This window comes from Desmodus rotundus, chromosome 6 (genome assembly GCF_022682495.2).
Source record: "Desmodus rotundus isolate HL8 chromosome 6, HLdesRot8A.1, whole genome shotgun sequence".
In the NCBI taxonomy this organism is placed as follows: Eukaryota; Metazoa; Chordata; class Mammalia; order Chiroptera; family Phyllostomidae; genus Desmodus; species Desmodus rotundus.
The window spans coordinates 104,054,524-104,172,924 of NC_071392.1; the positions used below are offsets into that span (position 1 = coordinate 104,054,524).

Here is a 118,401-nt window from a genome sequence, read left to right on the forward strand (position 1 = left end):
GGCCCGGGCACAAACTCTGCAGGCAAAGACTCTCTTTTGCATGTGAATTTTCTGATGCCAAGTCAAGCTGGGTTTCTTGCCGACATGGAATTGCTGGTGCGTATTAAAGGACGAGAGGAACCTAAAGGTCCTCTGGCACACATCACATCTGTATGGTTTCCATCCACTGTGCACGTTCTGATGTTGCATCAACTTGGAAGCTCTGTCAAAGGTTCTGCCACACTGGCTACATTCAAAGTGTTGATCTAGAATATGTGTTCTCTGGGGTGTTGTGAAGGATGAGCGATGCCTAAAGGCCTTTGCATTTTCACCCCAACTGTGGGCTTTCACTACCTTGTGAATTTTCTGATGTCCAATAAGTTGGGAGGTGTGGCTGAAAGCTATGCGGCAGTCCTCGCATTCATAACGCTGGACAGAAGTACCGAGTTTGGGATCCTTCACCGGGGGAGGGCTTTGTCTGAAGGTGTTCACAGGTTCATTAAGGGCGTGATAATTCACCAGCACTGGTTGACACGCTAGTAGGAAAACAATTTGAGAAAAAATAAAGTTAAATCTGGACATTGCAACAAACGTCGAGATAATTAGTGAGTGGGGTGAGGGGAGAGAAGGGAGAAACCGGGAACTTTAGGGGAGCAGTAGGAGAAGTAGGAGTTTGTGGGGGTGAGGAATGAGAGAGAAGTGTACAAGAAACATTTAAGTGATCGACGTGTAGCCAAGGAAAATTTTTCTTTAAACTTGAAAGACTTATATTTGTGACTATAAAAAAAAAAACCTGACTCATTGAAATTTTAATTACCAAAACAGAAAAGCTTAAAGAATCTAAAGAATCACATGATAGGGGTTAGGCTGGGGTGGGGGGAGAAGGCAGAGAACTGTACTTGAACAACAATAAAATTAGGAAAAAAACCAAAAAGAATCACATGAAAGTCCCCAGCGTGGATTAAAGCTTTATTTTCATTAAGGTCCTTTAAAATATCTCTGTATAGAGAAAAGGCAGACAACTGTAATTGAATAACAATAAAAATTAAAAAAATATATCTCTGTATAGAGATAACAATTTGTGAAAGAGCTTATACTTTTAACTATTTTCCTTTAAACAGAAAAATTGGGGAAATTTATACTAGTAAGTATAAATCTGATTTAGGAACTTTACTGATATTTAATATCTTGATGTATGACAGGGTCATTATTGATTGGGCCAGTGACCTATTTGGATATTTGAATTATATTTGTTTTTGTTATTGCTGAGAACGCCAAGAATAATCATATCTCCCTCCCTCTGTGTGTGTGTGTGTGTGTGTGTATCTTTGTTAGTCTGTGGAAATGTATCCTAGTGACAGGTTGTTAGAAATGGAAGGGAGTCCCCAGTAGACACACACACCACACGTGAGTAAATTCTCATGTTGTCTGAACACTTTATTATTGTTTAGTATCTTGATAACCCCAGACTCTACCAAATGTATGACCCCATAGTTTGACCAAAAGATAAGTTCTAGCATTTATTTTTTGGTAACAAAGAAATCTAAATGAAAATTGGTTAATTGCTAGGAAAAAAGTATTTTTTAGCATTTCTGTACAACATATAAAATATTATAGATACATTTTTGTTTGTATTAACCTACCATTAGTGAAATGGAGAACTAGGATAAGTTTCTGTTACCTTCATCATTCTAGACCTTGAAATGCTACTGAAATGACTGAAAAATATATGAATGCAGAGAAATAGTGTAAAATATCCATGAATATTTTCTAAAAGATAAACAGGGCACTACAACATCAGACAGAATCAAAGGGTAATAAAAAAAGAGCAAAGAGGAAATAACACGTTTGAAGATATGTTTAAATGAACTTAAGAGTTCACATTTACAGCAAAATTACAGAGCCAAAGACAGACCGATAACATGGAAAACCTATTTAGAGACCTCAAAGATAAAGGGACTGGAGAAATGGAACGTATAATTCAAAAGTTAGAACAGTCAGAGGGTTAAAAGTATCAGCATCTACTAAATAAAAATCCTATAAAGAAAAAAATTAGAAGATTTACCAACTTCAGATGGCTTATGGGCAACTGAAATCTCTGAAAGAGAATAAACGGAGAAGGACCAGAAAAAATATTTAAAGAAATAACAGCTCAACATTTTCCAAACACAGTGAAAACTACAAACTCACAGACTGAGTCACCCAGCAAACTCCAAGCATAAGGAACATAAGGGGAATTACACCGAGACACATCATAATCAAATTGCTTGTAGTTGGTGGTGAAGAGGAAACCGTAAAATCAGCCAGAGGAAGAAAAGACAGCATACATGAAACAAAGTGATGTGACGTCAGGTTCCTCACTTTACACTGCAAACCAAACACCAAAACCAAAACCAAAAACTTTAATGTCTAAAAAAACAAAGCAACAACAAAAACCTGTCAGCCAGAATTCTATGCCCAGCCAAACTTTTGAAAAATGAAGGGTCGGAGGAGACAGTTTAAGACATAGAAAAGCTGAAAGAATTCATTACCAGTGGACTCACACTACAAGTAATTTTAAAAGAAGTCCCTTGAGGCAGAAGGCCAAGGGTGCCAGATGAAACCTGGATCTACACAAAGTAAGAAAGAACATCCGGTATTGTGACTACGCGGTAAATATGAAAGGTTTTAAACATTATTTTTTCTTTAGAAGAGTATTGGATGATTAAACACAACAACAACGTACTGTGGGGCTTAGAACATGTGAAACGCAAGACAACAATAGCGCAAAGGCTGGGTGAAGACAAAGGCAAGTACAGCCTAAGAATTGCAGTATTAACGACGCCTGCTATAAGCTCCAACCCTAGCGCAGCCACCAAAATAAATAACGGAATGATAGCTGATAGGCCACAGGAGATAAAATGGAATCCTAAAAAAAATAAATAAATACACTTAGTCAAAAAGAGGGCAGAAAGGGGGGAAAAGAGAACAAAGAACAGATATGACAAATGCAATAAGAAGATAGATTTGAGTCCAACCCTATGAATAATCACATTCAATGTAAATGATATAAACCAAGGTTTCTCAGTCTGGGCATTCTTGACATTTTGCATCTGGGATAGTTTCTTTGTCATGGGGGTGGTCTGGTGTATGCAGGCCGTTTAATAGCATCCCTGGCCTCTACCCCCCAGATGCCAGTAGCGCATTCCCATTCCCAGTTGTGGCCACCAAAAATGTCACCAGTCATTGCCAGGTGCCCCAAGGGGACAAAATCTTTCTCTCCACCCGTTAAGAACCACTAGTACAAACACCCCCAATTAAAAGGTAGAGTTTATCAAGATTGGATAAGAAAGCAAAACCAAATTATATATTCTCTACAAGGAACTCGGTTTAAATGTAAAGACACGAACAGGTTAAAAGTAAAACGATGCAGAATATGTACACCATGCTGCAAGCCCAAAGAAAGCTGAAATGGCTCCACTGCCATCAGACAAAATAGATCTCAGAGCAGTAAATACTTCTAGGGATGAAGTTTATTTCATAATATTGAAGAGGTCAGATCATAAGAGGACAGCAATGCTCAAAGGGCACGCGCCTTCAGAGCTTCAAAGCACATGGCACACGCCCTGGCCGGGTGGCCCAGTGGGTTGGAGCTGGTGTTCCACACACAAAAAATTGTGGGTTTGACTCCTGGTCAGGGCACATACCCAGGTTGTGGGTTTCTATTCCTTGTCGGGACATGTGTGGGAGACAACCGATCCACATGTCTGTCTGTCTCTCTCTCTCCCTTCCTCTCTTATAATCGATGAACATATCCTTGGGTGACAGTTTTTTAAAAAATACATGGCATAAAAGGGTATGAAGGAAAATAGATAAATTCATAATTGTGGTTGGAAATTTTAATGCCCCCCCTCAGTAATCAGTGAAAGTAGTAGGCAGAAAATCAGCAAATGTACGATAGGTTTAAACAGCTCTATCAACCAAATAATCTGATTGCTATTTATAGAATGCTCCACTCAACAACAGAATGCACATTCTTCTCGAGTGCACAGGGCTATTTCCCAGGATGGGCCACATTCTTGCCATAAAACAACACAGTTAAAAGAATTCAAGTCACACAGAGTATGTTCTCTCACCAAATACTTCCAAATAATATACTTTTAACTAATCAGATTGAACAAGAAATGAAGAGAGAAATCAGGAAGTATTTGAACTGAATGAAAATGAAAATATATAAGAATTTGTGGAATGTACTTGGGGAAAATTCAAAGCATTAAAGGCCTATAATATAAAGAAGAAAGGTCTCAAATCAATGACCTCAGCGTTTACCTTAAGATTGAAAGAAAAGAGCAAATTACCGTATTTTGCTGTATATAATGCACACCTACATTTTTGGCCCAAACTTTCAGGAATAAATCTTTCATTTTAATTTTTAATTCAATTATTTATTTATTTATTTATATTTATATATATTTTTTGTATTATAAAGGAATTTTAGCATTTATTTTTGAACATATTATAGTACAAGAAATTTTATGAAACAAATAATTACAAAACACAAGAACAGATACAAGGTATTTCAGGTACTACCCAGGTATAATGCTCATCCTTATTTTTCCCCTCAAATTTTGGGCAAAAAAGTGTGCATTATACACGGCAAAATACAGTAAATGAAAGTAAGCAAAAGAAAGGAAATAATAAAAATGAAAGTGGAAAGTAATAAAATAGAAAATAAGAAATCAACAAAGAAAAAAACAATAAAACAAAAAGCTGGTTCTTTACAAAGATCCATAAAATTGATAAGCTTCACCAGACTGATGGGGGGGAAACCGAGACACAAATTACCAGTGTTAGGCAGAAAGCAGGCTCCGTAACTGCAGATTCTACAACCACTAAAATAGTAAGGGAATATTATGAACACATAGAGACGACTGATTTTTTTACAAAGGTACAAAGGCAATGGGAATGTCTTGTGAAACAGCTTATACTATGTCCTGTGACCCAGAGAAATGATCACACCGATTCGCAAGGGAACACGTGAGAATTTGGTCAGAAAGAGTTGCAGAGACTTAGCCCTTGTTCAGGGAGAGGTTTCCAAAGTTAAATGTGGTGGACACACACTATAGAATACTATATTGCACTCAAAAATGAGATGTGCTTATATGCTGAAATGTGTAAGGATCTCAGAACTAGAGATAAATGGGAAGACAAGAAACGAGATTCTTATGGCATGCCAGTTAAATTAAAATGCATTCATATGTATAAAACTGTGTGTATTTTATAACTGATATATGCGTATTTAGTGGCATAGAAAAGATACTAGATGGGCTGTCCCGGGGTGGGGGGGGATGAGGTCATGGGCTGCAGATCAAGGGACACAAAATGACGATGGAGTCTCGACTGGAACAGCAGTGACAGTTGCCAGCAGCTGAGCGTGTGATGCGCTCAGTTCTCTGCTGCTGACTTCCAGCTCTCTCACCGGCACACTGCCAACCCTGGCAGTCCAATTTGTTGTATTCAAACAGGTGTATATTTATGTACGAAACACAAAACAAAACAGAGAGCAGACAGACTGGTTTCCTGAAACCACAAGGCACCGGAAAGAGTAGGAAAATGCTGTAGGAAACATAAAAGTGATCAGAACTCAATAGGAAAAATGTGCCCAAAGAATTGAAAGGCTAAGGAAGCGACACAAGTACATTAACGGACAAAAAGAGAAAGCTCAGATGACTCATCTGTATAGATGAACTAGCTTCAAGGTGGAAGAGGAGTTTAGGCCAGGTTATTAAGGTTTTAAAGAATCGGAGGGCTCCAGTTTACTTGGAATTCTTGTGAACAATTCTTACAAAACCTTTGAATTTCTTCCTGGATTCCAGGACCATTTTCCAAAATGCCTACAACGTTTTATTCTGCCCTTCAGATCTAATGATGTCGCAAACTAAATTGGTTATCTTTTCATTCTTTGACTTTCAGGGAGGGGTCTTTTAATGAGCTGCCTTCGGTACTGTGTGCTGAAACTTAAAACTTGTTTACGTTTCTGTGAAATTCCTACATGAGCATTGCAGTTTTTGCTTTCTGTTAATGATGGGTGAGTCATCTCTCTCCAGTTAGCTAGTAAATTTTATTGCTTTTCTGGTTTGTTATTTTTCATCTAATTAACCTATTATCTAATCTAGAGGAAAAAATCCCTCTCCATAACTGTTTAAAAAAAAAAAAAGACTTTTCATGACACTTTTGAACTAACCCACTCATTTATTCCAATCGCTGATAAACTCTCGGGCCAGTTCAGCTATTCACCCTTCTGTCCCTTCATGTGGTAATATAAACCTCAGAAGTTTACTGGCACATTAGTTAGTGTCCTAAGAATGGAGGTATAACAAGAGGGGTACGGGGAGAGTGATGAATGTGGGGTAAGAATAAGATTTCTTTGGAGGCCTATGGCAAGGGGTTCCTCCCTGTCACCGCGGGTGAGGTTTCTCTGACCAGCCCGGGGGGGGGGGGGGGATCTGTGATGGCCTCCACCTGCGTGTTGCTTGTCAGTTTACCTGGGCATGGAGGACTTGTCACCTCCCTCTCCAGCATGCTGGGCGATTTCCCTTGCTTCAAAGAGGATATCACTTCTGCCTTGTAAGTCCAGTGTCCTAAGAAAAACAAGTGACCTTGACCATGCTGTGGTTATTACAGAACTTAGTTAGACCCACACTTTTGATGATAAATCTCGCCTCAAAAATCTCTCAGGAACCTCCGTAACACTGTTTTTGTTTAAAAGAAAAACAAAGACCCTCTACATTTTACATGTCTGCAGCTGTTTCCTGGGCACACGATGGCCTGACAAGTACAGCTCTGGAGGAGGGTGTGATGGTTTGGAAGACAGTGGAGGATATAAAGCTGGAGTCCTCACGAGGCGGAAACGCCCTTCCAAACATCACACAGCTCCAATGCTGCTCTGAGGAATACCGGGTCCAAGTTCAGTCAGGCACCTTCAAGGACTCTGCAGAGAAGTTGCACCGAAGGACAAATCACACCATGGGTAGTTTTAAACTAACAAGGAAAGACCTCCTCACCCAGGGACACGAGGTAATCACAGTTGTTCAGCATCACGTCCGTATACAGTTGTCTCTCTTCAGGGCTCAGATGAGCCCACTGGTCCGGAGAAAAGACCACGGCCACGTCTCTGAATCTCACCGAGTCCTGAAATAACAACTGAGACTTCACACGTGTCCACGCTTCCGGGGGCCCTCAGTACGTATCTTTCAGGTTGGGCAGAATCGGGAGGGAAACTGGGTATAAGGCTATGTTAGAACGTGTGGCCAAAAGCACCAATGGAAAGCGGAAACTAAAAAATGGATTTTGTCCTTGAAGAGTCCAGGAAGGCAAAATTACCTATCCTCATTCTTAAAAAAAAGTGACAGCTAAAGAAACATACATTTCGTGTATGTGCTCAGCTGGGGAGTCAATGGGGTGAAGCTGCCATCTGTGGGATTATGACTGAAGGCCTCTAAGTTGGGATCCCACCCAGGAGGAATGCTCGGGGTCCTCCTCCTGCCTGGCTGCTCAAAACAAAGCATCTCTCTCCTCGAGTCTCAGGAACTTATACCACAGGCTCTCAGGCTTTCAGCCTCGGGCTGGAGCTGCACCATCATCTCTCCTGGGTCTCCAGCTTGTTGACTACAGATCTTGGGATTTCTCAGCCTCCATAACGAAGTGAGTCCATTTCTTACACTAAATCGTGTGTGTGCGTGTGCACATGCTGTTGGTGTTCTGTTGCTCTGGAGAACCCCAGTGAACACAATCACTTGCAGACTTCCCTACAGTGCAGACTGATAACAACTGTGACTATATAGGCTGAGGCATCTCGGGATGCCTTCAAAGACGAAAGTCAACTTGAACTGGACCACTTTGGGTTCCGGTGATAATGGAGTAGTTGCTCTGAGTTACCCTCTCACTATGAAAGAACTAAAAACGCTAGGTAAGCATACAGATCACTGTTTTTATGCACTGGGAAGCAACCTGTCCACGGCTGTTACCCTGGACGAAAATAAAAGCACACGTTACCCTTGAACTCTCCTTGGTGGCATTTCTAGAGACACAGTGCAGGGACGTGGAACCCAAGCAGAGAGCAGCAGTCTTGCTGGACAGAGGGAGAGGATATCAGAGTTTGGAGCTTCCTTCCCACACAGCTGGGATTTGGAGGGCAGGGTGCTAGGAAAGAGCCCCAAACCCTTGTATGAAAATTTCCGAGGGTCCTTGGCTGACATTGAAACTGGGTCTGCATAGGGCCTGACTTGGGAGGACACTGTTAGGATCCTGAGTCAAACAGAAGCTTTTAGAGGTCACACAGGGCTGGTAAGAAAGCAGGACCCCAGCCTCGCCAGAGGGGAGAACGGGGTGACTGGGCTGGGCATGTAGATGAGGCCACACATCTAGACTTCTATACAGTGCAGACATTCTTTCAAAACAAAGGCAGAGATACACATCAATTTAGACTAGAAAAAAACTGAGTGACTTCTCTCTTCTAGAAGAAATAACTAGTTTTGAAAATTTTGTGTTGGTCTGTATGGACTCATAACAGTCCCCCAACGAAAGGTACATCGAAGTCCTAACCCCCAGTACCTCAGAATGGACCCTACCTGAAAATAGGGGGAAGAGTTTTGTTTTGTCTTTTTTTTTTTTGCAGAAATAACCAAGTCGAAGTGAAATTATTAGGGTGGGCCCCAATTGTATGTGACTTATAAGGGGAAATTTGGACACAGAGGCTGATCTGCACGGAGGAAGAACTATGTGAAGACACAAAGGGAAAGGCCACGTGAAGATGAAGCAGAGAGGAGGGCGATGCGCCTACAAGCCAAGGAATGCCGAAGAGTGCCAGCCAACCACGGGAAGCTGGGACAGAGGCCGGGATCAGATTCTCCCTCACAACCCAAAAGAGAAAAGACATTTTTAGGCCCTGTAAATTGGAATTTTAGGAAGAAAATCATAAGTAAGCAATTCACCTGCGATATTACCCTTAGAAATGAAAGAGCCATTTTCTCCTCTTGGGGCTTCTATTCTCAGAAGAAAGCAAACTGCCGAGAAATCACGCCCTAAAAAGCCAAGACAGAAGTGTGAGACACCAAGTGCCTCAACCTCCCACCCCCACCCCGCATCACTACCCCCTCAAGCACATGCACATGGGAGAAACCAGAAGACACAACAGCCTCCTAGCCTTGACCTTCAGGCTCCCCTCTTCTCCTGAGCCCCATAAGGAGCCCACAGATGATGCTGCTGTAGCACCTGGGATTTCAGGTATGTGGGGCCTCTCCCCAGATCTGCCCTGAAAAACCTCCCCTCTGCCACCCCATGGAACAGAGCATGAACTCACCGTCTGACAGCAGCCAGCCCCTGCACGGCCGGCAAGCCCAGCCTGCAGCTGAGCCTGCTTATGTGGAGCCCAGACCATCACACGCAGAACCTTCTCATTTCCCAATCAAGGCCAGCCACTGCCTGCAGGCCCTCAGCCTCGGTCCTGAGTGTGGTGAGAACAGGAAGGATTGGGGGATGCAGGGTCCTCTGGTCAAAGGGATTGGGCTGAAAATTCCCAGGTGCTCTTCATTCATGTCTCCTGTATACCCCAATCACGAGGTCATATAAACACACCCCTCAGGGGATTTGGGCATACTTCCCACTTGAATTTTAAAATGAGGGGTGGAAGTGTGTGGTAGGCAGAATAATGACGCCTCAAAAGGTCCCCGTCCTAATTCCCAGCACCAGTGAATACTGACTTTGCATGACAGAGGGGCCTTGGCAGGTGTAAATTAAGGGTCCTGAGGTGAGGGATTACCCTGAACTGTGGGGGTGGGCCTGATATAACCACAGGGGCCCTTTTAAGAGGGCGGCAAGGACTTCAGGCGAGGAAAGGGAGCCGAGTCAAGGAATGGAAGCTTAAGACGGTGAGGAAACCAGTTCTCCCTAGAGCCTCCAGAGAGCACCCAGTCCTGCCATTGATTTTAGCCCCATAAAACCCATTTTGGAATTCTGACCTCCGGAGCTGTCAGATAATGAATGAATTTGTGTTGTTTTAAGCCACTCGGTTCATGGGGCTGTGTTACAGCAGCCACGGGGACTGATTGGTGCAGACAAGGTGGACAGAGAGTGGATGTCTGGAGCAGAGGCCGTGAAGGAGATGTCAGGTCCAGATGCGCACCATGCACAAGGGCCAGCCAGGGTGACCAAATGCTGTGGCAGGACAAAGCCCAGCAGGGCGAGGTGCCCCGGGCAGGGACCAGCCAGACCCAGTGGACAGCCCTCGGGCCTGAGTTATACTGCCCGGTTCCTTCACTTCTCATTTAGCCTTCAGGGATGGGAACACTTAATTCTGAGGTGAACTAGGAGAAAAGGGAGGGAGCACTGGAGAGGAGAGAACATGCCTGAGAGCACACGTGGAAGTTGCAATCTGGGAATTTAACTTCTCAACCGCCAACTTCAAGAGTCTGTTTCAAACAAGCATTGGCTGACCTGGGTGGAATTGTCCTGGAAGTGATCAAATTGCTTTTTATTACAGTAGGTAAAATGACAGCTTGTGTCAGAAATTTATAGGAAATAAATCCACATTCCTTATCTCTATATTTATCAGCATGAGATTTTTAAATATTCTAATAGAAAACAAGAGGATAATTTTCTCTAATGGAAGACCTAAAGAGTCATTTAAGATGGAGATGAGGTTGCAAATGGAGGGTCGAAGGTCAGATTGTGAGGGGCTGCCTGAGTTTACGATCTGAAGTTTTGTGAAAGCAGAGGAAACATCACAGGTGAGGGTAGCGGATGAAATATGGGAAAGGTTGCAACAATTCCTAAAGAGAGTGGAAGAGGGAACTGGGGAGAATAAAATAAAGGAAGTGCTCAGATAAAAGTTTGAAGTCTGTGATTCTTACAAATGTCCAAGCCATAGATGATTGGGTGGGGATTAGGACACAGGCAACAGGAATGGAGACAATCAAACAAATATTGTAAACTCTGATTTAAGAAGTTACGACGACAGATGGGATGCTGAAGTTGGAGACTATGGACGAGTTGAAGTTGATTCCCAGAAATCTATCCACCAAGGTGAGGTTTTTCAAATCTCATAATATATTCTTGGTCCTGTTGCTTGGAAGGAAGAGCAATAATACTGCGTGGTTCTACTTTCTGATGAGACGTACAGGTTAGGTTGGAACATCCAGGTTAGGTGACATAGTATAGATCCCCAGTTCTTTGTAATGAACTACAGTCTGAAATCCATTCTTTCAAAATCTTGGGCCAACTTTTTCCACGAGAGGAATTTTGCTGGATAATAGCTTCATAGCTCCTCAAAAAGGTGACAATGGAGATATCTAATATAAAGGATTTAATAACAAAAAAATTGAAAGAAAGCTGGATGTATGTTTGATACTGTAATATTCAGACATTCCAAGATAAGTATTACCAAATCTTTCATGACCATCATTTCGATTGTATTGGAAACACTGTGTGATTAGATATAGCAAATTATTTATAAAGGAATATATTAAAAATTGGAAAAATTCAACATAAAATGATTTTACCTGGAGTTCTTTGATTACAATATCTTTGAACGACCAAAAATTCATAATGGACGTGTTTTTATTTCTTCTCAAATGTGAAGTGCAAAAGGCAATTCAGAGGCTGAAATTGGCTTACGGTAAGTGAAAGCCCCAAGTGAACAAGGAAATATGTGGGGACAGAAGAAGAATATTCGCTCTGGCTTTTTTTTAAAATAAAGGGCCTATTATTCTAACAAATCTAGTGATGGCCTATTTGGAATTCCCGCTTTTCAGAAAAAGTTCCTTTAGTCTTGTATTTAGTTGGGGTGGGGTTTTTTTTTCATTCTCTTTCCTGTCATTTGTATTCATGTATGGGAGTGAGGGACTGATGAGAGTCACCTTGGACATCATTACACATATGACATTTAATTTGCTTTAGCCCTGGATTTTAGGAACCAAAGTAAGACGGTGAAGGAGGTTTGATGCATGTGAGTCTTAAGTCTTTCTGTTGTCTCATTAACTTAGGGATGTATGGGCTACCTCAGGTCAGTAATACGTCTATTTTCATGAGTGTGTTTATAATCTCATTTCTATTTCCTCAGCCATTTCTCAAATATATTTCAGTCATTTTTCAGCCACGTGCAGTTATAGTTTCAGTTTTTCCAACCTGAATTCAATCCAAGTGGAATGGGTCTGGTATTGGATATCCATATGAACTTTAACTTGGAGAAGCATATGTGTGCTCTTTAGGTTATTAGCGAATTACATATGCAAGGCTCATCTGGGAATACAAAACCACATTTTCTTTATAGAAGCCTTAGTAGTATCTGAGAGAAGAGTGACAGACAAGAAAGAGTAATTGAGTGTCATATTCCCAAAATTCTCTATGCATCGGGACCACGTCCAAGAGACTTGTTAAATTATATCCTTTGCCTTAGACTGGACAGGGAAACTTTGTCACTAGTGATTGAAAGAATTTACCCAGCAATGTGTGATAGGTTCTGCGTTTGTGTCGGAAATCTGCTAGGTAGCTGATACGAGAAAGGTTTGCATTTATTTATTAGGCCATTAAGAAATGTAGTGACTTTCAAGTAAAGCATTACCTTGTTCTGAATGGAATTCTAACAGCCGTATGTTGCAATAAGTCAACACCGTCATTTTTCTCTAAATATATCTAAGAAGAACGATAATTCCATGAGGGCCAGATGTCACAGATGTTACAGCCATTCAGACAAAAGAGTAGAAGTATTTTGTCACCCCCAACATTTTCATTTGTATTACATTTGAATTACACCAATTACTCCTTCAGTTTTGATTTCAAAATTAAGGAGCAAATCCATTACTTTTTTTGTCTCTGTCTCGTATATAGAAATTTTCTCCAACAGTCTTTTAAATTTTTTTATTTATTAACTTGAGAGAGAGAAAGGAAGGGAGAGAGAGAGAGAGGAACCTCGATTTGTTGTTCCACTCGTTTATGCATTTATTAGTTGATTCTTGTAGGTGCCCTGACTGGGGATCAAACCTGCAAACTTGGCTTATTGGGATGATGCTCTCACCAACTCGGCTACCTGTTCAAGGCCTCTTCAATAGTTTTAACCCCAGAAATATAGAGTTCACATCACTTATTTATGTCTACTTGTATTGGGTGTACAGTTTTTCATGCAAAATCTTTTTATCATTTAACGTATTGCCTTTGTTTTAAAAAAGTTTATTCATGATCTAATTTATGATCTTACTTCAATAAATAAAATAATCTAAATAAAATTAAGTACTTTTATTTTATTCTTCTTCTTAGCTTTCTTCTCTCAGTAGAGGGAATATGATAAAGGCAGTGCTTTGGCTTATTTCAGATCCGAGGCCGAATATTCTCAGTCATTTTTCTGGTGGGGAGTTCCAAGGATCACGAGCACACACAAAGTAAGGTAGAACGCACACTTGTAATCAAATAATGCTGTTTCCTTGCCAAGTTTGTTCTTAAATTGTATACACTGGTCTTATGTTTGAATGTTCATATAGCATGAATTTTGATGAAGAACAATCGAATATTGTAATCACTACGGGAAGATGTTTAGCTATAGATAGGGTCTCTCTGGATGAATTCTCTGTTTCATAAAGAAGATGTGGGGCCTAGAGATCTATTTATCGCTACTGTAGCTTTAGAAGTTCTATTTCTTCGAGTTTTCTGATGTTGAACAAGGAAGGACCTCCTTTTAAAAGCTTTTTTACACTGATTACAAACAACGGGTTTCACTTCTGGTTATGTCCTTTTGTGAGAGCTAAGATCGGGTGCGTTTCTGAAGGTCTTGTCACACTGGCTGTACCCACATGGCTCTTCTCCAGTATGAGTCCTTTCATGCTGGGTAAGATCACAGTTACTGCTAAAATCACGTCCACACGTGTGACAATGAAAACCTTGGTCTCCAGTGTTCATTTTTAATGCAGTTTCAGGACTTCTTGGCTAAAGATCCTTCCACATGGATCGCATTTGAAGGATTTCTCTTCAGTATGAGTTCTCGGAAGTTTACTAAATTGGGAGTGCAATTTAAAGCATTTTTCACATTTGTCACATCTGCGTAATGTTGGGTCACTAGGCGTGTTCCAGTGTTCAGTAAGCTTTGAAACATTATCAAAGGTACCATTTCCCTGGAGTATGAATTCCGTGTGGCATTTCAGGGCTGCCTGTTGGCTAAAGGCCTTTCCACATTCATCAGGTTTCTCTCCAGTGTGAACTCTCTGATGTCTAATAAGGAATTCATAAAATTTAAAGGCCTTGTGACCTGCATCGCACTGGTGTAGTTTTGATCCTGTATGCTTTTCTCTCTTTATTTATTTATTTATTTACCTATTTATTTATTTTTAGACAGAGGGAAAGGGAGAGAGGAAGAGAAACATCAATGTGTGGTTGCCTCTCGCATGCCCCCCACTGGGGACCTGGCCTGCAACCCAGACATGTGCCCTGACTGGGAATCAAACCAGTGACCCTTTGGTTCGCAGGCTGTCACTCAATCCACTGGGCCACACCCCCAGGGCTCTGTATGCTTTTCTGATGTTGCATAAACTTTAAAGGTAAAAGTATTTTCACAATCATTACAGACAAAGACTTGCTCTAATGCACGCATGTTTTGCTGAGTAGTAAATGATGAAGGATGCCTAAAGGCCTTGGCACGCCCACCATTTTTGTATGGTTTCTCTACCGTGTGAATTTTCTCAGGTCCAGGAAAGTGTGAGATGTGACTGAATGCCATCCCGCAGCCATCACATGGCTTCGCATCACACTGTGGGGTCTTTGCTGTACATTCCAGTGTGAGCTGTCTGAAGGCGCCCACGAATTCATTAAATGGCCGGGAGGAAACATCCAAAGCTGGTTGGCATGTTAATGGGGAGACAGTAAGGGAGTAAAATAAAATGGGACTGTCACTCATGAGTCACAGTGACTTACTATGTGTGTGTGGGGGTAGGTGGATGATACAAGGACACAGTGGCTGTAGGCTGAGGAAGTGACAGTGGGTCCTTGAGAAGCGGCGGTGTATGAGGCAAAGAGTGGGTAGTGCAGCTGTGCATCTTAAAGGCATTTAAAAGCAACATCTATGCTTTTACAAATAATAAGAAGGCATTGACATAATTTTTGTTTGAAAATAATTTTTTCTCTATGAATCGCCTATTAAAAATTTTACACTCAAAACAATGTTGCACTCAATAGATAGTGTTCATTGGGGTTTTATGTCAAGTTTTTAGCCCCAGATTTCAATGAGTTCATATGTGGTTAAATATAAATATAGTACATTGGTTTTAATGCCACTTGAATACTAACCAGTAGAGTGACATTCCAGACTCACCATGGATTTATTACATCAAGTGAGAATTGTGTCCCTGTGTTAATGTAACAAGTGAGTCACTAACTTGTGTGTAGAGTTTTGTGAATTTGATCATCAATACAACATATTTAAGGTCCTAGAATTAGGCTTTTTCAAAGAGGTAGTAAATTACATATTTGCCACATTTTAAAACACAAAACTCTAGTAAGTTCTTATCAATTTGTATTCTAAACCTTCATACGTACAAGAGTATATCATTGCTATCACAATTTCTATAGCCCCTGGGTTCTACCAATGTTTTACATTTTTGTTAATCTAATACTAACTTTTATCATTGATCTTTTTTCCCAAAAGATGTTTTAAAATTGAATTTATTAGGGTGACATTGGTTAATAAAATTATACAAGTTTCAGGGATACAGTTCTATAATACATCATCTGTATATTGTATTGTATGTTCACCACCCCAAGTTAAGTCTCTTTCCATCACCGTTTATCCCCTTTACCCTCTTTTCCCTTCCCACACCCCCTTTTCCCTCTGGTAATCACCATACTGTTGTCTGTGTCTCTGTTTGTTGTTTTTTTTCTTTGCTTAATCCCTTCACCTTTTTCACCCAGCCCCAACCCCCTTCCCCGCTGACTCCACTTCTGGGAATATATCCAAAGAACCCTGAAACACTAGAAAGAATATGTGTATCTCTAACTTTATTGCAGCATTATTTACATTAGCCAAGATCTGGTATTATTGATCTTTTTATTTACATTTTTTCAGTTGCTACAAAAATATGTTTGGTTTTTGCTTCATGAAATAAAGCAAAGCAAATTACAAAAAAAAAAAAAGAGGAAATGTAAGACTCTCTGCCGCTAACAAAACAATGTAATTAGCGTAGTATCCCGTTACTTGGCCCATACCTTCTAGTGTATGCGTGATGGTTACTCTCGTCTCAGACTGATGGATAAGGAATTGCTAACATAAAACACAATCAGGAAGTACCTTTAAAAATAAAGTAGGACTGCTGAGTATAAATACTGTAGATAGTGTAAATAGAAGAGTAAACAGGCAAAGACAAATAGTAAAATGGGAAGTCCATGAATAATTTAGAAAAATCCAGATTGGATTTAAAAATATTAAAATTAAGACAAATGTAAAAGTACTGCTAAGCCTCAGAATAAAAGAAAAAATTAGATGCAGGGGAGAAAATTATCCAGAATGCCTGAATACTTGCCAGAAATAATATATGAGTCTTGGAGGAGAGATTTTTTTTTGGACTTTCAGCACTTTGAAAGTGTCATTTCATTGCTTCTGGACTCTATTATTTTTGAAAAGTCAGGTATAAATTATATTGTTGTTCTTGTACATGATAGGTCACTTTTCTCTAGCTGATCTCAAGATTTTCTCTGTCTTTGGCTTTCAACATTTTGATAATGATATATATAGTTGTGGAATTCTCTGTATGTTTTTAAATGTGGAATTTGTTAAGCTTCTAGTATATGCAGGTTATATGTTTTCTAGTATATGTTTTTCACCAGATTTGGGATCTTTCTGGCCATCATTTCTTCAGATATTTTTCTTTTGCTTCTATCCGCTCCTTCTAAGACTCCTGTGATACATATATTGGTGTGCTTGATGGTATTCCACAGGTCTTTGATGCTCTGTTCATTTTGTTCATTCTTTTCTCTCTGTTCTCCAGAATAGGTCATTTCTATTGGTATATCTTCACATTTGCTTTCTGCCAAATTCTTTCTTCTGGCACCTCAAATCGACCCTTGAGCCCTTCTAGTGAAATATTCACTTCAGGAAAGGTACTTTGCAATTTCAGAATTTTCTGTTTTCATAACTTCTCTTTCTATTGATGTTTTTTTTGTTTTGTTTTGTTTTTTTGGAGCACCCCTGATAAGCCCAGGATAATGCTGATCCGTGCTTGTGCGGTTTATGGAAACAAACTTGCTCGGCTCCAAATCCCAGATCTGCCACTGCGATGCAATCTTGCCTTGCAGAAGTTATTTAGTCTGTGTAATTCTCAGTTTACTCTCTCAAAAAAGGAAGGTGCTGTTATGAGGGTTAAGTGGCAAAGAAGAAGAGCTTTAGGACCTTGTTACTCAGAATGTGGTGGGGGACCGGCAGCATGGGGACCATGTATCTAAACACACCAACTCTATTTTCTGCTGCTTCTTTCCAGATTCATTCATTTATATATTATATACATTATCCATATATAACCATGCCTGACTGATGTTTTTCCCTTGCTTCTGGCCAAGGTAAAGAAAAGTTTTCATTTTAGATATAGAGTAACTGAAAGGTAGTACTGGAGAAAACTTGGCAAGTTACCTAAATCTTACTCCTTGCTTAAAATAGTGATAAATTTAGGGAAGAATGAGTAAATGGCTTATCTAAGATCACATACATTGTTAGTATTAGGTGCAAATTTTTGAAACACTACAAGTGTACTAAAATTTCCAAACACAGTAAGGAACCACATAACCCACAGCAAGCAGTGAAGAGTATCAAGTGTGAACTGTGTTTGTGTCCTTGAGGTTTGGCTGTATCACTTTAGCAGACGAGCTAAAATGAGCCCATTTACCAATGAAGCCCAAGACTGAGTGTTCTTGATTAAGCATACTGTCACTAATGCTTTAGAATGCTTTTGTTATTTCAGCAGTTGCTTTAACATTCACTGTTATTAAAATTTAATATATTTTAATTACTACACCAGTCTCTTTCAAATATTCATTAATCGGTAGTGCTCTTAGGGGGCTTAAAAATTCATAAAGACCAATTACTTTGAAGTGGAAATTGGATGTTATACTGCAAAGACACTTAAACCCCGTAACGCAGTGCACAGTTAGTTAATTTTGTGGAGGACGCTCAATACAACATCAGAGCTGACGCGGAGAAAAGAAACGCAACATTGGAGCAGATACACAGCTGATGTGACTGTGTGCTACCTAAGAATGCGCCTTTCCTGTTATACATCTATTCCTAGGGGGATATTAGCATTTAATGGTGCAGGTTCCGAATTCTTCCCGGTCTTCAGAAACAAAATCTTTGCATAGAGTACTCTATTGTTATGCGTGAGAGTAATTTTCAAGTTTTTTGGTCCCATTTTGTTCTTGCATTTGGTTTTCACATTTGTTTTTATACCCTTAGGAAACATGTATGGTTTTTACAAAAAAATTAATTAATGCCTTATATTCTTGTGTGAAGAGCATTTTATTTGAAAGTATATTATAAAATCCCCACCATGTCAAATAATGTATCTCTGTATTATCATTTTTAATAGTTACCTAATGCTCCACCTTATAGAGTCCTACAAGCTATTGTCTTTGCTTTTTCATTTTTTTACATTTATATATATTTTTGACAATATATTGCTGTTAATATAAACTGTAAGAAATGTACTTATACATGTAACTTTGGAAAATTATTTTTTTAGGTCATATTCTACTAATAGAATTGCTACATTACAGTGAGTGTTCCTTTTAAATCCTGGTAGAGTGGCCTCTAAATTGTTTTATAAATTATATTCCAAATAGAAATTTATGAAAATGAACACTTGCCAAACTTATGCCCACCCTGGATATCATTTTTCTTTATAATCTTTTCCAAAGGTATAGGCCAAAAAACATTTGCATTTTTTATTCACAGTTTATGGGTTGCTTGCACATATTTATTCCTCATTTGCATTTTTTCTTTTATTACTTTCCCCTTCGTATCCATAGATCATTTTTATGGTAGTGTGATCTTTTTATAAATGTGTAAGAGATAATTAAATGAAGTCAATAAAGCATTTCTTTCACATACTTAACAAATACATTTTCCAAGTGTTTTTTACTTGATTTTTTTTTTTCTGGAAGTAAAGGTTTAAATTTTTCTAGAGTGAAATTTGGCAGTCATTTCTTTTATGGTTTGACAGCTGGCCATCCATACCCAGAGACTAAATGAGAAAATTATTTTATGTTTTCTCCAGGCACTTGGTGGTTTACTGTTAAAACGTTATATCAAGAATCTACATGAAATTTATGTATTACAATGTATGTGAATGAGAGATATACTCTTCCCCTTTCCACACATCGCCTCTAGCTTCCTAGCAAGATTTTCTGCTTGCCTCTTTTCTCCCCTCCCTCCACTTGGAAATTCCCCCTTCATTATTCTCTAAATTCTTAGGAACTTTTGGGTTTGTACCTGTTCTTCTCAGGAGCCAGAGGCAATTTTTGAATATTAATATTATACATTATTCATGTGTTCTAAGAAACACTCTGATTTTTAAGTCCTGGCTGTTTTACTATGGTTTTTTTTCCCCTTCCAGATGAAATTTCAATGTGTTCTGTTAAGCAAAATAAAACAAAAAAAGAAAGAAGTCACATCATTCAACTTACTGGAATTTTGTTAAAGAACATTGAGTCTTGCTGTTTAGGAAAACTGCCCACATCTCCATTCACATCTTTAATGTCACACAGCAGCAGGGTGTCCAACCTGCGGCCCGCTGGCCGCATGCAGCCCAGGATGGCAGTGATTGCGGCCCAACACAAAGTCGTAAATTTACTTAAGACATTATGAGATTTTTTTGCGATTACGTATCTCAGTGTATTTAATGTGTAGCCCGAGACAACTCTTCTTCCAGTGTGGCCCAGAGACGCCAAAAGGTTAGACACCCCTGGAGCAGAGTGTAATAGTTTCTCTTACACTAGTATACTACTAGTGTGTAAGTTCTGCCCAGGTTTTGTTCACCTAGTCCTAGACACCACGTGGCTGTGAATGGAACTTATTTCCTCTTACTATTGTTGACATAAGAGAAATAGGTGATATAGTGACAGCATGTGTATGAAACTGATCTGGTGTGATTTACTGAGATATAACACCCCTTATATTATGCCAAGAAACATGCAACCTGAATCTGATTATGAGGAAACAACCACACAAGCCCAAGTAAAGGAATATTCTTTAAAACAACTAGTCTGTCCTTTTCAAAATTACCACTGTCATAAAAAAAAAAAAAAAGAACAGACAAAGACTGAGGAATCAGATTAAAGCATTCTAAATGGTATCACAAAAGGGTAATGAGTGACTCTGAATTGGATCCTGGACCAGAAAAAAAAAATGTTATAAGTGATATCATTGTGACGGTGGCTGAAATCTGAATATAGTCTGTGTGTGTGTTCGATAATATTTTATCACAGTTCAATTTCTTGAATTTGATCATTGTGTTGTGGTTACGTAAAAGAGTGCCCTTGTTGTTAGGAAATATATGCCAATCTTAGGGGTGACAGTTTGTTTCGGACACTTATTCTCCAACAGTGAGAGGGGAGAGAGAGGGGGGGTGGAGAGAGAGAGGGAGAGAGCGCAAAAATGGCAAAATATTAACCACTGGTGAATCTAAACAGTTCGTAGGTGTTCATTCAGAATGAATCATTCCTGTAACTTCTCTGTACAATTGAAAATTTTCAAAATGAACAGGTAAAACGAGTAAGAAAATGATTAACCCCATGTTCAATGTAAAAAGCAAAACAACACATTGAACTTTTAGGGTCCTACTTTAATAAAAGTATTACCTAACGTGGGCATTCCTGGGACAGGAAATTCGGAGTGCTTCTCCTTGGACCAGATCTTCCTTTGATTTATGTGTACTTGCCCTTTTATCTGCAGTCTTAGTGTATCACTCTTGAAATCCAATTTGGAGATGTTTGCATTCCTGGGAGAAAACTCGCTGCTCTGTACTTTACTATATCGCTGGTCTGTATTTTCTAGTAGTTTAGTTAAATTTTTATTGCAGTTGACATAACATGTGTTCTTGTCATGGTAGCTTTGGTTCGAAAGTGTCACTGGTTGTAGGTGAAGCCAGGTTCAGATCCTGGGAGTTATGGAGGAACCAGGGCTCCCAACAAAAGTAGAAATGATTTTGGACCACCTATCACCCAATTCACCAAATAAGGAGGGGGCCCTAACGACAGACAGTCCCGAGGTGAGGAGCGTGGAGACTTATGGGAAATGGAGTCCTGAATTTGATGGATTACCCGGAGCAGAGAGCGGAGAACCGAGGCTTCGCAACTCCATCTGCGCATGTGCGGTTCTTCCTCATTGTTCACCCGCTCCCTTGTCTACGGCTTCGCGCGGCAGGTAACAGTGGAGGCTCCCGGTATACGCGTCGCTCCGTGACCGGGTCCTGCACGGAGGATGTGCACTACAGGTGAGAACCTAGTTTTGGAGGGTTGCTTTGTCAGGTCTGTGGGTAGGATTGGGTCCACACCTGGTGGAAGCTCAAACCTGCGCGAACCCCATGCTGACTGAGACCCTCCAGCACTTGCTCCCCAGTCCGCTCTGCATTTGCCCCTAGAGAAAGCCAAGTGACAGCGCAGCTTGGCTGCGGACCAGCGGGCTCCACGAAGGGGATAAGGACCTGGATTTCTTGGTCAGAATAAAGTTCCTCCAGAAAAGGCATCCACATGTTTCCAGAAGCCCCTCGAGTCTGCATGTGCCCTGGTCAACCAGTCATTAGCAAATAAATCCACCACACCCAGTGGAGAGGAGAATGAATTCTTGTAACAGTTACTAAGTGCCTGCCGGCTAAGGGCAGGTGGTGGGTCTGCAGCGCAGCAGGCTGATTTCAGAGTCAGAGTGTGAACTAAGACAGAAGGGCTCAAATTCTAGCCCAGCCACTGAGTCTCCGTGGGCAAAATGATGAGCCTCTAAGACTCCGTTTCTCCAGCAGCAAAACGAAGTTATTCCTAAACCCTGTCTCAAGGTGGACCTGAGGACTGAATCAGGCAGCACCTGTGAATCGCTCAGCACAGGTGCTGACATTCCCTAAGCCCCTGGGAAATGCCGGTTGCCTCTCTCACTGTTCTTTTTATTAAGTGTATTGTTTGTTCTCCAGGACGCCCTGTCCGCATTCATTATCCCATTTTAACCAAGCAGTAAGCCAAGACTCTGGAGGCAAAGTCACCTGGCCAGTAGTTGAAGGAGTGGGGGTGCAAACCTCATATAGCTTTATTTCCCAGGCCCATGCAGGGTTTGGCCCAGGACCACAGCCTCAGCAGAGTGGGCCGTCCTTAGGAGCCACGAGAAAGGACCTGCAGTCTATGCAGACCGAGTCTGCTCAAGAGGCTCTTGGAGATTTCTTGGTATCTGTTCAGAACCCTTGCGTTACTGCATAACTGAGGCTTCTAGACTCTCCCTTTGTTGTCTCTCTGTCCTGTGTCCTCAGCAGTGTGCAGCTCTCTCTAAGTCACGTTTTCTGGCAGGGGTTCTCAAGTGTGCCTCAGAATCACCTGGAGAGCTTGTTAAAAGCCAACAGCAGTCCAGGTCCCACCCCAGTAGATACAGGGTGGGCCCCAGAATTTGCATTTCTATCAAGTTCCCAGGTGATGCTGAAGCTGCTGGTCTGGGGACCACATTGAGAGAACTGTCGTAGAGGATGGTGAACTCCAAGACACAGTGGACCTGAGCTGAAGCTTCCAGGTATTTGAATTTCCCACCTCCAGCCAGGTCCAAATTCTCCTGATCACACAGCTCTTATGAGGAAAGAAGGTGGGCGCACACCAGGAACAGGGCTCCCACCTGGGAGATCCCCACCCTCCCCAGATACGGCTGCCACAGCTGCAGGGCAGAGATCTGAGAAACAAACAGGTTCCATATTTGCTTGGTCAGAAGCAATTCCTGATCGTTCCGCCCCGAGTGCTATCACCAAACCAGAGGCTGCCAAGAACCGCTGGCCAGTGAAGGCGAGGGCCAGCTGTCAAAAGGGACAAGTAAGCTGGACTGGAGGATGGAGGGCAATAGGCGGGCTTCGAGGGAAGAGAAAGTCCTGTGGGCAGGATGATGAGGACATAGCCTGGGAGGGAGGCCCCCCGAAACTCCTCCCTGCGTCAGTTCTCCAGGCTCTCTGCCGGGATTCTGCCCAGCCCTTAAACCTCGCGCAGCAGCACCGTGTCTGGAATGTAGGGTTCTGCTACCCACCCCACTCCTGCCTTCAGAGGAGTGCAGGACGGGTTTAAAGGGTTATATAATCCTGCCTCACTTTCAAAGTGAGCAACATCGGGCCTAAGGGAGTCATCAGCATGTGGTTAAGTACAAGGTTTCTGGAGCCAGACTGCCAGGATTCAAAGCCTAGCTCCACCACATTACTTTAACTCTCCTCTCCTCAATTTCCTCTATAAAGTAGGGGTAATAATAGTACCTATGTCTTGCATCCTTTTAAGAAATAAATGGGGTAATGCATGTAAGGTACTTAGAGCAACGCCGTTACATAGTAAGTGCTGTATAACTGTTGTCAGTATCACTGATGTTATTAAACCTGGATTGTTATCATTTTGGTTTTCAGTAGTTGTTAGTGGCAGAACCAAAAGGAGCACCAAGGCCACCCCCCGACCCCCGACTCCAAATCCCAAGCCACTATTTTGTCCACAATGACAAGTCAAAAGAAGTTTCTTCATAAAAAGTCCTTTGGAGACACTGCAACCAAAGGAGAGCAAATCCCTTTCCTGAAAAATAAATTTCCTTACAGCAGACTCATTCCTGTTCCTATGAATTCTTTAGCCCCAAGGAATTAAAAATATAAGGAGCAAATAAGTGAACAGATCTCTATCAGGTTTCTGCTGTTGTATCGTCTTTTACATTTTTTACCAGAAATATTCAAAACATACTAAAGTAATGAAAATCATGTAATGACTCCCATATACCTGTCACAACTTCAGCAGTTTTCAATGTATGGGTCATTTTATTTCGTCTGTACTCCCCTCTGCCTCGATGCACACACTCTCACACTCATACACTTCCCCTGTTCCTCCTTCCTCTACTGGATTATTTTAAAGTAAATCCCAGACATCCAAAAATTCAGAATGTGACGTGTTTAATAATGGAGCAAAGGTGTGGCCTGTTGTCCTTGCTATGCTACATTTAGTTTAACCAAATCTTTGTTAGTTGAACTTGGCCTTGTTTTGTTGATATATTTGTCTGCTATTGAATCAAAGGAGGCTATCCATTGTAAGAAACCAACAAGGAAAAAATATTTACTCTCCCCAGTGGAAAGCCTGCTTCTCTTAGCTCCTCGTGGTGAGCCCCGGGATTAAGGGGTCAGAGACATTGTCCCCCTGTGTGGCTGTGTGACAATGCCATGGGGGCCTTCAAGGCAGACCTAGTTCTCACGATGTCCTTCCTCCGCTCCCCTCCCCAGCTCTGCCTTCACGGTTCTCTGAACGTTTCCAGGAGCGGAAGATAATGAACGCATCCGAGGTGAGTCGTTTGCTTATTACCAATTTTTTTTCCAGTGGAGTCTAGGAGTTCTTTTACGTTTTTAGTAACTGTACTTTCTCGTCAATCGTTTTTCTTCATTTTTTTCATTTCCTGACCTTTTTCCTGAATTATTATTTTAGTTTCTTCCTCTTCGAGTGGTTGCTAAGGGCTAAGTTTCCTTTTTCTTCTCTTATCGGTTACCTTTGATATGTTCAGCACAGATGTAAACATATGTTTCTATCAGCATCAGGAATTGTTTTTATATTATCATCTAAATAAGGCATACTCCTCCCTCATCTCGGGTTTTGTGGACGTCACCTAATGCCTTTCTTTTTTCATTTTTTTATCTTTTTTTAAAAATTATATTATTTCCATTACCATTTATCCCTCCTAAACCCTCTTCTAACTCCACCTACCTCCCCCCCAACCATTAATTTTTTCACTTTTTTACATAATAAATATTACTTTGGGAATTTTTAGTTAACAATTGCATTACACCTTCTAGCTACTTGGATAGTAATTATTTAAATTTCATTATCCATTTTCTGGTTATTTTTGCTGTCCCAAGTTTGAAGACAAAGTGACAAAATAATAATAATTGGTCAATTATAATATTACCCACAATTTAGGGCTGCTTATTATGTTCTAGTTACTGTTAACTTCCTTACCTGGATTAGCTCATATAATTCTGACAGCCTTATGAGGTAGGCACTTTTATAATGCCCTTTTTTGGGAGGGTAGAAGTAACTTTTCAAGAGCTGGCAGCTGGAATAGTTCTAAGGATAATTAGAAATTTGGCCAGACAGAGACCTCGAGTCCACATTCACTGCAAGCTTTCCACCCGTTATTGGTGGTAAATTATCATCTGTTTATATTCCAACTTGGCCAAGAACTTGAAATGGGAGACCTCTTAGGCGTAGGGCTACCAGATAAGACACAGGCCACAGAAAACAAAGTATATCTTGCACTGGAGACACTTCTAGTAAAAACTTATTTGTCGCCTCTCTGAAGTTCGAATTTAACAGAGTGCCCTGTATTTTTCTTTTTCTTTCTTTCTTTCTTTATTGAATTTATTGGGATGATATCAGATAGTAAAATTATACAGGTTTCCGGTGTATAATTCCATAACACATCATCTATATATTGTACTGTTCACCACCCCAAGTCAAGTCTCCTTTTATCACCAGGTACCCCCTTTAGCCTTCCTTACCCCCCCACTCCCCTTTCCCTCTAGTGGTCACTATGCTCTTATCTGTGTCTGAGCTTTTTTTCTTAATCCCTTCCCCATTTTCAGACAGCCTCCCAACCCCCTGGCCCTCAGACAGCCGTCAGTCTACCTTCTGTATCTGTGAATTCGTTTGTTTTGTTTGCTAGTTTATTTTGTTCATTAGATTCCATGTGTAAGTGAAGTCATATGGTACTCGTCTTTCTCCGACTGGCCCACGTCACTTAGCATAATACTAAATCTGGCAACCTACTTGGTGGAAGGAAGGCTTTAGGTGCCCGGTGCTGACTGTTAGGGCTGGCAGTCCTGGCTCACCCGGAGCGCCAGACTGTCTCTGTCTGCCATGGCTGGCTGTCTCACCCCGCTCCAGGCGGCCTGTGGTTGAACTGACGAGGCCTGCTGTAGCGTCACCATCCATCCCTGTAGCAGCTCCTCTTCCAAAATCTCAGGTATTCTCAGGCTCGGTTCCCACAATATGTAGCTTTGTCAAAAAATATAAAACTTTGCCTATCTACACTTTGTAAGTAACTTTTAAAAAAAGGTTTCCTGTTGCGTTAGCCTCATGCCCTCTTCCCCTTGCAGCCTGTGAGTCACCCCCTGAGCTCTACCAGGAACCAGTTCTTCAGCCTCTCTCTCTGTCTACCGCAGTTCCTGGGAGTCACGCCTTCTTTCTCAGACTCTGCTGAGTTTTGATAGAGACCCCTGGGCATTTCCCAGAATGACTGTGGTTTTATGCCGTCTGAGTCTGGGTATCTAAATGTGCCTTTATTCTGCCGTTACATAAACGATCAATTGCCTATAGGATTTGGGTTTGAAATCCTTTGCCTTCAGAGCATAATGAGGAAAGAGCATCTGTATGGTCTCTGGGCATTTGGAGAGACTAGGGAGGCATCGACGTGTGGCAGCTTGGTCCTCGCTTATTTTGTAGGTAACCTGTTTTCTCTGTCCTTTTTTCCAAGTTTTTCTTTATCCTCGAGCTTCAGATATTTCACCAGGCGGTGTCTGGTTGTCTGTTCCTTTTTCAGGCTGCTTGGTAATTGGATGGGGGCCCCATTAGGGCGAAGGCTCACGTACTCCGGAGCGTTTGCTTCTGTGCAATTGCTTGTCTTGCTTCTGTGATTGTTTTCCTTCCCTCCAGCCTCTTTGTTGTCGCCTGGAGACCCCAGCAGACTGTCAGGGCCTCACTCAGCCGTCTGCGTTTTTTTAACTTTTCTTTCATTTTTTTACATTTCTGTTTTTCTGCGGCTTTCTTCTGTGTGTTGAGAGATTGGCTCATTTTCGCCACCTTTGCCATTTGGTTTCCAAGCCTTCTCTTGAGAGTTTTGTGTTTCTGTTTTCATAAGTCAGCAACAAAATATTCAGTGTCTATGGACTTTTTTAACGGCCAACTTTTCTCATTTGATGGAAGTAAGACTCGTACATCAATTGGGGCACCGATTTGAATTCTGCCAAGTTATTCTCTTCAGTAGCAGAATTCAGCTTGTTTTCAAGTCTTCCGTCTACTTGTTTTCCCCGTTATCTTCTAGGCTGTTGCTTATTATTGACGGTAAATTTATTTAACAGTCTACAAGTCCATTCTGGAGGCTTATTTTTTAGATTGTTGTTTTTCCTTCTATATCTAAGCCTTTTTTTTTTTTCTCTGTGAACAGAAAGGTAAAAACCTCATTACATCAATTCAGATAGCCGACGTGTGTTACTTGGCAACGCAAGAGGTCCTTGTCCTTGGCAAGCTTTTCCGCTGAACAAAAGGACTGACTTGGGATCTTCTATGTGAATTGCTGGGACATGTGTGCAGGCAGGCTTCTCTTTAGGCTGTGCAGAGGGGATCAAAGCTCAAGGGGACCCCCCTTCCCCTGCCTTAAAAGAGAACCTGGGACCATATCAGGGTACTGAGCAAAGTACTCTGCTTATCTCTTGGGTTGCAAAGCTCATGCAGACCCGTGAAGGCTATGCCCTGCTTTTTATAAAGACCTGGTCTCCTGAGTGTTAACCCTCCACTAACCCCTGTTCGGGTAAGGGACCCCCGAAGGAGGTGGCAGTCCTTCTGTCACTCCTGCTTCCTCTTCTACAGCCTGTGCTCACTTCAGCTCCCTGTCGCAGCTGCTCCTGAGCAGCTGGGAGGTCTCGCCAGGCTCTGAACAGAACCTGAGACTTTGCCTCGTTGTTTGTATTAAGGGGTGAGCACAGCGCTTCCACTCTCTCCCACCTCTCCATCTTCAGACACTTGTCAACATTTCTCACTTGCTGACATCCTCTTCCCCGATCCTCCTCTCTTCTGATAAACACAGTAGTGTTTTTATGTGTCTCCCTGCTGTCATTTTAGAGGCAGAGGAGATAAATGTGTGTGTACCTAGTTCATTGTATCGAGTGAGGAGTGTCACTTATTCTTGAAATTGTCACCACCAGTGGCTTCTGAGACACTCTTCTTATTTGGCAGCTGCTTAGTGAGCTCCACCAGAGACCAGAGCTCTGCTAGATGCTGCAGATACAACTGCTAACTCCTTCTCCGTGGTCCTTCTCAGTCACCAGGGCCCCTTCTCCATATGCTACTGTCCCCCAGGCTCTGTGTCCTCGGTCTCCATGTTCTTTGTGAGCAAGTTCCCTAGGCAGGTGGCCTCAGCTACCACCGAGCTACTCCTGATTTCTGAAAACCTGTCCTAATCCTCCACCTCTCTCCTGAGCTCCAGCTGAAACCTCCGCCTCTCTGCCTGTATGTGTCACAGGTGCCTTCAGTGTGGGGTGTCCAAGATTTCTCTCTCTCTCCTGCCCAGTCTGTTCTGCTCCTGTTTTGTCCGTCACAGTACATGGCATCCGCACTGGCCCAGCTGCTCTTGCAGTTGCTGGGACTGATGCTCCTTGTTCTGTCAGTCCATAACCAATTCCTGATTAATTCTGTTTAGAATCAGCTTCAACCTCTAAGTCCTTTGGCTACTACGGTAAAATAGGTGGTTAGTCATCTCCTACAATAGCCTATTACCTTCCTCTCTGACTTCCCTTGAAAACAGGCTTTCTTCACTTCAACACTGTCAATGTTTTGGGCCAGAAAACTCTTTGTTGGAGAGGCAGTCCTATGCATTGTAGGAGTTTAGCAGCATTTCCGGGACCCTCCCACGGTTGTGACCTCCAAAAATGTCTCCACCCATTTGCCGAATCCCCCGTGGATGGCAACATTATGTCTGATTGAGAGCTCCTGCTTCAAACACCCTCCACCCTGCTTCTAGAGCGCTACTTCCACATGATCATCTTGATTATGCCGCTTATTTCCATGTCTTCATTGTCCTCAGAGATAATCTCCAAAGTAGGGATGTCTGTCCCAGAGAACCGCACGAGCAAGTCACGTGTGGCATGCAAATAAAGTATTCGAACGCCCTTTTATGTTTCTTTTGTATCTAAAAAAATTAGGAAAGTTAGGCTTTACTTTCCGTGCATGGCCTGAAGAGTCATATATGTATAGAGTAATTTGTAAGAAATACCCAGAAGCTCTTGCTGATGGAAGAGCTGGAGGGCGCTGGTCTGTAGGAAAAAGTCCGGAGTCCCTGTGTCTGACCACGAGATACCGCCCACCGCTCTCTGCCTCACCAAGCCCCCAACCTCATTCCCTCACACTGCGCTCCTCGCAATTCCCGTAATTTAATGTGCGCCGTAAGGTGTCTACGTCCTGGCTCACACCGGCGCCCCTCGTTCACACAGAACTCACTGTTGGTGTGCCACCAAATCTTTATCTCCTCAATGAAGCATAACCGGAAAAACCAAAGAGATTTAACCCTCCTTCCCCTTGGGGACCTCGCTCGACCCTGCCCATGCATTGTTTACATGGCTCCCATAACTCGCTATTGCACATGTGTGTTTAGGTAGGAAGTCTCCTCATCAGTCCATAAATGCCTTAAGAACAGGACTAGTGTCTTAAAAAAAAAGATTTTATTTAGTTATTTACTTTCAGAGAGAGGAGAAGGGAGGGAGAGAAACATCGATGCGTAAGAGAAACATCAATTGGTTGTCCCTTGCATGCCCCCCAACTGGGGACCTGGTCCACAACCCAGGCATGTGCCCTGTCAGGGAATCGAACTGGCGACCTTTCAGTATGTAGGCCGCACTCAGTCAACTGAGCCACACCAGCCAGGGCAGGACCTATGTCTTATTCGCCTTAGCATCCTTCAGTTCTCAGCAGGCAGGGGAGCTCCAATTGTCTTATGAATCAATAGGTAAATACAGAGGCAGAGTATTTCCATTGTGATCTCTGTTTCTCCCCCAAAGTATAACATGAAGGAAGGTACGCGGACGTCCTCTGTGACCTTTCCTGGTGAACTCTTCACAGCGAACACAGTGGAATGAGCGCCGTATCTGTTTCTCATGCCATCTGGACTGAGAGGGGTTGGGCTATTACAGGGGTCGGTGGTGTTCGAGGATGTATCCGTGGACTTCACCCGGGAGGAGTGGCGGCTGCTGGACTCTGCTCAGAGGCACCTGTACAGGGATGTGATGCTGGAGAACTACAGGCTCCTGGTGTCCCTGGGTAAGCACAGTCCCCATGCCACTCCCAACAGCATGCACTTCCCATCTTAGAAACTGAGTCATTGTCCAGTGTTGTGAATTTTAGGCTTGAGATTTTGGATTCAAAGATCCTTTTTAGGGAACTTGAACGAATTGTATTCTCACCTCCCTAGTGCAACAGTCTTCTCTGATGAGGGCACCGTCATTGGACAGCTTCTGCAGCTTCTCCCTTCTGGTTCTTTAAAGGGCCCGAACCCTAAGAAACTTTGCCAAATCTCATGTCATTTCCCATAACAGGGCACTCTGTTTCCAAACCTGAGCTGATATCCAGGCTGGAGCAAGGAGAAGCACCCTGGATGTCACAGAGAGAGTTCCCAAGTCAGAGCCTCCCAGGTGAGTGAATGAGGTCAGGCATAGGCGACTGGCCGAAACTGGATCCCAAAGGGCCCCGTTCAGGAGCTGGGGTCTTGGAAACGTGTTTCAGAAATCTCTCACAGAGGCTCCAGTCTTTTAGACGTGACTGAACACAAATGATCACCATACCTTAGCTATTAAACCTCCTAATATCACCTTCATATATATAATTTTTAATTTTCAGTTTGACATTTATAGAGATTTGCTTGGTTTTTGTAGAACCCATTTGCTCCCTTCCCCATCCTAGACCTTTATTTCTTTGTTTTCCTCTCTGCTCAATAATGGCCATTGCTCACCTTCCCTCCAGTGCTAAACACTCTGAGACATGCATTGAAGGATATACTCTTTTACTCAGCGAACATTTATTTATTAAGTGCCTGTTGTGAACCAGTCACGTCCTAACACAAGGGATGCAAAAGCAAACTCTCTGCTCCTATCAGTAGATCCAGTTAGCAGAGAAATACAGAATAGGTGTGGTGGTAATCAGCACTCTGAAACATTAGAGATAGATGAAGGGGAGGCAGGGTGATGGGGAGTGGCATTTTAGAAGGGGAGTCAGGGAAGGCCTCTTTGAGGAAGTGAACGTTTGAACAAAAAAAAAAGTGGAATGGAGTTTTGAATAAAGGGATGGAGTGAGACATGGGCCATCTGAGAGATTTCCAAGGGAACAGCAGGGGCCAAGTCTCTGAGATGGGAGTGGGCTTGGTGTGATCAGGGAACAGCAAGGAAGGCAGTGGGAACAGAGAGGGCTTACTGAGGAAAATGTAGCAAATGATGGCAGGGAGTTTGCTGGGGGCAAAATTTTACAGGCCTGGTAAAGACCGAATTCTACCCTGAGTGAGGTAATAAGTAAAAGGAGAGGTCAAGAACTGTACCCTTAAGTGATGCATTTGAAGGTCAGGAAGACACAGGATTCTAGCAAGAGAGACTGAGAAGGAGCACCCTGCACATAGGGAGAGAGCCAGGAGACAGTGGGGTCCCAGGAACCATGTGAGCAAAGTGTTCGTAGAAGCAAGGAGTGAATTCCCAGACGCCCATGTGAGTGTGAAGTCAGCACTGTCCCTTCTTTTCCTGAAAAGTATCCAAAGGCCACAAGGAAAAAAAAAATTTTTTTTTAAGTCAACTCCATATTTACTGTAGGTTGGCGGCAGCTGAAATCCCAAACCTAATACAAAAGAAAGGTGGAAAACTGCCCAACGCAATGGAAATCAGGCTTGATCATTGGAAGGCAGAAGTGCTTAGGAAAGAGTGTTAGAACATATTGTATACACAGCATTTACACGCAGTACTTACCACAAATGGGACTTAAAACAATGAGGGTTTTTTTTAAAAAAACAATGACAAAGTAGCATTGCCCTGAAGGATGTGTAGGTTCCAGGTGGAACTGAGGATAGAATGTGCGCTAACTCGTGGAGAACACAAGAGTGGGTTTATGGTTGGAAATGCACAGCATATGGAATTAAGCACCCTGGTTTCACAGAAGCTGACAATATTGTAGACTTTGGGGATGATCATTTGAACTTGTATTGTGAATTTAGGTGTATGAAACTAGTATAAACATTCAACATCAAGTTCTCCTTGCTGGTACACTGATTCTATTTATCTGCTACAGAAATGTCATAAGTTTTTAAGCATGCAGTTGATAGTATGGCATAAAATGAGAATAGCAGAGGATAACAATAATTGCCCGTGGCCCAAAATCTTAAGATGAAAATTAGTGGAGGTCCTAGGGTCAAGACGAATAGCCAGGTACTTGAGGTCTCACAGCTCAGAGAGGAAGAAAACATGATGTAAAAGTGGAATGAAAAATTAGAATTGTGTCCAGACACAATCAGTTGGTAAGGTAAGTCAGCAGACCAAAAGTGGGAAGAATAGAGTTTTCAATCGAGACAGATTACTATTGATTAACGCTGATAGATCAATTGGTAGCACCAACAGTCAGAACACAGAGGTGAACTGGATTCTGTTCCAAGCACGGCTTGTCCTCTCATATGTTTTAACCTTCTCTTTGGACATTGTTTTCCTTATCCCAGCTGTACGGAGAGCTGGAGCCAGAACTACAGGACTGCCCGTTAGAACCGAGGAAGTTAATGATTTCAAAAATTTAATTGTCATTGGTGTCCAGAATGGAAAAGAGGAGGAAGAGCTTGGAAGCGTATAGACGGTAGTAAGGGCCCTACTGCAGTGATTGAAGTATGAGGCAGAGGAGGAAAAGGTCCAAGTCTGCCCCCACACTTAACCTTTGCTCTGACACGTCCCTGGGTCACCCTTCCGTCTTCCTTGTCTCCCTACTCAGTGTCCCTTACCTTCACGCCATGCTTCGACTACCCTCCATCCTTGGATCAGCTGTTTTCCTGAATCCTGTGTTCCCAATCCACCGTTCCTTGTGCTTTATTTCAAACTCTCTGCCTATTTTGAGATCATATTTGTAACAAGCCAAAGTAACTTGTATTAATTTTCAGCTTTCTCTCTATTTTTCTACTATTGTATGTATTTTTGTCTTTGTTTTCATGTTACCAAACCAAAAGAGTAGAATAAACATTTGCTTCAGAGTTCTTTCATCCCAGGAGACTGTGTCTCAAACCTAAGAATCAGCTCGACATGGGGCACTTGTGTACAACCCCAGTCCTTAAGAAATGTGTTAAGATTTATAATGTGTATTAATTTTTAATGTTTCTAGAACTCCAGAAAGTCAGTAACGTGAAAGAGAGAAGCCAAGAAAATCAAGATAAATATTCAAGGCAAGCGTCATTCAGCAACAACAAAACCCTGACTAAGGAAAGAAGTAAAACCTTAGGAGTGGCCTCAAACCCAATGCCTTCAAGAAAAATATCCCACAGATGTGACTCCTTTGGCACAAGCTTGAAAGGTGTTTCAGAATTAATTATCAGTAATAGAATCCATGTAATAAAAAAGCCTGATGATTTCAAGGGGTGTGGATTCCTGGACACTGTGCGTGAGAAAGCTCATACGGTGAACAAGCCCCTTGGAGATGATCAGGAGAAGAGGTTCCGCAGTCATAATGATGCCTTTGTTCAGCATCAGAAGAATTTGGCTCTGGAGCAACTCCTTCAATACAATAATTGTGGGAAAGCCTTTCACACAAAAACGGCCTCCGTTACATATGAGAGAACTCACACGGGAGAGAAACCGTCTGAAGGTAATAAATACAGAACGGCCTTCAAGCAAAAGTTCAAGTTCAGTGCTTGTCTTAGGACCCTGAGGGAACGGAAGCCACGCGAATCCAGTAAAAATGGGAAATCCTCAAGCCTGAAGTCAAAACATGCACCTGGGAGAACTCACAGAGGGGAGAAGCACTCCGAATATGAGGAGCCGGGGAAATCCTGCAGCAAGAAGTCAGACCTCACTCAGCATCAGAGGATGCACACGGGGGGAAAACCCAATGACTGTAGTGAAAATGAGGAAGCCGTGCAGAAGTCAGGCCCCGCTCGGGACGAGAGAACTCACACAGGGGAGAAAGTCCACAGCTGTAATAAAGGTGGGAAATCCTGCCATGGAAAGTCACGCTTCACTCAACGTCAGGACGGCCGTACAACAGAAAAACCCAGTGAGTGTAACGATAGCGAGGAAGCCATAAAGAAGCCACGCCTCACTCAGAATCAGGGAACCAACAGAGGAGAGAAGAGCCGTGAAGGTGGTAAGTGTGAGAAATCCTCCCGCGAGACGTCGAAACTCCGTCAGCATCAGAGAACACACTCGAGGAGGAGAACCGATGAGGGTGATGGAAGTGGGAGGGCCTTAAGTAGCAAGTCAGACCTCTCTCAAGATCAGAGCGTTCACAGAAGAAAGAAAACCTATGACTGTAATCAGTGCGCAAAAGGCTTCCGTAAGAAAACAGACCTCACTCAACATCAGAGCACGCACACCGGGAAAAAGCCCTACGAGTGTAGTGAGTGTGGGAAGTCCTTCTTTGTGAAGTCCAACCTCACTGAACATCAGAGAACCCACACAGGAGAAAAACCGTATGAATGTAATGAGTGTGGGAAATCCTTCTGCCAGAAGTCAGCCCTCACGGTGCATCAGCGAACTCACACAGGAGAGAAACCATACAAATGTAATGAATGTGGGAAAACCTTCTGTGTGAAATCAAACCTGACTCAGCATCAAAGGACCCACACAGGAGAGAAACCCTATAAGTGTAACCAATGCTGGAGATCTTTCTGTGTGAAATCCAACCTCGTTGTCCATCAGAGAACTCATACAGGAGAGAAACCCTACAAATGCTCCGACTGTGGGAAAACTTTCTACGAAAAGTCAGCACTCACAAAACATCAGAGAATTCACACAGGGGAAAAACCCTATGAGTGTCATGAATGTAGAAAGACCTTCAGCCAGAGGTCAGCCCTCACCAAACATCAGAGAAAAACACACAAGAAGAAAACTCCCATCAACACCCTCCATGGGCAGAAGCCGGCATCCACAGGTCAAACCTGATGAGCATCAGCAAGTTTGCCCGGAGGAGATGCTAAGATGTCAGCACATGTTGGGAGGTCTTTATCCGTAGGGTAGAGCTAACTGGAATCAGAGGATGAACGAACGCCCGTGAACACTTGGAATGCATGAAAGCTTCCACCAAGTATGCAAAGATGTTATGGGGAAATACGTCATTTTAAGGAACGTGAGGTAAACTGTTCTTGTGAAATATTGTTTAACTAGAAGTCATATTTCAGATGTAAGACCAAACTTATTACAGAGAAGGTAACAGGAAATATTCAGTTTTTAATAGAATGTGAAATGTGGTGCTTTTGTAAAAGCATGAATAATTTATTGCCACAACAGCATGAATTATATGTGCAGACTTTTTGAGGTATCTTGGGATATACATGTATATATATACACACACACAGAGTACATGAATGTGCTATGGAATATGAGTTACATGTATGTTGGATTTTCACACTGGAACCCATACTGTCTCTGAATCTCGGCGGTACAGTATACAGTGTGGGTAAAAAGTGGGTTTATGGTTGTGAGTACGCAAAACACAGAATTTATTCTTATACTGTTACTTATTGATGATTGTGCTATTTTCCAGGCAAACAAGTGTAAACCCACTTTGCCCACCCTGTACACACTGGAGGCGAAAATCGAGCAGTCACACCATCTGCGGCCCAGCAACCCCACCTCCACATACACGCATGAAAACATAGTTCTCTTCCAGGCATCACCCTAAAAGGTGTTTGGAAATACAGGGCCCGGCAGAAGTAAGGCCTACTGAGGGTGGTTGGTAGGGTAATAATATGGGTGCCATAATTTATAGTTTTAATTTGAACAGTTCACCCAAAATGTCATAGGGTGTGCTTGCCTGCACTAGTGTTATGTTACAGAATTACATGCTTACGATTTTGTCATAAAAGATTTTGTGATAAACCGGGGCGTTATTTGTGCTGGACTGTGTATTTGGATGGTTTGGTTGCCGCTGTGACTGAGGGTGCTGCGGGCATTTAGCAAGCAGGAGGGCCACACATGCTCAGCGCCCCGCAGTGTCCCAGGGAAAGGACAGAAAGAAGAGGTTCGTCCAGAATGCCAGTAGCTCCGTCACAGAGAAACACTGCCTCGGAGGAACTTGGACATCTGCAACCACACACGCCACAAAAACTTCCATTGCAGCATTGCGATAATTTTTGTACTGACTTTGTAAAGAGCAGAAAGCAACAAGTGTCCCCCAGTGATAGAACAGATAACCAAATGTTGGTGTGGTGAATCCGTGGGGCTAACGTACACCAATGAAAAGGAATTCATCCCAGTTAGATGCGTAAAGATGGTTTTATCTGAAAACAATGGTGTTGAATAAAAATGTAGATACCGTGTCATTGCATTTCCATAAAGTTCAAAAACAAAGAATTCAGCAATATATTTGTTAGGGTTACATATATAGGAAGTAAAACTACAAAGAAAAACAGGTGGATGATTAATGTAAAACCTAGGACAGCGATTACATCCATGGAAGAAGAAGGAGTTTACATTTATTCATTTATTTTTAAAGATTTTATTAATTTTTTAGAGAGAGGGGAAGGGAAGGAGAAAGAGAGGGAGAGAAACGTCAATGTGTGGTTGCCTCTCATGACGCCCCTACTGGGGACCTGGCCTGCAACCCAGGCATGTGCCCTGACTGGGAATCAAACCGGCGACCCTTTGGTTCGCAGGCCCACCCACGCTCAATCCACTGAGTCACACCAGCCAGGAGGAGTTTACATTTAGAGAGGGCACGAGCTTCGTGTTTCTTAGGCAGGTCATGAGTATATTGGTGTTGCTTTTATTATTTTCCTTTATATGATGTCTATGTATACACATATATATTTCTGTTTGTAAGCTAATTTTCAAAAAACAAGCTTGAAATAATTGCATTAGAATATCAGCAAAGGTGAAGTTTTGGTATAAGGATTGTAGTTAATTTTTTTCTTTTGTTTTTCTGTATTCAAACCCTCTGTAATGACTTCTTCAGGTATCCATACCATGAGTCATTTGGGCCTACCCTTCTTGATTTTCTTGATTCTGTTGTTTGCCTTTGTTCCCTAGCAAAATTTTTCCTACAATCTTAAAAATCATAAGTTACTGAAGATAATAATATGAACAAGTTGAATTCACCCATTAAAGGTAAAGGAAGTTTAATAACTGGTTAAGAAACAAAATGCAACTATGGATTGCAAGAAAAAGTGCCTAAAACAAGGGGACAAAGAGCTTGAGAGTTAAGGGATGGGCAAAAATGTGATGTTTTTTAACATTCATCCACCAAGGGAAACACCTGTGGGTAAGTCCTGTGGTCACACCATTTAACCCAACTGCGCTCTAAACCGTTAGGGTCTGCAGCCTCTTCAAAAATGATCTTGTAGGGAAATATCTGTTGCTGTGACAATATGTTCAGCTTACATTGCTTTTCTGTCTTACACTAATGTTAAACATTGATCCCTGTGGTCATAGAATCCACAGGAACCCCCCAGAAAGGGCGGGGAAGGAAAGGGGCTTTCCAAGAGGCGCCTCTTTGATGGATGACTCTCTCTTGGCTGCCGTGTCTAGAAAGGGCCTTTTTGATACGCCTTGTTTTGACTTGAAGGGGAATGATGAGCAGAGCACTGAGAATGGGGTGACTAGACTCCTGATCTCATATTTTTAAGTCTTTAAAGAGGAAAGTTTAGATAATACTGCATTAGTCTGTTTGGGCTTCTATCACAACACCATCGATTTATAAACCACAGAAACTTATTTCTCACAGTTCTGGAGGCTGGGACGTCCAAGACCATGGGGCCGGCAGATTTGGTGTCTGCCAAGGACTTGCTTCCTGATGCATAGGTGGCCGTCTTCTTGCTCATGGAGCAAGGAATGAGCTCTCTGGGACCCTTTTATAAGGGCACCAATCCTATTCATGAGAGCTTCCTCATGACCTAATCACCTCCCAAAGGCCCCACCTCCTAACACCGTCACACTGAGGGTTAGAACGCCAACGTGAGTTTTGGAGGAACATTCGGTCCGTAGTAACTAACGTTTTCCAGTATCACCTTTCTGAACTTCATGTGCCCGTGTACAGGGCAGTCGGTACATCTTTAGAGGCCAAAGGTGATGGTCTGAAAAAAGGAGAGGAGGAGAAAGAAAGCACGGTGTATATCTTTAGATAAAAGATTGAATTTCCTCACCTGGACCTAATAACACCCCTCTGCCTGGACTGTGCCCTCACAGACACCCCAAAATAGGACTTGTGGGTTCTGTCCCCTGCCAGTTCCCTCAGCTCAGTGCACGTCTCTGCAAGTGGCCCTCAACCTGCTACTATCACACAGTCCTGTCGCTTCAGAGGGTAAAGCTGCAAATTCTGCACACTGAACGCGAGGCCCAAGAACTGCTGCCAGCCCAGCTCCCCGTCGGAGGCCCTTCTGCCTTTTCCCAGAGCACGGGTAAGTCGTCTCCTTTCAGTGTGTGGCTCCTTTTTGGATTTTATTCCTGGAATGTCTTCTCACGCCCAAGAGCCAATGTAATCGTGCGAAGTCAGTGTCTGGGTGCCAAGCACAAATTCCCTTACACGGAACTTCTGCCTTGGTAACCAACATCTGGGCACCTACTGGCCCCTGGCACCTCAAACCTGGTGAACTCAAACCAGGACCACTGAACACCGGCTGGAGAGTCTGTGAGCCATGGCGAAGCTGCAGGAATGCAGCCTGGCCTCCTACTCCAAAGAGACACAAGGAAATCCCAGGACTAGAAGGCAGGAGTCCATTTGAATTCAGTATTTACTTCCTGGGGTCATAAAGGGCATTTCATGAGGCTGAAAACTCTGAAGAATTCGAAGTTGGTTACGAGGTTTCAGATAGTGTGATGTACTAGAAAAGCATGCAATTTGAAAGGAAGTGGTTCTTGGATTTAGCCCCAGCACTGAAACCAGGTATGTTTTGATGTTGGAGGACTTAACTCACTTTTCTGAGCACCGATTTTCTTATTTATAAAAGATGTTGTTCTTATTTTAAAAATAAGGATGGTGATACGAACTTTGCAGTAGATATTAGGGCTCGTTGAGATGTTTAATTAAAAGGACCTCACAAGTGCTGTTTGTAGTTGCAGTTGCTGCTGCAGTAATGACCTCTAACAGGATTTTGTTACACAGCAAACAGTGAAGCAAGGGAGTACAAGCCAGACCAACACTCACTCTTTAAAACAGGCTGTGCGGTAAGTCCTCTCCCATGCCCATTTTAAAGATGAGGACAAGGCTTACGGATGTTTTTGGAAATTACTACCGTTATAGGGGAAGCCAATTAGCAGACCATGGCATTGAACCCAGGTCTCTCTGGCTCCAGCATTAGTTCTGCAGAGGTCCTTTTGAACCCACTTTTCTTCCTGTTTGATTCACTCCTTTTGATTTATGTTTTCCATTGTATTTTTTCATTCTTTTACTTTTAACCTGCCTCTATGATTTTATTTAAACTGAGTTTCTTATTGACGATATATAGTGGGGTCGTGTCTTTTAATACACATTGTCAGCCTCTGTCTTTTCACTGGTGTATTTAGATCATTTATATTTAATATAATTATTGCCCTGTTAGATTTTAAGTCTGCCACTTTATTTTTTGTTTGTTTCTGTTTGTTACCATTTTTAAATTTCTATGTTTTCTTTATCCTGCCTTCCTGTTATTAGTTGAATATTTTTAGAATTCCATTTTTATTTACATATAGTATTTTTAATATATCTCTTTGTATAGCTTTTTAAGCAAAACTTATTACAGTCTACTAATTTAAAATTCCCAAAAAGGAAGTCTCCTGTCTCAGCTTTCACTGTAGAATTCTAATAAATGTTTAAGGAAGACATAACACCAATTCTACACTTCTTTCCTGAAAACCAAGAAAACCAAACAAAAACACTTCCCAATTCATTTTATAAAGCTAGTATTCACTGATAACAAAACCAAAACTATTTTAAAATACAGTACAAAAAAGAAAAAAAACAGACCAATATTCTTCACAAATATAGACATATAAATCCTTAACAAAATATTAGCAACTAGAATTATTTATTAATTATAGGAAAAGGCATATGAATATATGAAAATAATTATATACCAGGGTGTTTATTGCAAGGACACAAGGCTGGAAGGCTGGTTCAATACTTGAAATCGATCAATACAATCTACCATATTAATAAGCTAAAGAGATGATCTTTGGTTGCTATCACATGACCGTATCAAACAATGAAGGAAAAAATTGACTAAAGTATTTAAAATTCATGACAAAAAGTCTCATAAAAACAGGAATAGAGGGGAGCTCAAGGAAGACCATCTGTAAGGACCCACAGTGAACACCGGGCTCAGGGGTGAACGACCGAATGCTCCGCCCCTATGACCGGGAACGAGGTCAGGAGGTCTGTTCTCACCGCTGGGCTCCAACATGGTGCTGGGGGCCTGAGCGTGCGATAGGGTAAGAAAACAAGATGAAACGTACACATCAGAAAAGAAAGAATGAAACTGTCCTGTGTGCAGACGGCGTGATGACTGACTGAGTAGAAAAACCCGAAAGAATCTACAAAATACCACCAAAACCCAGAAAAACTTCCTAGAACTAACAGGTGAGTTCAGCAAGGCCATACGAGACAAGATAAACATACAAAACTCAATTGTGTTTCTGCATGCCAGCAATGAACAAACGGGCACCGAAATTTAAAATATGAGACCATTCTTTAAGTTGCTCAAAAATTATACAGTTAGATGCAAATCTAACGAAACATGTATAGTACTTGCATGCTAAAAACTAGAAAATGCTGATTGAAGAAGATCTAAAGAAATGGACAAACGTAACCTTGTTCATGGATTGGAAAATTCAGCAAAGATGCTAATTCTCCCTTATCGATATATAGATTTATTGCAATTCCTATCAAATTGCTGCAGGAATTTTTTTGTAAATATGGGCAAAGTTATTCTAAAGTCTATATAGAAAGATGAAAACTAGAAGAGCTAAAACAATTTAGAAAATGAAGAATAAAATGGATCAGTTTGCTGATTTGAAGATTTATTATAAAACTACAATAAACAAGACTGTGTGGTATTGATGGGTAGGTAGACACGTGGTCAGTGAAACATAATAGGGAACCCAGAAATAAACCCACACAAATATGCCCAACTGATTTCTTTACAAAGGTGCAAAAGCAATTCAACAGCGGAAGGATAGACTCAACAGACAATGCTGGAGCAATTGGACGTGTATAGGTGAGCAAATGAACCTTGACGAGAGAATGGCCTTTGGGTCTGGACAAACCTGACTTTGAATGCCAGCTTTGCCATTGATCCCTGTGTGGTTTTTGACTCGGTTATTAACCTTGTGGAGCTTCAAACCCAAGCCTAGAGCTCGTCAATGTAATGTTACAGACGCTGGAGAAATAGGTAAATGACTGGGCTATCTTTAATTTACTGAGGTAGTTCCCCAAGATGGCCAGCAGAGGGCTGTAGTTGCACATGAAAGATTCCACCACATCTCTGCTCTCACAGCCACCTGCCTTCCAAGCCCCCTCTCATCTCAGTCACCCATCTTCATTAACCCACAAGACCGCATATTGCGGGGGAAACATTTTTCACAGTTATGTATGTGTGTTACTATGTTTCCTTCAAAGAGTCTCATCATTTAAATTATAATACTGCCACTTCCTTGACTCCTTTAATGATTTTTCTTATGGAATAGGGATTCGTTCTCAATATGGGGCAATATTGCACCCAAGGGGGTGGAGATTGTACTTGGGGCCCCCCAAAATCTTAGCTATTACATGGGCTGTGCCCCTCAGAGTTCCACAGTACACAGACAGATACAGTGTATCTGTGGTATTAAACTTTTATGGGGAAGGAAACAATTCGGGGAAAAAATAACTAAAAAGTCTCCTTGTGTGTGTGGAGGAGGGGGGAGTTGCTGTAACTTAAAAATAAACTTAAACTCTAGTGCTCCATTCTAATCTCCCCCACAAGTTTCCCCGTGCTCCTTCATACTTCCTCCCTCCCTCCCGTTCCCTCCCCCTTCAGCCACTGGATTCTAGTTTGCATTTTTTGGAGGCTGCTATGTAAATGGAACCAAACACTAGGAGCCCTCTTTTCTGGCTTCTTGCACTCAGTGTAATTATTGTGAGATTTGTCCATGATATTAACAGTCCATGCCTTTTTATTTCTGAGTGGTATTCCATTGTAAGGATATGCCACCATCTTTTCATCCATTCGCTCGTCTGTGGCTATTTGGGCTGTGTTCAGTTCACGGCTCTCATATGCAGATTCCCGTACAAGTCTTTGTATGGACATATCTCTTCATTTCTCCTGAGCAAATACTGAGTAGTAAAATGAATGGGCTGTCTGGCAAGTGTGTGTTCCTCTTTATCACAAAGGGGCTGGTTGATGCTCCTTTCCCCAGGCAATGGGGCCCCTTTCCCGTGCCTCTGGGAGAGGCCGCCTTGATTCAAAAGGCGTCTTTCCAGGGGAGACTGCGCCCACCCTTGGGAGTGTAGGGATGATTTCCTGCAACCATATGTGTGAAGAGAAAACACACAGATGCACACGTGATCTCTGGTGTGGCAGAGTACAGCTGCTATAGTACAGAAATGTGGAAAATACAGAAAAGTGCAAAGAAGAAGACTAAGACCATCCACGATGCGGCCTGACTTTCCACCGAGGGGTGAGGGTAGCTGACAGCCTGCTGCATTTTCTTCTAGTCGTGTTTCTGTGCACATTATACGTAGAAACGTGTGACCCTGCATCTGTTCTACACTACATGTGTTCCACAGCCGAACTCCTCACCAGGTCACAATCCCCTGCTCTGTTTCCAGATCTGAGCCCGTTTCAGGATTCCAAACACACTGAATGAAGAGGAGCCGGGGTCCCCAGGACCCTGAAAGACCAGGACAGGTAACCACGTGCTGGGGAAAGGAAAACACGTGAACGTTTGAAGAACTATTGGCACAGGATCGAGTTGAGACCCAGAGCATCATCACAGCCTCCACATTGAGCCGAGGGCATATGAGGGGCAGGAAATAAACTCCTGGCCCAAGTCTGGCTCGCAGTGAGTCCCCCAGGCCCACTGGCCAACCCCGTAGTCACTTCTCCAGTGCCAGTTGGAATAGATGCATTGGTCACTGGCCCGACTTCCCCACTGATCCCTCAACAAGGCCAGTGGAAACCTCTGAACCTCACCCCCTCCATCCAACCTCGAGGAAAAATGAAAATAATGTCACAACCCAGAAGGCACAGCAGAAACTAATGCCACTCTTAAAACCCTAAGTGATGCCGAGGTGGTTGTCCCCATCCTATCTTACTATCATCTGCTCCCTGCAAAAACCAGACACACCTGGGGGATGACAAGGAGCTGGCACAAACTCAGCCCTACAAGCTCCGTGCCACATGGGGCATCTTTGCACGTGCAGCGTAGCACAGTCTGGGGTACGTGGCATGCAGCCACCAATCTGGCCGCTGTGTTCTTTTCCATCCAGGTCAACAATTAAAAAATTAAAAACAAACAAACAAAAGGATCACAAGCAGTTCAAGTTCAGGTGGAATAGGCAGTCTAGTCTCAGGACTGTGTTAACTCTTGGGACCTCTTTCGTGACATCCACAGAACGTCACACGGGGTCCCCCTCTGTTGATGACACATGCTAACTGAACTGGGTGCAGTGGCCAGAACACACGGAGGCCTTGGTAAGACACAGGCACTCCAGAGGGTGAAAGTAACTCTTCGAAGATGGAGAATCTGCCAAATAAGTAACGTTTTAAGGAAGCTTGCTGGATCATCCCCTTCAGAGGAAGAGGGGAACTAGTTCATCTTCTGTCTCCTGCCATAAAAAAGAAAGCACCACGTTGGATAGACTTCTTTGGACTCTGGAGACAGCGTATTCCAAACCCGAGAATACCACACAGAGCCAAATACTGAGGGGAAGGAAGGCTTCCATGGTGGACAGGGGCCCAGAGCAGGTGGAGCTCGGCAGCAGGTCTGAGCTGCAAAGCACGTGGCCCCGAAGCTGGCAGGCCCTGTGGGTTAGAGGTAAGAGGTGCAGTGGGGGGTTGGCCCCATCTCAGTGGGGAAGCCACCACTCAGGTCCCCAGGGTTCTGGGACCAGGCCATGTAACCTGCAGCAGGGAGCTGCACGCCTTTCTGTGGGAAGGGTGTGCCGCCTGGCCCAGGTAGGGGTGGAGCACCTGACCATGGGACAGCACTTGACCGTGCAGCCAGAACTATCCACAGTGAGCTGGATGCTGTCAAATCAATCAACTCACAAGATTGGGTGGACCCAGCAGCATACCAGGACGGAAGTGCTACATCCAGGCCTGAACAGAAGAGGACCAGGTGGCAGGAGGAAGCTGCATGGGCAAGCAACCCAGAACCCCCTTTCACGCACCTGTTGCAATTTTGATGGCAAGTGGACATGTGCATCCACTGTGGCCACACACTGAGGACTGCACGGTGACCGGGGGGGATGCAGATCCATGAGGACTGAGGGCTGGGGTCACACCACCAAGTGAGCCACCACGTTCCGCAGAGGTGCTGAGGGTGATGATGGGAATCTAGAAGGGACCGTGGAGAGTACAGCTTTTCTGAGCAGCCGCCCCAGCTCCGCACCACCTACCTCTTATTACACAAGGAAACAAATTTCCTACGTGGTTTTCCGTCTTTGTTGAATTCATTGGGGTGACACTGGTTAACAATAATATACAGGTGTCAGGGGCGCAATTCCACAGCACATCACCTGTACGCCCGTCACCATCCCAAGTCAAGGTTCCTTGCATCACCACTTAGGCCCTCCTGCATCCCCCGGAGCCCTGCCCCTGGCAATCTGATTTCTTCTGTGCGTAAAGCACGGCGGTTCGGGTGTCTGCTGCGTGCGCTGCCTACTCACACGGTGTTCCTAACAACGGCGCAGGCGTGGGTTTCGTTCTTGAATCCTACTTAGCAGACCTGGGGTTTTAATAAGACAATTCTGCCCCTTTGAGATTAGTAAAAAATGGATATACTTTATTTTACTCCTTCTATTTTAATCCGGGCTTACGATATACTTTTCTGTGTTATTTCTCTCTCTTCTTTCTTCTTGTTGTTGCTGGCTCGATAACATAGCCATTTATTATCTTTTTCTTTTTCTTTCGGATTTTGGTGTTCTGTGGAAAACCAGTTCCCTTTCCTCTTTAACACTCAGAATAAAATACATGATCACAATGATATCATCTTCCACTACATAAAAATACCACCTATTTCTCCACATTAAGATGACCCATTTATAACATTTTTATATTTCTGTGTTCCCAACTCCCAAAGAGATTTATTTTTTATTTTTAAGGATTTTATTTATTTATTTTTAGAGAGAGGGGAAGGGAGGGAGAAAGAGAGAGAGAAACATTGATGTGTGAGAGAAATATCAATCGGTTGCCTCACTCATGTGCCCTGACCGGGAATCGAACCAGCGACATTTTGCTCTGTGGGAGAAAACCCAACCAACTGAGCCACACCAGTCAGGGCCCAGAGAGATTTAAATGCTTTTATTCTCCATCTCCCCAAATACTAGATTGAGACCCTTCAGTACTTATAGTCCCATATTACTAGGCTTTCCCTCAAGATTTCTTCTTTTCCCTCCAGCGTCTGTAGGCATTACACCATCATTTACCTCTAGTGTTGCAGGTGACAATTCATCGTTTGCTTCCAGAATTGCAGGTGAGAAGTCCAACGCCAGTCCCTTTGTGTGTCTTTGTAAGTTATTTTCCTCTCCGGGAGCTGGAAAGCTTTATGTTTATACTTGGAGTCTGTCCTCTTTCCAGAACATGCCTAAAGGTGAGCATTATATTTTGTAACTTCTGTTTGGAATTCAGTGAAGCTTCAAAGCTTCACATAAGTCTTTACTGGAAAAATTTCAGGGAAAATTTCCTCCACTATTTTAATTATTATTTGTCTTCCCTTCCTTCCACTTCATGAATTTCCATCATTTCAATAATAATAATAATTCCAATACTGAGTAATTCAAATATACAAGCATTTGATCACCTGCATCATTGCCACGAACCTCTTTTATTTCGCCTCTTCCAATTTCCATCTCTTTGAATTTTTGATGTGTGTTTTCTTTTATTTCTCCACGTGGTATTCCAGGTCAGGCTGCGACATCGATTGCTGCCCAGGTGGTCCCCTCTCTCCTCCGGTAGGTTTGTACTCGCTGTTCTTTCTCTCCTCACCTCCAGGTCCCTGTAGGCACACCGGCATTATCCCTTGCTGGCTCCCTGGGGCGCCCGTGCATTCGGCTGCTGGGGATCTCGGGCAGAGTCAGCTTCTGAGTAGTGGACGGCACGGGCATCTTTGCGCTTCTGGGTCAGCGGTGCTCTGGCAGGTAGGCCGTTGGTCCCAGAAGGACTCCCTCTGCACTGTTTTCTCCTCGGCTGGCATTTTCTCGTTTTCCCAGGGAAGAGAGGGTTCAGCCTACTTGGTTACTCCCCCACAGCTTTCCAAGCACCAGAGCCAGGAGCCCAAAGGGCACTCAGGTGGGCAGGTGCAGCCTCTCCCTCAGGAGGTCCTTGGACGTCTGCAAGTTAGGTGGTCCTGGATTTCACTGTCGCTCTGACCTTCACTCCGGGCCCAGAGGTGGGAGGCTGCCCTGCCAACTCCCTCCTTCTGGACCCCCGTGGTGCACTAGATCTTGCTTTTGCTCTAAGCCTCAGAAGCTTGCTTGGCCTCAACAAAGGTCCAGTTGCTGGGTTTAAATTGAAGGATGAGGACAGCAAGGAGGTACTTAAGCAAGCATCTCCCCAGAATTCTTAAAGGAAATTTTGTTGTATTCCACAAGGCAAAATACACTCTAGGTCATTTCACAGACCACAGTGCAATAAAACTAGAGATCATCAACCAGAAAAGCCAAATAAACAAACAAAAACCTCACCGCCAACACAGCTCCACTAGACACAAATATCTGAGATTCACTCCTTTTACTATCTTCTATCAGGTTAAAGAGAAAAATCAAAATATGAATCATGAATTATTTCTAATGACCAGCAATGAGAACGCAAAATGTAAAAATGTATCAGATGTCCCCAAAGGAGAATTCAAAGGAAGACATGCAGATTTAAACCACTGTATTAGAAAAATAAACAAAAATGTTAAAAATAATGACGAGGTCCCAGGTAAAGAGAGCAGATTGGACATTCAAGTTTAATTTCGCTCGCGCTGAGATACCTATTTAAATCAGAATATGTGGATTTTATTTTCACTTTTGTATTTGCAACATTTTAAATACCCAGAAAAGGCAGAAGAATGTAACAATAAAGATTTCTACACGAACCATCTGGATTCACCAATTGTCATGATTTGGCCACACTTCCTTTATCTCTGTGCCTTTTTATACACGATACACATTTTTTCTGAATCATTTAGGAATGTTACCCGTACTGTGCCACTTGACTCGTAAGTATGCATGTCTTAAGAATAAGCACACTCTCCTATTGGCACAGCTGGCCTCCTCTGAAGAGAGACTCTGACACAGAGTTGTGCGTGTGAAGTGGCCTCGGGTCAACAGCGATGAAAGGGAAGCAAGGCTCGGGCAGAGCGAGCAAGCGGCTGGGACGCAGAGTCAGTGAGAGCATCAGCCAGCTCCCTGAGGAGCTCTGAAGCTACGACAGCACTTCAGAGTTGTGCCAAGTTGGCGTCAGGGGAGCTGGGCCTTTATAGTCCTATGTCAACCAGTAATTGGACATGGGCTGCCCTGGGAAAGGCCTTGACCTGAGATGAAGCAAATCTCTTCAGCCCAGGCACATCCTGAAGAGTGCCGACAACCGAGGACTAATTTGCTGGCAGCGCCTCCTGCAGCCATGGGAATAGGTCCTTTGCTCTTTTTTAAATATGTTTATTAATTTGAGAGAGAGAGAGAGAAACATCGATCAGTTGCCTCCTGTATGCACCCCAACTGGGGACTGGACCTGCAACCCAGGCGTGTGCCCTGACTGGGGATCAAGCCTGCAACCTTTTGGTGCACAGGGTGATGCTCCACCCAGCTGAGCCACCTGGCTGGGCAAGTCCTTCACTCCTGAAGGCGGATCTGGGCATCCAGGGTCGACTGCATTCCACCCCTTTGCCCCTGGGTGCCGGTTCCTCCATTTAAGCTCTAGGAGCCGCCCCCCAGGATTCCAGTGAAGGAAACTTGTAGGAGGAAGGCTAAAAGAACAAACCACAGCCCCTGCCGGCGCAGCTGGTCCCAGGACCACAGCGAGCAAGACACTTGCTCTGTCACTGTGCCTGGGATTCAAAACTTGGCTTTGACCTGGGAACAAACACAAAAGCAGGAGTAGCCATCATCACATCAGACGAGTTGGACCTTGAGACCAACATCCCAAAGTGGACAAAAAAGGACATTATTACTACACAATTTATGAAAACAATGGAATGAGCATAAATCTCCCTGCCCCAAACAACATTGCCGGTAAATACAGAAAGTAAAAATTATTAGAAATAAACGGAGAATCTCATGAAAACACACCTTTAGTAGGAGGCTTCAGTATATCTCAAAGTCAGGAACTCGGATAGGGAAAAATAGGTACATCAAAGGATGAAAAATATAACCCACAAACTCAAATAAATAAGTAAGTATTTCTTCCAATACAGAATATACATTTTTATAAATACGTGAGCATTTACCAAAGTTTATCATGGTCATAAGGAAGCTCTTGAAAACTGCGGTAAATTGCATATTTCATAGGCTGTCTTCTGTGCTCATCGTTCAATGAAAGAAAAGAAGTAAATAATTTGAAAGGTTACCAAAACGTCCTAACTACTTGGATATGCAGTGTAAGAAACACACTGTTCGGTAACTCCTAGATCAAAGGAGGGCAAAAGTGAAATTACAAATTATCTACAAAACGAAGGAGACCTCCTCATTGAAAGCCTTTTAGGGGACACAAAAGGCTACACTGAAAGAAACTTAAAGATTTTATTTACTCACTTTTAGAGAGAGGGGAAGGGAGGGAGAGAAACAGCTGTGTGTTAAGAGCTACATAGATCAGCTGCCTCCTGAACACCCCCAAACCCCAACGGGGGACCCCGCCCACAACGCAGCCACGTGCCCTGATTAGGAATCGAACCGGTGATCTTTGGTTCACAGGCCAGCACTCAGTCCACGGAGTCACCTCAGCTGGGTCTGAAAGAAACGTTTATAGCCTTAAGTCACTGTGTCACTAAGGGCAAAGAACCTAAGTACTTGTGCCTGATTTAGTTTGAGCATGGCTCCAAGTCCATGGCCATATCCTATACCCCACGCTCCTTCCCCACCTCGGTCCCCTCCTTTACTCCCTCCGTCTTCAAGCGTGGCCTGGCTTCAGCGAACATGACTTGCTGGTCTTACCTCGTACAGCACTTCTTCTCAAGCTTTGATTGTGCGCACAGATCGCCTAGGACTCTGGTTAAAGTGCAGATTCTGTTTCAGTAGGTCGGGGTGGGGCCTGAGAGTCTGCATTTCTAACAAGCTCCCAGGACAGGCAGATGCTGCCAGTCCCCTCCACACACACATCCTTTACGTAGCAAGGACGTATTCCATCACCCAAAGCAATCAGCCTGGCAGAACGCTGGAACGGGCTGCCCAGGGTTTAGTGAAGGCACCAGCTCGGAGACAGCACCTTTGGGGATTGGGGTGCTGGCCTCCAGCCTGGGGCATATGCACTGCACCAACGGCCCATAAATGGTGTGGTGTCCCAGGAACAGAGGCGTGGGGGACATAGGATTGGCCTCTCTCACTACCTCCTGGCCATTCGGGGGTCTTCATGCCCGTGGATTACAGGCACAGAAAGAAATGACTATGCAGACGGGGATAATCCACCCTGGAGCTAAGGTAGCTGCATACACAATGGGGATCAGCACGTATGTGGCACCCAGGGAATCACTGGGGCCTCTCTGAGGGCTTCTGGGCAAGTGGGTCATTGCAGCAACCACCATGAGACAAGAGCAAGGCAAGTCAGGGCACAGGCCTGTTGAGGAAGAAGGTCTGCACAACCCCACCAGGCAAGCTGCACATGTCCGCTGAAGTGATGGCCGTGGAGGAGGAGAAGCTAGAATGGGGCCAGGGGAGGAAGATGGCACCTGTAAATTACTCCCCTGGAAGGAGCTGTAGCTGCAGAAACTATGTGGATTGGTTAAGCCTCTAAATTTTTTCAGGAACTGCAACAGGCTACGATCTTGAGAGAGTGACTTGCACCTGTCCTTTAGGAGAGGAAATGGGGGCATCTTGTTCTTCTTACACGTGCTCTGGGTATGCCGAGGGGGAAGTGGGCCTGAAGGGTACAAGAAATGGCATGCGCTGGATGTGGTTTAGGCACCCCCACAAAGCTCCGTGACAACCCCCCTCCCAAGCCCCTACTCACTAACCTCCCACCTAAATCACTTGCTTTGATTCCCTGATGGAAAGGCTCCAGAAGGGACAGCAAGCTATTTCCTGGTCATGAGGCCGGGCCACTCTGTCACCGACTACCCTGCAGATTGAGGAGCCCGTGGTAGCCCTGACTTCTGTAAACAAACCACTACATGCACAAGATAGAAGGAGCCAGGAAGCTCTGGCTTCCTCAGCCCCAGTCTACAGAGGCCAGATGATACAGCCTGGATGTGCCCAGGTTCAAGCCCCGCGGGGCCAACTTAGGCCATGGGGGACAGGAAGGAGCCAGTGAATTCCGCTCACCTTCTCCTCCCGAGGGATGTTCCCAGAGTGCTTCATACAGTCTCTCTGAAGGTGTGCTGTGAGCCTGAGCAATCAGCTGCACGGCCTACAAACCCCTGGTCTTCTCAGTTATGCACTCTTACCGCTGCCCCTCCTTCCCTGCCCCACATCCCCCTCAACCTGGTGTCTCTGAGGCTGCACTTTCTCTGAAGTGTTAGCATGTCAGCCTTTGCCATGGGCTGTGTTTTCTGGGGAACCCAGGCTGAGACAACATTCTTCTTGAGAAATAGAAAAAGAACAAGAAAATAAGCTGGGGGGAAAAAAGTAGGAAGCAAGAGATATTGATTAGCTCATGATATTGCTGTGAGGGCTGAAAAGCCAGACTCAAGGTTAATCAATACCCCAAGCCCCACTCAGGGCTGCCTGATGAAGGAACTGCCACTGCCATCACCATCCCCCAATGCCAGGGCCTTGACCTTGAAACCACTGCTGGGACTGCCACTGCCAAAGCTCATTGTCTGTGCCACCTGGGCCTATGGAAATGTACACTCCATGCAGAACTCGATTCCCTATGTAGCTCCCTTCCCATTCATTCCACAAAGGTCAAATACACCCTCTCAGTGGTGAGGGAGGCTGGGAATTTGAGTTCTGATTAATTTCTCCAAATATAAAAGAGCTATTCAAAAGATGATGGGAAGTGAAGAATAAGACAGATGTCTACTGTAAGTAATAAAATAGATACACCCCTCATGAGGCAGATAAAAGATAAGTGGAAGAGAACAGAGTGTTTAAGAAATAGTTCTGGCCCAGTTGATTATCTGGAATAGTGCCGTTCAATAGAAATATAACGCAAGCTGCGTGTATAATTAAAATGTTTCTAGTAGCTTCATTAAAAAGAGTAGGAAAGAAATATGTGAAGCTATTTTCAATGTTTTATTTAATCCAATATATCCAAAATATGATAATTTCAACATGTAACCAGTACAAAAGTTATTAATGAAACATTTTACCTTTATTTGTACTGTCTTGGAAATCCAGAGTGTGTTTTAAACTTACAGCCCATTTCGATTCAGATGAATCACATTTCAAGTGCCACCTATGGCTAGAGGCTACCATATTGCCTAGTGTAGAGAGAGAAGAAATAAAATCAGAACCCTATTTCAAGATGTGTAGACAAAAATAAATTCCAGCTGAATCAAAGACTTAAATCTAAAGAATAAAAAGAAACCCCTTTAGATCTTAGAAGAAAACATACAACACTGTACCTACCTAGCACTCGATGAGATCTTTCAACGCTGATGGCAAGTAAAGGGGTGATACCTACATATACAAAGAGCTTTTGCAAATTAGTATCAGGATCAAAATTGTCAGAAGCTATCGCTAGACTAAGCAAAGAAGAACAGGCCCAAGTGCACAATAAACCTGAAAAGATGTTCCGCTTCCCTAGGAGTCAGGGAAATGCAAATTAAGTAACAATAAAGTATAATTTCACTCATATCAGAGTAGCGAATCAGGAGCATGGAACACCTGCTACAGGCTGGGGAGGGACGTCTTCACCCCATCACAGGAGTTGCAACCTTGTTGCGGAGCAATCTGGCAACATATCAAAATAGGGCAACTCCACATATCCTTTGGCCTAGCAAACCCACGCCTGAGAATCTAGCCCACAGAAAGCAAAGCACCGGAATATAAACAGATGTGGATGTTCATGTCAACAGTGGTCATGGTGGCCATAAGCCCCTAAAAACCAAGTGCTTTACCCACAGGCAGAGCAGTTGACTAAACTGTGTTACATTTATACCGGGACATGTTGTGGAGCCATCAACAAAGATTGTCTTACCGCTCTGCGTACTGCCCGGAGGGGCTCCCATCTTCCATCGGCAAGATGCAGAAAAGCGCATAAACTATGATTCCGCTTTTGTAAGCGATAGGGAGAGAAGCCTACTTAGGGACATATGCACTTACACCTTATTTTATCAGCATAAAGGAACTATGTAGGATATAGTCACTCTGCAAGAAGGTTGTAGAAGGGGGAGAAGCAGACGGTTCAGACAGAAAAATGGGAAGGCGGGGAAAGAAAAATATGAGAGAATCAAACTTGGTAGTTTTCCAATTGTTTGGATGCTTTAAACAAATTGATGCAACAAGCCTCTTTCGTTTGTCTAAGATATTAATGATGCCTACTCTATACACTGGCTCTACTTGCTCTCTTCTCTCAGGTTCATTATCTGTTAAACAGGAATAGTACTACCTACCACTCAGTCACTGGTGATGACTAGAGCTAACGTCACATCATGCCTGGCATGTAGCTCACTGAAATACCTATCTGATGAATAGACCAGAGCAAAATAATAGATATAGAATACCTGGCACATCCATAGACAGCACTCAGTAAGCGGAAGCATATTGCCATTATTAGCATTCGCCTCATTATTAGTGTTCGCCGAGACGATGACATTCGAGGATTTTACTTTCTCGGTGTCGGAATGAGCGCACCACCAGCCCTCCCACCCCCAGATCCATGACACGGACTGCTTTATGACTCTGCAGAGGCATGAATTTGAACTACCAGTTCCAAAGCCGGTGAGTGGGAGTGGGTACGGGGCCCAGCATCTGTCTCCCAAAGTGGCTTTATGCTTCTGTGTAATATAGGAAGCCGGTTAACCCTCTCCACCACCGTGGAAGGCAGATGCCATTATCCCTGTTTTACAGGATGATAAACCTGGAGAAATGACAAGCTCTAGTCACAAGGCTGTGATTTAAACTCGAGCTAGGCAGTCAGACAGGTGGCGTTTTCTGACTCAAGGAGAGGATTCTCTGAGCCTCAGTTTCTCCTTCTGGACTTACAGTTGCCTGTTTCGTCAATTCTTCTGAAATGCTACTTATCACCCTTCCTTCTGTGCCAATACAAAGGCACTGTGGCCACTTCCAAGGGTTAGAACCATTCTGGGGGGACTCACACAACACTCTACTACTCCTCTGTCCCTTCTTTCAATGAAGGCACCGGGCTTCGCTGGGAAGTCAGTTCACTGTGTGTGCCTCTGCCCCCACCATCGGATAGGGAGTGACGAGAGAGAACACGAGGCGACCATGAGATGGCTTCCCAACATTTTACAAAGAAGGCTGCCTTCTGATCATTAAGTGACAAAACAAACCAAAAGAAATGGGATGGAAGCAGAGATCTAGCACATCCCCCACGTGGTTAGTAAGTCATGGCCTCTCAGCTCCAAAGCCGCCTTCCCACTCCCTGCGTTGTGATGTGGGAGATGAGGCTCTGAGAACCGTGCCGTGGCTTTGCCAGCAGCTGCCTCCCAGTCTCTGGGAGTGGGGATACTCGTGGGAAGCTGCGAGCCTGGAGGAGGAAAAGGACTTGCTCCCTCCTGTTTCCATGGGCATCCTAGGAGCATTGCCACAGCGTCACTACCTCACCTTGGCAGTGGCGGTTCCTTCCTGTATCGCCAGGTGAACCAGTTCAATTTTTCCCACGGTTGCAGATCGCCTCCCTACATCCCTGCCCATGCCAGCGTGGGCTGAGCAGCAGCCCCTCCTCAGCTGAGTGCCTCACAGGTCCTCCTCCCAGCTCCGAACTCCAGCACAAACTAGCCTGTGACCCCTCCTCAGAGGGCTGAGTTTCGGGAACCTCAGGGACTGCCTCCAAGTTCTCCGTCACCGCACTGTCTTCCTGTTTTCCTTCAGCCTTACAGATGGTGGGGAGGTGCTTCCTGCCGTCACTGACTCTGGGAGACCTTAGAGTCCTACTCAACAACTTGGTCCTAGGTGACAATGCTTTGTATTGATTTCTGTCTTTCAGAGACCTGGTGTGGTTTCTATCTGCTGACCAGACCCTGGCCAACAAACCCCATGGAGGGGTAGACCATCCCCCAGGACGAGAGGAGGCTGCTCACCTCAATACAGGTATACAAATCTCCAGAGGAGGAGGGTGTCCTTCAAATGGGGCTGGCCAGCCCCAGAAGGCTGGACCAGCGGGAGCCAGCAGCCCAAACCCCAGCAGGACATTCTCAGCAATGACAAGGGGACAAACCATCATCATCTCTAGCCTCCAGTCACAGCAACCAAGAGATTTTTTTGCAAAATTCAAATCAAATTATGCCACTGCCCTGCTTGCAACCCTCTAGTGGATTCCCACTGCACGTAGAACAAAACCGAAAGTCTTCACAGCAGAGCCGACAAGGCCTGCATTAGCTGACTTCCCCCTACCCTCCTCTTCCCTCTGCTTCTGTGGTCCAAGCACCCAGGTCAAGTCAGGATCTCTCCTCCCTCCAGGTCTTCTTCCTGCATCGCTGTTCCACGTGCCTGGAACACCCTACCCTTCACCTTTCACCCTTCACCCTTCACCCGGAAAACTCCTATTCATCTGTCAGGTCTCCACCTAATCATCACCTCCTCGGAGAGGACCTCCATGATCATACGATCCTCCTGCATTATTTGCTGGCATGTAGAGAAGTGAACCAAATCATTTTCCCAGAACCTTTAATGCACAGTCACATACTTTCTTTTGGTTTTCATTTGCTGTCTGTCTCCCCTGTGGGGCTGCACACTCCGAGGACAGGGACTGTGTCTGTTTTGCTCCTCGCTGTATAACCGGTGGCTGGCATACACACAGCACTCAGCATGGTTTGTGGAAAGAACAGATAAACTCTTTGGTGTTTGGGGCAGGGGTCCTTCCTACAAAAAACAGGAGCCTCTCCAAATGGTCTCCTCCCCCAGCCAGGCCTCTAAGGCCAGGCCCTCTGGCAAGAGTGTGCCTTCATTTCTTCCATGATGTCTGCCTCAGCTTCTCGACAAAAGGGTAGCTACTCTGAACAAACCAGGCCAGTTCAATAAAGCTCACGTAGGGGTCCCCAGGAGCAAAGGAACCCCAAGCTCCCACCCGGCTCTGATCTCTTGGGCTGGGCTTACAATTAGAGGGATGAAGGCAAGGGATGGTGAGACAGAGGGTCCCTGAGTCAACAAGGGTACCTCTCCCAGCCCCCTGAACCTCCCCATCCCCCTCACCCTCCACCCCCCACCAAAAGCACACGAAGAGCTTTAGACGTGAGAAGACATCCCCCCCACCTGCAGACGGTGCTGGTCTCACACTGCAGGCTTAAGCAAACGCCCGCTGGGGCTGACAGCTGACTGCTCGCCATGGTCTTCCAGTCCCCCAGCTCTCTCCCCGCCTCTACTCAAGCAAATACACAATAAGCCCCAGTTCCTGGAAGAACAATCTTCTTTGCAAATTGTTATCATGAGTTATGTGAACCCCCAACCTGCAAGCACCCGTGCTAGACTGGCTGTCTGCCTCCTGCCCTTTGCTTCCCGCTTGAAGAACCGAGTCACCACGAATTGTCGTAATGAGACTTTATGTGCCTGCGTTAGTCATTTTTCTTCTCTTTCTACAGGAGGCAGGGGGTTGTCTTAAGGAGACAGCACAATGTTGCAGAAAAGACCCAGGTTTTGAAATTAGACAGAACTGGATTTGAATATTGGCTTTGCCACTCCACAGACAGGCCTGGGAAAATGTCTCAACCTCTCTCTGGTAATAAGAGTATGATGTACTATATGGGAATGTGAGGATCACATGAGATAAATAATTTTTTTTTAAGATTTTCAATTATTTTGGAGAGAGGGGAAAGGAAGGAGAAAGAGAGAGAGAAATATTGATGTGTGAGAAAAACATGAATTGGTTGCCTCTCACACATACCCCAGCACGGGACTGGGCCTTGCAACCCAGGCATGTGCCCTGACTGGGAATCGAACTGGTGACGTTTTGCTTTGCGGGACGAAGTTCAACCAACTGAGTGATTCTGATTAGAGCTGTAATAAGTGTTTTAAAATGAAAACAACTTGAAGAATGAAATGCCCAGATATACGGTTTTCAGTGAGTAGCATAAAGAGAAAAACACACACTTTGAAGTCAGACTAACGGGTACCAGCCAGGCTCTGCAGCCTTAGCTCGTGTTTCTGCATCTCCAAAACTCAGTCTCCCTCATCTGTAAAACAGGCACTCTAATGCTCTATAGGAAGTTGTCAGTTTTCAATGAGGCCATGTATATAACAGCCACCAAGAGAACTCAATAACTACCGGCTCTTTATCTCTAGTACATAAACATAGGCTTTGACATTTATGTGCCGCCATATCAAAAATCCTTCTGCTGTGGTGACAGGGATGGTACTTCAACCGTAATTGTGTGTGAGAAGGGCCACTTATAAGTGTTTAGGAAGATTCAAACATAACATGAATCAAGTTCATACAGACCCTCTGTTTAGCCGCGTCCTTTGTGTTTGTTTATTCAATGCTGCAATAAATAAGATACTGATCACAGATTATGTACTGGACATGCTCCAGGGGCTGGTATACAGCTAGGAACAAGACAATCAACACCCCTGCTACTGTGGAGTTTACAGCAAATGTGGAAGTCAGAAAACAAAAGATTAATAGGACGTCATCTGGCTGGTGTGGGTTAGGAGACTGAGCACCAGACTGTGAAGCAAAAGGTCACCAGTTCGATTCCCCCTCAGGGCACATGCCTGGGTTGCGGGCCAGGTCCCCAGTAGGGGGCACACGAGGGGCAACCACACATTGATGTTTCCCTCCCTCTCATTCTCTCTCCCTTCCCCTCCCTCAAAAAATAAAGAAACAAAAAGCATTAATATGACATCAAGTGCTGTGAAGAGGAGTAGAGCTGGTCAAGCGAACAGAATGAGGGTGGAGGGACTAGATTAGAGGAAATAAGGTTGTCAGGAAAGACCTCTTGGAGGAGGTATTAGAGCACGACCTGACTAAAGTGAAGAAGTAAGCCCTGTGATGATCAAGGGGAAGAGCATTTCAGGAGAGGGAACAGCAAATGCAAAGGCACAGAGGTAGGAAGAAACTGTGTTTGAGGGATTAGAAATTAAACCTGTAAGGGCGGGGGGAGAGGAGAAATAGGTTAAATAGTCAAGTGCCAAGGGATCGAAGGTCTTGCAGACCATGGTGAAGCTTCCACATCTCTGAGCCCCCAGCATTCTACAGATGGGCCACACGAGAGCCCAGGCGGGTGCTGGTGGGAGGGACAGCAGCATGCATACTCTAGGGGACAGGGATAACTGCAGAAGCAAAATGTCTGAATAGGTGAGAGGAGAGGGAGTCTAGAGTAGACCCTCACAGAGGATCAGAGAAGGTGCACTATGGAAATGGGGGAGAAAGCCAAGCACTCAGGTATGATGCAGGTATGTCAGTGGATTTGGCAATGAGAAGAGGAGCTGATTTTCTCCTTATTGCTTTGTTGCTGTTGTTTTGTTTTTGTCAGAGAGATAAGAAGGTCATCAACTATGAGCGAGGAGTTGAAGGCGGAAGGGAGGAGAAGCTATGAGTGAGTGAGTAAGAGTAAATTGAGAAATAGGTCCTGTAGGACCGTCTTGGAGTGCGAAGGACCCACTTTAGCCAGAGAGGCTCTGTATTTTTCTCTGGCTCAAGTCCATCGCTGGGCACATGTGTGGAACAGGCAGCGAGTTGGGGTTAAGCACGGTTGAGATTTTCCAGGGGAGTAGATGGAGAGAGAAGGAGGCTTGGGGGAGGGGGGAGCAGTGGGCAAACCCAGGGAGTGAGTATAGTGAAGACCAGTGTTCCAGGTTGGGGGAGGAAGGAAGTGAGGCCACAAAGAGGGTGACAAACTATACAAATGTGGGAGGTCAGCGGGTTAGAGGACTTGGAGGGGTATTTCAATACGCTCCAGTTTCAGACGTGATTTTAGAGGAACTCAAAATAGCGTAGACAATTCACTCACACAGTAAGTACTTATTGAAGGCCTACCGTAGTTTTTAAGACTCCCTACAATTTATTGAGCACTTCGTTATGTGCCGGGCATCAAGCTAAGTGCACATTGACTGTTTCTCATTTAAATCTTACAACAACGTGCTAAGGTTGGACTGTTAATATTAACGGGCACTGTTAATGTTATCCCCATTGTACAGATGAGGAGACTGAGGTTCAGGGAGACCTGGTAACTTCCACAAGAATGCACACCCGGCTGGTAAGCACCAGAGCTCTGTGTGACTGTAAGGCCCAGGGATCTTAGCTGTTACGCTCTATGATGTGCTGTGCTGGGTTTCTGTAATCATGACGTTCGGATTCCGGTAATTCTCTACTTGATCTCAGCCTGAAAACCAGTCACCTGGCCTCAGGTGTCCAGGGGTAGAAGCTGGGAGCGGAGGTGGAAGAATCTGGAATTCTTCCCTTGTGTGCGGCCTTGATGGGGCTGTCAATCAAGCTGTCCATCCTCCTTAGCGAAGGGGAGGACTTGTCACCTGAGCTCAGCCAACTGGACTCTTCCTCCAGGGACTTCGACATTGATCCAAAAAAGGTCAATAAAGGGGAGAAAAAGATGGAACTGATCCATTTTGGCCATCTAAACACCCAAAGCGTTTCCAGGCTCTGTTCCTTTCAGAGCCTAGTTCTCCAGCTTCCTGCTACCTCTGTGAACTCACCACTAGCCAGCCAATAAACTCCTCTCTTGCTAAAGTTAGCCAGAATCGGTTCCTGACTTGCAATGAAAGAATCTGCACTGGCACATCAGAAACAAACCATCGAAAAGACGAAGTATTGTAAAGCTAAAGTGAATGATTCATTCCTTGGATGAGTATGCACTGAGCAGGGCCAGGACTAGGTGAGACAAGTGAGGCCCCCGGGCACAAAGTTTAGGGCTTCACTGTCAGGGTTGAGAAAGTACAGCGTTGGCTCTAAAAAGCAGACCCCGCCCCTCCACCCCGCCCCACCCCTCTTCTCTTTCACAGAAGAGAGTGAAGTGCTCCCTGCATCACTCTGTGGTGGCTGGCACCTTCCATGGGGCAGTGCTGCCATCCCCCAGCACATCCTCGTCATCATAAGGTCAAAGTGGGCCCAGTCAGGTGAAGGAGCAGGGAGGAGGCAGGCCCACCGACTAGAGGCCTTGTCTGAAGGTTCACACACATGCCCACAGGCAAGGACTTAGTCAGTAACCCGCAGGGTCAGCTGGGCAGCCGTGTGACTGTGGAAGGCAGGGAGAGGGGGTTTTGGTGGACAGCTAGCCATTTGCACTGCAGTCACTGCCCACAGGGAACCTGTTTTCAGGCAGATTCTATTCTCGGTAATATTAAAGGCTGCTGCGTATAAGCACCACGGTGGCTCAGGGAGGGAGGGGTGTGGGGGAATGTGGCTGAGGAGTGACACCAGGGGCTGGGAAAAGATACAGTCAACACAGCCTGTCCTGCCAGGGGACAGCGGGGAGATCTGCTAGCCAGTGGTGTCCAACCTCTTGGCATCTCTGGGCCACATTGGAAGAAGAGTTGTCCTGGGTCACACATTAAATACACAAATACTAACGACAACTAATGAGCAAAAAAAAAAAAAAAGGTTTTAAGTAAATTCATGATTTTGTGTTGGGCTGCATTCATAGCCATCCTGGGCCACGGGTTGGACACTAGACCAAGGTGATCTCGTATAACCTCACGACACAATGTGCGAGACAGAGGATGGAATGTGGGGTGAGGATGGCTGAACGGGACTTCTGGTTCCTGTGTTAACCTCAGGTCAATCCTTAACCTTGACATGCCTTAGATTGCTCCTTTGTAAAATGATAAGGACAATAACAGCATCATCAATAATAATGATACATTAAAAAACAATCTTAGTATGAATGATAACAATGGGGATATGAGGATCCCACGAAGCAATGGTGTATAAAAGGCTTCGGCATCCAGCAAAGTGTAGACCACGGTTGGGCAAACCACTGCCACAGGACACTACCTATTTTGTAAATAAAGTGGCAATAGAACACAGGCACAGTCACGGTCACGTATTGTCTGTGGCTGCTCTTGCACTACAACAGCCAAGCTGAGTGGTTGTGACAGAGACTGACCATAAGGCCAAAAGTATTTCCTCTCTGGACCTTCCTGGAAACTTTGCTGATGACCTCTGCAAAGACTGTAGTGATGTCAGCTATTACTAAGCCTTCCCTGAGCATCATTTTATTCATCTTCATCACCTTCAATTCCAAGGTGTTTTGAGGACCGAAAGAGACAACATATGTAAAACTGCTTTGCATATAAACAGCAGTGGTTATTTAGTCTTTTTGCTGAGTATCAGTTTCATTACTTAGTCTCTACTGAGCATCTGTAAAACGGACAACGAAATGCCTACCTCCAGGAGTTGTTGCAGGGATCTGTGAGGCAGAATGGTTAAAGATGAACTTTGGCACAAGCTGGTGCCTAGCTCATACAGCCTATTACTAGCCGTATGATCTTTGGTCAGCTTGGAGCGCCAGTTTCCTTATCCGTAACAAGGGGGATCGGTATTTTACCTACCTCAGAGGATAAAGGGAGATGATAGCACAAGTGAGGCCTTGGCGCCCTGCCGGCCTTGTTCCCATCGCAGTTGCAGTGACGAATGCCACCGCCCACGGGTCTCTATCAACAGTACAGCTGAGCTGTACCCCTCTGCCTCTGCTCAGCGCCCACGGTCAGCCCTGGGTGCCGGTATAATTAGCTCCATCGCGGCGGTGAGCATGCTCACAGCCTCTGACACGACTGTCACCTCCCACTCAGTTGTCCCCACTGCTGGGCACAGGTCGGAGTGCCGCCAGAGGACAAGCTTAGCCCTCAAAACCTCTGATTTGTCACAAGGAATCAAAGCCCTTTCTTTCACTTCCGGGCTGTGCTAAATGAAAACTTTGAATTTAAAAAAAATGCCGCCTCTTGCTTTTGCTGAGAAATCCGTTCCTCCAGATCCCATAATCCGCGGGGGAGAAGGCAGGCTGTTTCTTTAAGAGGCCTCCGCGAGCGGGGCGGGGACCACCGGCGTTTCCCGCGACAGCTGGGCCCGCCCTCTCTTGAGTGACAGGCAAATAACCTAATTAAAGAAGAAGAGTTCAGCGTTACGGCGAAACGGAGCAATAGAAGCCCGTGTTGGCGTGCGCGGGGCGGGATCCCTGGAAGGCCGGGCGGGCGGAGGCTGGAGAAGCTGCCGCTGCGAGACCCCGGCGCGGGAGCTGGGCCTTAGTCCGCGCCCTGGTGAGTGAGGGGCGTGCTGGGGGGCCGGGTTGTGGTGGGTCTCGGAGAAAGGCCTGGTGCGAGGGACGCAGCGAGGACAGGCGAAGCCGGGCTGGGAAGGGGGCCGGGGTCTGCTGCCTGCTTCTGCCGTGGGAGCTGAGAGGCTGGAGAGGGCGGGCCCGGGCTGCACCCCACGGGTTCGGCAGGCCCCCGAGGGGTCGCGGCCCAGCTGGGTCCACCTTGCCCGACCGGGCAGGGAGGACCTCACTGCGAAGGGGTGTCGGATGGGAAAGAGGGCGGGCCTGGCCTCGAGGAGCAGGGCCTGGGTCGGAGAGAGGAGGATCGGGGGATGGAGCCCGGGGACGCGACGGGAAGATGCGGAGCGTGGAGACGGGAGGACAAGATGGGAGAGGGCTCAGAAGGAGCCCGGAGAGTTCGGGTCTGGGTGGCACATCTTCGAAGCCTTGGAGTCTTTCTTGACATCGCCACCCCCCCCTCTCTCTCTCCATGCCCCCTCCCCCTGCCCCGTCGATACCACCGGCTCTGTAGCCCGCAATCCATGCACTTTACATCTCTGTCGCTTCCCTCATTTCTGGCCTCTCTCGCCTGGTATCTGGACTGTTCCACTGCCCCAACTGATCCACCCACATGCACTCGGCCGCTCTCCTGTGGGCCTCGCACCGTGGCCAGAGGGATCTTTTCCAAATGCAGATCAGATTCGCTACTTAAAACTGGCCAGCCTCAGATCCTCACCCAAGCCCTGGAGATCTGGCCCCTCTGACCTCCCCGCCTCCTCTCAGTCTATGAATCCCTCTTACTCAGTACTCTCCTCACACCACAGGCGCGCTCTGGCGCTCCTCCGGGCCTTTACACTTAGAATTCCTTCTCCCTGGACTCCTCTTGCCGTCTGACTTGGATCAGTAAACTCTTCATCCTTCAAATCTTCATTCAAGTATCACTTCCTCCGGAGGCATCCGTGGTCTCTTGACACCCCCCACCCAGTGAATTCCCCACTTTCATCACTCTGGGTACTTCTCCTTCTCCAACACTTGCACGGCTGCAGTTTTACGCTAATGTAGCGTGGTGCTAATGCCTGTCTATCCTACCAGACGGGGAGGCCACCAGGAAAAAGAGAGTGTCTGCTTTTGCTCCTTGTATCTCCAGCATCTTGCACAGGGCCAGGCACTGTAAATATTTATTTGAAAGTGAATGAAGGGCTTGGTTTCGAGCAGGAGGAAGGGTTTGGTCCCCGAGGTGCTACCAGCGGGGGAAGGAAACCAGCACTGGAATACTTTCCATGTGCCAGGCCCTGTGTCCCGGCAGTGCTGTCCAGTAGGAATACAGTGCAACATATGTACTTTTAAAACTTTTAGCCCTGGCTGGTGTGGCTCAGTGGATTGAGCACCAGCCTGCGAACCAAAAGGTCACAGGTTCAATTCCCAGTCAAGGCACATGCCTGGGTTGCAGGCCAGGTCCCCAGGGGGGGGTTGTGAGAGGCAACCACACAGTGATTGAAACGATGTTTCTCTCCCTCTCTTTCTCCTTCCCTTCCCCTCTCTCTAGAAATAAATAAAAATCTTACAAAAAAATAACTTTTAGTAGCCTCATTAAAAAGAAATAGGCAAAATTAATCTTTGTAATATATATTTACTTAATATATCCCAAAACTTTATTTTGACATGTAGTCAGTATAAAAACGATATTAATGAGATATTTGTGTGTGTGTGCTCAGTCTTTGAGATCTGGTGTGTGTCTTACATGTACAGCCCATCTTGGTCCGTGGTGACCACTCTTCAAATGCTCGGTAGCCACGTGTGCTAGGGGCTTTATGTACCTGTGGCATTTAATCCCCTTCAGATCCTTTTGAGGTAATTATTATAATCTACTCTTTCATAATAAAAATAATGAAGCTCCTGAAAGTTCTGTTGCCATCCAGCAGTCATCCTAGAGTTTGTGAGTGGAGGAGGCAAGATTAGGACCAGGACTCCCCATCTGCTAATGTGGAGTCTTTCTATACCCTGTCCTGCCTCTGGGAGGTGCCAAGGAAGTTTGGGGGTGCAGGAAGTGGGGACTAAGCCTATTGAAAACAGTGGTTCCTGTGGGCATACTGCATATTCTGTCTCGTTCCAGGCGGAGGTAATGTGTCTGGAGACCTCGGTCCTACCTGCCTAGGTGGCTCAGGAACAAGTCCTCCTTCCACCCCGTCACCATACCTCAGCGCAGCCTGCACCAGGTCAGCCTGGTCCGAGGACCTGGGTAGGAAAAATGCACACACCCTGCAGCACCTCAGAGGTGCTGGGAGTACGAGGCTGGTGTTAACAGGCTGGCTTTTCCGTTCAGTAACTTCCCACTGAGCGGGGCCCTCACTGTGGTGAGGCCAGCGCTGTTCGAGGCCACTTAGGATGACTGGGGCATGTAAGTCACAGCCTTCATCTTCTGGATGCTTGTTGTTGTGTACTCGGAAAGACCAGACCAGAACACGGAATGCTTAGATGACGTGCGAGACTCCGTGGGGCGTGATGAAGAACCAGAATCGGTGGTGTGCGGAGACAGCAAAGTGGCTGTCGCAGCTGTGTAATGTGCATGAAAGTGTTTGACTTTAATTCCTTCAGGCAGAGTGGCTACTTTGCAGTTTGCCACAGTCCCTACATAGATGCTGCTTGACTTAATTGCTTGCCTTCCTGGCTGGTTAAGGCGTTTGAATTTGTGTCCCCATTAGACAGGCTGGTTTGGAGTTACCAGAAGAGATTTGTTGAGCACCTACTATGTGCCCTTGTATTGGCCACAGCTCTGGAACTGACTGTTATAAAATTCTCCAAGGTTATTCCGCTAGAAGAAAATAATAATTATAATGGTAATAATAATAATAATAGAACAATACCACCAGCAGTGCTTTGCCTTTTCTGTTTTTTTACCTCCCCTTCACATTCATCCTTTTATTTTGACATCATTATACTTCAGCCTGGCTAGTAGGGCTCTTTCACGCTGGGAAAACAGGGAGCCAGGGGTTTGGCAACTTCTTCAAGTTCACACAGTTGCAATTCTGCTCAGTCTGTGCCAGGTTCTATGCATAAAATGGTTTACGTATATTATCCCACTTAATGTTTGCAACAACTTTATAGAGTAGGGTTGATTCTAATTGCCATTTTATAGACGAGGAAATTGTGAGAGCTGGGACCGAATCCAGATTTGTCCCTCTCCAGAACACATGCTCCTAATCGTTAAGCTACACTGTCTCGCTAGAAGGTCAAGGTTGGAAGAGACCTCAAACACATCTCCTCTGACCCCCTCATGTAGATCAGGGCTGAAGGTGCAGAGAGCCTTGTGCTTGCAGGCAGTCGGGCCTCCTATGCTCCAGGCCGAAGGACAAACCCAGAAGTGGGGGCCTGCGCCGGCTTTTGTCCCTAACTGGTGGTGTGGCTTTGCCAGCTTCTCTGGACCTCGGCTCTCCTATTCATAAAATGACAGGGCTTGGCCTGATTTTACAAAAAACAATGCTGTGTTGTTATGGTCAGAACGGAAGGAGTCAGGCCCACAGCCCAGGATTTCAGCCATAAAGCAGGACCCTTAGCTCACCACGCTCCCTCCCTGCACAGCTCTGTCTCCCTGTTGCAAGCATGGTAGTCTCTTGAAGGACAACATTCTCTTAAAGTTCATCTATATTTTCCATCTCAGTTTCTGTTTCCTATGATTTCCAAAGGCTAAAGCAAGCCATCTGTAAGCACCGCCCCTTCTAAATCCATTTCCTCCATTATAGTCAGGAATTTGCAAAGTTCTAGGCAATGGGTGGTCCTCTGTCATTAGTGTTTTTCCTTCTATTCTCAAGGCAGTTAGGCCTGGGGGCATCCTGGAGGGTATTTTGGCGTGGAGTTCTGTGGGCACAGCTGTGTACTGGGCACTGTGCTGCGAATTGGGGGAGAGTAGGCTGGGGAGTACACAGGCCTGACGGGTCCCTGTCCTCAGATTGTTGACCACGCTGGAGCTGTGGCTCTTAGCCCCGCAGCCCACGAGAATCCTGGGAGGGCTTTTTGGCGACAATGGGGTGTGCCTTGGTGATGCACAGCCGCAGTTAAGAACCGCTGGTCTAGAGCTGCTTCTCATACTTGGAGGTGCCCGTGAACCACTCCAGGGGACCTTGTTTGGAGGCAGATTCTGATTCAGTGGGTGATTCTGCCTTCCTGCGGGCTCCTGGCAATTCTGCCTTCCTGCCGGAGTGCAGCTCACACTTTGAGTAGCAAGAGAAGGCACTGCCCGGAGAGGATTTTCAATCAGTGGGGTCGTGAAGGTGTGTACAAACGACTGGGTGTGCAGACGATGGCACGCTAACTTTGCCTGAGGTGACGGGACTAGGAAGTCCACTCGAAGGATTGGTTGTCCGAGCTGGACCTTGAAGGGTGAGGGGGAGTGCGTCCGCTGAACATGGTAAAGGAACCACGGCACAAGCGAAAGTGCAGACTTAGAGGGGCGTGACACCTAAGGGAGCAAGGCGGCCTGCTGTGGCGGATGCGCATCTATGGGGAGGGGGGTCTGAAAGCCATATGGAACGGGGTGCGGGGAGGGGTGCCGAATGCCCTGCTGAGGAGGGTAAGCTCTATTCCGTAGGCACAGGAGCGCTGCAGAAGGTTCTGCGCGGGGTAAGAGGGGACCCAGGCGATTCTTAGAGTAGACGGTAAGCGGAAGAAGGCACGCCGTCACCCTGTTCCTACACCCTCCTCCCTCACCACACTTTGGCTCTATCTGATTTGGTGGCTTTTAACCACATGTTTGAGTGAATCCTGTGTCCAAGAAATTTAAACAAAAAGGAGACACCTCAGCTGCCTTTGGTGTGATGGTCCTTCGCAGCCTTTGTAGCAGTGAACGTCAGAACGTGAATGTACGCAACTGAATTCCCCTCTTCCCTTCCCCACAGCCTCACGGGTGTTCAGTGGTTGGAGCTAAGGGAAGTTGAGTCACTTCTCAGATGAGAAGTGTCGGGGGGAAGCCTCTGTTGAGATTGTGTTCTTGATGAGAATGACGGTGTGACCTCTAGTTGCCTTCCTGGGTGGCGGATTCTGCTGCAGGAAACATAAACCGAACTTACCCATGCCTCCCCCACTCACTCAAAAGCAAAAGGAAGAACGAAAAGTCAGCAATCCTATCCTAAAATGGAAGAGGGGAGGGGGGAGCTGGAGACCTCGGCTTTCTTCATTCTGAATTCCTTCCTAAAGGGGAGGGATCGACTTTCACTTCCTTTCTTTAAGAGGGGCTGCCCAACCCGCTGTCAGACCCAGCCTCACCGAGGAGTCACTGCCTGGGTGATTGATTGAGGAAGCTCCGTGGCGCAGATTGGCTAAGCACACCTTCCAGAAGCCACTCAGAAAATGCTTCATTGGAGACACTGACTTTGCTACTTTTCTCTCGTCGTTGCTCCAGCTCTGCCTTTGAAAACCGGGGCTTTCAATTCCCGTCTTACAGGGTTACCGCCTTCAGATCAGTGTCCACCTCTCTCCTCTTTTGTGTCATTTTGAGTTTTCCAAGGCAGCTCTATATCCGTAACAATTTCAAGGGGGTGGGCAGGCGAGGGATGTCACCTGGAAGGGGCCGTTTACTTCAGGCATCGCGGGCCGGGATGTGGAGCTGCGGCTCCCGTGCCCCGTTTGCTACTGAACTCTATAGGATTGCTGAGCGGTGGAGCAAGAGGCTATTTATAACCCCGAGAATTTTGCAACGTTATTGAATTGCTTCCACCTAATTTCCACTTCCTTTCTAAAATGAAAATGAAAAGAATAAGCAAATAAGTGCTGGAAGAGTTGCCCACAAGGAGATCCTTTATCCCAGGAAGGTTGTCTGGAGACCATTACTTCTAGCCTTCCGCCTCCTGCTGTTTCCACAGGGAGAAAAGCAGAGGAATATTTCCCCTTTTCTTGTAACTAGAGTCAGGGGTACACAATCTGACTTTCCAATGAAACACATTCTCAGATATGAAAACAAAGCTTTACACGGCAGAAATACTGTATAGTTGGGAGGTGGTGGGACACGAAGGGAGCATCAGGCAATTCACACCAGTCCCTCTGCAGGTAGAGCCAGCCTGGCGCATAGGTGTGGAGGAAGTCTGAGCCGGTGGATTTGAGTAGACACAGGTGCTCACTGAACCGTAACTGTATTCCTGGTGCTCTGCTAGGTCAGGAGACTGTGGGGGTGTACCTGCCCTGGAGGAGGAGCTAGTGAAAAGAGAGATGTGTAAATCCTATTTTGTTTTGCTAAGGAAAGGTAAGGGAAAGCCAAGAATAGTACAGACAGGAAGTGACATTTGAGCTGGGCTTTGAAGCTTGAATAGGAGCTCTTGACAGTCACAGGAAGGGAGAGAATGCGCAAAGCACAGAAGAAATGAAGGAACAGGGCCTGCCTTGTAGAAATAGCCAGCAGTCCAGGGGGGAACTGGCTAGATGGTGAAGGACTGAATACTTCAGATGGTGGAATACCATCATCTGTGCAAATAGTGAGCTGTTGCTTGTGGGTCTCTTAGCTTCAGTGTGCTCTAGCTTCGTGTAGAGCAAACCCAAATTCTCCCCTGACCACCTGCAGTGGGCCAGGTACAGAGTCACCTGCGTTCACATGGCTTTCAAACACCAGGCTGCCTGGGATCAAATTCTGCCTGTGCCACTTCCCAGCTGTGTGACACTGAGCACGGAACTTAATTTTTGTGTGCCTCCATTTTCTTATCCGCAAATGAGGGTAATAACATACCACACAGGATTACCGTGTGGATTAAATGAATTAATACATGCAGGGACCTTAGAGCAGTACCATTAGCACCATGTAATTGCTAGCTAATGTCATCAAAGGACTTCTTCCAGGGAGGGAAGAGACCTAGCGTTGAGGTCTTGGGACCTAGCCTCGTGACCCAGTCCTGAGTGGAGGCATATGGAAGACAACTTTCTCAACCCACCTGAACTTCAGTTGCCTTGCCTGTAAAATGGGGATGCATTTCAGGGTTCTTGTGAGCACCCGCTCTAATGGTGCTGTAGAAGTGAGCGATCAGCTGTGAAGAGGAACCTACACATAACTGTTATATACAAGATGATCGCTATAAAGTCACCCTGCAACTGCTGTGTTTTAAACGAGCCAGACTTACCCGCATGGGTTCTGCTCTTTGTCAGTTCAGCCAGTGTTGATGGAGGGTCTGCTCAATGCACCCTCTTACGCCTGTGATGCGGCTGTCTGTTCGGACCTCCGTTTAAGAGTTCCTTCAAAGCTCAGGGTCAGTCTGATTCTGAGGCGTTGTAGTTGCGGTGAACAGACATGCAGGCTAGTTTAATCTAAAGGGGTTTCGTTGGCATGGCACGGGAATTTCAGGCACCGCAGGTGTAGGAGGTGTAGCTGTGGGTCTGCAAAGTCGTCCAGCAGTGGCTTCTTCCAGCTCTTTCTGGGACTTTGTGGTTTCTGGTTTCTAGCCTCTACTCGTCTACACGTTTCTGGATTCTTTCTGTAGAGCAGCTTCCTCTGCAAGGCTCTTGGCTTTTGCTTCTCCCTATCTTTGGCTTACAAATGACCTTGGCTTGCCCTGGTATCTGCTCTGAAGCTGACCAGCACCTTTCTGTGCCAGGGCCCATTGTCACCCAACTTTTAGCCTGTGCCTTTATGTTCAAGAGCCTACTCCAGCTAAGGTGGAGTGTTCGCCTCGGTCTGTCAGCTGTGGCATGGTTGGGAAGAGGTCCCTCAACACCCACGGGCTGCCTGGGCTTTGTGGGAAAGGGCAGAGTCACTGACAATGGGGTTTATGGTATCTCTGGAATAGTCTTGGTGGTTGCAAATTGCCAAGCTTTAAAATGGATACAAATTTTTGGAACAGCCAGGAATCACTCAGGGCTAACTTATTTAATAAAGAAAGAAACAATCAGCCTAGGAAATGCCTTATGGGGTCAAAGTAAAGTGGAACTGTGAATTAATGAGCTTGAACTTGTTTATCTCCAAAGACAGTATCCAGAAAGGAGTCCCAGAAAATAAGATTTGTTTCTTAGCAGCACCATCGGAATTAAGGATGTAGCTTCTTTGGGTGAGGACTTTGAAATGGGCAATCTGCATTTGCATTTTAAGTTCTGCTTTAGAATCATGGACTTTTAGACTTAGAAGGCATCTGAGATGCCACAGTTTAACACTCACATGTCACAGGAGGAGGCTGAGACTTGGGTGAAAGGGATGTGCACCCGTCACCCAGACACTTAGTGAAGAGACCATGACTGGGTCCCGAGTCCTTCGACTCTAAACCCAGTTGCTGCTTCAGCGGGGAAAATCATCCCAGCCGCTGCTCTTTCTCTTGAACCTGTTCTGTCTGCTCTTTTTAAAAACGAGGAGAACTGAACTAAATATCAAATGGTCCAAGAAGCCGTAATGCTCCGTTCCGTGTATATAAAGTCCAGAAACGGGCGAGTGAGTGACAGAGGGCAGAATGAAGTCGCCTCTTGGAGGGCTGGAAGGTAGGGGCTTGGCTGGAATGATGTAGGAGGGAGTTTTCTGGGGTAATGAAAATGTTTGCAGTCTAGTTTTGGATGGTGGGTGCAGGGAGATGTGTGTATTTCCATTATGTATCTAATAGAAATACATGTACAAAAGCTCTGTGCATTTTATCGTATGTAAATGATGCCTCACAGCCGACATGCCCCTAGTTACAGCGGGTTTACGGATAGGCGTGAGGATGCTGGCCCTAGTGCCCAGAGGTTCCTGCTTCCACCCCTGCTTTGCTGTGTCACCGGAGCAGAGCACTCCAACCCGGGGTTTTTCTCATGGGGCCGGTTTCTGCATTGAGGTCTGTGGTGTGTCTAGGCAGATAACAGTTACACACAAAAAATTCAGCTTGGAGCTTCCGTTGTCATGGAGACTTCAGGGGCCATCAGGCCAGCCCACCTCCATCCGTTTAGGGTTGATTTAGATGCAGTGAACAGAGATTCAGGCTCCCCCGGGGGTGGGGGAGGGAAGAGTGTTGGCCAAAGTCAGCTCCCAGTTCTGTCTCCTTTACTGCTTATTAGCTGGGTGGACTCCGGCAACTTCACCAAAGTCTGAGCTTCATTTTATCATCTTCACATGGAGGTAATAATCCTATTCTATCTACTTCATAAGGCTGCTTGGAGGATTCAGCAAACTCAGTGGAAGCACTTTGAAAACCATCTCTTTTACATGGTTATGTTCCTGAAATGCTTGTATTTTTGACTGTTGACTTCTGAAGCAGCCCACCCTGATCAGGAGGTGGGCGTGAAAGCCTCCCTCTTTCTGGTTTGTAGGGGATGGCACTTGTACCCCCTTCACCCATGCTGACAAGGCTGGGAGAAGTGACCTTCGTGTTTGGGAAACACAAAGAAATGGAAAATGGGTAGCGTAGGGGAACTACAGCTCAGCGGCAGCTCTGCCGCGCGTTCCAGGGGAGGCAGCCTTCTCTATCAATGCAGCGTGAATTGAGGGCAAAAGGCTGAACCTGGAGTGGGCAGGAGAAAAAGGTCTTTTTCATTAAGAGAGAGGCCTCTCCTGAACCTGCAGGCAAGGAGTGTAAATACACAGGAAACAATCCATCAACTGAGTGACTTGCCTTCATCAGACTTGGGGAGAGAATGCTTTAGCTACTGCTTGGCATACCGCTAAGCTAGCAGAGTTGCCTAGGATATCGGTCACATGGGCCCACCTCCCAGACTTGCTCAAAATGATTTATTTTCCTTTATCCTGAAGAGAAGTGGGGAAGGGGTCAGAGGTACTTCCAAAGCCTTGTCCTTCTCCAGAGGGGCCTCTGTGTGAGTGTTTCCTCACCTCCCTACACTTGGGCTCTCAGCAGCTCTCACCCTTGGCAATAGCAACTGAAACAGCATTTCCTGTCCCCATTCTCTTCCCCATCTTCTGAACTCTGCATCATCCCACACAGAGGAGGCTCCACATTGTGTCCTTTGAGGGGGAAGGAGTGGCAGCAATAACTCGGGAGGAGGCGAGAAAGCATGTGGCCGGGCCCTGCTGGCGCTGGGGTCTCCCTCGCCTGACAGCACGACAGAAGCAGGCTGGCCCCTTGAGCTGACTGCTCGACCAAGGGGAGGCTGTGTCCACTCTCATCCGCCTCAGAGCATATGCCTCTCGCTCCCACGGTCCCAAGACGGGAGTTTGCAGTGAGTGTGCTCTTCTGCCGCAGAGCCCTCCTGTCCCTGACATTGAAGTGTCACATTGGCAGGTCTGGTTAGGGGCTGACCTGCAGTTGATCGATAGGTTTGTCCCGTTTCTACTTGTGGATTTAATCTAGAAAGATAGAAAGCCCAAGGAGAGATTGTGGGGTGATCTAGAAAACTTCAAACTAAGTAGATTCATGTGTTTGGCCTTTGGATACTATCTTTCAGTTCTCCAAAATAGCTCACGCGAGTAAAAGGTGAAGGCAAACTCAGTGACTTTTTCCTTCTTTCTGGTTCTCCCTCCCCAGGCAGCTGTGTCTGTGTGCGCATCTTGGACAAGTAGGGCCCATTGGGAACAATGCCACCACCATCAGATATTGTCAAAGTGGCCATTGAATGGCCAGGTGCTAATGCCCAGCTCCTTGAAATCGACCAGGTAAGCTCCTGAAATGGGAAGCAGCGATGCAAGGAGGGGGATCTGGGACGAGCAGGCAGAGGGTGTCTTTAGGGATGGGGACCACTGACATCAGGAGTGAAGACGAGCAGCAGGAAAGCTGAGGCCACCCCACCCTGTGGAAGGTCGGTCATCAGGGCTTGGGAGAGCTGCCTGCCTCTGCAGCATGAGCTCTCAGGGAAGAAGCCCATGCCCAGGCCCCAGGGCGACCCTGCTCGGTAGCCCGCCACCAGAACCTAGGCACGAGGAGGCTGTGGTTGAAGGCCCTCTCTCTCTCTGTTTCAGAAACGGCCGCTGGCGTCCATCATCAGGGAAGTGTGCGATGGGTAAGTTGGAACTCCCTGTCGTGGATGACAGCCAACTGCTGACTGAGGAGCGCTGCCAGGTCTGGAGTTACTTCCATTGCAGGCCCTCCAGTCGGTCAGGGCCCCAGTACGGGGCTTTTGTGTACCGCTGTCTTACGAAGGAGGTACAGCTAATGAGGGTGTCCCCCAGACCTCTGTGAACCTTTGGTTCCTCCTTCAAGTCCAGGAGTGCCCCACCTGAGGTCCTGGTGGGGTCTGAGGCCCATGCTGAATTGTGTGTGCCTCCTTTGGTGTGGTGCCAATATTACAAGGTTATGGGTAGCCTGGAGGGGGTTATTTTTTTCAATATCTCAACCATGAAGCTTTGATTTTTGTCCCCTGGTCCTTCAAACATCTCACCTGATCCCTTGAGCAACTCTACTGAAATTATTTATTTGCAGCTCCTAGAAAGGCCCAGAGGGGTGGCCAACTGGGCTGTCCTGTTTTTCTCTTACACAGGTGGTCGTTGCCAAACCCGGAGTACTACACCCTGCGTTATGCAGATGGGCCCCAGCTCTACATCACCGAGCAGGTCAGTACCAAGCAGCAAATCAGGACAGGCCTTGCTTTGCAATGAACGACCCAAGGAGACCATGCTGTTTGCCTCACTTACATCCAGGTAGCTTCCACTCCCTGGGGACTGAGCTGTTTCCTGGCAGACCTGGGAGTGCCAGCCCTGTTCTCCACTACTGGTTGGGACACCGTGGTTTTACTTCCTGGGAGCCCAGGGCACTTGAAGAGGGCCTTAAAGTCTGTGCCAAGAAGCAGGCAGCAGGGGGACAGGGCCTGACTGAAGAGTCTCAGTTATAACCCCTTTAAAAATGACAGGAAATTCTTTTTTTTTTTTTTAAGATTTTATTTTTATTTTATTTTTTAGAGAGAGGGGGAGGGAGCGAGAAAGAGAGGGAGAGAAATAGCAATATGTGGTTGCCTCTTGTTCGCCCCTACTGGGGGACCTGGCCTACAACCCAGGCATGTTCCCTGACTGGGAGTCAAGCCAGCAACCCTTTGGTTCTCAGGCCAGCACTCAATCCACTGAACCACACCAGCCAGGGCAGAAAATTCTTGTTCAACTTGCTTACACAATTTTAATATTTTTATCTCAGTTGCTCTTTTTTCCTCTCTGTTCCCCAGACTCGCAGTGACATTAAGAATGGGACAATCTTACAGCTGGCTGTCTCCCCGGTAGGTGGTAGGTGCTCTGCTTGCGGTAGGAATTGATTTATTTAACAGGCATCCACCCTGGGCTAAGATGGTGGGGATTAACAAGTCATTCTCTGCTCTCACAGCCTGGTTGGATAGTAAACAAACAAGTACAATGTATGGCCTTTCTCAAGTGTCTTGACGGGAAGTTGGTTAGGGATAGGGACTCAGAAAAGTCACCTTCTGACTCAGCCTGCGGATTCCCAGAAGGGCTTCCCAGAGACTGGAACACGTAGCTCAGACATTGAAGGCTGAGCCAGAATAGCTGAAGAGGGAAGAAAATGAAAAGTGCTCCAAGCAGAGATATGGGCTTTGTTTGGGGAGCGGGGTGTACTGGGTGGCTGAGGGTCTGTGGCAATCAGTGAGAGGCCAGATCCTGAAGTTCCTGGTGGCCTTTTTCTGGGTTTGGATCTTATCTAGAAGGGAACATGGAAGGGAAGGTTTTGAGCAGGCAGGTACATTATGTTTAGATTTATATTTCAGAAAGATCACGTGCATGACACAGTGGAAGATGGGCCGAGAAAAGGAAGATGGGGGGCAGGAAGAATCTTCTAAGAAACTAGCGAGGCAGATGGCATTGGAGACGAAAGGATGGTCATGGAAAATATTTAGAGGTCAGCTGGATGAACGTGGTGACGCCCTGGATGTGGAAGGAAAGGGGAGACTCCAGGATGACCCCTGATTTCTGCAAGAGTAGCCTGTAAAGGCAACTAAGGCAGCAACCAAAGGGGCAGGAAGAGAAGCGGGAGTGAGGAATGGCTTGTGTGCTGAGGGCAGGCAGAGTGCTGAGACGGAAGAAGATGTGGTCTGCGCGGGGCAGAGATCAAGCAAACCGAGAGCAGAGAGGCTGTCTGTGGACACAGGAAGTCAGCAGGTCGCTGGTGAGCAGGCTTCCTGTGAACCGCTCTGGGGGGGGTGAGCCAGGTTGCTGTGAGTAAAAGAAGTGAAAAAGTGAGAACCTTGACTTTACCACATTATCAAGAAGCTTGGTTGTAAAAGGAAGTAAGATGGAGACCGTAGTAACTCAGAAATGTGGAGTCCCAAAGGTGTGCTTTTTAGAAAGAGGTAAAACATTCGAGTGCTTCAGAAACCAAATTTTGACAAAGATACAGTGAAAGGTCTCTGCCCCAGTCCCGTCCCTTGTCTTCCCAGTTCCTCGCCTCCTTGGACCCTTTGCAGTTAACTTGTTGCAGTTTTTTATGTGTCCTTGAACATATGTTAAGATGGACGAGAGGCAGGCTGACAGTGCAGGCAGGAGGGGGCAGGTACCAGAACAGGGCCCTCTGGGGTCAGGACAGAGGAGCCCAAAGCCCAGGCGCAGGGATGCGCCCTGACTGCCCAGCCCTGGAAGAGGAGAGTTGGTACAGGCAGAGCCGAGGTGCGTTTGCAGAGGGGCAGCCGGGAATGAAGGGCGTGGTGGCGCCTGTTCTCTTGACACCGAGACTGGTTTGACTGTGAGGAAGGGAGGCTTGGAGGAATGACAGCCAGCGTTTGCTGAACACCTGTGTTTTGCTGAACACTTTGCATGTGTTGTATCTGTTCACCCTGACCGACGCCCGATGAGATGGGCACTCCTGACAGCCAGCCCCACGTGGTGACGAAGAGACGAGACTTGAAGAGGTAAAATGCCTGGCCACCCTGCTAAAAACGTGGCAGGGTTGGTTCTCCCGCCCAGGTCCGCCTGACTCTGGGCCAGTCTTCTTACCATCACGGTCTGCTCCCCTCTCTTCCGAACTCAACTTAAGGACTTCGTTGTCTCCCTCAGCTCTGCTCATTGAACGTGGCAGCGTGCGAGTCACTCACTTTCACAGCAGAAGCATTTTACAGACCTCTCTCACGGAGCCGTCGGCTTTCCCAGAAGCACGTCTCTCTGAAGCGGGAGGCAGCCGCCCAGAAATGCTGTCTCCAGAGGAACAGAAACATTCGGAGTTGGAAGTTTCTAAGTGTGACGCAGACCAGTGCTCCTCAGACTGCTCTCTCCGGTGACTTTTTCTCCTAATCGTTTGCTCTGGACGTGCTCTCCTCCGTGGGGGTCTTGAAGGATTTCTGCATCGCGGAGAGCAGCGTGCTGTTGCAGGGCCATCTGGAGTGCCAGAGGGGAGAGGCGAAGGGGAGCGAGGCGAACGGGCCTGCTCTTTGGCCAGCAGCGGGACTGGGCTTCAGTCACTTGCTTAGCTATGTGAGAAGGAATAAAGACCGCAGGAGCATTTTGGCTCCCAAGGCTCCCCCATTCCGGCTGAGAACATTAAATGGACACACCAGCGACAGAATGGTGAAGTGGTAAATTGTGAGGCACTGACTGTAGCATTCACGAGCTCAGCAAGAGGAAAGATCAGCGATCGCTGGGGGAGGGACTGTAACCGGAGCTTACAGGGAGGCGAGCATCCTGCCAGGGATTTCCCACACTTGGAGGGGGCTTTCTCAGCAGTCCTCATCTTCAAAAAGCTGTCTTGAGATGAGCTACTTCCCATTCTTTGATATTCTTAACGTTTCCCCAGGACTACTTCTTTGAGGAGCAATGATGTAGACTTTGGGAGAAAGTTAAAAAAAAATTGTGAGGCTTATCACATTTTCAGATTGCAAGGGATCTTCAGGGTCATCAGATTAAATTCTCCAGTGCAGGCATCCCTTCTGTAGCATCTTTGACAGAGGGTTGTCTAGATTCTCCTTGACTGCTTCCAGTGATGGAGAGCTCATTACTTAGAGATAACCACTGCCACGGTCTGACGGCTTAATGAATGGAAGACTGCCCTACATGGAACCAGTATCTGTTTCTACGTGCCTTGCCATAGTTAGTGGACTCTCGTCTCCCGGGTCACTGTGTAATCCCTCAGTGGGAGTTTTTTAATCCATAGGCCAGAGCAATACAGAAAGGACACAGATACCGTTACAGAATTGGTCTTGGCACACGGGCAATTCCTGATTGATCCAGAAAACATTTCCTAAGCAGCTCCTAAGCAGTTCAAGAACTAGTTCTGCCCCAGGCTTGGGTGTTCTCGGAGTGGCCGCTCAGAGCTGTCCGCAGAGCAGTCACCCGCCACACAGAGCAAATGGCACGTGTCTTGTTCTGCCCTCGCAGTCCCGGGCCGCGCGGCAGCTGATGGAGAGGACCCAGTCGTCCAACATGGAGACCCGGCTGGATGCCATGAAGGAGCTGGCCAAGCTCTCTGCTGACGTGACCTTCGCCACCGAGTTCATCAACATGGACGGCATCGTGGTGCTCACGCGGCTCGTGGAGAGTGGAACCAAGCTCCTGTCCCAGTAAGTGTTGCTGAGGTCTTGTGTGCGGCTTTCAGGGGTGCACTGCTCTCCGCAGAGCATCTGCGTTTCATTCCTGTTGAGCCAAATGAGTCTCTGGAACGTCGTCTGCGCACAGCAACGTGCCGAGCACTGGGGTGCACGCAGAGGTATGCGGCTCATCACTGTGGCCCCAAATCTTACAGTCTAGCTGGGCTCTCACAGCACCTGTGCCGGGCACGCAGTGAAAATAGGGGCCGCAGACCTCGGGCAGGGAGAGGTCAGCTCATGACAGGCCTGTACGTTTGTGGAAAGTGACTGGCCTGATGGAGGCTAGCGAGCAGACTGTCCATTACCGACTGGAACAGGTGTCTGTCCGTTCTTAACCTCCCCCTGCCTCCCTCCCTCTCCAGTCACCCCCACTACACACACACACACACACACAGGCCTTCCTCTGTGTTTACCGTAGGCTACCCCTACCCATTCGCTGTCTCCCTACCACCCATCCTCACAGAGCGGAGGAGATGCAGAGCTTTGCCATACACCACGGCCATCTTTTCGCTGCTCCAGGGCTAAGATGAGGGTGGTGGGAAGCTGTGCATTGTCGTAATCGGCAGTGAATGAACAGATGTTTAATTTGCCTTCCGAGCCTCTGGAGCCTAAGCCGGCGGACAGGGAGTCAGAAATCTTCCAGCCAGTGGATCAGCTATTGAAATTTTCAGCCAAACCAAGCAACTAATCATGGGTATTTGTTTAAGTCCTAGGAAATCCTAAAGCTCTCACTGTCATCAGCACTGGCCCGAGAGTTCTGCAGTCTCCCAAGAGTGCAGGATTAGAGGGGCCTTCGTTTCCTCCCCTTTAAAATGGGGGTAATACCTCCTCGCAGTATTGTCATGAGGAGCACTGTCAATGCAAATGGATCCGAACATGCTTTGTACATGGGAATATAGCTGGTTAAGTTTAATGCATGCTGCAGAAATGAAAGGATTTAATGTATAAAGAGGAGAGGAAACATTTTCATCCTCACTCCCTATCAGCTTGATGCTAAGGGCTTTGCATACATTGTCATCTTGCTCCCCCCGCCACCCCATGAGATTGACATGAGTTTATAGAGGAAGAAGTTGAGGTTTGAAAAGATAAAATTTAAAAAAAAAAAAAAAAAGATAAAATTTGCACAGTTAGTAAACAACTGAACAGAAATTGAACCCACGTCCAAAGTTTGTACTCTCTCTCCTGCACTCTGCTGCCTCTAGGCCTGCCGGTGGGCCCAGGACATAAGCTTCCTTAGTACCCCCGCCATGTGGTAGGTTCGACACAGGCCTGGTATCCTTCTTGTTCTCTGGCAATGATTAAGTGATTCTGTCTCCTGAGATGAGGCAGCACGGAGAAGGAAGGCCTAATCACGCAGCAGCTTTGTGTCATCAGTGATAGATACCCAGGCAGAATCTGCACCCCACCTGCCTAGGTGTGCGTGCGGGCACCGACTCCAAGTTGTGTCGACTGATTGCTCGTGTGGTGCTTGCATTGAAATCCATCCCGCTGTGGCTGCCTTCCCACCTGTTCCCGGTTTTGAATCTTTGTGTTATTGTGTGTGTGTTTTGCACATGTCTCAGCTACAGTGAGATGCTGGCATTCACCCTGACTGCCTTCTTAGAGCTCATGGACCATGGCATTGTCTCCTGGGACATGGTGTCCATCACCTTCATTAAGCAGGTGAGGCCTCCCACACTTGTCTTTCTCTCCTCCCTTTGTTGCCAGCTGTTCTCCAGGCTAAAGTGGCGCTGCAGGCAATGCGGCATTTTGTGCTTTCTATCCCCGAGGCCAGACTTTTCATGCTCGAGCTCCCGCCATCCTGGGGCTCGGGAAAGACCTACTCTGCAGTGCCCTCAGGGCCTGCCCTGAGAAGATGGAACTGGGCTCTCAGAGCCGACTGGGGCCAAAGTGGCGCCAGCCATCAACTAGTGCCATCCCTGGGTCTTCTGACCTGCCTCCTGCTTCCCCCTTCTCTCTGATGAAAATTATTCATAGCATCTGCCTCATATTTACAAGTGCGCCTTCTGTTTACAAATCTGCCGGAAGCCTGTTTGGACTGTCAGATTAGACTCAGTCAGTGGGAGTGGAGACTTCTAGTTTGGCCCTCCTTTCTTCCACGAGAAGGGACATCATCAATTCAGGAAACTGAATGAAAACCAGTGAATACTATGTCCTGACCTAGGATCACACCTATCGTTGGCTTGGGACTTGGGGGACGTCCTGGTGCCGGAGCTATTTCGGCAAAAGGGATCTGGCAAGCGTCAGGATATTGTCGTGGGGATTGAGAAGAGGGGTTAGATGGTGAGACTTTGCATGTCCTCTCTGCCTCCCCAAGGCTCTGCCGGTTTGCGTGTGCGCAGGAACACGGCGCAGGTCAGGAGGAGAGCGCCTGGAGATGCAGTGAAACCCCAGTGTCTGTCAGCGAGATCCTCTGCTGTCTACAGTCAGCTTTGGCCCACCTGAACCTTTATTTTGAAAACAAAGGATTAAGCCCTTAGATATTGAGGAAATACAGTTGACTGGGTACTGTACTTTGAAATTGAGTTATCCATGCCTAGGGAATCCCTGGCATGTTGGCCAGGTAGCCATAAATCAGATACTACTCTCTGCCCAGGGACCGCTGCTCCGATGTGGGCAGCAGGCCTGAGAGGAGAGAGCCTTCGAGGGCTAGCATCAGGGACCTCAGCCATCCAGCTCCCATGGGCCCTGCGCTTCCTGACTGATTTGCTTCTGTCTGGCTTTAGATCGCAGGGTACGTGAGCCAGCCCATGGTGGACGTGTCCATCCTCCAGAGGTCCCTGGCCATCCTGGAGAGCATGGTCCTGAACAGCCAGAGTCTGTACCAGAAGATAGCAGAGGAAATCACCGTGGGACAGCTCATCTCTCACCTGCAGGTGTGAGTAAGAGACCCTGCCCCGGCCTTCCTCCCTGGCTCTTCTCCCCTCTCAGTCTGCTAAGTCTTCCAGTCCCCCTTCTGCTTTGCTGGTATTCCCAGCTGCTGGTCTGCTTGTTCATTCATCCACCATCTCTTCCACACTATGCCAGCTTCCTCTCATAATTCAGACCTGATGATGTCTTGCCCCTGCGTAAAATGCTCTGCAACTCTCCTTGCCCCTTAGGGTAAAGCAAAGTTTTTCCCAATCTTCCTGTACCATCTTGATACCAGACAGAATTCGATGCTTTCCCGTCTCTGGACCAAATAGTTTCTGTTTGTACCTATGATGATTATATGTACATAAAATACTCTATTTCTTATTATCTGTGTCCCATTTTAAACAGACCTCTCTGGGAACAAGGGCCAATTATTTCTGTATCCCCTGCTTAGTAAATTTAAAAAGCTCAGTTAGCATCTGTTGAATGAACACTTTTAAGGTATTTGAGACTTAGCCTCAGATTATTACTTGATTATAATCCGTGAGTGATGTTATGGACCATCTCTAAGCATCACCTTGCTGGTCACTCTTCTCGTCTCTTCTGCCTTCTCTCTCCGTTGGCACAGCTCCAACCAGGAAATCCAGACCTACGCCATCGCCCTGATCAACGCGCTTTTTCTGAAGGCCCCTGAGGACAAGAGACAGGTCTGTGGCTGCCTTTTCAAGCTTTTCATCTGGGCTCTTGCAAGAGAAGAATTCTCACCCACCTGCCCTTTGTCCTGCAGAGAACAGAAAGCCAGCCATTTTCCCAAGTCCTTCTTCCTGCCCCTCTGTGGGCTGAGCCCATCGGAGTGGCTCTGCTGAGGAAGACCCAGGGAAAAACTAGCAGGGGGCTTAGGCTAGAGCAGGAGCCTGCAAGCTGGTTCTCCTCAAGGGCCAGAAAGTAATTATTTTTCGCTTTGTGGGCTCTATGGTCCACATGGCAACTACTTAACCTTGCCGTTGTGGCCAAAAGCGTCCCCAGACAGGTAAGTGGATGAGTGAGGCTGTCTTCCCATAAGACCTTATTCACACAAACAGTCAACAAGCCTAATTTGGCCTTAGTTTGCCAGCCCCTTGGTTAGAGGATCAGGAGGGGAGAGGAGAACCTCTGGGCATCACTGTTGAGTCCCAGGAGAACGAGACAGACGGGAGCCTTACAGAAGCAAGAGCCAAGGGACTTAGCATGAAGGTCCGTGTATAGAGACCCTCTGATCCAGGTTCTGAACCTCCTCCTTCCCCTCTGCATTAGCCGTGTGACACTGTGCAAATGGCTCCACTTCTCTGAAACCCGGTTTCCTCACCTATAACGTGGGAGCAAGCACACCTGCCTCGTTTACTTTGTAAGGATGTCAGGAGGCCAGCCAGACCCCTGTTTTACAAGGGAGGACATCAGGAATCAGCTGGGCAGGCGAAGAAGCACTGGCCTAAGAGTCCAGGAGTCGAGGGCTTTGAGGCCAAGTCCACTTCCTGCCCCTGGCTGGGCACCTGAGTTAACCTCCCTGGGTCTCAGTTTGTCTTTCAGTCCAATGAAAGGGCCAGATTAAAAGATGTCTGAGGGCCCTTCCAACACTCACTTTCTAGATTTCTCCGGGAAAAGCCTCAGTTGGGTACAAAAGAAAGGCTTTTTGGTTTTCTGTCAGTGCCCTGGGCTCGGTCGGGTGAAGTTCACGGGGACCACGTACCGAGCTCTTGGTGGGCTCTAGTGGGAGGACCAGGAGCATCTGTGGTTCTGTCTGTCTGTCATTCTCGGATGGCTTTGCTCCGTTAATGTCTGCCTTCCTGGTCCTGTTCTGAATGTAAGCCAAAAGCTCATTCTTCCATCTGCTTCTCTCTGTGCTTTTTGCTTTCTGCCGGCAGGACAAGCACCTTAATCCTCTAGACCTGCCTGTCACTGTAAGTAGCTCCGCTGTGTGGAAAGGGCCCCCGCTCTCATCTGGGTGGGAGGTCACAGCTGGGCAAGAGTCTCACATCTGCTCTGATGTTCAGGGAACGCGAGACACAGGACAGGTTGTGTGCTGTAAATCTCATTTGTCCGGACACTGGAGGATGCAGCGCAGATTAGAGTCACATACGGGGTTAAGACGAAGCCTGTCCCAGGGAATGCGGCCCAGTCTTCCCTTCGTAACTTGCCTTTACGTGGTCGTATCTGTGGGTCAGCCCGGGAAGATCAGATTCAGAAACAGCCTGTGGCTTTTATCTAAGTGATGCCATGATGTGTCACCTCCCAACGTGGTACAGTGAAGTGTAAAGGTAAGGCCGTCCCTTTTCGGACGCTGACCGGACCATGGGGGTTTGAAAAGGTTTGGACGGTTGACAAGAGGGAAATTGGATGCTCATTTCCTGTGAGAGGGGAGCTTAGAGAGAGGCCAGCCCTGCAAGGATCTGAAAGAGGATGAGTACTCCCCCCGCCGCCAGCCCCACAGAGAAGCTTTTGGTCTCAGACCTTTATATTCTAGTAGTAGACCACTGTGCTAGCCACCCTGTTAGTTGTCCACAGCGAGATTTAATCTTGAGCTGACCTCCTGTAGCTACCACAGAAGTTTCTAGGCTGCCCTCCTCCTCCTCCAGTTGGTGTGTGCTCAGGGCAGGCAGAGTAAAACTCTGTGTTCCTGGCAGCATCGGCCATTTGGACTGTGGCCAGAAACCCGGAGGTGGGAGAGAAAAGGACGGGACCCGTAGATACTCCTCCATGGGAGACGCGTGGCAGCTGCCTCAGGCCGATGGACTTGGAGTCCTCTGTAAATTAAATTAGGGCAGCAGTTTCGAAAGTGAAGTCATACTAATTAACATTATAAGAAGTGATGGCTGACATTGGAAGGCAGAGTCTGAAGAATTATGAAAAACTGTCAGAAAAATTAAAAGCGTGGTAATCTGGGAGCAGTTTGTTTAGGGGAAAAGCTTCCCACTTCAGCAGCTGCTTCAGGGTATCACAATGTCACAACCCAGAAGAATAAACGATGGTCGTTTTGATGAAGCCAAGTCCTTGGCAGTGATTAAATGACAATCACTGCAGTCTCTTCCGAAATAAAGACGTGTATGTAATACATTTTTAGAAGATTTGCCTAAGAATGGTCAAAGTAACGGTTCTGAGAGGACCCTTAAAGCTTCGCTCCCTGGAATATTCACTTAAGTAGGATACTTTACTGAGAGTGTTATATAAATAAAGTGTTCCTGTTAAAATCGGGACCAAGTAAGGTTTAAAGGTGACCTTACTATGAAATATGAAAAATGACCCTAAAGCACCCAGCACATTCTCTAGCACAGTCAGAAGTGAGCTGGGATCTGCTCGCTGGGCCAGGGCGGCCTCGCCCAGCTCCCTCTGCTGGTGAGGCTCTGGGGGGATAGAGGGCTGGGGCCAAAGCCCTTTCCTCTGACTGGAGGGTCTGGAGTCCACGTTTCATCAGAGCCCCTTCCAGCCTGGGCAGTGGGTGTCTGCCTGGAACAGGGACCAGTGGGTGTGGCTAGGGCCATCACGCTGCTCTGTGCTCCATGTACGTTGTCGTCGCCCGGCGTCCTTGTGCCACTGTGTCTCGTCCTGCCACAGTCTTCGTCCCTCTCTGAAGACGACGTGGTCGACTGTGCCACTGGGAAGAGAAACCCTGTTTGGGTTGATTTGCACTCACAAAGCAACGCCTGAGGGTGTTAGGCTATAAAACCCAGTTGATAGTCCGTGGTTTTTTTTCTGTTTGTCCACTTTTTGTTTGAAAGGAGTGAAAATGTAAAAGATAAAGCCCCTGAGCTATGACATCACCTTCCTCTGAGAGTTGTCACAGCTGTGTGCCTGCCACTTTGCCTTACGTTTGCCCATTTTTTCAATAGGACATGGCCAATGCGTTCGCACAGAAGCATCTCCGGTCCATAATCCTAAATGTAAGTTTCCGGAACAAGCTGTATTTTGTTACTATTGTTTTGTTACTATTAGTAACAATTATTACTATTATATAGTTGTATTTTTATTATTGAAGTTACCTTCAGCAGGGAGGACACTTAGAGGGAACTTACCAACAGGCACTAAACACTTATTAAAGTGAAAGCTTTTTTTTTTTTTTTTCCATAATCCTCAAAAAGTCCACAGAGCTCTCTCTAGGAGGCCGACTGGCCTACCAGGAATTGCTCATTGTCCTGCAAATCCAAAAATGTTTTCCTGGGGGAATGTGTTAAAATAGGCACAAAATAGGAAAGCGATTCATTGAACTAGCACTGGCCATGAACCTGAGTTGTGTGGGGCACTGGCAGGGTGAGTGAGACAGCGTGTTTGCTCTCCAAGCCCTTCCTGTCCAGTAGGAAGATGAGTGGTCGTAGCACCACGTGGTCACACAGAGGCTCTTGGCCGGGAGATTTCAGAGGAGGGGCAGTGAGTCCTGTGTTGAAGGGAGATGTCAGGAAGCCTTTAGAGGAGTAGCTTCAGGTGAGGCTGAGGACCAGTAAGCAGACCAAGAAGAAAAGGATTTCAGGAAGGTGGGGCCGGAACCTAAACAGAGTATGTGGGTAGAAGGTGAAGCAAAGGGATTTCCCATAGGACCCAGAGGTGGCAAAGACTAGATCAAGTAGGATCTTAGTCTTTTTCCCATGGGCAGGTAAGGGGATTTCATCAGGATCGTGAAATAACCAGACTTGCATTTCAAGAAGATCACAGTCCAAGGTCTGTACGTTTCCTGAGGGGTGTGTGAGGGAGGAAGGTAGGGCAGGGGTGGTGAGGAGTGGGGGGCACCTGGAAAGAGGTCTACTTCCCTGTCACCAGGGTGGTGATTTGGGGTGGGAGGGAGCTGAGGTGGGGACCGTGGGAGCTGGGAAACAGAGCCAAGGATGTGGGTTAAAAGGAGGCCATTTTATCAGTTGTCAAAAACCAGGGAGAACTGGGAGACCACAGTGCAGCAAATAATAGGAGAAATTTGGAGTCAAGTGTGAAAAGCTTAGTAATTCTGTCCATGAACTTCAGAGCGACCAACCCCCACTCTGCCAGCAGCCAGTCTTTGATCTTGTGCAATCACTTAACTTCTGTGGCCTTCTAGTTGCTCCTCCAGACCCCACGGAGGCTAAGTGAGCTGATATGTATTCCGTGCTAGGCAGGGTGCCTGCACGCGGTCAGCGCTGTGCTCGCATTGGCGGTTCTCTGTGACCCAGGTGTGAAGGTGATAGAATTCAAGCAGTGAGCTCTGAGTGTGAAGTCCAGTGGTCGGCTGCTCTAACCATGGAGCCCGTCAGCCCTCACCGCACAGAACCAGCCCTTGCCTGCTGGCCACTTCCCTGGCCACAGCCCATGGCCCGCCTGGCCGGAGGGACCTCAGCAAGTGCTCAAGCACTCTGCCTGTGAGTGGCAGAGAGCACACGGCTTCCCATGCATCCTTGTCCACATTCCTGAGCAGCCGTCCCCTGTGTGTGTGGGGGGGGTGAGGGTGCCCTTCAGGGAACTTTAATGAAGTTCGAAGCTTATTATTTACTTAAATGAGGTTAGAAGTTCAGCTCATTCCTGGACAAACCTTGTGTTGAGGCTAAAATTCCAGTACAGAAGACAGTGCCGTGTCAGGGCTCAGGACTTAAATTCTGCTAGGAAATGCGTAATGCATGCTCGCTTCAGTCCAGGAGTTTAATTGCGTTGAGCCAAAGAACGTAGGCCTCAAGGTATCTGACAGTCAAATAAGACACCAGCTAAAACCTCTGAGATGACAACCCACCCACCTGACTGGAGCTGAACTTCTTTAAGCCCTTGGTTACTTTTCCCCTGTGATGTGCCTGAGAAAGGGGGATTAAAGTGAATGAACACCAACATCACGTGAACTTCAGCACCTCTTTAAAGTGGTTTGATGAATTCTGGAGAGGCGAGGAGGAAGGAGCAGGAATAGACAGGGAGAAAGTGGAGAAGCAGAGGGAGGGAACACAGAGAAAGGGGGAGGCTCAGAGTGGGGCAAAGAAGAGGTGTGGGGAGGACAGCAGGGCAGTGGCGGAGAAAAGACCCTGGGCAGGGCAGTGTTGTGCAGCCAGGAAGGGAGGCTAAGGCGGTGGGAGGAGTGGAGCAGGGAGGGAAAAGTGAGTCTGGAGAGACGAGGAGGGAGTGCACCCGACAGGGAGCTGGAGAGGCTCAGAGGGAGGGGTGAGAGCGTGAGCGCGCCCTGCAGCCCTGCAGTGGAAGTGCAGAGCAGCTTTGTCCAACAGAAGTGTCTGCAGCTCTGGGAGTGCTGTCCGAAATGGTGGCCACTAGCCACGTGTGGCGGTTGCGTGCTTGAAATGCATCTAGTCTGCCTGGGGAACTTGTCATTTTCTTAAATTTTCAGTTGCAATTTAAATACCCACATGTGTCTGGTAGCCACTGTTTGGGCTGCACAGAGCTAGAGAAAGAGAGGCAGAAGGAGAAAGCACTCTGACGTCAATGCGGGTTACTCTAGAGCAGTGCCGTCCAGGGGAAATGTAACAGGAACCGCTTACTCTATTTTAAATGCCCTAGCAGCAACGATAAGAAGGATACAGGAGCCCTGGCCAGTATGGCTCAGTCAATCGGGCATCATCTGCAAACTGAAAGGTTGCAGGTTCGATTCCCAGTCCAGGAGCATGCAAGAGGCAGCCAATTGATATTTCTTTCACACTGATGTTTCTCTCCCTCTCTCCCTCCATTACCCTTTCTCTGGAATCAATAAAAGAAAAAAATAATAAAATTTCATTTACCCTAATATAACCACAATACTATGATTTCAACATGTGATCAATAGAGAAAGTCATTAATGAAATACTGTACATTTTGATTTTCGTATGAAGGCCCTGAGGTCTGGTGTGCATTTATCACATCACAGCTCAGTCTGGCCACATTTCAGATGTTCAACAGCCACACGTGGCTAGCGACCGCCAGGTTAGACTGCACAGGTCTAACTAGCTTGTTCTCGACCCAGAGCGGGCCCTAGAGAGAGCCGATCTGAAGTTAGAAGGAACTCGGGTTAGAAGTTCTCGAGTGGAGCTGTCTGCTAGAACTTTCCGTGATAATGACAACGTTCCATATCTGCCCCATCATCGGGTGGCAGCCACTCGCCATGTGTGCTTGGTGAGCTTAAGATGTGGCTGGTGCTGCTGAGGACCTGGAGTCTTGACTTAAGTACAAAGAGGTGCATGTGGCCTGTGGCTGGCATGTTGGACAGCACAGGCCCAGAGACGCAGCTAGACGGAGCGAAAGAACATGAAGGACACGGGCAGTTCGTGTGGGGGCTGGGCAAGTGTCTCATTTGGACAAGAGAAGGCCTAGAGTGACAGGATCCAAGAGGGCCGGGGGACAGTGGGGAGCAGGTCGTAACGGGGAGCAGGTGGGAAAGAGCAGACTGTGGGAGTGAGAACGGGCCACCTGGGACAAGAGTGTCACCCAGCTTTGATCCGCCCGAGGGACAGGGCGATGGAGCAGGCAAGGTGAGGGCAGAGACAGATTGTGAGAAAAGAGAGGGGTGGGCATCAGAGGGACAGGGCGGTGGGCTGAGAGGGGAGGTGGGAGGAGAGTGGGCAGGACAGAGTTAGAGGAGGGAGAGGGACATGGTGGGAGCAAGGGGCGGAGGGAGGGGGACATACACCACCGTGAGAGAAGGAGGGGACAAGTGTAGAAGAGAAAGGAGGGAGAGCTTGAAGTAGTAGACGCCCCCCTGTGTGTAGCTGTCTCTGTATCATTTAAAGGAAATGACCTTTTCTAAAGCCTCTCTACTCTGTGAGGCCATCTAAAACACTTTGTCTAAGGGAGAACAAAAGAACGACACTGCCCAATCCTACGAGAAGGTCTTTCTCTGTCACACTAGCTGTCGTCTTGGGTTACGTAGTTAATCTCTAGCCCTTCACAGCCCAGCTTGGTAGCCCCCAGCCACGTGGTGCTGTGTGTACTTGAAACGCGGCCAGTCCGCATTGAGACTGATGGTTACTTCCTGATGGCGATCACCAGTATCTTAGCTGATTGGAGGAGGTCCAGTGCTGATCTCCCGTATCATAATCTTACGGGGTAGCCTCCCTCCTCTTTGGGGTGGCCGGGTGCAGCCTCCACCCATTGGTCCACTTCCCTGCCCAGCAGAGTACAGAGAAGAGGACGGTGCCTTTTGGGCCTGTACTGAGTCACCTCTGCCCGAATCGAGCCCATTCATGCTCCACCCCTCCTAGAGCATGAAGTCCCCGTGTGTGGGAGGAGAGCCCTGTTCCCTGCCCTTTGTACTTTCTTTTCCACTAGCAGTGGATGTGACTCTTCAGTAAGAGAAAATCAGGTCAGCCCCCTGCTCCCTGCCTCTGCTTTTTCCAGCACGTGATCCGAGGGAACCGCCCAATCAAAACTGAGATGGCCCATCAGCTGTATGTCCTGCAAGTCCTGACCTTTAACCTTCTAGAAGAAAGGATGATGACCAAGATGGACCCCAATGACCAGGTAGGTGCCAGGTGGGGCAGAGCTTTCCTGGCTTAAACTGTATGCTGTTTGACGTGGTGCATTCCATCCTCAGTCTGTGTACTGAGTGCCCACTGTGTGCAGAAACCGTTGTGTCTGCTCTGAGAAACCTAGCTGTGGCCTCACGGAGACCTCTTCCCGCTGGTGCACCCTGGGCTGAGCCCATCCCAGTCCTGCTAAGGCAGAGTGATACCTCTTCAGAGGACCATCGGGGCCAGAGCTCTGCGCAAGCCCAGCCCCCTCCTCCTTTTCCTTGCTTCCCTTGGTCAGCTGACTCACCCGCTGATTGTCCGTTCCACCTCTCAGGCTCAGAGGGACATTATATTCGAACTGAGGAGGATTGCGTTTGACGCAGAGTCTGACTCCAGCAATGTCCCCGGGAGTGGGACTGAAAAGCGCAAAGCCATGTATACCAAGGACTACAAAATGCTGGGATTTACTGTAAGTTTCCCGGACCTAGCAGGCCTTCTCCCTGGCAGGAAGCCAGAGGGCCCACCCAACCAGAGTCCGGGGCACCCCTCCTTCACATTGGTGGCCCTGGAATAGAGGGCACTAAGAAGCTGGAGGGCCTTGACATTTGGTTTGCCTCTGTGATGGCAGATTCCTAAGTTCATGTCCACATTGGGCCAGTGAAATAAAGGCATCCACAGGCAGGCCCAGGATCATAGCCAAAGGGATGGAGAGGGGACCGAGGGCACCTCTCAGCACAGCAGCGAGGGTCTTTGAAAAGCTGGCGTGGATATTTTATAATAGGATGCAACTTGAGGGTGGAGTTAATTTGGTTAAATACTTATGTGCACTTACTCAGCTCCCAGCAGCATACCATGCTGTGTGGGTACCAGGTGAGTCAGCCCCAGCCCCGTGGTCAGGGCAAGTCTCCGGGTAGAGACGGGTGTGTGAAAGGGCTAGAGAGTGGTGGGTCTGCAGCGCTCGCGGCACTCAGAGGAGGGCAATAGGGCTTCCCCTCAGTGACGCCACACGCAGGGAGACTCCCGAGTCTCCAGTCGGGTCTCTATTCCTCCAGAACCATATCAACCCGGCAATGGACTTCACGCAGACTCCTCCTGGAATGCTGGCCCTGGACAACATGCTGTACTTGGCCAAAGTCCATCAGGACACCTACATCCGGGTAAGGGCTGGGGGCCTGCTTTCTCAGTCCTGGTGCCACGTCTCAGGCCTCCCTCCCTTCCCTTCCCAGTCCTCTCCTCCCTCACCTCCCTCCCCTCTGTCCCCCACAGATTGTGCTGGAGAACAGCAGTCGTGAAGACAAACACGAATGCCCCTTTGGCCGCAGTGCCATCGAGCTTACGAAGATGCTCTGTGAAATCCTGCAGGTTGGGGAACTACGTAAGTCCTTGCAGCAGCCCCCCTTCCTCAGCCAGTCCTTAGAGTCAGGAGCCGGGGGAGGCCCGAGGTCGTGAAGTTAGGGGTCAGTGGGGCTGGGCATCCTCAGTCACTGAGGGAGCTGTAATCCATTGTATCCTTGTTAATGGGAATCTTGGCTACGGCTTTGTTCAAGCTGGTGATTGGAACATGTTCGAGAGCTACACCACTGTCCCCTCCTCACTCCCGTGTGTAAGGACTAGCTGCCTCTGTCTCAGGGTAGAGGCAGACGAAGAGAAAGTGCCCTGGAGAAGAAGGCTCTGGAAGTGGAGAATGGCCCAACCCACACTCCTCATTAGCCTTGGTCCTCGCTCTGGTTTTGTTCCTCGGGTCTTGGTGCAGAGGATCCCAAGTTCCTGGACGTGAGCTCCCAGCTCATCCTTTCCCCGCCTCTTTTCTTCTGCAGCAAACGAAGGGCGCAACGACTACCACCCGATGTTCTTTACCCACGACCGAGCCTTTGAAGAGCTCTTTGGAATCTGCATCCAGCTGTTGAACAAGACCTGGAAGGAGATGAGGGCAACAGCTGAGGACTTCAACAAGGTCAGTGTCGCAGAGCTCTGAGGTCCATGGGCTGGGACCATCACATGACAGTCAGGGACAGCAGGCCAGAGCCAGGGAAGTGCCTGAGCTGGGAAACCAGCTTGGTCTATGGCGCCGAGTCACAAGCACTGAGGCAGTGGAGGCTTGGTCCCCTCTGGCTGTGCTTCCTCTGTCACCTTGAGCAGGTGTCTTGCCTCTCCTGTCCTCCTTAGGGGATAGGCGGGTAAGCACAACAGTAACAGCTGTGGTTGGCTGAGCAATTCCCACGAGCAGGCACTGTTGGCTGCCTTTCGCGAACTGGAAACATCGGGAGAGGTCAGAGTGGATTGGCATGATACACAGGCCATGGGTACCACTCACAAGTCACTCCCCAAAGCTTTCTGAGCAACCCCTCTCTGTGGAGCCCGCGAGGCCCCCAGCAGCTGGTCATCTAGGACTCGAGTGTTGGAGCCCGCTCCTCTCATTGTAAAAAACTTGGAAAGTATAAAGAAGAAAAGGTTTTCCATAAGTCCGCCACCCAGTGATGATCATTTTTGTTTCACTGTAGTCATTTATTTCCATAGATTTTTACTTCTCTGGTGGAGAGCTGGCTGGATGCGCAGTGTGCTGGCTGGCTTTTCCCTTGTTTTAGGGGAAGTAACACATTTGATGGACACACTGCTGTGTGCCAGGCACTGGGCCTCCACAGAGCGTCGCCTTGTCCTTCCGACAGCACGTGTCAGAAGTGTCTGTCTCTCCCTTTAAAGAGGAGGCGGAGCCTGAGGATGTTAAGTGACTTGTTCAAGGAACAGATTAAGGGACAGAGTCAAGATCTGAACCCATTTCTGTCTGACTCAAACACCTTTGCTCATTCCACACCCTCGACTATTTGAAATTTGTGAGAAATAAAGCATTTGTCACCTCCGGTCATTTGTCCTCAGTAGCCGTCTGAGAAGGTGTACCCTAGGACGTGGGTACTCTGCGCCCCCAGCGCGTGTCCGCGGTACCTGCTGTGCTCAAGGCCTGGGCTCGGGCAGAGCCCTGGTGCCCCAGAGGCAGCCTGCCTGTGTCAGAGCAGGAGTGAGGGGATGCCTTCTTCCTTCGCCTCAGGTTATGCAGGTGGTCCGAGAGCAGATCACTCGCGCGCTGCCCTCCAAGCCCAACTCTTTGGATCAGTTCAAGAGCAAACTGCGCAGCCTGAGCTACTCTGAGATCCTGAGGCTGCGCCAGTCCGAGAGGATGAGTCAGGATGACTTCCAGTCCCCGCCGATTGTGTAAGTGCCGTCCCAGAGCAGGGTCCGGGGGAGGCAGCCCCAGCCCTGCTTTCCTTCGGAATCTTTGCTGGGGCCTTCTCCTCACCCTGGCGCGTGTCTTCCCTACTCCCCCATGCCTCCACCCCAGGGAGCTGAGGGAGAAGATCCAGCCCGAGATCCTTGAGCTGATCAAGCAGCAGCGCCTGAACCGGCTCTGTGAGGGCAGCAGCTTCCGAAAGATTGGGAACCGCCGGAGGCAAGGTGGGGGGCCTGGGGCCCTGGGCTGGTCCTTGCTGCCCAGAGTCACTGCATGGGGAGGGAGCCTGCCAGGCGGATCCTGGGGGAGCAGGCAGGGAACGGGGCATCCTTCACCCTTTGGGTGCCCAGGCCTTCCCCAGAACCATCCTCGCTCACCTGCCATGCTTCCCATTGTTCCAGAGCGCTTCTGGTACTGCCGCTTGGCGCTGAACCACAAGGTCCTGCACTATGGTGATTTGGATGACAACCCTCAGGGGGAGGTGACATTTGAATCCCTGCAGGAGAAAAGTAGGTTCATTTCTCTGTTGCTGTGTCCTGGTAGCTGGACTTGATGTCAGGACAGTTCCAGTCCTGGCTGTTTCAAACCAATGACCTGGTCTTGGGCCACTTCTGTCCCTGGACCCATTTCCTCACTGGCAGGGGTCACTTTCTGTGGCCTCTCTCCTGGGGCTGTCTGGGGAAGCAGTGAGATCACAGAGGGGAATGGGTGCTGAGGTTGCAGAGGGCGACACAAAACTAAGTTGAGAGGTGGTGGTTAGTCACACCCTGGCTTTGCTACTAATTTAATTAATTCTAATTGATTGCAAGTTCATTCTCCCTTCTGCCTTGGTTTCTTCTGTCAAAGTGACAGCCACAGCTCCCTCAGGTGAGGCGTGAAGGAGTAGTGAGGGTGAAGTACTTAGAACCAGTAGCAAGCAGGTAACAAGCGAAACCATTAGCTGTCGCCACTGCTGTTTGTGCGTGGCATTGTCATCGTCACTGCAGTGTGAAAGCGAGGCGGGTGTTGGAGGCCCCACGCCTTGGGGAGACAGTCCAAAAGCCCTGAACTGACCTCCAGTCAGATTGGACACAACCCAGCAGGCCGCAGCCCATGGGAAGTGACCACAGAGCGGGGAACAATAGAAGGCCACACTCCCTGAGCAGATACAGCCCTTTGAGTCTAGGGGTGGGGGCTTCCCTTCTAGACCCAAACCAGGAGCCATCTTGTAGCAGGAAGCTTCCAGAGGCCAATCCCCTTTGTTTAACAGTTCCTGTTGCAGACATTAAGGCCATCGTCACCGGGAAAGACTGCCCCCACATGAAGGAGAAGAGCGCTCTGAAGCAGAACAAGGTGAGTGGGAAGGCTGGCCTGAGTCTGCGTTGCCTCCACGGTGATTCCGGGACGCAGCCTGTGGTAGTGGCTTTAGGTGCACAGTCTCGCCCCAGATTGCTCCTGAACGCTTCGTTATGAGCAGTTCTAATCGCACACAGAAGTGGATAGAACTCCCATGTACGTGCCACCCAGCCTCCACGGCCACGGCAAATTCTGCAAACCTACCTCTCTCCCTCACCACTTTGAAGAAAACCTCAAGGATTACACCAGTTCACCTGTAACTATTTAGACTGTATCTCTAGACTATAAGGACTCCTTCCCCCAACATAATCACACCACCTTCATCACCCCCAAAAGGAATAAAACGCTAATGTCAAACACTCCATCGATGTTTGAATTCCCACCAATTGTCACACAAATAACATAATTTCTCTATAAACATGTGTGTGTGTATATATGTCTGTACACATGAATACACACATGCTCATTGCCATTCTGTTTGTGAAGTCAGAACCTAAATGAGGGCTACGCTTTGTGATTAGTCTTTTAAGTTTCTGAGTTCATAGACCCCCCTCCATCATTTTCGTCTTTTTTCTCTCTTTGCAGTTTATTAGCTGAAGAAACCAGGTTGCTTGTTTGGTAGTTTCTCAGAGTCTGAAATTTGCTGATTGTCTCCCCACGGTGCAGTTTAACTTGCTCCTCTGTCCCAGATCTGTAACTGGTAGAGAGATCTGGAGGCTTGATCCACTTCACGTTTGACCTGTTTTGTTTCTTTTTTTCTTTCTTTTTTTTTTTTTGATAAGCCTCCTTCCTAGCTGGTATTATGGTCTATCGAGAGACACATAAGTGTGGTCATCTCCTTTTGTGATGTCAGCGCACTGGCTGCTCGGCGCCTCGTGCTGCTCGCAAACTCAGGCGCTGCTCGCAAACTCAGGCGCTGCTCGCTAACTCAGGCGTGCTAACTAGTGATGTTCTGATCTGTCCGTCCTTTTCATTTATCAGCTGAACTACTTCTCCAAAGAGAAACTTGGGGTCACCTGCTGTTAGCTTCCCAGTGGTACAGTTTATGTAGGAAGGAGGGTAAATGCTTGACTCTTTACTATTCTGTACCTTCTTTAAAAACGGTTAGTTCCCTGACATCATCCAACAGTGACCCATTTCGTGTACGTCTTTTGTTCTGTTTTTTAGTATTATTATGGATTTACTAAGCAAATCATACCAGTTTCAGCCCGTTAGTTATGTTGTCGGTGCCCAAGTGTTCCCATCTTCAGCCACAGTTTGTTCTCATTGTTGTGGCTTTAAACTGTTAAGACCTTTCAGCTTAATTACCAAGATACTTACTGAAGGTAGTGCACTGTCACGGACTCTGAGTACTGAGTAGTGACTTTTCTCCAATCTTAAAAGTATTGCCCCACCTTAGGCGTGACTTGCAGGGGGAGTGGGCGAGGTAAGGTTGATCAGTCCCCGCCGGGCCTCATCTCCGGCCACTCTTGTGCACGTGCTCTGGGCTTTGATGGCGCTGCACATCTGAATCGGCACGTTTGGCGGTGTTGCCAAGTTCCTCAGACTTTGGCCATGATCTCGTTGTGCAAAGCCCAGGCTGGCCCATTGCTCCAACCAACCGAAACCTTTCTCCTGCAGGAGGTGTTGGAATTGGCCTTCTCCATCCTGTACGACCCTGACGAGACCCTAAACTTCATTGCACCTAACAAGTACGAGGTGAGAGCTGCAGCGCTGTGGCGCTGCCTTGCACAGCCGAGCCCTGGAGTTCCTCAGCGGGAGGCGGGGAGTGGGGGGAACAGGAACTCGCTGTCCCCTAAAGGCAGGAGGCTGCAGGCTGTCAAAGGCTGTCGGACACTGAGAATGTGCCAGCGAGGGTCCTTTTCCCCAGAGCCAGGCCCTTCAGGTCACCCTTCAGCAGTAGCTGTAGGGGGTCTCAGAAAGATGGGCCAGCTAGGAATAACTTGTGTGCCTGGGAGTAGGAAAAGTTCCCTCTTTTCCGTTTCTGTGTGGCCACCTACCCAAGCGATCCTGACAGACCCCCTGCCTCAGGGCTCCTGCCGTATGTGGTCGATCTGGCCTGGGCTTGGAAGCCAGATGGCTCTGGTCCCGCTGTTGACACAGGCTTCCAGTTGCATCGGCAGCACGGAAGACACGAGATGTTGCGTGACTCACTGCGGTTGAAACCATAGGTGTCTGGGGAGCTCTGAGAGCCGTCAGAGGAAACAAGAGGCGGGGCTTCTGGAGGAAGAGACACTTAGGCAGGGCCTGAGCTGCCAGCAGAGTCTCATTGGCGGGGGTGGGGAGTGAAGCACGAGCAGGTGGGGAGACAGGTGTAAAACAGCACAGAAGAGGGTAGAACAGGTTAGGGAGGGAGGGGCTGAGAAGTCTGTGTTAGCCCCTGCTGTCAGGAGACCGTCAAGTTTAGTAACTCTTAGTACTCAGTTTTCACGTTTATTGACTGGGTGTTCTTCAGTTTACTTTGTTTGAGGTCCTTAGTGGCTCCTTTCATGTCCCACTTTCTCACCTGATATGTATTCTCCCTTCCCCTGTTACTAATTTCAGGGGCAATTTCAGGAACCTGATGCCTGGGTGCTCAGGTCTTCTTGTGCTGTATTCTTTAATTGCATTTTTAAAAATCACACTTTATAATATCTTCGGGAGCTTAAATGTCAATCTGTCATAAAAACCAAATGGTCTTTTGAGAAAGTGAGTGACCAGCCCCCAGCTTCTCTTTGCTGTTATCCCAAGTGAGAATTGCCTCTGCTGAGTAGTGCCAGAACAGATCGGCGTGGCTCCTAGAAAAGGGACCTCGGCGGGCCCTCCTGCTGACTAGGGGCCACCATGTGATGCTTTGCAACTTGCTGTCCCCAGTACTGCATCTGGATTGACGGCCTCAGCGCCCTTCTGGGGAAGGACATGTCCAGCGAGCTGACTAAGAGTGACCTGGACACCCTGCTGAGCATGGAGATGAAGCTGCGGCTCCTGGACCTGGAGAACATCCAGATTCCTGAAGCCCCCCCGCCGGTGCCCAAGGAGCCCAGCAGCTACGACTTTGTCTATCACTACAGCTGAGCCTGGAGCCGCGGCAACGGTGCCCAGGAAGGGATTTGGGGCCCAGAAGAAACACTCACAGTCTGGTGCCTTGTCCTTTGCTTGTACAGAATCTGTAGTGACTGTGGTGGCCAGTCAATGCCAACCATTCCTCACACCCACACAGAGCTTCCTCCTGGTCCCCGTCTCCTGTGAGTCGCGAAGGTGGGTGCTCTGGCCTCCCCATCACTGTGGAGCCTGGGTTCGGACCATGAGGAATGAGCAGCAGATGCCCTTGCCTTTTGGACCAAGAAACTGCTCCTTGAGCTGGATTTAATCAGAGCCACTCACCTTTTCTTCCTGAGCCTGCTCTCCGGTGGTCAGCTGGCTCCTTGTGTGGGCAAGAGCTGGCCCAGGAAAGGCTGCCTGCAGAGGACCGATGTGCTGGGTATGCTGGGAGCCTTGGAGAGACTGCCTGTGGCCGGCCTGTGCCTGTGTCAGATCTAAGCAGAGGCCTTGCCCTTGCTCGCGTCGTCTCTGTGAGGGCTCACTCCGGCCTCACCCAGGGCTCACAGGCTGCTGCTGCTGCTGCTGCTGAGGTGCAGCTCTAAAGCTCTGGCCTCCGGAGCCACCAGGCCTCTCACCCATGCAGTCGTCTGGGAAGACGGAATTTTCTACCTACAAGCTCCTAGTCTCTCATCTTGGCAAGTCAGAGTCAGGAGGGCTGAGTCCGACCCTCTTAGTCTCAAGGAACTCTGCAGGGAGAGCCAAGATGAGCCGGGAGGGCCTAGGCTGGTGAGGTCTCTAGATGCCACTCTCCTCCCCCCACACTTCCATCTTCCCTTCCTCTGGGAGAGATCTCCCACTGAACCCTAAGTGCGTGCTCCTCCAGGTGGCTTTCCTTTGGCCTTCCAGACCTCAGGAAGTTTGCCTTCCCTCCCTCCCCATACCAGTGCTGTGGTTCTTCCCTTGGACCATGATTTCAGGGCGCTGGCCGAGGCCACAGCTGTGCCAACGGGGCATCCCTGGTGCTGCCGCACTTGTAAACCACACGCACAGCCTCTCTCCTTGGACATACGTCAACCCGGCATTCAGTATTGGCAGCCCGGCATGGTAGGTCCTACCCAATGAAGAGTGTACTATATATTTTCTTTACTATAGGCCATACTTATACAGACGTGTATATATATTTATATATAAGCTCTACCTATCCTAGGATGGAATGTTTGAAGGGAAATAAAATTGGAGGCAAAAAAAAATAGTAACTTCCAGTTGTGAGCCAAGAGTGTACAGCCTGAGAGCAGCCAGGAGCTTCCTGTTAGTTACCATGTTTTCAATAAATACTCTTTCATGTACAAATTGCGGTTCCTACTAACAGCTCTTCCTCTGTTCCTGGTTTCCTGCCAAAGGGAACTTTCACCTTGACATAGCTTCATTGCATCGTGCCCGGGAGACTTTGGAGAGCTCCAGCTGGAGTCCTCAGCCCCCTCCCGAGAGCCGCTTTCTCCTCCTCAACCAGCCCTCCTCCAACACACACACACACACACACACACCTGCTCACAGATGTCACATCGGGACCAAGTGCTCTCTGCTCAGGCCTGCTGGGTGCATCAGGGAAAGGCAGACTGCACACCCCTGTGAACACGTCCTCCTGCTTCTTCATGCCAGGGACACAGCTGGGCAACAGCTCGAGTACTTGTACCTTACAAAGAAGACACGCTCTTCACCCTTTGTGTTGCTGTGCTTAGTGTCCAGCCTTCCAGCTGGTGTTGTAGGCTATTGCTGCAAACCTCAGCCTTGGTAGCTGGGAGGCTTGAATGAGGGCCCTGATGAAAATAGATACTTTCTCTTGCCTCAGAGAGAGAAGGGAGCAAGGACAAGCTCTTTCAAAAGGCATAGAAAGTGCATGCAGTACAGGCCTTGAGGACGGAATAAAGCAGAGACCTTGGGCAGCGATGGGTGCAATTTTAAGTGACGGGTAAGCGCAGAATGAAGCCTGTGAAATGCCAGCTGCTGCTGGGGGGTGGGGGTGGGCAGCAGCAGTTTGCATAATAAACTGCTTACACTCTGGCCTTGAACCTTCCGTTCAGAGGGGCCAGGGAGCCCAGCTAAGTCACTTGCAAGGATCCACATTTGCAGCCAGTCTTAGAGAGCCACAGAGCCCAGGAGGCTGGTTGGGGCGGGAGGGGAACAAAAAGCCTCAAAGTGGTCCTCCATCTGCAACCCTGGCCTGCCCTGGCCTCCAAATGGATCTCCCTGTCTGCTGGCTCTGCCCCTTTTAATCCATCCTGCAACATGAGTTAAGACCTAAGCTCCCTAGCTGACGTTTTTGGGACCACTGCATCCTGCCCCTTGCCTACTTTTCCAGCCATAGTTTGTATTCTTCTCCCCTCTCGTTTCCTCTGAGACGGCGCTCTCCCCTTACGCGACCTATTGAAACAGATCATTCTTACAAAGTTTCAGGCACATAGGAAACAGCTCACAAATGTTTATTTACTACCTCCCATGGATCTTCTAAATCCTGGGATGTAATACCCTAACTTAGCACTCCACAGCCGGCTTGAGCAACCAGAAGAAAAAGCCCATGAGAGATTTATCTCTGCGGTTCTTTCCATAGTTGCCCAGCACTGGCTTGGAATAAGGTAAACAATTTGTTCAACAGAAGGAAATAGGTGACTATTTTCTGGGTTCCCGCGGTGCGCAGGGCTCTGCAGCAGGCACCGGCTCCAGAACGAGGCCCGATTGAGTTCAGGGGAGACGAACGCCTACAGCCTGAGGGGGTGCCCAGCTCTGGGCTCCAAGCATGCTCCCGGCGGAGGGCACCCGACGCGGAGCCGCGGTGGACACTACGGGGAGAACGCACCTCCACCCCGCCCCGCCCCGGCAGCCGGCCCCGCCCCCAGCGGCTTCTGGCGGAAATGCTCCTCCCGGGAGCGCCGCTCTGGGCCTCGCACTTCCGGCGGGAGGGGCCCCGCGGGAGGAGCCTGGCGGGAGGAGCCCGGCTGGAGCACCCGGGGCCGAGGTGAGTGTGAGTGCGGCCGGACCCCGGGCGCCCTCGGGACCCGGCGCTCGGCCGGGCTCCATGCGCCGCGGCGTGGGGCGCGCCTGGACTCCCGCCCCGCCGTGGAGGGGCCCGGCCTCCATGCGACCCCCTCGGCCGCCTTCCGCGCGCGCTGCCCGGGGAATTTCCTGAGCCCGGCGACCCAGACGGGAATCCCGGCTGCAGGGCTCTGCCCGCGGAGACGCTGCGTCCCGCGGTGGGGTGGGAGTGGGGGCCGACGGTGAACTCGCGGGTAAACCGGGAGACGTCAGGTGGTGGGAGGGGCCACGAGGATGAGGAGGGGCGGGCGAGGAGAGTTCAGCCACGCCGGGGTCCGCGGCACGGGGTGGAAGGAGAGGAGCGAGAGGAGCGGCAGGGGCGCAGGACTCGGGCCGGCCGTGGTTGACCGGCCGCCGGGGCGGTGGCGGGGGAACGAGGGCGCAGGTGCCCGCCGGGGCCAGGCGGTGGGTCCTGGTGGGCCTTCTGAGGAGTTGCGGTTCGCGAAATGGCTGATGGTCTGCTTTCCGTGCGTACAGCATTTGGGGGGCGGGGTGCAATTAGGAAACTGTTGCATCGGTACGTGAAAGGTAATCGTGGCTCAGGCTGTGCCGGCGGAGCAGAGGCGAAGAGCGCGGGTGGGTGAGGGAGTTTGTTGGTGGCCCTGACAAGGCAGGATTTGAGGGAAGAGGGAAAGAGGCATTGATGCGGGGCTTTAGGCTGAAGTAACCGGGAGCGTTGTGCCGGCATTTACTAATGACGTGGCGGGCTTGAATCAAGGAATCGGGGAGCTTTAGGTTCAAGAGAGAAGTACTGGCCTGGAGCCCGCAGGAAAGCTTAGGGCTGATGGAAGGAACTTAGACACCATGGGCCTGTGGGTCAGCTGGGCTGAGGTTACGCAAGGTGAGAGTTAAGATAAGAGAGGCCAGGGTCCGGCCCTCAGGCACCCAGTGTTCCCAGGTTGCGTGGACCAACAAGGAGTCCAGGAAAGCAGAAGACCGCCCAGAGGGTATGGTGTGGCAGCCAAGAGGTTTTCCCAGGAGGAGGAAGGGGTCAGATGTCGAAGACGCTGATGAGACCAGCGACTTGGCCCTTGAAGGGGCAACAAGGAGGAGGGTGTGGTGACTGAGTGGGGACCAGGCTGGGGAAGTTTCACTGTGAGGGGACCAGGAGGGGAGCAACCTCCTGCTGTGAGGCAGCATCGCAGGCTTTACCTGATGCCACTGATGCCCCTCCCAGGAGGCTCCTGATTTCCCCTCCTTCACAGGTGAGCGCGCTGAGGTTCGGAAGTCAGGTAGCTTAGGGTCACGAAGTAGTGAGTAGGGAAGCCATGACTTGATCCCAGGTCTTCCCCACTCCGAGCCCATCCTCCTGAGCACTAAGCTGCACGGCCTGTGTCAAACTTGGGGTGATTTAGGGGAGCCGGGTGCCCTGGTGATGCACCAGGTGGTGGCTGCTGCCCGGAGCTGTGCTGCCCCCTGAGGAAAGCCGGGCAGAGCGCGGGATCCCTTTCCTGGGCAAGTGAGATTTGAAAAAGAGCACTTGCTCCTTGAAGCCTGGTTTCCCTCTCCCGGAAATAAGGGTGGGGACCTTATCAGTTAGGGTCTGTATCTCCAATGTGAGACACGCCTGCTTACTAAATGCACGTAGCTAAGTGGCTGGATGATCTCCAAGAGCCCTATTAGCTGAGGTCTGGTTTTGTGTTGGGCTTAGGCGACCTTCCAAATGATAATAAGAGGAGGAGTGTTAACTCTGAGACCCTGCTCCCTGGGGCTGGGTCTTTGAAGGAAGGGCAGGACTTGAACAGCGGCCCAAGGGCACCGCAGTGTTGGGGCAGGAACAGCAGCAGAAGCAGAAGGTACAAAATGCTGATTGACAGACGGGTACAGACTACCCTGGCTTGGAAGCCGTGGGTAAGAACCGCAGGGAGAGAGTGCTAGAAGGAAGGTCTCTTATCTTAGTGCTGGCATGCCCTGCGGCCACCTGTGCAGTGTTAGCAGTCCAGTTAGCAGTTTTGTCCCCAGGTGACATCTAGCAATGAGAGGGGACATTCTTGTTTGTCGTTATTGGGATGAGGGACAGGGTGCTGCAGGCATCTACAGGGTAGAGACCAGAAGTGCTGCTCAGGCCAGGCCTGGTCCCCACAAAGCAGTATCTGGCTCCAGTCCCCGTAATGGCCCTGTCTGGAGGACAGAGCGTGGGCCTTGAGGTCTGCTAGACGCCACCCCAGCTGCCGTAGCCGGATGCTGACTGGGGATGGTGCAGAGAACCACGTGGAAGACTGGTGTGTTGCCGGGGGAGAGAAGGCGTGTGCCTGGATGGTGGCAGTGGAGGCCAGGAGATGTGCTCACATTTGGGATATTTGGGGGAGACAGAGCTGATGGTATTTGTTGATTGAAATCTGTGGGCTGAGGGAAAAAGGGGAATCGATGAGAACACGGTTAATGGCCTAAGCAACTGGGTAGAAGAACGGCAGCTCCGCTGGCTGAGATGGGAAGAGGAGCAGGTTGGGACAGAGGGCGGGCGAGGCCTGGAGCACAGGAGTCCGCCCCAGGCAGGCCGGGCGTGAGGTGCCTGATGTTAGCCGGCCCAGTGAAGAGACAAGTAGGCAGCTGGGTGTTGGGCACCCAATGGGGAGGTCAGCTTCTTATTCAGGAAGGCATTTCAAGGGGTGGGCCCACCTTAGGCAAAAAAGCACAGTGGTTCTCAACGTCATAGAGGCCACACCCTCTTTTGAATGACAAGTATTTTGTTAACAGTGTTCCCCACTTCTTACCTTAAGATGAAATGTGTGGTTCAAAAAAAACTGCCTGCACATAAATTTGTAAAAGTTGGCTGTGCCCTCACCATCATGTAAAAGAGGAGTAAAAGGAAGTCACTGGTAGTAAAATGTTTCAATATGTAAGGTCCTGGGCACAGGATACTAGAAGCTACAGTGAAGCAGTGCGTGCTCTTCCCACCCCTGCAGAATCTCTGGGAGGGTGGGGCCCCCTGCCTGGCTCAACCCCCTGCACGCTGGGGCTTCTCCATACAGGAGCTTGTGGTACCCATTTTATCAAAAACAGTTCCGTCTTCCGCTGGCATACGTGGTAAATGTGTTCTTGGAAATATCAGTGCCAAGGAGAGCCGTGGGAAGAATGCTCTGTGTTACCGGTGAGACAGCGTTGGGTTCTGGGCTCAGGGAATTATAAGCAGGTCGTTCACCTACCGGAATCTCGAAGTCACGCAGGATGCAGGACAATTCTGGGTTATGTGGACCATCCCCCTCACTGTCCCTACTGACTGAAAGCTAGGGGTGCCCCCCACAACAACACCACGGGTTTCCAAAGTTCCCCTGAAGAAAACTAGAGCCCTAGGGTGTCCTTTGGGACATGAACTTTGTGCCAGCTCCCAGTTGGCCATGGGGGAGGGGAAATGATGACCCAGATTCCAGAGTACGGTACCAATGTAAACAGTCCCTTCAGAAAGGGCTGGGGAGGGGAAGCTGGGGTAGGCCTGATCCCGTGGTGCTAGGAAGGCCTCGAGGAGGAGGTGGCATTCCAGCAGGGTGGGACCGTCTCAAAGGGGGAGGAGGGGTACAGATGAAGCAATGGGTGGAATAATGCTGGACTGGGGGGTCCACCTGGTCTCCCCGGGGCCTGGCATGCTCTGGGCACTCCCTGGGGTTGGCTGGGTGATAGGGGGCCAGGGAGTGGCTTGGTTTGACGAGAACCTAAGCAGGCTCCTTGTCTGTGAGTGGTTGTTAGGGGTTGGGGCCAGGCAGGTGTGGGTTTCCTGGGCCATTTTTAACACCTGAGAGACCAGATTAGTCCCCTGAAACCCACAGGCCTGCTGTCTAGCAGTGAGGCACCACTGTACAGAGATCTTAGATTATTCGGGGGCTGGGGAGGGGGATGGGGGTAAGGATAGCAGGGACATGGGGAGCCTCCCAGGGGACACTGACATCACTCAAATTTTCACACCCTCCACAAGGTCAAGGAAGGAATCATAGGGAAGCTGGGAGAGCACCCATCCCATGGGGTGGGGGTGCTGAGGAAGCAGCATTTGAGGTGAAGCTGAGTAGATCAGCTGAGAAAGTCAGGGGTGGGGGGCAGAGCATTAGGTTCCTGGAGGCAGCAGGAAGGAGCCTGGCTGGTGGGACTAGGGCACCAGGGCTGGAGCGGAGCTGGAGAGGCCAGTCAGGCCCTTTAGCCACAGGAAGGGTTTTGGTCTTTATCTCGAGAGCACTGGAAGCCACCGAAGGGCTTTAAGCAGTGGTCTGACATGATCAGATTCACGTTTTAAAAAGGTCACTTTGGTAGCAATTCATGGAGAACAGCTTGAGGTGACCAGACAGCGGATGTGACAGGGCTCTGTGCCTGTGCCCTGCAGAGCGCTGTCCTGTCCACTCTGGTCCGCTCCCCACAGGACAGGCACGGGGCGGGTGGGTCCGGTGGCCTTCACTCGGCCCAGGCCTCCAGAGCTGCCTTTCCACCCTTCTAGCCTCCAACCATGAGCCCTGCAGACGATTAACCATGGAGAGGTTCGGCTCAGGCCCCCAGCCCCTTGGGTGAGGGCTCTGCCTGGGCCTCGGCGAACCACCCTGAGTGATGGGGGTGAAGAGAGCTCCAAGCAGGCGACATTCTTGCTGAAAGCTGTGGCCCAGGCCAAGCGGCTCTTCCTGCAGCCCGTCTTCAGGAGAGGTGCCTGCCCCCACCGACCTGGCTGGGGAGTTGCCCCTTCCACGGATGGGGAGGTGGGCCCTGGACGTGGCCTTTGCGTGGAAGGCGGTGTTGACTCTGGGGCTGGTCCTTCTCTACTACTGCTTCTCCATCGGCATCACTTTCTACAACAAGTGGCTGACCAGGGTAACCGGGAGGAAGGCCTATGGCACGGGGGTGGGGTGGGGGGAGTGGGGCTGGGAGGAGGAAGGGTCTGGGGCCACACAGGCTTCCACCAGTCAGATGGAAGGCCAGTCACACTAGTGATAAGATAGGGCCCTATAGCCAGCCCTGCCACGCCAGGGAATCCCCTGAAACATTTGGATCCAGCAGAAATGGGGGTGGGGAAAGGGGGCTGGTGCACAGAGATGAGCTGGGGAGACTTGGGGGTTAAGTAGCAGCCGCTGGCCAACAGGTAGAAAAGTCACCCAGTACTGTTTAATAATTGGCAGCCATCCTGGCCCACACTGGTGTTACATGGGGTGGGCCGGCCACGAACAGGGGCTGGCACAGGCAGCTGACAGGTGGCTGAAGGGGTGGGGACAGCACCGAGCTCACACACAGCCCTGTTCTTCCACCTGCTGTCTGTGTGACCTCCGAAACCGGGGCCAAGTCTCTCCTGATTGTGAAGTAGGTAAAAGTCCTTAGGAAGCACCGAGGTCGCCCCAGGGCCACCAGGTAGAGTTGGGTGTGGGGATGGAGAGGGAGCCAGGTGAGGGCTGGCTGTGTAAAGCTCACCTGGACGTGCTGTGCTTTGGGCCCTGTACAGAGCTTCCACTTCCCCCTGTTCATGACGATGCTGCACTTGGCTGTGATCTTCCTGTTCTCCGCCCTGTCCCGGGCGCTGGTTCAGTGCTCCAGCCACAGGGCCCGCGTGGTGCTGAGCTGGCCTGACTACCTCAGAAGAGTAGCTCCAACAGGTGTGTCTGTGGGAAGGGCCTGGCGGGGGGTGGGGGGGAGGGGGTTGCTCTGGAAGCCAAAGGCCAGGAGCAAAAGGAAGCCTTCGAGGCTTGAAGCGAGGCCCTTTTTCCCTGCCCCACCCCGTGTTTCCTCACTCCCCTCTGCCTGCCCTCCCCGCCCTCACTTCTGCCTCTGACATGCTCCCCCTTCCCACTTCCCCCTTTCGCTCCCTGGAGAAACCCCAGTGCAGCAGTGGCCTTGTCGTTCCCTTGCCCTTGAACTTGCGCACTGAGCTGTGTTCCCAGCCTGGAGCTAGTGCTGGGCAGAGCGCGCAGTCCCTGCCAATGTGGAGCTGAGCAGAGGGGAAGCGAGTGGAGCAAAGCTGGGCTGGACGCTGGGCGGGGCGGGTTCCCCAGACAAGGGCTGAGTTGGCGGAGGCCTGGAGGGTGAGCGGGGCCAGCTGGTCCTGGGAGGAACAGGGTTGGTGTGTGTGTGGAGGTCTGAAAGGAAACTTGGAAGTGTCTCAGGATGCCGAGAACTCAGCCTTGGTGAGAGGTCGTGGGAGAAGTGGGAGGGGAGTCTGGTCCAGGAGGGCCGGGTTCTCAGGGTCAGATTGACACCTGTCATCAGGGGGCATTCAAGATAGTGGGCAAGTGGGGACAACACAGGCCCCTGCCAGGCAATGGGCTGCAGCCTGGATGCTGGAGCAGGCCCTTTCCCCTTGTTTTTGGCCAGCAGTTAATTTTTCTTTTTATACTTTCTTTTCTTTTTAATCCTCCCCTGAGGACATACTCATTGATTTTTAGAGGTGGGGGGTGGGGAGAGGGAGGGAGAGAGAGAGGGAGAAAAACATCAATGCGAGAGAGAAACATCAGTTGGTTGCCTCTCCTTTGAACCCCTACTGGGGACGGAAAGAGCAACCTAGGGACGTGGCCTGAACCCTCGACCTGACCTTCGGGTTTGCCACATAACCACGCTCAGCTCCACCCACTGAATCTCACCGGCCAGGGCTGGGACGTCACCATTTTGTTGCTGGGTAGGGAGGAAGGCCCCCGGGCCCCCATGGAAAGCCAGGGTGAGCAGGGCAAAGCAGGAGGCACTCGGGGGCCTCACGGCCGTGTTCTAACAGCTGGTGTCCCCACACCCCTGCCCTTTCTCCCCCACATGCCCTGTGGGCGCCCCTTGTCTTCACAGCACTGGCAACGGCGCTTGACGTGGGCTTGTCCAACTGGAGCTTCCTCTACATCACCGTCTCACTGTGAGTAGTGGCCGCGGCCGCCCCTTCCCCGCAGGCTCAGGTTTTCTGGCTGGGTGCACACCTGACCGACAAGCCAGCCACCAGTCTCTGGGGCCGGCCCTCCTCTGGCAGTTGCTCCCTGATACCCAGCAGCTCGCTGGAAACTCTCCAGCCTCTCCCTTAAACTGAGTACACAGGGCGAGGTGCCTGCCTGCCAGGTGGAAGGGGACGCCAGGGCTCAGACAGAATGGGGGCAGGTTTGGCTCAGGAGGAAGGGCGTGGCGGCAGGCAGTGCACACAGCCGTGGGCAGGGGGCAGGACAGCGACGTCTCATCTCCCACTCTGCCTCAGGAGCACAGGCCCTGCCTTCGCTCTGCCTCTCCTCCCGCCCTTTCTCCCTCCCCACCACCACCTCTCCACTGGGGGGAAGGTAATAATAGGCCTCAGTGAGCTCCTTGTCAGACCTGCAGCCTGTTCTCCCTGGCGATAATGAGAGGCTTCCTAGAGATTCCTTTCAATTAAAGGTCATGTATCAGCCCAGATAACTCAGGCCACCTTCTGTCGCGTTTTGTGCCCGAATGCACTGCACCCTTGAGCAGAGCCAGTTGCCCTCAGGGAAGTCAGGAGGCTCTGCTCCCTCCCCCTCGGCCCGCTGATTGCACCCTGAGCTCCTCTCTTGACGTGGGTCTGAGCCCCAGGCTCCACCACGCATTGTGGCAATTTTCGCTTCCAGGTACACAATGACCAAATCCTCAGCCGTCCTCTTCATCTTGATCTTCTCTCTGATCTTCAAGCTGGAGGAGCTGGTGAGGCCCAGCATCCCCTCTGCCACTCCTACCCCCACAGACGCTGAGCAGAAAAAGGGGGGTCTGAACAGAAGAGCCCAGCCCAGCCAGGTGGCAGAGACTCCCGTTGCCGAGGAGGGATGAAGGATGTGGGACTGGGCACTGCTGAGAATGTTTGGAAAGTGTGGCGGGGCGTAATGACCAAGGGCAAAGGACTCCAGGATGAGGGCCCAGGTCCCATCCAGCTGGGTCAGAGGCCCCTGCTGTGTGAGGCGGCACTCTTTGTTTCCTAGTCCAGAGGAGGAGAGAGGCCACGTGGGGGCCTAGGACAGCCCTAGCAAAGCACTTCCGCAATTTAGGGCAGGTAGGGGTGCTGGGGACATGCCCGCTGAATCTTAGCCCTGCATCCATGGGAAGGAGCTGGCCATGGGGGGAGGAGGGGCAGCAAAGATGGCTGCTGGCCCCCACACTCCGACTCCCGACTTAGTTGCCACCTGCTCTCCATCTTGGTAGCGTGCGGCGCTGGTCCTGGTGGTCCTGCTCATCGCGGGGGGCCTCTTCATGTTCACCTACAAGTCCACGCAGTTCAACATGGAGGGCTTTGCCTTGGTGCTGGGGGCCTCGTTCGTCGGCGGCATCCGCTGGACCCTCACGCAGATACTCCTGCAGAAGGCGGAACTTGGTGAGAGGGAGTGGGGCACCAGGCAGGCAGGGTGGAGGCGGGCCGCCCCGGCCTGGTGGCTCACCCATGTCCCCATTCTGCAGGGCTCCAGAACCCCATTGACACCATGTTCCACCTGCAGCCACTCATGTTTCTCGGGCTCTTCCCTCTCTTTGCCATCTTCGAAGGTAGGTTGGGCAGCCCACCTCCGCCACCGTAGCGCCGCAGATCCCCAGCCCCGGCTCTGAGCCCAGCACTACGCTCCCTGCAGAGGGCGCCGAGAGCAGAGGTGCGGCCCCTGCCCTGGCCAAGCCTGGTCTGGGCAGACACTCACACCAGCCGGCCGGAGTCCCTCGCGGTGAATGGTAACACAGAAAGTGTGCTTGGTATAGCAGACAGTGGTGACAGTGAATGTGTGCAGCCCTAGAGGTCCGCCAGGGCTGTTCGAATCGTTTCATATACATTAACTCTTGTGGTGCCGCCAGACCCTGTGGGGCAGTACTAGTAACATCCCCATCTTGCAGGTGAAAGAAACTGAGGCAGTAACGATAGCCTTGCTTCGGTTCCCGGGGTCATAAAGGAGCCTGAGAGTGGGTGCAGGAGCCGGCTCCAGCGCCCCTCCTTTTAGCCATCACGCTGCTTCCTGCCTCTTTGGCAGAGCAGAGGGTCCTGAATTGTCTTGGGATGGCAGGGTGGAAAGCCAAGTCAAAAGGCTTGGGTATTTGGGGGATTGAATGGGACTTTGACAGGCTGGTGGGGGCGGGGCGTCCCAGGAAGTGGGAACAGTAGGTTCAGAGGAGTGTGTGCTGGGTTGGCAGCGTGTGGGTTTGAGGTGGCGGGGTGCAGGGTGCCCAGGAGCCTGGGCAGGTGAGCGGTTCCCCTCCACTGTCTTCTCCCAGAGGAGAGGGGAGGCGGGAGGTGCAGCGCCATGCCCTCCCTCCCACGTTTTGGGATTACTCTTTGTCCCCGAGTCCCTTCTGTCCTCTGGGTCATTACAGAAAATTCTGCCCGACATCCATTTTAAGTTTCAAGCAGTGAAGCGTCTCGAATCTCTTTGAGAAAATTATTCTGTGGCCCCGTTGTCCAGGAAACTTCTGTTCTGCAGCCTCGTTTTTCTTCCTTTTTAAAATCTCTCCCCATCCCTTCATTACGCCCCCTGTACCAGACGCCACGCCACACCGTCCCTCCTTCCCTGGGTGTTTACACCATTCCCCATCTCTGCAAACCCTCATCCGAAAGCCCCTGGTCACCTTCTTCACTTAGCAAAGCTGCATGGATTTAGCTCCTTTAATCTTTTCTGTAAATTAATCCCCCAAGCGCCTTCATTACTTACGTTGCTTTCCCCGAGTTCCCTTCAATTTGCCCCTGCCTCTGCAGTACTGCTGAGCCCAGCCACAGACAAGATGTCCTGCTTCACGAGGCTGTGTGCCAGGGGCGGGGCGGGGGGGGTTCACAACTCTATCACTCTGCATTTCTTTGTGCTTCTCTCCAAAAATCTCAAAGCCCTAGGCCAGCCTCCTGCTCCCACAGGTGTGTCCTCTGTGCCTAGTTCTGGGCTCAACTTACACCCTGCTAATGCTCAAGGGGCCTTTCCTACAGGGAGGGACCCGGGGATCACCCTCCAGAGGGATGGCATTGGAGGACCAAAAACCCCCGGGAGTCTGAGCAAAATTCAGTGCCCGGATGCCTGTGTGGGGGTCTCTGGAACAAGGGACCATGGCTTTTGTAGTCTGTTTCTAATGCATTGTTTGGTTTTTGAGAACTGTTCATCAAATTATGCCATCTGTTTGAGCAACTCTGGTCTAGTCCCGACCCTTTCATTTTATTAGTGGGGAAATGTGCTCCAGAAACTGGGCTCGTGTCTCGGCCAAGTCCCACAGCTATGTGATAGTAAGGCCTCGGTTGAAATGTCCAGGATTGGTAAGGATAGGGTTTTGTCCTGGTTTATAGGTGGCCCTCCTGAGACTAAGAAAAAGGGACTCCCCCCGTGGACCAGGGAGGGCGTCCACAGTCCTCACCTGATGGGCTGCCGCGCCTCTCTCTGGCCCCTTAGCTACCGCAGCTGCGAAGGCTGTATGAAGTGCCCACCCTCCTGCCCTTCCACAGGTGGGCAGGAGTGCCACAAGGAAGAGCAGGGTGCCTCCATGGGTTTCCTCTGCTGTGTGTCCCTGTACTTAGCCCGGGGCCCCAGAGCCCTCCCCATCACTCCCTGTGAGGATGCCCTGGGGCTCTCTGGCAGCCTTCACCGCTTCCCTGGCCTCCCCCAGCCTTGGGCAGTCTGCATGGGAGTCCTCGTCCGCAGGTGCTCGGAAAGCCTGCCCTGCCTCTCTGTGCAGGTCTCACCCGGCTGCAGCAGCGAGGGTGAGGCCGCCCAGGCAGGCACACCCAGGACGTGGCCGCCCCTCTCTCCCCTGTTGCTTTCAGGTCTCCATTTGTCCACATCTGAGAAAGTCTTCCGTTTCCAGGACACAGGGCTGCTCCTGCGGGTCCTCGGGAGCCTCTTCCTCGGCGGGGTTCTTGCCTTTGGTTTGGGCTTCTCCGAGTTCCTCCTGGTGTCCAGAACCTCCAGCCTCACTCTCTCCATTGCGGGCATTTTTAAGGTACAGACTCCGAGGTGACCCCAGTCCTGTCTTAGAGAGGAGCCCCGCGAAGGTCTTCCTCACCAACAGCTCCCAGCAGCTGTTTCAGCTCCCACGCCCCAGGGCCTACAGAGGAGGGACCTCATTCTGGCGCTGGGCATTATGCTGCCATCTGTACCCCTCCCGCCCTCACTGCAGCCCTGTGAGGTGGGGGTGGCTGTCAGACAGGAAGAGCCGCTGTTACCTAAGAAAACACAGCGGGGTGGCTGAGCTGGGGTGCAGAGCCAGGTCTGACCCCCCTAAGCTTGGGGCGCATTTGCATTTCACCAGGAATGCCAACAGTGGTTGAGAAACACCCCCGCCCCTGTCCAGACTCACCAGTGACACGTTCTCCCATTGACTGGCAATGCCTGCCACCAGCACGGCCAGGGACAGTGCTGTCACGAGTGCCCTGTGCTTGCCGAGCCTGCCTTTCCCACCGCCTGGCAGCGCTCTGCCCTCTCCTCTCTCCCCTTCCCCCTTCCCTCCACGGCCACGCCTCCCTCCTTCCTCCTCAGGGCCGTGGAGGGGGTCTGCTCTGTGGTACTGGAGCCGTGTGGCCTAAAAGCAGAAATTCAGGGCTCCCCACGGGTCTTCTGTTGCTGGCCAAATGAAGAGGCGCACGCTGTGGTCTTCAGAGCGTGTCCTGTCACGGTGCCACTTGCAACCACCATTTACAACGAACCCTGGGACCCATGAGTGTCCCGTGGAGCCCAGGATGATGCTGCACTCTCTGTGGCAGCTGAGGGCTCCCCATGTGTAGGTTCCTTCTGGAAGGGTGGCTCTCCTTTATTCCCGGGTACACGGCTGCACTTGGTTTGTCTGTCTGTATCCCGACAGCCCTGTGAAAAGCGCTTCCTTTGTTGCCTTTCGCTAACACGCAGGCAGAAGGCCCTGCATGCTGGCCTGGTCCTTGGAGTCCCGCGGAAGCTGCTGCTTGGCCCTGCAGGGCAGCCTGCCCTGGCCTGGGAGTTTGGGCAAGCCTGGCCCCTCCCACAGGTGTGCTGGGTGCCTTGGCCCTCCTGGCTCTGGGGCCGACTGATCACTTCCCCTTCCTGCTTCTCTGCTCACAGGAAGTCTGCACTTTGCTGTTGGCAGCCCATCTGCTGGGTGACCAGATCAGCCTCCTGAACTGGCTGGGCTTCGCCCTCTGCCTCTCGGGGATATCCCTGCACATTGCCCTCAAGGCCCTGCCCTCCAGAGGTGACCGGGGCCCCTTCGGAAGCTTGTTCTGGTGACACCCACCCCCGTGACCTCTCAGCCCCTCTGATTCACATCCCAGTCCTGTCAGGAAGAGGCAGGAGGCCCTCAGCTTGCCCACAGTAGTTCCAGTGTGCACGGTTCAGCCGCCTCTGCATTGGCCGGCACTCTAATTTGGGCAATGTACCTGGTGGCTCTGCTGCCACCACTCCTCTGAGAATACACTGGAGTCATCTCTGAGGAGCTCGAGTGGGGGCCTGGGTGACTAAGTGCACACTGCATCGGGAAGCACCAAGAAGCTAGTGCTGGCTCTAACTGGTCTCTCTCTATCCCCAGGGGATGGCGGCCCCAAATCCTCCAAGGGACTGGGTTCCAACCCGGACCTGGAGCTGCTGCTTCGGAGCAGCCAGCCAGAGGAGGATGGCAACGAGGCGGCAGAGGAGGAAGGTTACTTCGTGGCCCAGGGATAGCAGCGACCCGCCTCTCCCAACCTTTGTACCAAACAGCAGCTCAGGGACGTGGTGGGTCCTCACAGCAGCTGGGAGCAGCGGTCAGGAGTGGCCCAGCTGGGCCTTGGTAGCACACGACCACAAGGCAGGGCTGGGCCAGGGAGCTGGTCAGACAGGGCCGAGCATCAGGCCAGCCTCGGCCCGGCTGGAGCCGGGCCACGCTGTGCTGGAGTTGCAATGGACAGAGGGAGGGCTGTTTCTCAACTGGCTGCCAGGATTATGATTCCAGAGGCCTCTCTGAGGGGCCTGGTTTGGACTGCGGAGCAGTTGGGACAGGGACATGGAGAGGCTTTTCACCTGGATGGTCTCCCTGGAGAGCAGACCTGTTTACAGTTTGGAAATAAAGGGTTTCGGTCCTCTGGCTGCCTCATGTTGCCTGGAGGTGTGGGTGCAGGGAGGGGCAGTCCGGGCTGGCCTGTCCCCCTTCTCTGCCTGGGGCCTCCTGCAGGTGACTGGTCACACTCCAGGCCCTCCGTGTCACTTATGCTCCTGACGGAGTCCCAGGGCCCTGTCTGGAGGCCCAAGCACACCTGCAGGCAGGAAAACAATTAGTGTGTGCCGAGTCCTGCATTCTGGGGACCTGAAAGCTTTCACAGGCTGGATTGAATCCTGACTCTTGTCACTTACTGGCTGTGTGATCTTAAGTTATGTAACCTCTCTGTTCTAGCTTTGTCATCTGTGAAATGGGGAGAGTAATTGTCTCAGAGTTGTTCTGAAGATAGGAAACAGTTTAAATGTCGTATAAATGTTTATTTGGAAAGTCCTCTCAAACACCCATGGAACCAAGACCCTAAATGAGTGGCCAGCTAGGGTTCACAGCCAGCTCTGTGTGACGTGTGTGGCTGTTGAACATACGTGGATGGGTTTGCAGACCTCCCGGCCTTCCTGCGGTCACCTACTCTGCACCAGTCACAGGGCCTCTCTACACTGCAGTCTTTGCAAGAAGCAGGGAGCCAGTTCCCCTAGGCTGGGAGGGGCCACCGGCCAGGGGGTCACATCCTCCCAAGCAGAAGTGCTGTTAGGCATTCACAGCAGGTGGCGCCATTGCACCATGAGGTGACTCCGAACTGTCGGACCTACCACCAGACACCATCCAAATCCAGGCGGGGGTCCTTGGAAAAGGTCGGTGGTCGTCCATGGTTGGTGACTTGGACGGCCCTTGTTATGAGTTGTTTTCATCAGATTGGAGCCATGAAAGCTCACTTTTAAGTCTAGGAGAACATTAATGCTTCAGGAATGGGGCTGGCAAACTTTTTGTAAAGGGCCAAGCAGTGCATATGTCCCATTTGGGGACCTCTGTTCCAGCCTCTCCAGCCTGCCCACTGCAGCAGGGAAGCCGCCACTGGTAGGCCGAAACTAGTGGGCGTGGCAGTGTCCCAGTAAAGCCTGACTTTCGGAAGTAGGGTTTGGCTTGTTGGCTACAGTTTGCCAACCCCCGCTGTGGGAGAAACCTTAAGAATTGTTGAGTCCTGCTCCCAGTCCTATGGCTAGGGACACTGAGGCAGGGTGGAGGGGAGACTAGCCTGAGGTCCTCAGAGCCTCCTGGCTCAGGAGTTCAGCTTCGCAGTGCGGACTGCCACAACGTGGCAGTGCCTGTCCTGGCTCCTGCACCTCTGGCCCCCTTGGATTCTGCAAGCTCAGATGCCAGGATTAAAGGAAGCCCGTGTTGTGTGGAGATGACGAGGGAGGTGACATGGGGGGAGCCAGCAGAAAGGAGAGGCCAGGACCTCCTCACCTCGGCCTCTGCCTGAGAAGGTGCTTGGGATGCAGGGTGCTTGGGCCGCTGGAGAGCCTGCCAGAAACCCCTTGGTTCAGGTGGATGAGAGCTTCCTGTCTGCACCTCCCTTCCCCTCTTCCACTGTCCCCCTCTTCCCACACAGGGAGCAAGAGCTGCTGTCTGGTGCAGTAATTATAGGGTATGGAGCAAGGGCCCCACCACCTGCTTGTTGGGTTCAGTGACAGCCCCTCACTTAGCAGCAATTACCAGCAATCCTAGAGGAGGGCTCCCTTCCCTCCTCCCCCTCCCTACCCACCCAATCGCCTGGCCTCCCAGGCCAGACCATGTTCACCCTCAGCTTTGAGCCCTAGAAGCACCTATGTTGTCTGCAGCCATTGCATCTCAGGGCTGCAGTGTTGCCATGGTAACTCGGCGCTTGCACAGGTTTCAGGAGGCTGAGGATGTGACTTGTCTCTCCAAGGCTGTGGTGTCTGTCCCCACGAAGCCTGCAGCTCCAGGGCTTCTGCAGAGGAGGGGGGAGGGGATGAGGGCTGACCTACAGGCTCGAGTTTTAAGTGCTTACATGCCCACCGACTCTGCTGGGAGCCTCTGTGGAAGGAAGGTGATTGCCCCCAATATGTGAGGATGCCTGCCGTTGTGGTTGTGGTGGGGATGAGAACAGGCTGCAGCTTGCCTGTGGGGCGGATGCGCGGCGGCAGACAGGACCAGGAATGCCTCCACCTTCGTCCCAGTGCCCTTCTCTGCCACCAGAGCTCAGGGCCTCACCTCCACCTGTTTCTGCTCTGTTCTGCTGAGGAAAAAGAACAATCCCAGGGGCTTGCGAGTGGGCTTAATGGAACCGAGAGAATGGTCCTTGTGGGACTCGGCGCAGCCTCCTGCATCAGGGACTGGCGAGGGACTGGGTCAGGTTCCCAACCTGCAGAGACCTGAGGGTGTGGGCTCAGCTCATCCGTTTGGGTTGCCAGCATCTTGCTGAACTCGGGAGAGACACTTGTCCTTGGAGAGGTGCAAGTGGGGCCATCCTTCCTCCTAGCTCAGGGGCATGTTGAGGCAGGGGACCAGGGACACGGGGAGAAGACCAAAATAGACCAGTCCCCAGACACCCGCAGGGCCTCTCACGCAGGCCACCTCCTCCCCCAGCCCCAGAGCAGCAGGAGTTGACTGTGCCCATCGCATAGATGCGGGGGCAGCCCATAGGGGCTGAGCGCGGCAGCAGCTGAGAGCCCGTCTCGGGGACTCCGCCAGACTTGGATTCACAGCCCTGCCCTGTGATCGGCTGTGTGCCTTGGGCACCTTGCTGATCCCCTCCGAGCCTGTTTCATTGCCCACAGAGCAGGAATCGTAACACACACCTCCTAGTGAGGCCATCGTGAAGGTGAAACGATACCTGTAGAGCAGGAGCACAGTGCTGGGTGCGTAGGGACAGCCCCCTCGTAAACATCAGCAAGGATGGTGAGTCATGACTTGCCCAGGCGACACAGCCGGTGAGAGGAGGACAAGCCCTGGAGTCCCGGCTTTTCAGGGTCACCATCCTCACTGCAGTGTGGCATGGCGGAGTCACTCACTAGATACTTGTTCTGTGAAGGAATTTCCAACAGTGGGAACTACAGTGAGGGTTTTCCAGGTCTCAGTGACCATCCTAACCTAAATGGCTGGCCCTGCAAGCAAGAGCTATTTCCTACCACCACCACCTGTCCCTGCCAGCCACCAGCCCCCCAGCTACACCCTGAGCCTTCACCCTAGCCACACAGTCCTGACATCTGCCAGGCCCTTTGCCCCAGCGCTGTAGTAACCGGTTACCTTGACTTCTGTTCCCACGGTTATCTGCAGTTTCATTGGCAACTAGTTCATTTCCCGGAAACAGACCCACGGCCTTGCTCCTGCTGGCCCCCTGCTGGCCTCCTGCTGGCCTCCTGCTGGCTGGGCTCTCCCTTTCCCCGGATGTCTGATGAGAACTCTCCTACCAGACGGCAGAGCGAGGGAACAGATAACCAGGAGAAAATGCACTAACATGCATTTGATAAATTTTCCTGGCGCATCTACGATGCGCCCTGCCCCGTGGGAGCTGCTGGAGATAATAGAAGTCATTAAGACGCTGTCGCTGTCTTCAAGGTACTTCTGCAGGACCTTTTTAATCCAGTCGGTTCCCTGGGAAGTAGACTTGGGGGTGGAGATTAGAGTGTAGGACGTTGTTTAGAAAGTGGTCTTGGGGGAAACACACGGGGGAGGCAGGAGAAGGACGCAGGTCGTGGGAGTGGCAGAAGCTGAGTCCCGAATGAGATAACCCTTCAGACGTGTCCCAAGGTGGGGTGAGAGGCTCGGGCCTTGGCATGTCCTCACTGATCTGTCACTGAAAGTGGGCCTACCCCCGGAAGGAGGTGTGACTTTGGGTGAGGCTGTTTTCTTCCAATCCAGAGAATCTCCGCAGAGGGCCGTCCTCCAGCCCCACTCCCAGCAGCTGGGGAATCAGCCTTCCATTCCCAGATGGGAACCTGAGCCGCCCATCACAGTCTCTGCCACACCCAGTGTCCAAGCCTGGCTTCCAGGACGACCAGGGGTCCCTGAAGAGGGAGAGAGAACACCTGGCAAGTACATGCCCATGGGCATTTTTTCTGGGGAAGGGTGCCTGGCCCCCAAAAGATTAAGAATCACTGGTCTAGGGAAAGCCAGACTCGTCCAAAACTTCCAAACAGTGTGATCGGAGACATTGATACAAGCAGTTGGTGTAGATGAGGGTGGATGGGTGATGGACAGATAGATGGTGGGTGGGTAGACGGATGGGTGTGTGGATAGATGGATGGGTGGGTAGATGCCATATTTGAATAGTGAATGGGAGGCACAGACAAAGGAGCAACCAGTTCGGCCCCTGGGGAAGGAGGACAGCAAAGGCGTTCAGGAGGAGCTGTCCATGCTGAACTGAGTCTTGCAGGCTGAGTGCGATTGCCGAGCAGACAGGAGAGTAAAGGCATAGCAGGGCTAGGTTGGGGCGCTGATGTGAAGACACAGAGGCAGGAAGAGGGTGTGTTGGGTACCACAGGGGTTAGTTCACCCAGGAAGGGGGAGGGGCCCCTCCTTTGCAAAGCCCCCAGTCCCACAGGTGGGCGGGCGGTAACCTGATAGGAAATGTCCTCCCAGGTTGCTCTTGAACAAGCGGGTGTCTCCTCCCCTTCTCCCCCTCAACACTCACCAGTTGCCTGTGTCTCTGGGTGGAGGGTGAGGGGACCCTAAATACATGGCCATATACATGAGGAGCATCGGGTCATTCACCACATCCTCACCCGTCCCTGACTTCACTCCTGCAGCCCTGCTCTGGGCTCTGGGCAGTTGCCTTCAGTAGCCACCCCACTTCCTAGATGAGGGACAGGCTCGGAGAGGCTAGGCCACTCGCCCGAGGCCACTCACCTCACCAGCCCCCAGGAGCAGCGGGAGCCTCCCCAGGGCTCACACTTCCGGGGCTGCCCTGCACACCACTGCAGCCTGGCCTTCCCACTGGGGTGCCAGCAGCAGCCCGGGCACCCTCCTGGGACTGGGCTCCTCCGGTTAGGGACATAAAGAACAGCCACCTGCAGGGGGCTGAGAGGCCGCAGAGGCAGCATCCCACTGGCCCTATTTTGCTCTGGGAGGAATCCCCCACTGAGCCAGAGCCTCCGTCCTGTGGCAGGGCTGCCCCATGAATTAAACATGCCCCCGTGGTTCGCTCAGTAATGCTTTTATTAATAGTTAATTACTCAACGCGCACTGGGGAAATGAGACTCACTCAGGCCTCGTAAATTAAGACAGTGATCTTGTGAAGGAAGCCAATGGGAGTTCATTACCCCAGCCCCTCCTTGCTGCATCTCTGAGCTTGCCATTTAGCAGCGCTAAATGAGGTGTGTGTGGCAGGGGCCATGGGAGGGGGTGGTGGAGGGGGGTGGGGACAGGGACCTTCTCAGGGCGGAGCTGGGATGGAGAGAATGAACACCAGCAGTTTCCCAGGAGAGAAAGGGACCGAGAGGCAGAGCAGAAGTGTCAGCTGGAGATGTTATTATACCTGTGGCCTGTCACCAGCCCCTGTTCCCTTTCACTGCTAGGGACTCAGCTCAGCCTCCGGGGATTCCCATACAGGGCAAGGCCACCCATCTTGGGTGGGGGTTCCCTCCCGCAGTGCAGGGGCCAGGAGCAGAGCTGAGGCACTCTGCCTGGAGTCCCAGGCCTCCCTCCCCTACCAGGGCCTTTGTCATTTCACCAGTGTCAAGCCGTCCCCCCCTCGGGTTGTGTTGTGGCCGAAACTACTGCCCCACCCTGGTTTTGCAGCTGAGCTGGAGAAGGGACTTGTTCTCACCTGGGCTGACTTTTCCACATTTAACTTCCCCGCGTGTTCTGTTTCCCAGAAGAAGGAGCCCCCTCTGTTCGTCTTCCTGGGACATGACAGCCAACACCTGCTCCAAACCGAACCAACCATTACCTGCCAGGTATTATGTGAGGAGCATCAGGTCATGTTCAGTAGCTCCAGTTCTCAGCGATATGACTGCGCCCCCTCCCTGGGGCCCACGTCCTCATCTGGAAAGGGGGACGACAGTCACACCCGGTGTGGAGCGAGCACGTGAAGCACTCGGACCCCCACCGAGCCCACTGCAGGCCCCCCGAGTGGCGGCTATTGCAATCTTCGAGGCCATGCTGCCATTTCACCGGCAAGCAAAGTGAGGTTTTAAATTCCTTCTTTTGCCTAAGGACATACAACCCAGAGCTTCACGTTGCCAAAGCTCATCACTTTCCTCCGATCGCCCCTCCAGAGGAGCACGATGACCAAGCCCCAGGACCCAGGAAAGCTCTGCCTTCTGTCCCCAGGTCACAGAGCCCCCCCAGGCAGCCTGGGCTGAGACTCTGGTTTACGTAGGCTCGGCAGTCCGTGGGCCAGGGCCCCAAATCCTGCCACACCCCCTCCCTGTCACATACGCCCCGCAGCCTCAGCTGCCACTCTGACTAAGTGGCCTCCCGGGAATACCTACCTCCGAGGACGGTT

The 118,401-nt window shown here is 49.1% G+C and overlaps 3 protein-coding genes and 1 long non-coding RNA gene across 15 annotated transcripts; 3 read left to right on the forward strand and 1 right to left on the reverse strand.

Annotated features, from left to right (window-relative positions):
* The first annotated feature begins 21,460 nt into the window (after positions 1-21,460).
* Positions 21,461-35,102, forward strand: LOC112303768 (zinc finger protein 157). The gene is made up of 5 exons (XM_053927404.1): positions 21,461-21,473; positions 24,459-24,517; positions 26,325-26,327; positions 30,129-30,255; positions 33,526-35,102. The coding sequence occupies exons 1-5, from the start codon at positions 21,461-21,463 to the stop codon at positions 35,100-35,102; spliced, it is 1,779 nt and encodes a 592-aa protein (XP_053783379.1).
* A 13,992-nt stretch (positions 35,103-49,094) lies between these two features.
* On the reverse strand, positions 49,095-61,520 carry LOC123479629 (uncharacterized). The gene is made up of 3 exons (XR_006655294.2): positions 61,093-61,520; positions 51,780-51,890; positions 49,095-49,263 (listed from the first exon to the last, which is right to left on the reverse strand). It is a non-coding gene; the product is annotated as an uncharacterized lncRNA (long non-coding RNA).
* Positions 61,521-61,679: 159 nt separating this feature from the next.
* Positions 61,680-97,373, forward strand: ELMO2 (engulfment and cell motility 2). Of its 4 annotated transcripts, none has more exons than XM_045194702.3 (23): positions 61,695-61,797; positions 63,907-64,032; positions 72,203-72,330; positions 72,634-72,674; positions 73,152-73,224; positions 73,827-73,877; positions 76,975-77,156; positions 78,746-78,845; positions 79,910-80,061; positions 80,665-80,743; positions 81,938-81,973; positions 83,900-83,950; positions 88,332-88,454; positions 88,779-88,913; positions 89,497-89,601; positions 89,711-89,819; positions 90,262-90,398; positions 91,488-91,651; positions 91,779-91,891; positions 92,069-92,176; positions 92,917-92,999; positions 94,623-94,700; positions 95,856-97,373. In XM_045194702.3, the coding sequence occupies exons 3-23, from the start codon at positions 72,253-72,255 to the stop codon at positions 96,054-96,056; spliced, it is 2,199 nt and encodes a 732-aa protein (XP_045050637.2). In that variant the 5' UTR covers positions 61,695-61,797; positions 63,907-64,032; positions 72,203-72,252; the 3' UTR covers positions 96,057-97,373. The 4 variants fall into 4 exon arrangements, with proteins under 4 accessions (XP_024415350.2, XP_045050637.2, XP_024415349.2 ...); XM_024559581.4 differs by having other exon boundaries at positions 63,907-64,009; XM_024559582.4 differs by lacking the exon at positions 63,907-64,032 and having other exon boundaries at positions 61,680-61,797.
* A 1,575-nt stretch (positions 97,374-98,948) lies between these two features.
* SLC35C2 (solute carrier family 35 member C2) lies at positions 98,949-112,020 on the forward strand. 9 transcript variants are annotated; one of them, XM_053926412.2, is made up of 10 exons: positions 99,043-99,307; positions 103,534-103,898; positions 104,521-104,671; positions 105,846-105,909; positions 106,622-106,694; positions 107,187-107,355; positions 107,439-107,522; positions 109,759-109,934; positions 111,026-111,155; positions 111,489-111,759. In XM_053926412.2, exons 2-10 carry the CDS (start codon positions 103,779-103,781, stop codon positions 111,620-111,622), a joined length of 1,101 nt encoding a protein of 366 aa, XP_053782387.1. In that variant the 5' UTR covers positions 99,043-99,307; positions 103,534-103,778; the 3' UTR covers positions 111,623-111,759. The 9 variants fall into 9 exon arrangements, with proteins under 9 accessions (XP_053782386.1, XP_053782387.1, XP_053782385.1 ...); XM_053926411.1 differs by lacking the exons at positions 99,043-99,307; positions 111,026-111,155 and adding an exon at positions 98,949-99,036 and having other exon boundaries at positions 111,489-112,020; XM_053926410.1 differs by lacking the exon at positions 111,026-111,155 and having other exon boundaries at positions 111,489-112,020.
* Positions 112,021-118,401: the final 6,381 nt, after the last annotated feature.

What these genes read in the sequence shown, in the direction of transcription:
- LOC112303768 (XM_053927404.1), top strand. An exon ending in CAGGCTCCTGGTGTCCCTGG is followed by an intron (nt 30,256 to 33,525) that starts GTAAGCACAGTC and finishes AAGGTGTTTCAG; the next exon opens with AATTAATTATCAGTAATAGA.
- SLC35C2 (XM_053926411.1), top strand. Translation starts at nt 103,779, where the DNA reads ATGGGGAGGTGGGCCCTGGACGTGGCCTTTGCGTGGAAGGCGGTGTTG. An exon ending in TCTCTTTGCCATCTTCGAAG is followed by an intron (nt 107,523 to 109,758) that starts GTAGGTTGGGCA and finishes TGTTGCTTTCAG; the next exon opens with GTCTCCATTTGTCCACATCT. An exon ending in CCATTGCGGGCATTTTTAAG is followed by an intron (nt 109,935 to 111,488) that starts GTACAGACTCCG and finishes CTCTATCCCCAG; the next exon opens with GGGATGGCGGCCCCAAATCC.
- ELMO2 (XM_024559582.4), top strand. Translation starts at nt 72,253, where the DNA reads ATGCCACCACCATCAGATATTGTCAAAGTGGCCATTGAATGGCCAGGT. An exon ending in AGCTCCTTGAAATCGACCAG is followed by an intron (nt 72,331 to 72,633) that starts GTAAGCTCCTGA and finishes TCTCTGTTTCAG; the next exon opens with AAACGGCCGCTGGCGTCCAT. An exon ending in GGAACCAAGCTCCTGTCCCA is followed by an intron (nt 77,157 to 78,745) that starts GTAAGTGTTGCT and finishes CACATGTCTCAG; the next exon opens with CTACAGTGAGATGCTGGCAT.